At 40.2% G+C, this 121,896-nt stretch overlaps 1 protein-coding gene across 4 annotated transcripts; it reads left to right on the forward strand.

Annotated features, from left to right (window-relative positions):
- Positions 1-13,517: 13,517 nt before the first annotated feature.
- SMURF1 (SMAD specific E3 ubiquitin protein ligase 1) lies at positions 13,518-114,321 on the forward strand. Of its 4 annotated transcripts, none has more exons than XM_081136844.1 (19): positions 13,518-13,803; positions 87,064-87,102; positions 88,249-88,357; positions 89,730-89,863; positions 90,004-90,069; positions 91,317-91,392; positions 92,896-93,137; positions 93,887-93,971; positions 94,823-94,900; positions 95,788-95,934; positions 96,808-97,006; positions 99,277-99,380; positions 105,387-105,501; positions 106,712-106,890; positions 108,462-108,599; positions 109,602-109,722; positions 110,641-110,842; positions 112,295-112,379; positions 113,968-114,321. In XM_081136844.1, the coding sequence occupies exons 1-19, from the start codon at positions 13,749-13,751 to the stop codon at positions 114,065-114,067; spliced, it is 2,274 nt and encodes a 757-aa protein (XP_080992970.1). In that variant the 5' UTR covers positions 13,518-13,748; the 3' UTR covers positions 114,068-114,321. The 4 variants fall into 4 exon arrangements, with proteins under 4 accessions (XP_080992970.1, XP_080992967.1, XP_080992968.1 ...); XM_081136841.1 differs by having other exon boundaries at positions 13,663-13,803; positions 112,304-112,379; XM_081136842.1 differs by lacking the exon at positions 94,823-94,900 and having other exon boundaries at positions 13,663-13,803.
- The last annotated feature ends 7,575 nt before the right edge of the window (positions 114,322-121,896 follow it).

Raw genomic sequence — 121,896 nt, forward strand, 5'->3', positions numbered from 1 at the left:
AGGATAAGGGAAGTGGAAGAGATAGGTATACATATGGGTCAAAACTAACAATGTAAAAAAAACAACAAACAAACAAAAAAAAAACTAACAATGTGATGATGGCTGGAGATGTGCCCATGAAGCGTTATTACACTATTTTTTTTTTCTTCTGTGGATGTTTGAAGCTCTCCATAATTAAAAGGTAAAAAGAAGTCATTATATCAGTGTACTCCATGAAGCTGATCATCTACCCTTTCAGCCAGCAGTGAACTGGAAGTTCGTTTTTGCAGTTGGAGGGAAAAAAGGTCTCTGTACTGGAATACATTGGGCAAGGGTGAAAGCAGATTTATCATGCTGAATGCAGGGGGATTAAGTAAATTACATAAGGAATGGTGAGCTCCCCTCATCCCACACCCCACTGGGTAAATGGAAAGCTGCCAGACAGGTTTTTATCCCCAGGCAGGAGACTAGAAGACCTTTATCTGGGAAGTTTGACCATCCCAAGACCTAAAGACACTGGCATGGTGGGTTCCACAAGGAAACAACGCAGCCAGATTACCCCAGGTTCACAGACCTTCTGATCAGCCCTTTGGAACTTCACTCTTAAATGTACAAACCCACAACTGCCTAGTATTTGAGGGAGGCCTCTGACATAATAGAGATAAAAGCAAATCTCTATTTGCTTGGCTGGTGGAGGATTTGGAAGAAAAGCCATGCAAGGAAAAGAGAATTAAAGAACAACCTAGCATACTTAAGAGAAGATTTTGCTTCCATGAAGCAAAAATAGAATACTTTTTTTTTTAAGTTCAAGAACAAAAAGGACTTGAAACTTTTATTTATTTTTAACATTTTTATTGATTTCAGAGAGAGGAAGGGAAAGGGAGACAGAAACATCAATGATGAGAGAGTCATTGATTGGCTACAGCCTGCAACCCAGGCATGTGCCCTGACCAGGAATCGAACCCTGATCTCCTGGATCCTAGGTTGACACTCAACCACTGAGTCACGACCAGCTGGGCGAAAATTTTAAATATAGTAGTGGAAACGAACAACTCCACAGTAGGGTTGGACAATGAAGTTGGGGAGATCTCCCATAAAGTAGAGCAAAATAACAGATTTTTTTAAAAAGATGAAATTATTCAGGGTGGGACAAAAGTAGGTTTACACTTGTGAGTACATGAAACAGAGTTTATTCTTGTACTGATTAATTATTGTATTATTTTCCATACACACACTGTAAACCTATTTTTGCTCCCCTATATAAATCTTGGAGTCCAAGAGATCCAAACTCTTAATAGAGGCATTCCAGAAGTAGAGAATGAAAAAAAAGTGAGGAACGAAAACAAATAATTTGGGAGCATTTCCCAAAGCAGTAGAAAACATTTCCAAATTTAAAAGATGCAATGAGTGGCCCAGAAAAATGGATCAAAATTAACCTATGCCAAAGCACATAATTGCCAGATTTCAAAATTCTGGTGAAAAGAGCGTACAAATTTCCAGAGAGTAAAAACAAGTCACAAGAGATCAAGAATCAGAATGACTTTCTTTATACTTAGCTGCCAGTCAAGAAATGTTTTATCACATACATAGGGCACCCAGTTAGCTAATCTATTCATGGGAGAATCCTAATGGGAATACATAGATGTGTATATGCAGGAAACCTGAACCAATTGTCCAGAAAAACTAACCCAGGCTCCCATTCTTAAAAATGCATGATCAGGCATAAGAAGAAAACCAGCCCAATAAAAGAGAAAGGCCAAGATAAAACAACTATCCCCAGAAGAAGCAAACATAATTCAGAGAAGCTAGGGGAATTAGCCCTCTATATTCTCAACAGACTTGAGAACCTAGATACTGCAGCCATAATACAAGAAGATGCTAAGAAACGGGAATGATCTCAGACACTAAATGACTGTCAGGAAAAAATAAGAAAGAAAAGAGTTTGAAGGTAAAGGTAAGGACATCTTTCAGAATGCAGACCAGCAAGTTACAACGAGATAAAGTTGGGAGAAAAATAAGAGGATAAATTCAGAAGGTCCACCATGTGAGTACCTAGAGTTCCCAAAAAGACAAAAGAGAAAACACGGGGAAAGACATTAACAAATAATAAATGAAAATTTATCAGAATCAAAGGAATCTCTAGGCTGAAGGGCTCACTAAATGCCAGTGACTAAATGAGTAAAAGATTAATACCTACATCCAGTGCTGTGAAATTCATAACGCCAAGAATAAACATGTGATCCTAAAAATTTCCAGAAAAAATAAGTTACCTACAAAAGAATGAGATCAGATTGACATTAGATTTTCTTTGAGGATACTGAATGCTAGAGGATAATGGAACAATGTCTCTAAAGTTCTGAGGGAAAATTACTTAGAACTGATAATAGCTATACAAGGTATAATATGGTTTCAGATACAAATTCAGAATGATTCCTTTTCAAGTACTTTCTAAGTAAGCTACTTGAGAATGTTCTCCATAAAAAATGGATGAAAACAATCTACCCCCCACCAAAAAGAGAGAAAAAGAGACATGAGATACAAGAAATGGTGGGACCAACCCTTAAGTTCAATGAAAAGCAGTCCCAAGATAAGAGTTGTGCAGTGAAGCTGGAAAGCTGTTTATTCCATATTAGAACAGAAAGGCAGGGAGCCCAAGGTAGAATATCCTCAACAAGAGAAATGAAATAGATCTAAATAACAGAATAACGGAATCCGGATCATGTTAATGGCACGGTGAAGAAAACCTGTCTGTTTCTCCCATCAATAAGAAGAAAGTAAGGCAACTAGAAGCAACAGGGGGGGGGAAATTATGTAAGAAACTCATGGCCAAATATGAAGCAAACCAAAGTGTGGTATGATTTTTTTTTTTTTTCAATTACAGTTTACATTCAATATTATTTTGCATTAGTTCCAGGTATACAGCATAGTGGGTAGATAATCATATACTTTACAAAGTGTTCCCCTGATATTTCCAGTACCCAAATAACACCATACCTAGTTATTACAATATCATTGACTATATTTCCTTTGCTGTCCCTGGTATGATGTTGGTCTTGATTCTAAAACAATCAACTCATGGAACCAACAGACAAAATGGGGAAGTGACCCTGCATGCAGAAGAGAATGTGAATGTCTTCATCCTTGACATTGTCAAAGTTCAGCTGAGAAAGATGAAGGTGGGAGTGTAGAGAAGTGGAGCTGAAGGTAGGGGACCAATGTCTTCATCTAATATGGAGGGGTCACAAGTTACAGTCTGACAGAAGAGCAAACACAGGTTCAAAAAAATTATTTAAAAGTACAAACAGAAGGCCCTGGCTTATGTGGTTCAGTAGTTACCGCATCAGCTCATGCACCAAAGGTTCACAGGTTCGATTCCTGGTCAAGAGCACGCCGTACCTGGGTTGCAGTTTCCATCCCCTGCCCCAGTCAGGGCTCCTGAGGGGGGAAACCAATCGATCTCTCTCTCCATTCCCTCTCCCCCCTCCTTCCCACTGCCTCTCTAAAAACAAACAAAAAAACAAACAAAAAACCAGAAGAACTAAAAATAACTACAAAAATGGAGGCACAAGAAGGGAAGTGTTAGCTACCCAACTCATCTTTCACAAGGGGAGCCAACAGATAATGTCTTAAATTGGTGAATCAAGAAATACCAGTGTATATATACTATTATATGTAAGAATATTATATATCTGGTAGTATATGTATAGAAAAATCTCTGGGAGCCTCTTCACTTAACTACTGGCCTCTGGCTGGGAGGTTCAATAGAGGGGAGTAAAATTTTGTCATCAACAGTTTTTTAGTAGTACTTAAAACTATAAATTGTGTCATCTCGTGACATATTGCATGAATGTGGATTTGAGTCCTAAATTCCTGAAGCATAACTACATACCATGAAAGTCTGACAAATGACTTGGGAGTCACCAGCAATAAAAGGGAGTTTCAGTGTGTGAGTCTCCCCCACAAAGGCAACACCTTTTCACTCCATCTGGATGAATCATAAGCGGGAAAATACTCCGTATTCCTCATCTGCTTGCCGTTGAGAAATGTGATTGTTTAGAAAACCCTTAAAGTGGTGCTTGTTTTTTAGGGCGGGGCATAATCATAGCATTTAACAGTTGTTAAAAATTACGGGAACTTTTATTATATATAAAGTTCTGGTCACCATCTATGCATTCAGTTGAGTAAATACGTGAAGGAAACCAAAGTCCCTCTCTGGAAGCTTGCAGGTTTAGATACAAATTCCTCTAGATTAAGAACAATAATTTATATGACACTTTTACAAAGTATTTTCAAGTAGACATTGTCTTCCATATCAGGGATACCTGTAATAACAGTTTGATGTTGATATTAAATCTATTTTATAGATGAAGAAAGTGAAGCTCAGAGATTCAAGGGTATCACACATGATCACATAGCCAGCAAATAGGGGAGTATTTCAGCTCATTCTGCTGGTGCCACATCTGCTCCAGGTTGTATCCCTAATGCAGTGACTGCCAGGGAATTCATTGCTCTGGGTTTATACTGGTTCTTATATGCCTTGGACTTTTGGTTCCCTATGCATTTTCAGGGAAGGAAACAAATGACTGTTGAACAGTTGATAACATGTCTCTAGTTTTGAGGAAAGGTGGGGAAAGTAACATTTGGGTGATCAGGAAATCAGAATCCAGCCCAGCTGGCGCGGCTCAGTAGTTGAGTGTTGACCTATGAACCAAGAGGTCATCGTTCAATTCCTGGTCACAGCGCATGCCTGGGTTGCAGCTCCACCCCCAGTAGGGGACGTGCAGGAGGCAGCCGATCAATGACTTTCATCATTGTTTCTATCTCTCTCCCTCTCCCTTCCTCTCTCTGAAATCAATAAAAATTAAAAAACAAAAAACAAAACACAGAATCCAAAGGAAGCTTGAGAGCAGTTTTTATGGGACTTCTCTAGAAGGATTTCTAAGAAGTACTCCCACCCTAATAACCCTGGTATACGGAGACCCAGGCTTTCTCTCTGCCCACGGCCATAAATCCAGCTTCCTACATATAGTTTCTCTTCCCCAGGAATTTTCTAATCTGAGTGACCTAAGGTCAAGGCGGCAACTCTCTTTTGAACTTCTAGGCCAACTCTCCCTGATAAGAAGAGAAATAGCTCTTTGGCAAAACAACCTAGTGCCACCCAAATACCATATTCCAGGCAACTGGTAGGCTCATAACTTTCCTGAGTGATTCATTGTTGGCACCAATCTCTTGACACCCCCTTCGCCTCCCACTTATATAGGAATCATTTTGCAGAGGATTGCATCCAGGGAGTGGAAACTCCTTCAGGGGAAGGATGAGTTGCTCCATGGGTTCCATGAAACATCTCTAATGAATGTTCCCTTTTTCCAAGGGAAGCATTCTCCTAAAACCAGACCATTGTTATCAAAATGTTTCATTCAGATGCAATGTGGTTTATTAGGATAACAACTAACATTCAAGTCTCTTAATTTTTATCAATGAGTTGAGAATCCAACATACTTCATAAATTCAACTGTAGTAAGTACAGTCTTTCTTTGCAGCTAGTACTTTCTTTCGTGAAAATAAAACATTTCCCATTTGATCAAGGACTCTCACTTATTAGAGACATGGTAGCCCTGTCCTGTGCTCAGTTAAGACATCATCCACTTTGCTCTTGAGAAAATTGCAACATCTAAATTTATTATTCCTCTAAGTGACAACCTAAGATGAAAACTCACAGCAGAAATAGATGTAGCTTATCAGGAAAATTGCTCAACCCTTTTAAAAAGCAAAGGTTGGGGGGCTGCTTTATGAAATATAAAGTTACTAACTCTATATCCCAAGTATATTTAAACAGGTGATGCCCCAGAATTACTCACTGCTCATTTTTTAACCTCTTTAGGAATTTGCTGCTTAAGATATGGGGCAAAAATGCTCAGCAAGCAGTCACCTTCCACACGCTTCCAGGCGAAGCAGTTGAACCTTTCCCTTTGTTCACTGACACCAATAGCATATTGGTGTCCACGAGGAAGGGATGCTTTCAGTCTGGCTTTCCTGCATCATTTATGCATCGTTTTAATGATTTGCTTATGTGCTGATCCCCGCTACTAGATGTGAGCCACAGAATGCAGGGACCATATCTAAGTGACTTTTAAAATTCTTTGCCAGACAACCCGATTCAAAAATGGGCAAAGGACTTGAATAGACTTTTCTCCAAAGAAGCTACACAAATGGCCAACAAGCACATGAAAAGATGCTAAATGTCATTAGTCATTAAGGAAATGCAAATAAAAACTACAATGAGTTAGCACTTCAAGCCCACTAAAGTGGATACTGGAAAAAAAAACACACACACAAAACCCCTGAGAAAACAAGTGATGGCACGAATGTGAAGAAATGCAAACCCCTGTGCAAGCACTGTGGGTGGGGAGCTAAGATGGTGCAGCTGCTACGGAAAAGAGTATGGATGGGCCTCAGAAATTAAAAATAAAATTACCATATGACCCAGCAATTCCACTTCTGGGTATATACCCAAAAGAAATGAAAGCAGGGTCTCGAAGAGATATTTGTACACCTATGTTCATAACAGCATTATTCATAGTAGCTAAAAGGTAGAAGTACCCCAAGTGTCTATTGACAGATGAGTAAGCAAAGTGTGTCCTATCTGTGCAATTCAGCCTTTAAAAGGAAGGAAATTCTGACACATTTTATAGTGTAGATGAACCTTGAGGACACTATGTTAGGTGAAATAGGCCAGTCGTGAAAAGAAAGCTATTGTATGATTCCACTTATGTAAGACAGCTCACATAGGCAGATTCACAGAGACAGAATGGTGGTTGCCAGGGCCTGGGGGGGAAGGGAGGAATGGGGGGTTATTGTTTAATGGGCACAGGGTTTCAGTTTTACAAGATCAAAAGAGTTTGGAGACAGACGACAGTCAGGTTATGTAGCACAATATTATGGATGTATTTAATACCACTGACTTTATACTTAAAAGTGGTTAAGATGGTCAGTTTTATATTTATGTGTATTTTGCCACAATAAAACAATTGGAAAAAAGAAAACTGACAGAGAGGTCGTATCCAAACTACATAAAGAATGTCTACATGCTCAGCCGGCGTGGCTCAGCGGCTGAGCATCGACCTAGGATCCGGGAGATCGCGGTTCGATTCCTGGTCAGGGCACAGGCCCGGGTTGCGGGCTCGATCCCCAGCAGGGGGCGTGCAGGAGGCAGCTGATCAATGACTCTCATCATTGATGTTTCTCTCTCTCTCTCTCTCCCTCTCTCTTCCTCTCTCTGAAATTAATAAAGATATATTTAAAAAGAAAAAAGCCTATAAATCAGTAAGAGAGGCAGAAAATCCCATAGAAAAATGGATAAAAAAACAAACCCCAAAACCTCTGATTTGCACTTCATGAAAGGGATTCCAAATAGCCAAAGAAATACTCTAGTGATAATCAGGAAATGCATTTTAACATAATGTTTATAATGAGCCCCAAATTGGAACAATCCAAATGTCCGTGAATGGATACATAAATGGACATGTTGTTACACAATAGAATACTATACAAACAGTAAAAATAAATGAACTATAGCCACAACCCCAAAATATGGATGAATCTCAGAAACATAATGTTGAATAATAATTTTAAAAGACACAAATGCAAAATAGTACATACTGTATGGTTCCATTTATAGAAAATTCAAAAACAGGCCAAAGAAAACTGTATGCTTAGGGATTCATACTTAATAGATGACACTATGAATAAAAGCAAAAACATAATTACAATAAGTCAGGAGAGTCCTGGGGAGGAGGCTGGCAGAGACTGGGATCAGGAGGGTCGGTGCAGGTGTCTTCTGGGGCCTGGCAATGTTTTATTTCCTTACCTCGAGGTGAATGCACAGGAGTTTCGCTTTTCTGTAAACGTGTCACATTTCACAATAAAAATATTTTAATAGCAAATAAAAATTCCTTGAACATTAGCACATTAATAAACATTTGCTTAATACTCTACAGTTCCATAAAGAGGAAAAGTGAACTTATAAATTGGTGCATCCAAATGACAAAACTGTGTTTTCTAAGATATGGTTCCTGGGAAGAAAAAATTAAAGTCTTAAAGCTGTTTTGAGGCCTAAGCCCCATTCATCTGGGAAGATCCTGGGCAGATAAGAGGTGGATACAGTCTGGAGAGACAGACAGACGGACCAAGTGTTAGCTTTCTGCACACCACACCGCTGTGGCAGGCACCAAGAAACGGATGAGCCTGTATCCTGGAAAATCTTTATCATGTTCACTAAGTAGGAGTAGAAACTAATAATTATATAGCAGCCCTTTCTCACACAAACCAGAACCCCAAATTAACTTAATTTGTTTATAGCCATGCCTTTAAGTAATGAGGTACAGCTCCCACCCCCTTCTGTACTAAGGGAATCTTTGTCACTTTCATCTGCACTTGTTTCTATTTTTGCGCAATCAGGGTAAGATAAGAGTCTTGCCGGGTCTCAGCAGAAAGATGAATTTAATTTAAACACTGGGCAGAATGCATAGAGCATGACTTGATTACTGGTCTAGCCCATCTGTAGGACTGGGGAATTGGGTCACCTCCTCGCCAGCAGAAAGTGTGGTTAATATTTGCCACAGATGGGCACTTGCTGCAGCTTTTTTGATAATTCATGCAAGAATGTGTGATTCATGAATTTTCCAGTTTGTTTTAAATCACAGACTTCCTTCAGCCTTTCCCCTCGTTAGCTGGCTCCATCTTCATATTCAAGTCCCTGGGGAACCAAAAACTGAACTGTAAATTATTGGTATCAGTTTAATCAAATTATAGGAGATGTTCATCAGCTTCCCTCCTTCCCTGTCACATCCCTGAGACAGACATTCATCCTTTTGGGGGGCTGTTCAGTTCTCTTCCTATTAGGGAGAAAGCCCTACTATGTGTGGTTTGGGCAGGAGACAGGACCCCAGTTTCCAATGACACAAATAAAAAGGGCTTCATCTTTCCTTCTTGCTGTCCCCAGGCAGTCAGGGCATGAGGCCTGGACTACACTCAGCCAATTGGGAACTCCTCTCAGAGCTTACAATCTTAGGAGAGTGACTCCAAAGTGACAGGACAGATGGCATTAATTCCTAGGAGAGCAGAGGTGGCCTCCTGGCCATATTGTTTCTGATTTTAAAAAAAAGTCTGCTCTTTGGCTGTTCAAATGCGTTGCTCACTGGCCCCTTCTCTGTCATAAAATCTAGCAAGGATTCTACGATCCACTGAAGTTCTTCTAATATATTCCATTTGTGCCTAAGTTACCTAGAGTTGTTTTTAACATCCTGGCCAAAATATCTTTGCTTTGTGTTTTGTACATCCCGACTCTTTTCCCTTAGTTAGGACAATGGAAAGGTAACTGTATGCCTTCTACAGTGGTTCTCAAACACAAGCATGGATCAGAATCACCTGATGGGCATGTTCAACACAGATTGTTGGGCCCATCTCCTGAATTTCTGATGCACTAAATCTGGGTGGTAATTGAAAATCTGCATTCCTAACCAGGTGACACTGCTGCTCTCGTGATCACCATTCCAAGAACCATTGGCCTGGGATATAGTAGAGCTTTCTCCAATGCTGTCCAAAAACTACCAAAAATATTTAGCCAGTAAACAATTCAAGGTCTCACTTGGAATTTTCTTTGGTTTGTTGATTTCCCTGGTTATTGTTGCTTATATATTATAGATGAGGTATAACAAATTTGGAGATATTTTTATTTTATTTTATTGAGAGAGAGGGAGGGAGGGGAGGAGGGAGGGAGGGGGAAAGGGAGATAGAAACATCCTGCACCCCCCCACCCCCACTGGGATGGAGCCCACAACCCAGGCATGTGCCCTGACTGGAAATCAGACCAGTGACCTCTTGGTGCATGGGATGCTGCTCAGCTAACTGAGCCACACTGGCCAGACTCTCCTTCGTTTATTTACAATAAAATGGTCATGTCAGAATTTTTTTGAGTTTATTATATTCTTAATTATTTTTATTAGGTTAATAAATTTAATTGTTTAAAACACTGCTCATCTAGGTGGGAAGTATTCTCTAAACAAAATTACATTTTTAATAAATAATAGCAGTTCAGTAATTTTCTCATTTTCAATGGTGACATTAGCTGTTTCTGAACATAGACTGTGGGGTTCAACTAGGTCTAGAATCTCTAAAGAAAGACTTTAAAAAAAAAAAGACTTTAAAAAAAGACTATTTTTCTAGAATTGTTCCTAATTACCTGGCAGCATATATTTGAAGAAATAATCTACACCTCACATAATTCCACAGCCATAAAACACAACTACACACCTACCAGGCTGGTGTAAAGGACTAATAGTGACACCACCAAATACTGGCTGGGATGCTCAGAAACATTGCTGGTAAGAGCGTAAAATACTATAGCCACTCTGGAAAAGAGTTTGGCAGTTTCTTATAAAACTAAACGTGTAATTTCCAATATGACTCAGCAATTGCACTTTTGGGCATTTATCCCAGAGAAATGGAAAACTTATGTTCACACAAAAACCTGTACACAAATATTCATAGTAGTTTATTTGTAATAGCCAAAAACTAGAGTTAGCCCAGGTGTCCTTCAAAGGGTAAATGGTTAAGCAAACTGATACATCCATAGTATGGAATACTAGTCAGTAATAAAAAGGAACGAACCATTGATCTACGTAACAACTTGGATGGTGAATTTGATACGTGTAACAACTTGCATGACTCTCTAAGGAATTATGCTGTTTCCCAAAAGATTATATTCTGTATGATTCCAAATAAATGCAACATTTTTGAATTTCCATTCAGAAATAGAGGACAGACTAGTGATTGCCAGGTCTTGGGGGTGGGGCAAAAGGTATAGTTCTAAACATGAGGGATTCGTGTGAAGTTGGGACTGTTCAGTATTTTGAGTGTGGTGGTGGATACTTGAACCGACACAGGTGTTAAAACTGTGTAGAACTTAATAAACACACACAAACACACACATCAGTACAAGTAAAACTGGGAAAATCTGAATTTTATTGGATTGTGTCAATCTCAGTATCTTGGTTGTGATATTATACTACAGTTTTGCAAATTGTTATCATTGCAAAACTGTAGTATAAAGTGGGCAAAGTGTACAAGGGATATCTCTATTATTTCTCACAATCGCATGTGAATCTACAATTATCTCAATAAAATTTCCAATTAAAATAAAACCCCAAGGAATAAACCCTACCAATGATAATACTACAGTAAGACTTGCATATTGGTAACACTAAATTTCGGTTGTAATTTAGAGGAAGATCCTAAAGGCTTCTGGGCATAAAGGAATAAATGTGCTAATTAATCATAATTTTGTACATCCAGTTGTTTAAAAAACTTGTTCAGGTGAAAAGCAAAAAAAGGCCTAGATTCTAGATCTAGAAAAGACCTTAAAGGCTAATCTGATCTAGCCACTGGCCGCTGGGGCCCCAGCTCAGGTACAGCAATGTGCTCTCAAGAGGTATTTGTTACAGCCATTCATTCCCACCAGGGACAGCCTGCACAACATCCCAAACAGAGCTCCCTAGAGTCACAGCACTAGTAAGTTTCAGAGCAAAGACTAGCACACACATTTTACACGTACCAATAACTACCATTTATCGAGTGCCTGATGTAATAGACTGCTAAGTCTATGTTTAGTTCAATTGAAATCCATGATTTCAGTTAAGTGAAGAATTTAAACAAATCCATGATTTATTTTTAACTTTGGATGAGAGGCATTATCTCCATTTTACAGATGAACAAAGTGAGACTTGGAGAATTTAATTAACTTGCTCTAGTAGCAGCTGGTAATGTGATAGGGCCAGGGTAGTGTGGGTCTGTGTGGGTCCGAGCTCCCTCTTTCTAGCACACCCACTGCCTTCAAAGGGGCCTACTACTGTGCTGTCTCCTAAACAAGTATATATGGCACATTCCCAATGTTATTTGCTTGGTCATTTCCTTTAATTAGGAATTCTTAATCTAGGAGCTATGAGACCTTACAAGAACCACAGGTTGATTTCAGGGGGTCATGTACCCACTGAAATCAGATACAAAATTTGGTGTGTATTTGCACATAAGAGTTTTTCTGAGGAAAGGGTCCACTGTTTGCATCAGATTCTCCAAAGAGGTTTGAGACTCAAAAAAGAGGTAAAGAACTCTCCAGTAAGATCCAAAGAGAGATCCTTTTTCACTGACTCAGGGAAGTAATACATCTGGGGGAAAAATATCTGCCAAATCCTACATGGAAAGCAGGGTCAAAATTGCTCTTTGTAAAGTCACTGCAAAGAGGATACTTGAAGAGATTCACTGACTTTCATTTCTGTCTCAGCAGAATTGTTTAACATTTCCCAACGATTTGTTCCAGATATCTTTATGACAGTATTTTTTTTTTTTTAGCCCTGGCCAGTGTGGCTCAGTGGCTAGGGCATCAGCTTGCAAACCAAGGGGTCGTAGGTTCGATTCCCAGTGAAGGGCACATACCGGGGTTGCAGATTCCATCCCCAGCCCTTCTCACACCGATGTTCAGGATATTGATACACCTTAAGTTCAATGTGTAAGGGCTGGCCCACAGCCTGAGCACAAAATTGTGCTTGTTGATTCTTAAGTGGGCAAGTATCTTTTATCATCTATCAATTTTTAATAGAATTGAGGTGTAAGGATGGAAGATGCAGCTCTACGTGACTGCACTTACACCTAAATACATTCATTTTCACGCCTTTGTATAAGCTGCTCCCTCTTGCTTACAGTGCCCTCCCCACCTCTTTCCCCAACAAACTTGAACTCTGCCTCTAAGTCCTACATCGGGTCTTGTATGGTTCTTCTAAGATCTCCCCGCATCTCTGCTCCCAGGCAGCGTCCTGCAGTCTGTGTGCTCGCCCTCCGTACGCATCTCCATCACTGCATCACTGTCAGCTCATGTCTGTTCCATCCAGTAAACTGAGCCCAGAGCCCTAAGTCAGCGACCTGGAGCATCAACGCGGTTCTCTGAACCTCAGCGTCCGCATCCGTAAGCAGGTCCCCTCCGAGAATGCGGCGAGATCCCGGGCAACCGTGCGCGAGACGCGCCATCCCGCCCGCCGCGGGGCGCCGCTGCTGCAGGTGGCCAGCGGCCCCATCTCCGTACACCCGCTGCCCGTTGCGCTGGCCTCGGGCGCGGGGTTCCCCGGTGCGCTCCCTCCCGAAACAGGATCTCCCCCTCCAGGGTCCCAGGGAGGCCGGCCGGGCCGCGGAGGAAGCACGAAGACCGGCCGCGGGATTGAGACCCCTGCGCCCCCGAGGCTGGGCGGGCAACGCAGCCGCGCGGCACGCCCCGCCCCGCCCCGCTCCGCCCCGACGTGCTCCGCGGGCGCGCGCACGCTCGCAGGCGCGGGGGCGCACAGCCGGGGCGCGCGCGGGGCCGGGCCGGCACGGCCGCGAGAGCGCGCGCGGCTCCGGGAGGCGGCGGCGGCGGCGGCGGAAGCGGCGAGGGCGGCAGGCGTCCGGCTCTGAGGTGGTGAAGGCGGCGGCGCCGGCGGCTCCGGGCTGGGCTGGGCTGGGCTGGGAGCGAGCGAGGGTCAGGGGCGCCGGGTCGAGCGCTGGTCTCCCGGCTCGAGCATCCGCCCGCCGCCCGGACGCCTGGGCCGCGGAGTTTGTGTCCCGGCTCGGACCCCGGCGCCCAGCCCGGAGCCGTAACCTTGAGGCGGCGGCGGCGGCGGGGCCGGGCCGGGCCGGGCCGGGGGGCGGCGGCGCTGGATCCTCGGCTACCCGATCGTTGGCGGGAGATGTCGAACCCCGGGACGCGCAGGAACGGCTCCAGCATCAAGATTCGTCTGACAGGTACGGCCGGCGAGAGGCCCACACCGCCCCCACGGCGCCCACTCGCACCCCGCACGGCCCCTCGACAGTCCCGGCATTTCCCGCAGAGCGCCCTGCCGAAGTGGCCCTCCCCCACACCGGCCGTTGTCCCAGGACCTCGTCACCCCCCTCAGCGAGCGCCCCTCGCTTCTCCCTCCGGCCCCGCCCCCTCGCTTCTCCCCGGCCCCGCCCCTTCGCTTCTCACCCCCCACCCCCCACCCCGTCCGCCTCCTCGCTTCACTTCTTCCCCCACCTGCCCCCTCGGTTCCCTCCAGCTGGCCCCGCCCCCTTGTTTCACCCCCTCCATCCTTCCCCTCCTTTTTCTTCCCGGTATCCCCTCGCTTCTCCCCTCCAGACCCCGCCTTCCGCTTCTCGTTCCCTTTCCTCCCCTCTTTTCCCTCTCCCCTCCCCTCTCCCCCTTCTCCCCTCACCTGCCCCCTCGCTTTTCCCTCCTGGCCCCGCCCCCCTCTTCTCCCCGCCTTCGCATCTTCTGGCTTCCCTATCTCCCCCCTGACCTGCGGGGTCGCTTCTCCCTCCTGTGGGCCCCCTCTGCTCACCCCTTCCCTTATCCCCTCCCCGGCTTTCCTCTCTCTACCCCACTTTGCCCCTTTGCTCCCCTCCTGGCCCCGCCCCTTTCTTCTCCCCTAGTTTCGCCCCCTCACTTTCTCTCCTACACTCCGCCCCTCGTTTTCTACTTAGCCCCGCCCCCGCTTATCTCCCTGCCCGGCCCCTGGCTCTCTCTCGCGGCCTCCACCCTTTCCATCAGCCTGGAATTCCTCTATCCTAATCTTGTAGCTTCTCCCGGGCCTGTTCTCCTCACTTCCCCTCCGGTCCAGGCCTCTTCAGTCTAGTCCACTTCCTTCCCCTCTCAGGCCAGGCCACTATCTACTCTTGACTATGCTTCTTCCATTCTTTCCTTTTCTGCCTTGCACTTTACCCCCCCCCCCCCCAGTCCTTGAGCCCCAATTAGGTGTTGATCCTCACCACCACCACACACACAAACACACACACACTGGAGGCTTTGGCAGCTGCACTACCGCAGGCTCCTTGCTTCACTCTCATTTAGTCTTCAATGAAATGCCTGTGTCTCCTAGGTGGCTCTGTAGTGCCACCTTCAAGGGTGAGCGGGAAGCTCCGCTGCGGGCCTGCGACTGGTGGTTTGGAGGTGTGTTGATGCCAGCGGTGTGTGCTGGAGGTGCCCCTTGCTAGCGCGCCCCAGAGGTCTGGACCAGTCCGCACCCTCATCTGCCCCTTCTCACTCTCCACTGTGGAGCTGCTGCTCGTCTCCCAGTTTAACTTCATAGCTGAGGCCAGATTGTAGTGTTGCAAATACCGTTCTGCTGGGGGACTTTCCAAACTCGAATATTTCCAGCTCTGAAAAGGAAGTAAAAAGTTTAGGCTAATCCCTGTAAGGGGGTTTTCCCCAGGATTTTTCTGTTCAGCGGCCACCCTGATGAGGACTCCAAAGTCAGAGTCCCCTTCAAAGAGACAGTGAGCATTTTGGACACTTTATGGCCGGTGCATAGCCCTAAATCATAAATCTGTGAAAATAGCAATGGGTGATTGTTTTCAAACTAAAATTTCCTTTGAAAATCCACAGTTGCATGATCCTTTTTTTTTTTGTTTCAAGAAGAGGGTTATAATTTTTTGTAGGTATAAAGATACCTGATCAGGTTATGATCAGACGGTATGACCACATCAGATGATGATTCGGACCCAAACCCAGACCCTGGTTTTGTAACGTTACAGGCATAGCCCAGGGATCCTTGCTTCTGGAGAAGCGTAATCCTTTATTTCAGGGCCGGTAGGAAACCCTTCTCACTCTACAGATGCAGCATATACATTGTTATTTTTATGGTTACATAAAAGCCACGTTTTTGACTTTGTAATGCTTGTAAAACTTTAATTACTGACAACTTTAATTTGGTTTTCATTTACAAAGTAAATCTATAATTGACATCAGATTGGTTTAAGTTTTCTTGTTAAAAGCAAAAGTAACTGATTTTGTGAGTTTTGTTAGAAATGTGATTAATGTTTTAGAATAGGTTTTAATTACAGTGTTTGTGTCAGGTGTATAATATGTATTAATCTTAATAGGCAGGTCTGGGTGTGGACTTTTTCCTTGTGAAAGGGAGGGCTTGGTTTGTCCTCCCAAATTGGTTTTTAATTCAGGAATTTAGATGTCATAGATGTAAAAATGCTTCAAAGAGTTTTCATATCATTTGATATGAAGGATCATGTGATGAGTGTTTTTTCGGAAACACTTTTTCCCATTCCCTAGTTGATATTAACGGTATGATAGAGTATGATTATCCCTGCAGCAGGATTGAGAGTTTAGGGATGATTGTGGACGCACATGATCCCAATTATCTTTTGAATGTTAATTTACACAGAAACGTTGGGGCTAGATATTTTGTTGGAAGATAGGCTGGGTTTTGGCCTCATCTTTAAGGTTGTCAGGGGAAGTTTGAAATATCTTTACTCTGGCAAGTAGGCTATCCCTCTTGCAAGAGTGTATACTTTTGTTACAGGTTTCAGAGTTTATTTCCACGTGTGATACTTAAAAAAACGACTTTTAGACATGAGAGCTATTCTAACTAGTGAATACCACACAGTGTCATTCAGTGCAAAATATGAAGACATGGGCGTTGTAAAAGAGCATTTAGAACTTTGGGGTCCACAATTACATTTGGTGGTGAGTAGAACTTCGGATTTAGAATTAAAAGACTTGATTTTGGTCAGATCCACCATAAACTGCACAATATGGAACAAGGTATGTAACCTTTCTGGGTCTCAGCTTCTTCATATATAAAATGAGATTTTAACTCCATTTATAACATTACTTGGTTCTCCTTCTTACAGGATCTATCAGTTTGGTTCATTCAGAATTACCGTTGGGTGCTTTTGTTTTCTGTTAGGTCTCAATCCTGATATTCAGAAGCTTGTGTTAAAACACAGGGCTCGTGTTTGATTTATGCCAAGATTTACTTTTGTGTGTTGATTACATTTATGATTTCTTTTCTTTCTTCCTGTGGAAGCCCTTTTGTTTTTGAAAACTATTGGTTAGTCTGTTGAACTGCTTTGGAAATCTGGCCTAAACGTATAAGAATGTTTGAGTCTTTATATTTAAAAGAATATAATTTTCACGAATATCTTTGTGGTATTTTAGCAGGATAGTAGTTTTTAAAGGTATCGGTAGTATTGTTTGGGGCACAATATTTTCAAAATAGAGTCATCTTTGTTAGAGAGCATTATCTTGCAGGCATTTTAGAGTTCACTTGCAAATCAAACACTTGGGAAGCATTTTTACTTTAAATTCAAGCAGGATTTTCAAAAGCTTTGTTCTTATGTGGTACACAAATGAATCCCAGATACGTTATTTAGGCCACTTTGGGTAGAAGAATGGAATTTTGAGCTCTAAGGGTTGCACAGTGCTCTTCAAACAAATTAAATTGTATTCTAATGTTAACCACTTAGTTGAAATACCAAATGCCTAAATTTTTTGTGCTTTTATACCTTGAAACAAAATTTTTCTGTCTTTTGGATCGTGACTGTGTATAGTGAAGAGAGAAAAATTCTAATTCCAAGTAGAGGCGGGGAGAGAAACCTTCCTTGATAGCATATGGGAATGAAGACTATTTTTAAAGTTGTAGCACATGTGATGTAAGGCTGGCTTGCATTTTGGCATCCAGATGATGCAACTTGGAGAGAAATAGTTGTAGTAATAGATGTTAATAACTTTAATTGATCAATAACAGGTGATCTAATTGATTCGAAATAGTTATGTTTCTCTTAAGAAAGATAAAGCTGTTCAGAGTGTTGCCTTTGTCCATTTGTACCAGCAAAGGACCTCCCTTGTACAAGGCAGGCAAAACTCTTAACAGTCACTTGAATAAGGTGGAATTGCTAGCCATCAGTTTTTAGCCCTGCATTACATGTGAGTTTACATATTTTCCTCAAGTTTATGAGGTACAGTCAAGGCACTTCTTTGAGCTGAGTTGTTTAAGGATGTGGGATGGGTTAAATCAAATACTATTGTAAAACAAACTGCAATTATACTTTAAAAGGAGTCACATTCTGTCATATACAGGACTACTATTGATTTTATTTGTGATTTGATCACATTTGTATTGTCTTAAGAAAAACCTTTTTTTAATCCATTTTTTCTTTTTAATTTTCCTGATGCAACTAACAGACTTGAGAAATGAAATATTTCATGTACTTTATTTCTATCTGTATTTTTTACAGTAGTTGTGATTTGTCAGAGTAGAATTTTTGACTGCAAGTCTATTTGTCAAAGTTCAAAACTTCTATTTTGCAATTATGACAGTGGTGTCTGGACTTGGAGTTTTCCTTCTACAAGTTTTCTCTGTTTGGTTATGTTGTCAGGTTCTGGTGTGGATCATTGAGTGAAGCGGGGAGGTTCTGGGGGCTGAGTCACTGGTCAGGAAGTATTTCCTCATGAATGCAAAAAAGAAAGACTGACCCATAATATTTCAACATCAGCTTAATGATCCAGTTAACTAGACTGGTTGTTGTGTAACACGTTTGTGGGCACTGGTTGAAAGTTAAAATAGCTGAATTATGCATTTTAGTGTGTGCTGGACGAGAGGGAAGTTCCTGAAATGGATAAAATAATTTGGTATTTTCTAGTTGAGAAACTCTAACTTTTAGGATTCTTATTTGGATCAAATTTTTGTAATTTCAAAACCATTTTAGAGGTTGAATATTTTTTAACAAATAGAGAATTAAAAATATGTGGGGTTTTTGATCACTGAACAAGTTAGATTACTGGTTGGCTTGTTGTAGGTCAGTTTTATTGACAGAAAGCCCCAAACTTCGATTGCCTTGTTGTCCACAGTACTCTGACTCTAGCTGACCAGTCCAGTCCCTAAGGCCATTCTAGTCAAAGAAGAGCTGCAGAGCTCTGTTGGAAAAACAAAAGCTCCTAGCTGTGTGGATCAGGCATATCTTTTTTAAATGTTGGAATTACTGTTGTGTCTACAGACGCAATTTATTCCATTTAGATATTTAACTAAGTGGAATGTTTCCATATTTCTGGACTAAAGGGGGAAAACCCTTTTATTGCTTTAGAACAGGCTTAAATAATGTACAATCAGTGCGGCTGGTGATACACCCCACTCTGTAATTCCAGCTGTGTTCACCTCCATTGCAGCTGAAAGGAATTCTAATTGGCTGAGGAATGTCGGCAACATCATGTATCACTGAGCATGAACCTATTATGCTGGCTGCTGGGTGATGCATTTCAGATGTTTGAAGCTCCTGAGTCAAACTTGAAGGTTGCTTTCAGGAGCCTGGAAGAGAACATTGTGAAGCTGAAGGTTGTAGATGGCAGCCTACTTTCTTCTTCGTGTGTTAGGCATCTGCTAAAATCTCTAAAGGCTACAGGGCTTTCTTGTGGCTTAAACACTGGATTGGGAATCCGGAGGTCTGAATTCTAGTCACAAAAGTACCACAAAGAAAGGGACGGTGGGTGGCATTATAATCTTTTCATGACTCAGTTTTTCTATCTGTAACGCAATATACCTGCCTTTTTATATTGCACAAGGACTTGATATTAATTAAATAGTTTGATGAGTAGTTATGAATTATTTGTAAAGTGACACAGTGTAAATACAGAGTCCTAGATTCCTGTTATTTTTATTCCTAAAGTATCATATAAATGCTGAAGTTAATGATGTACATTAACACTGAAGAAAAGCTATAGAACCTATTGATAAACATGGAAAAATAATGCTCAAGAACAAATTGTTAAATTCTCTATGCATTCAGAAAGTTCATTAGAGAAATCGTGTTGCAAGCCAAAGCCAGCATCATCTTCACTTCTGAAATCTTGGAAACATTTCTGTTAAAATCAGGAACAATACAGGGATGTACTCTGTCACAGTTGTTATTAACTAGAGGAAGACATCAGAAAGCAGAAAGCAAGATTGCTATTATTTGCAGGTGATATGATTTTATATTTTAAATCCAAAAGAATCAGCTGAAAAACAATTATAAGCAATAAAAAAACACTTTAGTATAGTAGTTGGATAGAAAATTTCTCCATGGAAAAATAAAATGGATAAAAATCAATATGCAAAAACAAACTGGGAAAAACAATTTGCAGTCTGTCTGAAAATGAAAGTCTAGCTTCCTTAATATATAAAGAGCTTTCAGAATCAGTGAGGAAAAGGCCAATAATCTATTTGACAAAGAATATGGACAATTCACAGAAAAGAATGAAAATGGATTTCAAATATGTGAAAAGACGCAGCCCTATTCATGCTAAACAAAACACCAAATTAAAACTAAAGGTGAAACAGTTTTTCATCTAGCCGATTGGCAGAGACCAAAGAGTTTAAATGTGTCGTGATGACCAAGGTGTAGAAAGCAGAAACCCGTTTACACTGTGGTTGAAAAGTAAATGCTACAACAGAGTAAGGAGGGCAGTTGGTATTATCAGAAAGTAAATTTCTGTGCCTTTTGAGCTAACAGTTCTGCACTTAGGAGTTTTTCTTACACATATATTCACACATTTATGTGCAGTTTTATGTGCAAAACTATTGCAGCATTGTTTGAAATTATAAAAGACTAAACACAACCTAAATATACAGTAGAGAACTAGTTAAATAAACTATGGTATATCCCCAGGGAAGAGGAGTTGTTTTAAAGAATAGGATAGTGCTTTATATTCTGATATGAGCATTCTCCAAGATAGGTTATTGAGTAGGGGAAACACCGTTCAGAAGAGTGGATATTGTACATGCCATTTGAATAATAAAGCAAAACAAAAATAAAAGTGAATTTATAGGTGTATTTGTATCATTGTAAGGATACTCTTGCAGATAACTGATTGTGATTCCCTCTGGGGCCTGAGGGTCCAGGTGAGAGACTTCTTTTCACTGCATTCCTTTTTGTATTGTTTATCTCCCTTTTCCCCTCCTCTTCTTGGGCATAGGTTTCTTTTCCACAATTAAAAATGTTAACAAAAAAGAATGGACAGCTCTTAAGAGTTTCTTAGAGCCAACTAGTGCATTAACTGCCAATAGTAATTGTTTTCAAAAGTAGGTGTTCTGCTCTAGCCAGTTTGGCTCAGTGGTTAGAGGGTTGGCCTGCAGACTGAAGGGTCACAGGTTCCATTCTGCCCAAGGGCCCATATCTCGGTTGCAGGCTTGATTCCCCACCTGGTCAGGGCACGTGCAGGAGGCAACTAATCGATGTGTGTCTCTCATATTGGTGTTTCTCTCTCTCTCTCTCCTCCTCACTCCTCCCTCTCCCCCTCCCTCCCACTTTCTCTAAAAAACTCAATGGAAAAAAGATCCTCAGGTGAGGGTTAACAGCAACAACAAAAAATAGGTGTTCTGAAAATTCAAAATAATTGTGCCAAATATATTTCAAATATCTAAAGTACTATCTAAGAGCATATATCCATGTTTATGTATATTTCCTCACCAGGAAGATTCCTGGGTTCTAGAGAGTAAAATACTTTGCATACTCTGTAGGTGTGAACAAACTTATTTTCCCAGAGAATGTGTTTATTCTGATTCTGAGATTCCTCCCTCACAGCTCAAAAAAAACAAAGAAATTAAAATTGTTTCAGCATGATATTAAAGTAAGCCTAAATGATTCTTTCCAGATTCAGAAATCTGGTCCTCCTTAGCCCTAGTTTATATGGTGAGCCCTTTGAAAGACTGGGATCTTGATTCTGAATAATAGTGCTGGTTTATATCATTTATTTGGAATGTCGTTTGGGGTTATCTCCTGTTTTTTTTTTCTATAAAAGTAGAAAAAGTAACTGCAGGTAATTTATTGCCTTTTTTTCTATTAGTTCATTGGGATAAAAATCTTAACTTTTACTGGATTGTATCTACGTATATTACATATAAATTATCGATTTGAGAATTGCTTGCTGCCTGTTTACACATGTCAGTAATATTAATGCTTCATATCTTACATTGTTTCATAGTTTCCAAAGAGTTGTCCTATACATTTTCTCAGTTGAACCAAAATTTCAAGCCAGTCTCAAAAAGGTTTTGGGGTTTTCTTTGCATGTGGTTTTATTCCTAGGTTAAAACAAAACAAAACATGTTAGCATGCAGTTTTCTTATTTAAAAACACCTTTTACAGGAAAGAAAAAAATAGTTTCCCTTGTTCTAAATGGATAACTATTTCATGTGCAGATAAAATGCTCAGAAGCACACTTAATCTAGCTATAATAAATTTACGTGCTTTACAAAAAAAATCAATAGTCACATGCAGGAGAAGGCTCACGTTTACTCTTGGGACATTGATTTAACTCTTCTTAGGCTTTAGTGAGGATAATTCACATTCATAAAATTAGACAAGCTTTCTGGAGGTAAGGTAACCTTTTTCCCCCTCCATAATTATGCAAGGCTGTTTTCCTCCAAATATGCCTAGTAGACACTTTAAACGTAACGTGTCCAAGATGGCCTTCTTGATTCCCCCCTCCCCAGAAACCTTCTTCTTCCCAGTCTTCCCTACTTCATTAGATCTACCCAGTTGCTCCAACCAAAATCAAGACTCATTGTCATTCATATCTAATTTATCTTCAAGTCCTGTCGTTTCTATTACCACATTTTATCGGGGCTGTGTGTTCTCTTCTTGTCCATTGCCCCCATCCTAGTTCAAGCTGTAATCATCTCTTGCTGGACAGATGCTTGCCCCTTTTTATTTAAATGTTACTTGTAACCCAGGCCGTTCTGCTACAATATTATTTCTCTATTTCAAAGATGTTAAAAGATTAATTATAAAAGTCCTCATTTTGGCGGATTCTAAAGTGGAGCTGCAAAAGGTTTGCTAACATTGCCCTTTCTCCTGGCTTCTGCAGCTCCTCTACTCTGCTTCTGTGCTCACTGCCTCTAGCTTCAGCTCCAGGAGCAGTGGTGAGAATGGCCAGTTGTCTCTTTCAGGGTAGCACGGAGCTGCTTATGGTCTGATGATTTAGGGATGGCCAGTGACAAGTTTAATTGTGTACACTGGTGGAGAGAGATCGGGAAACTAAATTGAAGAGTCAAGAATGGGAAATATATAGCAGTCTTTACAGTCCAGAGTACATGTTACATTCTCTTGTACAGGAGCAGCACATTGATTGTCTCTGGATAACTCATAATTGTATAACCCCCATAACAATCCCCTAAGATGCTCCGACCCTAGTTGCCTCATCTTGGTAAGTGACATCATCAACCAGTCAGTTGCTCAGACAAAAAAATTGGGGTCCTCCTTGGTTCTCCTCTCTCTCGTTCTCTAGCAGGTGTCAACTCCTACCTCATATGCCATATTCTGAATCTTTTTACTTCTCTCCATCTCCATTATTACCAACCTAGTCCTAGGCAATGTCACCTCTCATTTGGATGCCTGTAATAGTTGTCTCCTAAATGGTTTTCCTGCTTCTGTATATTGAAATATCTATACATACAGAAAAGAGCAGTGTGTGGTTTGTTGATATTTTATAAATGGAATGTACCTGTGTATATCGTAGATCAACGGTTCTCAACTGGGAGCAATTTTGCCTCCCACGCGTCATTTGGCAATATCTGGAGACATTTTTGATCATTACGACTTTGTGTGTGCCCCTGGCACCTAGTGGGTAGAAGCCAGGGATGCTGCTGAACATCCCGTAATACACAGAACGGACCTCCACAACAAAGACTTACCCAGTCCAGAATGTCAGTAGTGCTGGAGAAACTCTGATCTAGATCAAGAAATAAAATGTTACTAGTACCTGAAATATCCCACAAGCTCCCTTCCCAGTTTCTGCTCCCCACTCCCTGAAGATAATCACCATCCTGACTTACGCTTTCAAATTTCATGTTAGTGGAATCCTACAGTGCGCATTGTTCTGTGACTAGCTGCTTTTGCTCACCATTCTACTCATGAGATTCACCTACGTTGTTGTGTTTGGTTGTGTATCATTCGTCCTTTTTGCAGAATAGTATTCTGTTTGAATATATCATAATCTATCCCTGTACTGGATGATAGACAATTGGGTAGTTTCTAGTTTTGGGCTGTTATGAATAGTGCGCTATGAGCATTCACGTGTGTCTTTTGGTGAGGATATGTATGCATTTCCATTGGATATATACTTAGGAGTGGAAGTGCTGAGTCACAGAGTAGGCAGATTTTCAACTTTAACAAAACTTTAACAACGCTTTACCGAAGCGGTTGTACCAGTGTACATTCCCACCAGCGAGCGGTGTGAGAGTCCCCGTGGCTCCATACCTTTGCCAGCCTTGCTGTTTTCTTTTTCATTTTAACCCTTTTAGTGGGTGTGGTATGGTATCACTTTGTGGTTTTGCTTCTACTTTCACTTTTCTCCGATCCATACCTTAAATGGCAGCCGTAGACTTTTTTTTTTTTTTAATATATCTTTATTGATTTCAGGGTGAGGGAGAGAGAGAGATTGAAACATCAATGATGAGAGAGTCATCAGTGGTCGGCTGCCTGCTGCACGCCCCCTGCTGGGGATTGAGCCGGCAACCTGGGCATGTGCCCCCACCGGGAATCGAACTTCCATCTCCTGGATCCTAGGTCGATGCTCAACTGCTGAGCCATGCCTGGCCGGGCAACACTTTTTATTCTTAACTCTTTTTTTAGGTAGGATATAGCTTTGGTGTAAGCATTGTAACACCTAAGATTTTTTTCCTCTCCCAAGACACAATTTTCACCACCTTTCTAGGCAATATTGCCCTGTTGAGAATGAATGATCTACCCTGGTGTGTGTCAGAGTCACCCAGGAGGCTTGTTGAAACTCAGCTTGCTGGTACCCCCCTACACTCACCCCCCAGGCACTAGCAAATATGTTTTATATATAAAAAAAAGCCTAGGTCTATATTTGGGTGTAATGTGAAAAAAATTTAAAAAGAATTTTAGTCAAAACTTTAATAACTAGTTTCTGATTTATTACTTATATAATATTTTGTCTACATACCAGGTTTTTTCCTTGAGATCTCCTGTGTAGATTCAGACTTGTTTTCTTTTCAAATAACTAGTACTATATTAAAATAATATGAACAAAGTGTTATATAGACTACTCTATCATAAACCTAAGTTCAATATGTTCGGTCCAAAGAGAAATAGTTGCATACTTTTATATACCATGTGAGTTTTACTTAGTTTTTTTATTATTGTAAAAACATTTGTTATTAGTTGTGCTTTTAGTTTTTTAATTTATTTTTAAATTGAGGTATAATTGACATATAACATTATATTAATTTCAGGTATACAGCATAATGACTTGATATTTGTATGCATTGTGAAATGGTCACCACAATATGTTTAGTTAACATCTGTCATCTTACATAGTTAAAAAATTTCTTGTGATGAGAACTTTTTTTTAATCCTCACCCAAACACATGCTTAGAGAGAGGAAGGGGTAGAGAGAGAGAAAGAGAGAGAGAAACATAGATGTAGGAGAGAAACATGGATAGGTTGACTTCCATATGTGCCCTGACTGGGAGTTGAACCCACAGCCCAGGTATGTGCCTTGACCAGGAATCTAACCAGTAACCTTTCGGTGCAAAGGACAAGGCTCAACCAACTGAGCTCTCCATCCAGGCTTGTGATGGGAACTTTTAAGATGTACTTTGGCAACTTTCAAATATGCAGTCTATTTTTAACTTTTAAATTTAAAGTAATTATAGATTCACAGGAAGTTGCAAAGAAATGTGCAGGGAGGTCCTTGTGCCCTTCACATAGCCTCCCCCCGTTGTTAACATCGTGCATAACTATGGTATAATATCAAAATCAGGGACTTGACAATTGGCATTGGTACAATTCACAGGGTTTATTCAGATTTCACGAGTTACATCTGTACTTGTGTGTGTGTGTGTGTGTGTAGAGTGCCCTGAAGTTTTATTTTATCACATGTGTAGGTTTGTATAACCACTGCAATCAACAACTGTACTGCTACCACAAAGTTCCCTTGTGCCACCCCCACCCCCATTTCCCCCATCCTTGGGACCCCTGGCAGTCACTAATCTGTTTGCCACCTCAACATCTTTTCAAAGCATAAACCAGATCATGTCATTCCCTTCCTTAAAGTCCTCCAATGGCTTCATTCCCTTCCTTAAAGTCCTCCAATGGCTTCCTGTTTAGTGTAAAATCAAATTCCCTCTGTGATCCCCCCCCCCCCAGTCCTGCCTCTCTGTCTTCCTCTGTGGCACTCTCTCCCTTGTCCTGTTGGAGGACACCCCTCCTGGAGGCAGCATTGTTTTAGTAGAACACTCCTTTTGGCCACATTGTGAGTTAGGGGACCTGGGGACTGGGCAATCACAGGCTGTTGTCACCAGGCTCATGGTTTCTTTGACTGTAAGACACCCAAAAAGCCTAGTCTGCATTCTCCTTGGCTTCTGGGCAAGTCCAGGGGCTGAACTAAAGCCTGAAATGTTCCTAAGTCTAGAATTTGGCCCATTTTCAGAACCTTTAGTTTCCAGATGCCTGGGGTCAGGATTGTTTTGCCCACCCTACCCCACAGTCTTCTCTCCTGCCCAGTCCACCACCTCCCTCCCTCTCTTCAGCGTGTTGTCTCTCTCCAGTCTCTTGGATTCAGTTTGTGGCAGGAAGTGCCCCTTTCAGCACAGGCATATTTACTTCCCTTTTCTCTTTTCTCCTTACAAGTCCTTACTAAATGCTGTGAGAAGTAGGCAGAATCTTTCCTTATCTTGAATCTTTTCTACCAAGTCGTTTAATGCTCCCTGTCATCTTGGTGAGCACATCAGGCCACACAGATCGTTTCTTTCTTAGGTAATAAAGATAGTTAAATGCTCAGGCTGGGTCAGTAGGGAGGTCATTGATTTTTACCCTGCCTCCATTTTTCAGCCAATTTCACATTTTTACTTCTGTATTGTATTTATAATACCACATTTCCTGATACTGATTTACTAGTTTTTTTAAAAAATAGGATGCTTTTGGATGTAATTAACAGAAAACCTAGCCAAATTGGTTCAATAAAAAGAATTTTATTCAATAAATTAACTGAAAATCCAAAAATAGTTCCAGTGGCATAGCAAGAACCTGGTCTCCCTACATTTCCCAGTGCTGTGACCTCAGAGCCATTCTTGGCTCTTTCCCTTGTGTTCAAAAGGTCACTACCAGCAGCTCCTGTGGCTATTTGCTTCTAGCTTTAACCAGCAGAAAGGTTTTAAATCACTTCCCAAACAGCTCATTCCTGGAGTAGAAGTCCTGCAATTGAATCCTTTTGTCTGATTGACCTAATTTGGGTCATGTGTGCATCTCTGAACCAACCACTGTGGCTAGGGTGGTGGAATGTGCTGGTTAGACACATTCTAGTATGGAATCTAGTATGGTGTTAGTCCTACTCAACTGCGGCGTTTGAGGGAATAGGAAAAATGGATGCTAGGAAGGCAACTAACAAATAAGTAGTCAATACCGGTTGTTGCTGTTTTTAAAGTATAGTGCTAGTTTTGTGTATGCTGAGTGTAAGGATGGTAAAGCTACTGTTTAATGAACTTCTGAAAAAGAAGTATGCCTTCTTTGTAGTCCTGTGAAATGAAAGACGCATTTTTGTGAAAGTGCCAAACGTTTTTGCCAAGAGTCAGGAGTGGTGGCTTTTTATGTAAACTTACCCCAACAAATTTCATTGTCAGTTTGTATTATAGAATGTTTCTGGACTGTTGTATAGTGTTGTTTTATTTGGGATTATTTCAATACTAAGACTTAAGCAAAAATTCAAATTGTAGGAATGCATTCTTAACATCATTTCTCTAGAGATAATAGGGTATTTTTAGAAAGAAAAAGTCATGTTAATTGTTTGTAAATTGAATTCAGGTTGTATAGAAAGAAAAATTTGGTTTTATGCAAGAGTATAATTTTTTATTAGGTGATTGCCAACTCTTCCCTAGAATAAAGCTTTGAATTAATATATCTCTTCTTGATATTTGGAGCTCTGTATTTTCACTCCTATATTCATTTTTAAAATGTGCTTTTCAGATGCTTGGCTGAGCTTCGAACCCATGCTTCAAGAAATAATTGGCTCTCTCAGACCCCAAAGCTCTTCCCTCCATAAAGTCAGTGAGTGGGGTGGTAAGAGCTGGGATAGAGCCAGTCTGTGCCTTTAGACAAGTGACCTCATCTCTTAGTTTCCTTGGTTATAAAAATGGGTAAAATAAGTGGAGTCACGTCAGAGTGCTGTGGATATTAAATGAAATAATCCACATGCAGAATCTGGTACATAATCAGTGTTCAATACATGTTAGCTTTTATTAACATTGTCACATTACAGGTCATCTAAGTTGACTTTGATTGAAAGTCACACCATTGTTTTATATACCACTAAAAAGGAAACATCAGTAATTACAGTATGACATATGATTCATTCAAAGATTTCGGAGATGTTAAAATATCAAAAAATGTGTCTTAGAATCAGTGCTATTGCCCTAGCTGGTTTTGTTCAGTGGTTAGAGCCACAGCCCACAGACTGAAGGTCCCAGGTTCTATTCCAACCAAGGGCACATACCTCAGGTGCAGGCTCAATCCTGGGCCCCAGTCAGGGCACATGCCGGAGGCAACCAATCAGTGTGTGTCTCTCTCATTGATGTTTTTCTCTCTCTCTCTCTCCCTTCCACTCTCTGAAAAGCAATGGGAAAAGGTATCCTTGGGTGAGGGTTAAAAAAAAAAAAAAAATCAATGGTATTTGGTATTATGGCTGTCTCTTACTTAAAAGTCCTGGAAATTGTTTGCATACCCACAAAATAATGCCATCTGTCTTCAGTTTACACATAACACAGTGTGATCTAAAATTTCTTTTCATTTTTGTTTTTGTCCTGAATTCACGTTGGATTTGGCCTCATGTGTTGCAGTATTGGCAGTGTAATAAGTACTGATTCATCATATAGGTTTAATAATGGGTTGGTTATACAGGACCAAAGATAGGCTTGGCAACTTTGGTTATTTGCTTTACCTCAGTGATTTCGGAAAAAAATTGAGAGATGGTTTTGAAAATCATTAATATTGGTTGAGTAAACCTATTTGGAAGCTAAAGGCAGGTTAAATGATAGTGCCTGTAACCTTTCAGAAGAGCCCAAGTTGTTGGCAGGGAGCCTGATAAGGAAATGTTTTTCAGACACCCAAACACATTCAGTTTAGAAAGCATAATACTTTTTGAAAGCAGTGCATGGTAGTTGATTTTCCACTAAAATGTAAATGTGGACAGTATATTGTAGTGCTTGAGACATAGTCATAGGCTATTTATGTACCAACTTGGTCTAGTAAAATGTTGCTATGTAATATGCTTAGCATAAATTTAGAAATAAAACCTGTAAGGCTATCACATAACCTTGATAGAGTGCTATTTCTCTTGGAGCCTGTATTTAGAATATTGTGAATGCAGTAGTATGAGCCTGGGTTTTCTTTTTTTAGTCATGTTTTTATATTAAAACCGAAATGAATTATGGAAGTCCTTTTAGAGACTTGACCTGTTACTGCATAATTTATGGCTTACTCTATAAGCTGAATGTCAGCAGGATTCTACTTTTGTTTAAGACAACCACATGAATGGAACAGATATGCGACTGGGTTATCTTGTCATGAGCTTCAGAGGCTGTCTCCTGGGACATCTGGCGCATGAAGTATTTAAATATTATTTGACGGTGTTGATTATGATTTTGGAAAAGACTGTATCTCAGTACATTCCCTCTTCTAATGCATTCTGAAAGAGTAGTGTTGTTTTTTCTTTTGGGAAACCCAGGAGTGTTTGTTTGCTATCTTTTGTATAGGGTTCAGCTTAACAGTACAAAAATATACTTTAGAAAAGGAGTCTTACTTTAGAAAATGGTTGCAAAATTGAAATAACAGGAAAGTAACTTCCAAAAGGAGTCAGTTTATCAACTTAAGTACTTTTTTCATTACCTGCTTAGTAGTGACAGACAGAAGCCAGTCCAAGATCTCTCAGCAAGGCCTTACAAAAGGATATGGTTTTGGCACTGTTACTACAGGTGTTTAATTTCAGGCAGGATGGGTCAAGGATTTGGCATTTCTTATATCAGAATAGATTGGACTTGATTCAGGAAAAAACAGTTCATTAATTTGAAGTGTGTGCATCACAGCCTACAAGTTATTTTAGAGTTTTAAAATAGATAATGCATGCATATGATATGAAAGGATACCCATTAAAAATGTCTCCCTTCCTCCCTGTCCCTTGTCAACCAGCTTGCCTCCAGAGAGGTAACTATTACTGCCACAGTATTATTAGTTTCTCCTGTATTCTTCCAGAGATTTGCTGTTCCGTTTCCTCTCTCTTTCATACAGGTGATAGCATACTGTGTGCAATGTTGTGCACTTCGCTTTTTCACATAATCAGGGATTGCTCCAATTTTTTTATCTCCAGAGCTGCCTTTGTTGCAGAAACATCACTGCTCAATGACTGTGTCCCATTTCCCAGCTGCCTTGCAGTTAGGTGGGATCACGTGGTTGGCTCTGCCTAGTGAACTGTGAGAAGTGATTGTCCCACTCTGGGGCTGAAGTAGTAAGAGTGTGCAGTTCTTCCTTGGGGCACCCTGAACTGGGTATCAGAGGGTGGCGCCTCTGTCAGCCAGAGTCCTTGAATGATTAAGTGGACCAGAGGGTCCCCTTTTGCCCCGGCCTGCCCCACCAGAACCAGCCTATGTTGGATATGTCTTGATAGCAGAGAATAAACCTCTGAAACATTCATTTGTTTCTACATCATATCAGCCTCTCCTGATTGATATAACATATTTCTCCTTAACAGTTGTGAAATGCATGACACTATAAATAAGCCCAGTTCAGAGGATTTGATAGTTTGTTAAAGAACAAAAAGATATCTAATTAGAGAATAATCATTTAAAATAAATACCAGAGAATACATTTTACCCCAGTTGTGTTACTATACAAATGTAGCATATCTACCTCTATAGTTTCTTCTTAAGAAAGATGTAACTATTGAAAAATATAAAGGAAAAAAGACATTTTGTGATTTTAATGGGGCCTGATTCTTTATAGTTTATCCTTTTTTATTCAAATTTGATAATAATTTTCTAGTCAGATTATTTCTAAAGCAGGATAAGTGCCAAAGCCATATACACTAGCTTCACCCAGTAAAGCAGGGCACTTAAAGATGAGAGGAGTATTGCAAGATATAGTTGTCTCTACCAGGAACTTACCAGTACAAGGGAAGCGAGACATTCATTAAGGAAAGTGCCAGACTGAAAAGGCAGCTCCTTGTGGGCCAGAGAAGTCTGCAGGGGAGGACAGATTTGAAGTGGCTCTGGGAAGATCCAGGTGGGGAGAGGGTGGTAATAATGTAAAGACAGAGTGGAGCAAGAGCATGGCCTTTTTGAAGGTCAGACTGAATAAAGTAAGAGATGCCAGACAGGTAGAGGGACTAGAGGGCACAGGCTTTAGTGGGAGGCTGAGGGTTCTGTCTGGGTAGTGGTGAGACGTCAGGCTCCACGAGGAAGTGAGATGATAAATTGTCATTTTTGAGGCCTACGGTGTAGAAAGATTCTTTTGTACTCAGAGGGCAGCAGCACAGGAGTGAGTGAATAGACTAGCACAGTGGCTGAGAGCCTGGGGGCTGGAGGCCTGGGTTCCAATCCTGATTTTGCACTTTCTAGCCATGGAAAATGCTGGGAAGGGTGTGCAGGGTAAGTGCTTAGAGAAGTTAGTTATGATGTCTACTGCTGCTACTACTTGGAAAAGAACTTGGTAACAGTGAAAACTCTCTAATGAGAGAATAAATTAGGCCCCTTCACAAAGTAGTAAGTGTTTTGTTACTGTGTTTATGCAAATGATGAATGGTAGTCTTTCTACGGTGCTTTACAAGGAATCCTTTATTGGGGCCAAGTTTAGACTAAATAGTCTACAAGGTTTCATTTAACAAACATTTACTGAATAACTACCGAGTGGTAGGTTGTCTGGCAAGTTGCATACGTCATGAAGTGGGTAGGCCCAGAGGAACTAAATATGTACTGTTTACCCTGTCTACTCATTGTCCCAAATTTAACATCAGATTCCTTATTTGACCCTTGAAAAACCATTCCAACCAGAGGAGGTGAGTGTCAGTAAAGCAAGTTAAGTGTTGTTCTAAGTACTAAATGATGTTGGACATCCTGAGAAAACACAGTGGGCATTCGAGGGAAGATGAGTTACCCTGCCTTCAAGTGTACTGACTTTAGTATGTTGCTGGTTGATTGCAACATGCTTACCTACAACCTTCTCAGAAGTTCTAATTGGAGCCCAGCTGCAGCTCCTCCAGTCTTGATGGCCGGTGTTTGTGTAGTTTATTATTATTATTATTATTTTTTTTTTTTGACACCAGGCCTATTTCCATTTACAATCAGGTACTGTTTAAAATCTTTTTTGGGCAAAGTAGGTCAAATGTAAAGCGCACAAGAGGGAATTGCTCGGGATGGGGAGGCAGGTCCCATGGAAGGTCCTGTACTGTTTCTCTTCCCTTAACTCTGCCCCGGATCACTTATAAAGGCTGTGCAACCTTCACACCCAAAGTTTGGAGTCTTTCCAAAAATATTTTAGAATGAGACTCTGCCAGTTGCTAGCTTTAAAGCTTCAGTGTTGGGACATAATTCTTTGGATTGCCCCTTCTGTCCTTTGGCCTTTTTAAATGGAAAGTAGGTCAAGTATGCAAACTCCACACTGTAGGTAAACACTATGGTTAGAGCACAACTAACCTGGGTCTCAATTCCAGCTTTGCTGCTCAGGAGCTGGGTGACTTTAGGCAATAAAATAAAGATATTTGTCAATTATTGAAGCTTTTACTCCTTGCCAAGGCAGGCACTATACTAAGTACATTTTATGTATTATCCTATTTCCTCCTGTCAATCAACTTACAAGGTAGGGACTGTTCTTGTCCCATTTTAGGGACAGTGGAGTCAGCTGACCCAGTTCCACCACATACCGGTAGCCTTGGGCAAATCATGCATTTCATCTTTAAGCCTCAGAAAATACCTATGGCATAAGGTTGCTGCAAGGAATAAATGAAGTAACTTGGCACCCAGCTGCTGGCCGGCATTTGGTGGGGGCTAGCTTGCCTAAGGCCTCACTGCGTACCTTGTAAGTGAACTAAAGCTTAGCTGCTTTGTGAAGTTGCTCTGCTGCTGCTTTTATAAGTTGGTGTAAACATTGTTACTGAATCTTGTTCTTTTCTTTTTTTGCCTCCAAATTAAAGTCTTCATTAAACATCATTCAGTTGGAAGTTCTCATGTTCAGTCATCCACCCCAGGAAGCACTCCCTTCAAGGATTGTTATATGAGCGAGGGGAAATGGCACTGGCACGTGATGTGGATGAGTAAAAATATAAAAAGGAAAGAAAATATATGTTCTCCCCAAATTTCCACCACTTCTTACCAACCTAGTCTTTATGTTTTATTGCTGCTCCTACTGGACCTTCTTGACCTATTACTTTCTAAACAATCAGAATAAACTGTGCCCTTTTTTTTTTTTTAATATATCTTTATTGATTTCAGAGAGAGGAAAGGAAAGGGAGAGAGAGAGATAGAAACATCAATGATGAGAGAGTCATTGATCAAGCCCGCAACCGGGGCATGTGCCCTGACCGGGAATTGAACCCCGATTGCCTGGGTCCCAGGTCGATGCTCAACCGCTGAGCCAACCCAGCCACGCAAACTGTGCCTTATTATTTTTAATTACATGTATATTACTGAAATGGTCGTCAATAATTATGGTTCCACTAAAACAGTAAAATAAAATTTTAGTGACTTCCAAAAGTTTGAAAAACCCTGTGCTGTTTTTGTATTTGGTTTGGTCTTCAGGCCTCATCACCACCCCTTCTCTGTATAAGAACTTTACATTTAATTTTTGCGGGTAGTTTTTATCGTGCGCTCTACTACCAGTCAACGTAAAACGTATAAATACGTTTCCCGCATACAATGTGTTAATTTAGTGCCATGAAGTTGGTTGTCACTTTGAGATAGAGCACTTTGTGGTGTTGATTAATCAGCCTTTGAACTCATGAATCAAGTTTAGGAGAGAATTTGCTAGTATAGATAACTGTTTGCTTGGAGACATTTTAAACAGTACCCAAATATAACACTAGCAGCTATTCAAAATACACAGAGAAGTGATGTGAAATTATAATTATGTAAAAAAACACACGTATGGTTGATGTCAGTGTGATTGAGTCAATCTTAGTAGTACAGGGACAAGGTCATTAACATTTCAAAAATATTAAAAACAGATCATTCTACAGTAGTTGTTTTCATTGTGTCCTAACAGCATCAAGCAGCACCAAGGTGGCAGGCACTGTGAAGGAAACAGGCACCGGGCTGGGCGTGGAGACTGCTCCCCTCCCCACTCTCTGATTCCCACCGGAGCAAGTGCTGTTGGAAGCTCATTTGAACAATAGTTTTCCCCTGAAGTTTGAGGAGCTTGGCCTTGGGTGTGGTGCTTCCCTCCACCATTTGTATAGTTTCCAGTCTGCTATGATTTTATCTCTCAGCAATGTTCTAGGAGGTTTTAGGGAAAATGTAAAACTGCCAAACCGCCTATCAAACTGAGTTTGAAAAAAGACCTCTTGGGAAAGGACAAACTAAGTATTCTAAGTGGTCTACGATCCAAAGCATTTCCTGGGCTGAGTGTTTATCAAGGCTGGGCTTGACTTCCAAACTGAGCTTGAGAAGAATCTGGGACTGTTTCCCAGCTGATTGGGGGTGGGGAGAAGAGGAGGAAGCTAGTCTGAAAGAAAGGAGAAAATCTCACTCTCTTTTTATCTTTTACAGAGTTAACTGATGAAATCTGTCTACAGATATGGCTTGCAAAATAGAACCATTATGGAGCATGGAGTGGGATAGGCTGTTAAACATTCTTAAAAATTATATGTAACATTTTAATTATATTTTGGGAATGGAACATTGGTTCAGATTAACTTTTCAATGGATCAGTCTTATTCTTCAATAAATGCAGAGAAAAGATCATTGTCTCCCTGTTGATTGTCATTAATCTCACATCACACCAGTGTTTTTGCTGTGATTGCCACCTCAGAGTTCAAGGTCTAAACTCACACTTTGGGGAAGAGCTAGGTGATGAGGAAGTAGTAGTGGTAACTAGGTGACTTTTCCTTCCTGTCTGACTCAGTATTAGAGAACTCTTTTTAGACAGTATGTTGATTTCAATTCCTCGATGCCAGATTGTATCATTACAGACATCCTGGTATAGAGACTAGTTCCTTGCTCTCTTAGCAGAAATCTTATAAAGAAAACTCTGAATCCCTTATTTCACTGTTTCTTTCCCTAAAAGTTTTTGTAGTCGCTACTCCTTTGAGAATTAAGATGGTGGTAGTATCAGAAGAAAATTTCCTTGGCCTAAATAGTCCCAGCTTCACTTCCCTCAGTGATGACACATTTATGTGTATTTTAAAGTTGTCCCCCTAAACCTCCCTCCCTGCCTCCCTCCCTCCCTCTCTCTCTCTCTCTCTCTCTCTCTCTCTCTCTCTCTCACACACACACACACACACACACACACACACACGCACACACACACACACACTGTGCTGCTCTGCGTGTGGGTTACCTAGCAAAAGAGGCTACCATTGGTGGTGAAATACTTCAATCTAAATTAAGATTCTCTTCCAAGGTTTCATAGAATACTTCCTTAAATTAAGTCTCAAACTGCAAACACTGCAACACTTCCAGGTTTGTTACTTTTTTTCTGCTTATGGAAATAAAGTCGACAGGACAGAATGGACTGGCTGTCACTCCAAGCTGCTTCATAAGGTTCTGCCCTTGTAGCCAGAATCACTAGCAGCTTTTGAAATGAATTTAAAGATTATGGGAGGAAATCTGGTGGTGATCTGACAGAAATGGCAAACCATCACTAACCTGAGGGACTGTGGGTAAAACAAGCACTTGGGTTGTATTTGTAAGTTGAAGGTAGTTGTGGATGAAGATAGAACTTCTTTGTTGTCTGAATGCACCTCTAAATGCACCTGGAAACTAGTGAGCATGAGTTAAACCAGTACATTTAATATTTGAGGATAGCAATACAGTTGGAAAATCTTTAGAGTCAAGAGAAAGAGTTGAAAATGGGCTGTTGGACTATAATCATGGATGTTTTATACACTCTCCCTCTCTCTCCTTGAATCACTTAAAAGATTATTTTAAGGCTTCTTTCAATATGGAGAACTCCCTTACCTGTCAGTGCCTAAAGGCCCAGATGCAGATGGGAGAAATGTGAAGTACAAGGAGGAAGGAGCCCAGGCTTTCCTGCCTCTTGGGAGTCGGGGTCCTGAGGACTGCTTACTAATGGTTAGCTGTAGTTGGACCAGCCTGTTGTCACATATTCAGCCTTTCAGTTTCTGTTATGTAAGCGTCACTTGCTTATATAATCTTATATTTGGGAAATGTGTAATTATATTCTTAAAAAGTATTCCAATATCTTTCATTGTTAGATAAACACATGTAGAATCTCATTCCCAATGTCTCCCCATCAGCATGAACCAACTCCCATGAGTATGTTCTCATTATATAACTACTTTATTTAAATATTTATTCTTTTTAAAAGGTTAATTTGTTTTTTTGTTTTTTGGGGTGATGGTGGGGAGAAGGCAATATACATGGTGCAACATGTAAACTATACAAGATGGCTTATTTTGAAAAAGAATTCTGTACACATCTGCCCCTTGGTACTGGTACCAATGCACTGGTAACAATTTCTTGTGTACTTTTGCAAAGATATGTTAGATAAAAATGTTTATGTATTCTTCCTTTACTCCCCTTTTAAAATGGGGAGCATATTGTACACAGTTCTGTATCTTGCTTTTTTCACTCAAAAATATGTCTTGGAGAACTTCCCATGTCAGCATATATGGAGCTGCCTCATTCTTTGTTTTAAATCAAGATAAAATTCACCATGTATAATTCAGTGGCTTTTAGTACATTCCCAGTGATGTACAGTCACCCCCACTAACTCCAGAACATTTTCATCATCCCAAAAAGAAACCCAATATCCAGCAAGCAGTCATTCTCTATTCTCCCAGCCCTATCCCTGGCAAAACCAATCTGCCTTCTGTGTCTATTAATAAAAACGGCAGTCAATACAATATGTGGCCTTTAGCATCTGGCTTCTTTTACTTGGCATAAATGTGTTCAGGGCTCATTCATGTTGTAGTATGTGTCAATAATTTACTCCTTTTTATGGCTAAATAATATTTCATTGTGTGGATATACCACATTTTGTTTACCCATTCATCAGTTGATGAACATTTGGGTGGTTTTCACTTTTTGGCTATTATGAATAATGCTGCTATGACATCCATGTGCAAGTTTTTGTGTGAACATATGTTTTCAGTGCTTTTTGGTGGTATATACCTAGGAGTAGAAATGCTAGGTCACAGGGAATTCTATGTTTAAATTTTAAGGAATAGCTGAACTGTTTTACACATTTCTGTATCATTTTACCTTCAGACCAGCAGTGTATAAGGGTTCCAATTTCTTCATATCCCAGCCAACACTTGGTAATTCCTTGTGTGGTTTTTTTAAAGTTACTATTATGGCCCTCCTAATGGGTATGAGGTGGCATCTTACTGTTGTTTTGATTTGCATTTCCTTAGTGACTAATGATATTAAGGATCTTTTCATGTGCTTATTGGCCATTTGTATATATTGTTTAGAGTGAACATTTAGAGAAATGTTAATTAATTGGATTATCTTTTTGTTACTCAGTTGAGTCCTTTATATATTCTGGATACTAGATCCTTATCAGATATATGATTACCAAATATTTTCTCCCATTCCTCAGGTTCTCTTTTCACTTTCTTGATAGTGTCCTTTCATGTATGAAAGTTTTTCATTTTGATGAAGTCTTTTATCTGTTTTTAAATTTTGTTGTTTGTACTTCATGTTTAAGAAACCATTGCCTAATCCAAAATAATGAGGAATTTATCCCTGTTTCCTCCTAAGAGTTTTACTGGTTTAGCTCTTATATGTAGGTCTTTGATCCATTTTAAATTAACTTGTATATGTTGTGAGGTAGGGGGTCCAAAGGTATCCTTTGCAAGTGGATACCCAGTTCTCCCAGCACCATTTGTTGAAAAGACTACTTGTTGAAAAATACTTTTCCCCATTGAATAGACTTGGCTCCTTGTTGAAAATCAGTCGACCATAAATGTATTGCTTTATTTCTGGACTGTTATATTCTGTTGATCTATAATGTCTCTGCTTATGCCAGTACCATACTAGTTTGATAACTATTGCTTTGTAGTAATAGGAAGTGTGAGTCTACTAACTTTGTTCTTTTTCAAGATTGTTTTGACTGTTCAGGTCCCTTAGGATGACCTTGTCCATTTCTGTAAAAAAGGCAGTTTGGTTTTAATAGGAATTGCTTTGAATCTGTAGATTGATTTGGGAATTATTGTTGTATTAATATTATTAAATATTACAATCCATGAACATGGGATATCTCTTATTTAGGTCTTTTAAATTTTCTTATAACAATGTATTGTAATTTTCAGTATACTACTTGTTCTTCTTTGGTTAAATTTATTGCCAAGTATTTTATTCTTTTTGATGCTAATGTAAATGGAATAATTTTTAAATTTTATTTTTTAATTGTTCATTGTTAGTGTATAGAAATATGACCAATTTTAGTGTATTGATCTTATATTCTATAATTTTACGGAGCTAATTGATTAGCTCTAATATTTTTTATGTGGCTTCTTTAGGGTTTTCTGTGTATAAGACTATGCCACTTGTGAATAGAGTTTTCCTTCTTCCTCTCCAATCAGGTTGCCTTTTATCTGGCAAGAGCAGATATTCTAGTCCTGTTTTAGTGTCTAGGGGAAACCATTCAGTCTTTCATCACTAAATATGATGTTATAGCTGTGAGTTTTTCATAGATACCCGTTATCCAGTTGAAGGAGTTCCCTCCTTTTCTACTGTGTTTGAATGTGTGTGTTTTGTTTTGTTTTAATCATGAAAAGGTATTGGAATTTGTCAAATGGGTTTTTTCTGCATCAGTTCAAATGCTATTGAGGTTTTTTCTATTATTCTATTAATATGATATATTACATTGATTGATATTTGATTGTTAAACCACCCTAGCATTTCTGAGATAAAACCCACTTGGTCATGGTGTATAATCCTTTTACTACACTGCTATATTCAGTTTGCAGTATTTCATTGAGGATTGTTTACATCTGTAGTCAGAAGGTATATTGGTTTCTGATGTCTTGACTTTATTATCAGGGTAATACTAGCCTCACAGAATGAGTTAGGAAATATTCCCTTCTCGTGTATTTTTGGAAGCATATATGAAAATTGGTGTTAATTTTTCTTTAAATGTTTGTGAAACTCAACAGTGAAGCCATCTGGTCCTGGGGGTTTTGTTTTGGAAATTTTTAATTACTGAATCAATCTCTCTAGTTGTTATAGGTCTATTCAGATTTTCTGTTTTTTCAGTCAGTTTTAGTGGTTTATGTGTTATTAATAATTTGTCCATTTTACCCAGGTTACCTAATTTGTTAGCATACAGTTGTTTATAGTATTGTCTTATAATTCTTTTTATTTCTGTAAGATTGATAGGAACAACCTTACTTTCAATCCTTATTTTAGTGCTTTTGTCGTCTCTTTTTCTTGGCTAAAGATTTATCAGTTTTGTTGATCTTTTCAAAGAACCAACTTTTGGTTTTGTTGAATCTCTTGTTTTAGTCTCTATTTCACATATCTTTGCTCTAATCTTTATTATTTCCTTCTGCCTGACTTGGATTTAATTTGCTCTTGTTTTTCTAGTTCCTTTAGATCAGGGTGGGAAATGTTTTTTATGCCAAGGTCCATTCGGATATTTATAACATCATTCACAGGTCATACAAAATTAACAACTTAAAAATTAGCTGTGAAAAAATGCTCCTAGATTTATTGAATTTCGAGTCCCGCCTGTGGTTGCCTTGGCAGGGCCAGACCAAATGATTTTGCAGGCCTGTGGGCCAGACATTCCCCACCCCTGCTTTAGATGGCAGGTTAGGTTGTTAATTTGATATCTTTTTTTTTCTTCAGTGTAGGCATTTACAGCTATAAATTTCCCTCTTTGCGTTGCTTTTGCTGCATCTCATACATTTTGATAGGTTGTGTTTTTATTTTCATTATCTCTAAATATTTTCTAATTTATCTTGTAATTTTTTCTTGACCCACTGGGGTGGTCTTTTTTAAGTGTGTTGTTTAACTTAAACGTATTTATGAAATCCAGATTTCCATCTGCTATTGATTTCTAATTTCATTCCACTGTGGTCAGAGAAGATACTTTGAATGATTTTAATCTTTTAAAATTTAATTGAGGCTTGTTTTATGGCCTAATATGTGGTCTTTGAATATTCCACATGTACTTGAGAAAAATGTGTTTTTCCGCTATTGTTGGATGGAACGTTCTGTATATATCTGTTAGATTAAGTTGGTATAGTGTTAATTTTTCTGTTTCCTTGTTGATCTTCTGTCTAGCTGTTGTATCCATTATTGAAAATGGGGTTTTGATGCCTCCACTTATTATTGTAGAACTATCTATTTCTCCCTTTAATTCTGTCAGTTTTTCCTCCAGATTGTTGGGTGCATATATATTTAAATTGTTACATCTTCTTGATGAATTGACTCTTTTATTATTCTATAAGGTCTTTCTTTGTCCATTGTAATGATTTTTGTCTTGAAGTTTGTTTTGCCTGATATCAATATAGCCAATCCATCTGTCTTTGGTTACTGTTAGTGTGGAATACCTGTTTCTGTCCCTTCACTTTCAGCTTATTTGTGTATTTGGATCTAAAATTAGTGTCTTCTAAGGGAGCATATAGTTGGATCATGTTTTGTTAGCCATTCTGTCCATCTCTGCCTTTAACTGAAGAGTTTAACATATTCACCTTTATGTACTTGCTGATAAAGAAAGACTTCTACCATTTTGATTGATGTCCGTTTTCTGTATGTCTTATGTCCTTTTTTTGTTATTTTATTCCTCCATTACTGCCTTGTTTGTATTAAATCAACCAGCCCTCTTTGATGAACATGTAGGGTGTCGCCAGTCTTTCATTTTTACACACGATGCTGCAGTGAATACTTTGACTATGTGTTATTTTTCACACCTACAAGCTTATCTGTGGGTAAATTTCTACAACTGGAAATCCAGCTGCTGCTGGAGTGATACTGACAGAAATAGGAAAACAGGAAGGAAGCCCTTTCCTCTCCTCTCCTCTTTCAGCCTCTCTAGGACTTCCCATTGGCAGAAGTGAACAGGGATCCAGTCAGCATGGGGTCTGGGAAATGTGTGTAGAGCTCAAGCCTCAGTATCACAGAGTAGAGCAGAGTGGTCTCAGAGAAGAGAGAATGTGGGTAAATAAATGCACATGAGAAATCATCATATTCCCTTAACCTCTTACTTTCAAATGCACAGGCTGATTTTCAGCTTCTTAAAATTTACTTAAGTTAACTTCCTAATATCATAGTAGGAGAAATCAGTCTCTTCTAAATTACAGATCACATCACAAATTTGTTAATCGTGTAGATTCCGAAACACATTCAAGTTCTTACTGACCTTCTCCCTGAATTTAAGGTGACCATATTACTTTCAGCTTGCAGTTGTATCTTTAGTGACTGAGTTGAAAAAATGGCTCTGGAGAGTGCTGTGCAGCTAATAGACAATGCTTCTGTGTCCTTTCAAATCTTGGATGAGTAAGAATGACATCAGTTCCTGCATTCCTTTATTGGACAAACAGCATATTTCAAGTATTTCAAGTCTTAGCTATATCTTACCTTCCTTTTCCCCCTAGTTCCTATTATTCTGCCATTACCAAATAGCATACCTAAGAGGAGGTAACTTATTGCATATTTTGGCATTTATAGAACAGTGGAAATAACCTCTTGGAACTGAAAAAAAAGTTTTATTTGTAGGCATATTCTAGAGTGGTCATATTTTCTGCTTCTGCATGTAACAATTCTGTTTTAAACCTGTTGTCCTGGCATAATTAATAATAGTACCTTTTCTTTTTCTAAAAAGTGCCCTGGTTTGGTTAATTTGGTCACTTGATATAAAACTTACCTATCTGACTATTCAAGCCGTCTTCTCTGGTATAGTTCTATTCTTAGAAGTTCTAAAACTTAATCTCCCAGATGTTTAGCAGTGTCGTAGGTCACCATGTGAGGAAGTCATACAGAGAGACACTAAAGTCTGGAGTTGGGATTGGCAAAGGGGCCTGCAACTGAAGGCATATGTAGATACATAGACATAACATATACAGGATCTTCAACATCCGTGCTTTCGCAGGATGTGTTACTTGTGCATCCAAATACATGCACATCGCTGAAGAGATTGTTTTCTATCTTGTGTTGTTTTTCTCTATTAAATGAATGATTCTTTTCAAGATGAGAGATCCTATCAGTCTTTTTAAAAATTTATCTTTATTGAAAGTATTACAGATATCCCCCTTTTTTTCCCCATTGACCCCCACCCCAAACCGCCCTCCCATCAGTCTTTTTAAAATCAAAAGTCTTGAGTGCAAGGGCGTAACAGGGAATGCCTGGTATGGACCAGTTAAGACTCCTCACAACAACAATGGCCAAGTGTTCTTTTGGTTGTGAGCAGGATGTGAGCTTCATTATGGTTTCATTAGGTCTGGACTCTGTTAGTGCCTTTCACATACTTTCAAGAGGTTTTCTTAAACTTCTTAGTGAGTTTGGAGATGTCTGTTATGAATTATTTTTTTTTAAAAGAATGATTTTGAAAGTGTCCTCACATAGGCAGATTAGTTTAACATCCGCACTTTTCATCCTTTCCACACTTTTGGGTTACCTGTCACCTATTTTCTGGGTCAGGTGTGGGTCAATGCAAATATGCCTGCTGTTGAAGTGAACAGTAAAATATCTCACAACGCTGGTGGTGTTACTCAGAAGAACAGGTGAGATTTTGTTAAGGGTAACGACCTCTTTTCTCTGGGAATCCCCTTTGATGCCACTTTGGAACTGGCTTTGGGAAAGTTGGGTCCAGCTTACTATTTCTTGCTTCCTATAACTAAATGAATGCTATTTGGCACAGGGCAGCCCTGCAAGTAGGACCTAAAGTCATTTCCAGTGGGGATTGTTGGAGGTTGTTCTCCAGCTTTCTCTGTGTCTGAAAATAGTTGTTTTTCTGTTGTTAGTTGTGTTAGCTGCAAGGGATTCCCAGGAACACCTAATGAGCCAGGATCATAGGAATCAACCAAGCCCAGTCAGAAGGATCTCTATGTAGGTGTTACATTCTTAAAGTGAGACTTTAGTTTTCTGAAAAGAATATATTCTTAGAGATCTTCTCGTTCTTGAAGGTCCTTATGGTGACAGAGGAGTTAATGTGTCAGAAGGATCTCTATGTAGGTGTTACATTCTTAAAGTGAGACTTTAGTTTTCTGAAAAGAATATATTCTTAGAGATCTTCTCGTTCTTGAAGGTCCTTATGGTGACAGAGGAGTTAATGTGTCATGCGGTACAGGTGGATTTCATTTCCACCTGTCTTCCTACAGATGACATGGGAGAGCGCCTTCTGTGTTTGAGCTGCAGGTGGTGTGGGCAGTGAGTTGTTTGTCTTTGTTAAAACTTGTTTCTTCTTTTTTCCCCCTTTCGTCAATCCTCACCCGAGGATATGTTGAGAGAGAGGAGGAGAGAGAGAGAAACATTGATGTGAGAGAGAAGCATCAATTGGTTGTCTCACATATGCACCCCACTTGGGGATCGAACCCACAGCCAAGGTGTGTGCCCTGACCAGGAATCAAACTCACAGCCTTTTGGTGTACAGTACAACACTCCAACCAACTGAACCAGCTGGCGAGTGCAAGTCTTGTTTCTTTTGGTGACACCAGAATGTACCTTTACCAAAATGTTGTCACAGAATCTACAGTATATTATTTCCATTTGGTTAATAATTATAACTACATTTGGATTTCTTCCTACTGTTTCCACATTTACTTATCCAATATGGGAAAAATACAAGGGACTGTTTCATCTTCATTGCAGTGATGGGCAGGTAACTCAAAGTGCAAAGAGCTTCTTAGCTTTAATTTAATTAATAAATTCACTTGAGGAAAACCAACTGAAGGAAGAAAATATCACAGAAGGCAACAGGATTCTTAAAGTGAGAGCTGGCCACCTGTCCAAGTTGCCAGCAGTTATTACTCTCACTGCTGGCTCTAGTGGCAGCCAGAGTTTAGGCTTTTTCCTTGTGGTTCATTTGACCTTGTGTTCCCAGTATTTACCAAATGTTTTAAATAGTTTTCCAAAAAGCTTCCTTCATTTCCCACAGTGTACACAGATTCAGACCATAAAAGGAACTATTGAGATAAATGTTAAAATTCCACAAATGATAGTGTCTCTTAATGATAGGTTTTTTTAGATTACAGGGGCTTAGAGTAGTTTAATGATAGGCTAATTTTTAAAAAATCTTTGATATTTTCCAGTTTGCTTCCTTGGGATTGTCCATCTTGATAGTGAAGTCTTCAACTCCTCGATATTCTTAGCCTCAGTAGACTACTGAGCAACTACTAATTCTAGCTCAGTAGACTAATTGAGCAACTTCTTGCAATTATTTTTTTCTGTACACAGAGAATTCTGAATAAAAGAAGGGAATTTATCAGATGTAGTCACTGTTTTCTAGAATCTTACCCTGGGAAGGGGGCAATGGGGAAAAATATTAGCAGCTTGCAAGACATGCTCTACTGGAGGTTAACAGAATCACAAGAATGTAGAAGGCAGGCAGATTCGGTGTGTCTGGGTGGGATTGAGGAAGGCTTGTAGAAAGGGTGCCTTTTGAACTTGGCATTGCATTATTGAATGGAAATAGACATATGGGTAATGGGTTAGGAGAATATTTTAAATAATGGAAATAGCTTGAATGAAGGCTTAAAAGTAGAACAGCACTTGGCACTTACTGGGGAAGGTGACTGATAAGCTGTTCTGTGTCCTGGGATCATAGTCGTAAGTGGGAGAAGCTATAGTAGAAGACGACGTATTTGTTGGATTCCATCTGTGTAGTAAATATCCTCTCGCCATTTAGGCACCAACTATGACACATAATAATAAAAATTTAATATATGATCAGAAATCAAAAAGCTGTCATTATAAGATGAAAAGCAAGAAGCAGTGTGTATGGTGGTTAAGAACACATATTGGGCCCTGGTCGGTGTGGCTTGGTTGGCTGGGATGTTCTCTCGGACACCAAGGGGAGGCAGATTCAATTCCCAGTCAGGGCACGTACCCAGGTTGTGGGTTCTATACCTGGTCGGGGTGTGTATAAGCAGACAACTGATCGATGTTTCTCGTATTGATCTCTCCCTTCCTCTCTCTCTAAAAATCAGTCAGTAAATTTTTTTAAAATATTTTTTTAAAAGAACAGGTTTGAAACTGGATTGCATAGGTTCAACTCCTGATTTGCTATGTAACCTTTAGTAAATTACTCAATCTCACTGATGTCTCAGTTGCCTCAAATACAACATGGAGGTAATACTACCTACCTAGAGGCTTATTGCAAGGATTAAATGACTAATATGTAAGGTACTTTACAACAGTGTCTGGCATGTAAGAGAGTGGTATATAAGTTATCAGTAATTAGTAGTAGTAGTAGTAGCAGCAGTAGTAGTAGTATTTGGGTGTTATGTGCAATTTGGTTTTCTCTGAGAAAGATTAGATTTGTCTTCCTGTAGATTATATAGCCTGTATAATGTTGCATTAGTGAAGTTGTAGCATTCCAAGCCTGTAAGTGCATGAAAATTGTCAAAGCAGAATTTTCATTGAAATAAAAATTTCTTTTTGAGAGCCTTTGTACTTTGCATTGCAGCTGTCTAGTTTTACTGACTGCTCCCTGAGATATAGAAGATTGCAGAGCTTATCATTCATGTGTGTATGTGTGTGCACACAGAAGTGTGAGTGCCTATGCATATATCACAGGTTTTCAATGACTCAGTTTTTAAATTAATGTGATGTTATGGAAGAGAATGAGATCCTGTATATCAGTAAAGTGTTTTGGTTATAAATAACAAACTGTTTTTCTCTAATTTAAGCATAAGAGAATTTATTGAATTGGAAGGCTGTTGGGAACTCCTAGAGTGGCTAGAAGTCTGGGCACCAAGCTTGAGAAAAGGCAACAACTAAGGTAGCTGATGGCTATGAAGTACGACAGCTGACTCCTAGGCCGATAGCCTGGTCTGTGTGTAGCTCTTATCACTGTCACTGCAATTTAGGATGTCTACCTTCCAATCATCTCTAGTCTCCACTTAAATGCCCCACTGTAATAGCAAAAAATTAGAAACAGTTTAAGTGGCTGGTGATAGGAATCAGACTACATTATGGAACAGCAATATAATGGAATACATTGTGGCTCTTAAACATTTTACATAAGAATACTTAATGGCATGGAAACTGTCCACACATTCTGTAAAGTGAAAATGGCAGGTAGCAAACTATATGGGTAGGATAATTATATCTAAAACTTCAATGAAGTATCTACTATTATTCCTATTTGACAGACGACGCGTAGAGCTATTGACTATTTGCTCAAGGTCACTTGGCTAGTAAGTGGTGGAATAAAAGGTAGTGCTTTTATTACTTATTCTGATCTCTATAATGAGCCTGTGTTACTTCTATAGTGAACAAACTGATTCTTAAGTTACTGTAAAAATTTAGAGTTTTAGAATACTTTTTTTACAATTGAAAAGCTATGTTCAGAGATTTCCACTGCAAATTTCTTTTCATATGTAACAAGAAGCCCCAACAATTAACTTCATTAATGTATGAGTTACCTGTTTGAACTTGTATGTGTCATACAGTGTGTTTTTATCATTGATGGGCCAAATCATTACCATCATCAAAAACTGAAAATGTTATTGGGATTTTAAACTCAGTGTTGTTGCATTTTCAGGATTACATCAAAGCATTGATAAAATAGTTTGTTTTAAGTGGGCAATTTAAATCTGTGAAGCTTCTTAAGATTTATGTTTGTCACATCTTGGCACAAGTTTCTCATTTGTAAAGTCTGGTTACAAAAGGAGTCTGGTTTCCATTTGTATAGTTAAAATACTGAGTCATGGCCTCAAATGAGTAATAGACATTGTACCTATGCTTGATTTCTGCTCTGTCATGCCTTAACACGAAGGCAGTGCATTTATTTTAGGATTTGCAATAACAAACACATTGAACTGGCGAACTGGCAAACTAGCTTTTCAGTTCTCTTCTCCTGTGTTTTTCATTACTTTCCAGAACTTACTTTACTGGACTGAAGATTTGGTTCAGTTTGGCGGCCAGGTGGGGAGGGCCCACGTGTGTAGGCGCCCAGCGTGTGTGCGGGGCTCTGCTAGTGGCTTGCGCGTCGGTGTTTGGGCAGGAGCGGCTCCGCATCGCTGCTTCAGCCTTTTCCTAAGTCTCAGCGCAACTCCAGAACCGCGGCGGCTGCTGAGATGCGCCCCGCAAGAGGGAAAATGCTACGCATTAAGTGATTACAGTGCTTCCTTATTACCTATAATTTTTATTTATGCTATTGAAGGGCAGCTTATTTGAGTTTCAATTTTCATCTTATATCTTGTGCAGGTATAATTAAAAACTATAAGCAAAATAGATTAAAGAATTCATAAAGTATCTTCACATTCAGTGCCCATCTCTTCTGAATCAACTGTTTAATACAGAACCAACAATATTTGGTATTTCCATACACAATGCAACTTTTAAAAAGATCACTCTATTCTTATCTCAAAGTTTTTAAAAACCACTTTATTGAGATAGAATTCACATACCATACGTTTCACACACTTAAAGTGTAAAATTTAGTGGGTTTGGGTATATTACGTTATTTATCTTTAAAATTGTGATAAAGTATATATATAGCAAAATTTATCATTTTAACCATTTTTAAATATACAATTCAGTGGTGTTACATTCATAATGTTGTGCAACTGTCACCACTGTCTGCTATTTACAAAGCTTTTTTAAAATGACCTTAAACAGAAGCTCTGTAACTATTAAGCAGTAACTCTCCATTTTGGCTTCTCCCAACCCCCTGGTAACCTCTTGTCTACTTCTGTCTCTATGAATTTGCCTAGTTTAGATGTTTCTTTAAGTGGACTGATAGAATATTCATCTTTTTGTGTCTGGCTTCTTTCACTTAGCATGTTTTCAAGGTTCATTCATGTTATAGAATTTCCTTCCATTTTTTGACTGAATAATATTTCATTGTATGGATTTACTATAATCTGTTTAACCATTAATCTTGCTGATGGACGCTTGGGCTTTCTTCACCTTTGGGCTGTTGTGAATAATGCTGCAGTGAACATGAGTATATAAGTATCTTACTTGAGTCCCTGCTTTTAATTCCTTTGGGTAAATATCTAGGAGTAGAATTGCTGGGTCATATGGTTATTCCGTGTTGAGCTTTTTGTTCTCAAAGTTTTAATGCTGATACTTTTGATCTCCACACATGCATGGGCAATGACAACTATATCACAACTGTCACCAGCTGATCTTAAGATGCATTTTGGTTTCAGAGATGTTCAAGTGCAGGTCTTAGAATTGGTGAGGGGAAAAAAGAACTGATGAGATACTGTATTTTGATATCTTATAAAGCTGAATACTTATAAGGATATGGTGGGTCAACATGCCTATATTGGAAGATTTTCATCTAAATGTATTCTTAAAAAATCATTTTCAAAAAATCCAAGTTTCCCATTATAAAGGAATACTTCCTCATTGTACAATAATTGGAACAAAATAGAAAAGTATGAAGGATAACCTGCCCATTTTCTCTCTCAGAAATACTGCTGTTAATCTTTTACTCTAATTTTTTCCCCAGTTACTTTGTTAGGCATATAAATTTAGTTTATAGTCTTTATCTTTAGGATTCTTGACAAAAGTAACATATACTCAATTTTTTAAAAAATCCTCACCTGAGGATATGTTTTCATTGATTTTTAGAGAGAACGAAAGAAGGAGAGAAACATCGATGTGAGAGAAACATTGATGGGTTGCCTCCTGTATGTGCCCCGACTGGGGATCCAACCCACAACCTAGGTATGTGCCCTGACCAGAAATTGAACCACAGCCTTTTGGTGTACAGGGTGATGCTCCAGCCAACTGAGCTACCCGGCCAGGGCCATATACTCAATTTTTTAATTATTTGCTATAGACAGTGAAAGCTGCCTGCCTGTTCTTCCCCTCTCCCCGCAATACCCTGGAAGGTGACTGTTGATAAGAGTTTGGAATATGAGCCCACAGGTTCTGTTTTATGCCTTTATCAATGCTTATTGCTAACATTTTATTATCATTATATTCTATTGTTATGGAATCATACTAACATTGTTTTCTAATTTATTTTTAAATTAGAAGCAGATCTATATGTCAGGAAACCTAGCAACTTCATTTTATTTTATTCTTAATTGAAATTTGAATTTTTGAAAATTTAAAACCTGCATATAGCAATAAATAAAATAGCAAAGTAGTACAAGAAGAGATTAGGCTGAAAATTGACAATACCTGTCCCCTTCTCCACTTCCCTGAATTTCTGTTCTTAGTTCGTTTGGTAACTCCAGATAATACAAATATACTTCTCAGTGTTTACTTAATTTTGCAGAACAGTGTAATTATGCTGTGAAAACTTCCAGGTTTACATAGATTGTTAGAAGTTAACTGGCAACTGTAGTTTTGACTTCGCATGACTGTTCCCCACTGACTTTTATTTATAAATATCACATCTGCACATTAGACCAGGTTATAGTCCCTGCCCCGCTGAATTTCTACCAGACCTTTTTCTCTCTTTTCTTTGGTCTCTTTAACCAGTGAATCTAAGAATATACACCCCACCCCATCATAGCATACCTTTATTATAATAATGATATAACTATTGAGGATATAAATTCTCTTTCAGAATTCCTTAGAAACAGATGTATAGGATGTTAGTAATATGTACAAAGAACAGAAGAAATATTGAGGTGACTCCATTAAAATATTAGAGATTTTAGAATAAGATGTAAAAAATTTTAAGTTACTGTTTATAGAAGATCATATTTTGCCTACATTTTGTGCAGAGCATAGGTTTAAATGGGATCAAAATCCAGAATCCTGACTCCTGGTATGTGCCTGTAAAAGGATAGCTAATTTACAATGCCTTGCCTTTTTTTTTTTTTTAATTTCAAATGCACACCATAATATCATATATTTTATCCCTTTCTTCAGTTATATCTGTTAAAATAGTCTTTGAGCTTGCCTGGACATGGATATGCAAAATAAGAAAAACTAAATTATTGTATATTTTTGTACATATCATTCTCCCCCCTTCAGTGTAAGATTAAAATGCCTGGACCTTCAGATGTGGAATTCCCACCTCCATTTACAAAAATTGATTGCACATCCTGCCATAAATTAAATGTATGCATTGTGTTTTAGTTTGAAATTTAATTATGCATGTCTCCTGTAGTGTATTATTTGCATGTCTAAACCTCTCTGCCAACTATGAGCCAGGAACACTGTTTTTAAATGAGAGGAAACTGCATGTTATATTCTTACCTCTACTCCTTCCCCTTCCCCCAGAATTCTTCAGGACACAATAATAGCATTGCTCCTTATCAAGAATAACATTCATTGGTAACTTTTCAGAAAATTGAACTGAGCTCTAAATGAAAACAAATACCTGAAACATGTATTGTGTGGTTAAAAATTAGTTTACCTCTTCCTCGAATTATTAAAGTAAAAAACTGGAGTAATTACTGAGTAAAGAGTTCTTTTCCTTCCAGGTTTATTTCTGCCCATTGTTTCTTAGATTTGGATTTAAATTTTGATGAGGATTATTTTGTATCTTTTTGACTCTGAATATTCTTGTTGTTTCACAGAGTATGTCTAAATTTCATCTTCACATCATGAAAGCTTCCTATTTCAGTCTCAGTTTGATCATTAATAGAATGTTTTTAGTATTAACTTAAAAATTATGACTATGAGTTAATGATCATTGTTCAAACAAAGATATAAAATTTATTCAAATAAACGTGATTCTTTACACAAGTCACCTGAGAGGGCTGGATATATATTTCTATTATGTATGGCTCAGAACTTGTAACTGCATTCTTAAATTGAGGTGCTGGTGGTTCTCTTTATTTTTTACTAGATAAAGTGCAACATCTTTCCAGCACGAAACTCATAGATTTCCTGCCATCTGGCCTATTATTAACCTCAGTATATTTACAGGAACATTTGAGTATTTATTAATAATGATCCTGGACCAATTGTTTTAAGATAAAAAGCAGAGTCCCTTTTAGTTTCAAGCATAATTTGCTTCAAACCCTCTGAACACAGGAAATAAATGTTTGTACTTCTACTCTGTCCCAACTGATTAAGTTGTTACAGCCCATGTCTTTACTATGTACTCTTTTCCCTTTGGTGTTATTTAGCCCACATGCCTGAGTAGCTCTGGACTTTGTAGAAACAGGGACAGTTGGTCAAACTGAAGAGAATAACTTGACAGTTTTTGAACAGATCTTACTCTATATATTTAGAAAGAGTATTACATGTTGGCATTATTTTAAGGTTAAAAATCTTTCCTAGAGTCATATCTCTATGCTGTTCATCTCATCTTGTGATGATTTTCTGCTTCAGTATTTGTCCAAATAATTTTTAAGCTGATTGTTTATAGAAGGAAAAATAACATATCAGTGCAGATGCCAACCTAATTGATAAACAATAGGTGGGTACCATCTTCAAATATACGTATATATATCAGCTTTATTGATATATAATTCACACGCCATAAAATTCACCTTTTAAAATTTTACATTTTCAGTGAGTTTTAGGATATTCACATCTTTGTACAGCCATCACCACTATCTTATTGTAGAACATTTTATCGCTCTCAAATCAGTTGTCCAAAACCAGTTGACATAAATATAAAGTCATATTTGTTGACTCCAAATTCTATTCCATTTTATAAATGTCTAATCTTATACCAGTACTACACTGTCTTGATTACCATAGCTTAGTCGTAAGTTTTGAAATTGGTAAGTGTGAGTCTCCAACTTTGTTCTCTTTTTTAAAGATCACTTTGGCTTCTTGGGTCTATTGAATTTTCATGTGAATTTTAGGATCAGATTGTCAATTTATGCAACAACAAAAAAGCCAGCTGGAATTTTGATAGGGATTGCCTTGAGTAGGTGCCATCTTATTTTAAATAATCTACCGCCTGGCCAGGTGTGGCTCAGCGGTTGAGCGTCTACCTAGGATCCAGGCAATCGGGGTTCGATTCTAGGTCAGGGCACATGCCCAGGTTGCGGGCTCGATCCGGGGGCGCGCAGGAGGCAGCCGATCAATGATCTTTCATCATTGATGTTTCTCTCTCTCTCTCTCCCTCTCCTTTCCTCTCTCTGAAATCAATAAAGATATATTTAAAAAATAATAAATAAGTAAATAAATAAAAAACAAATAAATAACAAATAAATAAAATAATCTACCAAATTTCTGCTATTGGCTGTAGTCAACCTCTGGAACAGGTCTTGGTTTTGGGGAGTATGCATAGAAGATTTGTATCTTGGTGGCGATATCAATACAAATCCAAAACTATATTATTTGAAGAAACTAAACTGTCACCATCTATATATTGAACCCTTTCACTGGTTTCATTATTCATATATATGTGGCATCCTCTGGTCAGGGTATTTGCTTTGCAGATTTTTGTTTGTTCGTGTGGTTTTTTTTAACTTTTCCATCAATGTTTTGAGATCAGTGGAAATGTGATAAAATGAAGACAAGGAAAAATTGTGAGAACCAGGGTTCTTCAGGATCTTAGCTGGATGTGAGGATGACGTGAGAGGCATTGGTGGTTTTTCAGAGTGCACGTGGCATGGCTTCCTTAGCCCTCCCCTCCCCACTTGAGAAAGGAATTGCCTTAGAAAGCAGGAAAGCACTTTATAAGGGAGTTAGGTATTTTTCCCTTAGAGTCAGTTTAGTACATTTTCATTCTCTTACTACGTGTAAGGCACCACGCTAGCTGCTGCAAGGGGAAGGGGAGGAAAAAGTAGCATCAGTCCTCCTTGGACTATTGAAACAGCCTCCAAACAGGTCCGGATCCCTGCCCCCTGCCCCCTGCCCCCTGCCCCCTGCCCCCTGCCCCCTGCCTCTCCCACACGGCATTTTCTCCCCTTCCCCTTAACCCTGTAGCCCCGTCTGCCAAGCCCCAGACTGCAGCTCTGAGGGGAGTGCACTCCCGTGCCCCCCTCCCGCCTCCCAGGGTGGTGCCTGCCCTTGGGCGGCTGTGAGCTGCATGCCTTCCCCTAATTCCTCAGCCTCTCTGCCAGAGACCTTCACTGGAGGCTCCAAGGTGGTCTCGCTGAAGGTCCCTGCTCTAAGCTGTGCCCCCTTCCCCTGCAGAACAGCCCAGCAGGATGGGGCCAGTGGGATTTGGGAATGCAAATCAAGGCAGCCCTGTGTTGGGGTGGCGCAGGCCTGCGGGAGGGGAGCAAGCTGCACACCTCCTCTTAGCTCATAGCCATGCCACCAGAGACCCTGACAGTGGAGTCCACCGTTGAGGATGGTGCCTGCCTAACCTGCGGGAGGGAGAAAATATTGGCCCCCATTCCAAAGCCACACAGATCAGTGATCATCTGAGAGTCTGCCTATAGTTTCTCCAGAAAAAGAGCACACCTCAGGTCCCTGTTGGGACTCAAGCTTGGCAGGGTGGTGTCATGAGTATTTGAAGGACTGGGTTAGTGCATTCCCCTGGCTGGTGCTGTAAGAATAGGAGTGCCCAAGCCTGGAAGATGGTGCCTGTGGGTGGTATGGGATGTTGACCCAGAATCAGGACCTCATTAGCCGACCCTCCAGATCTCTCTCTGGAGCCATGACACCCAGATCTTCTCTTTATGGCTTCCATATGCCCTGAGCCACCTTCCCTCTACCAGAGCGTGAGTGCCCAAGTGCAAGCTCCTGTATGTTAACCGTTTAGTAGAGTACTTGGGATTCTAGCAGACTCCCTCCTCTTTCCAGCAGACAGAGTCTCCACTGATTTTCACTGCCAGATGCTATACAGGCTCCTCTTCCTGGCCCTGGTGCTCTGGTTTGGGGGCCCTGGCATGGGGTTGAGCTCCCAGGCTCCTCAGGAGGGACATTTGCAGCCGAGATATCCCTCCGTTTTCTTAGCTGCTACACCTGGGTACAGAGGCCAGCCCTCTTCGTGTCTCTTCCCTTCTTACCAATCTCTGTGTAGCTTCTTCTATAAATTCTTTTATATGATACTCCTGTTCGGCTGCCCCTCAGTAGGTCATTTAGGTTGATTGCTCTATAAATTAGCTATAAATCCAATTTGGCACCAGAAGGAAGTGTGTGTAGCTTCCACCTACTTTACAGCCATCTTGGATCCCCCCACTTGATAGGTATTTATAGCTCTTTCTGCTATGATGGAATATTTATGTTCCTGAAAAAGCTTGCATCCTGCAAATCATGCACTAAAAATAGCATCTTATGAGAAAAATAAGATTGTGACAGATCTCTCAAAACCTATGCAACCTGGTAACTACTAGCAAAAGCAATAATTGTATCTCAGGTTACCTGGATCACCTGGGTAGACATCTCAGTGTGGATGGATGTTGCTAAAATAATACTAAAAACGTACAAAACCAGCAAAGTGGAAATTCTAGCAATGCTTGAATTGGTTCATGGATAGTGGGTATTGAGACAATACAAATAGAAGTGAAATTCTGATATTTTGGTGGCCATTGACAGGAGTCAGTGCAACAGTCAAGCTGAGTGAGACCTCTCACTTGGCCTGGACATGAGTGCACTCAGCTGGGGAGTGAGACCCAGGTGCAGGCTCTCTTCTACAGCTTTCTTAAAATACAGTTCTGGCTAAGGCCAAATTAGGTGAGGACTTTTTCCCTTCTTGCCTAAAATTTCAAATAACTCCATTTGCTCCACTTACTTGCTTTGGAAACTCACAAATGAATCAATGAGACTTCCATGCCATAATGGTGTCATTTCCACTTAACAGTCTAACATGAACTCATCTGTGTTAGAGAACTCACAGCAGGGTAGATGGTATTTGATTTGAATTGAATTTCCTTTTCTACTCTTCAAATTCACCTGCTAGTCTCCTGCGCATCTGCTTATGTTAAATTTAAGTGACTTAAAAGACATTGATTTAGTCAGAGCTGTATTTTAAAAATTACTTGTGGAGTTATTTAAAATTTAAGTTACTAAATATTGTCCTAAACTACTTCAGTTTTAATATTTTTAATTAATAGGAGATATTCTTTTTGTGATATATAAAGCTATTCATTGTTTTTCTTGATTTCCTTTCTTATGAAAGGGATTATTTATGAATTTTTAGTTTGATCCTCTTTGTACTGCTAGTATTTTTAGTTTGCCGACCTGAAATATTTCAGGATACTTTTAGGTAACAATTATTGGATTTTAATTTTGAGATGTTACATATATGGGTTCAGATAACTTCTATCCTTCAGGTATTTTTAATCTTGTGCATAAATTTCAACTTAGACTGCAAAGCTTTTATTTTAGCAAATTATTTATAATGAATTCGTAATTGAAAAATTGGTTTATCTCAGTTCAGCCTGGGGAGATATATACTTGGCTTTTTAGAAAATTAAAATATACATACAGAAGAGTGCACATGTAGGACAATATACTTTGGAGTAGATTAATTTTTCTAAATAAAAAAAATGTCTTAAAGAGTAACCCTTTATATGAGGGGAGAAGAAATCATAAACTGTTTTTAGCTTGGCATAAAATGAATTTTGCATAAGAATTTTAGGAATGAAACTGCAAATACTCCTCAGGCTTTGGGTGCCATTTCTGTAGGACTCTGGCAATTTGGTAATTACTTAATGTCATTTTAGGGTGATTGTTTTGATGCATTTTACTGAATTTTTTGCAGTAAATTCCAGGTGAATTTTTGTTTTCCAGGACATAACACCATAAACCTTTGTGGTGCTAATAAGACTATTCCATATTCTAACCCAATTCCTATAGCTAGAGCTGAGAACCGAGTTGGAGAGTGGCATTTGACAATTATCAAGAATGCCAGACTGAAGGCAGCTTTAAATTTGATTCATTAATTTGTAATTCATTTTCGTAAATGTTTTCTGAATCTGGAGATTACCAAAGTCCCTTAAAATCGCAGGAGTAGGAAGGAGCGGAGTTTTTGGTGCAGAGTTTGCATCTCTTCCCCCTTTTCGAGCTGTAGGAGATGATGGGCACACCATATTTGCTGCATCTTTTCTTCATTCTGCTCTTGTTACTTTCGCAGTGTCTGATGAATGGTGTGCTGTGGGCTATGGGAGTATAAAGTTCTGATGTGAGTCTGTGTGTGGTACCCGAGGTGTGGATAATACCAGAGCCACCAAGTCAGTAGGAAGGATTGTGCAGTGGATTCTTGTTACTCATGATAGCTGTGCTCAGTAATGTTGCCACGAACCCTGAATTAGTGAATACTGAACCGTTGCTCCTAAGGAATACAGGATTTGGTTCCTGTGAGCCTCTGGTCACATTTTCAGCAGCTGATCAATACATAAGCTTGTTTTATGTCTGCTTCTATTTAAAGACATCTTACTTAATTCATTAACATTTTACTCACGGCCAACAGCACTGTAAGTCATGCCTGACTGACGCATATCTAACACATTATTTTTTTCTGTAAGGCACACCACAGCCTTCTTGAGTTTAGGAATAGTGGATTGCACTTCAACACTATACTTGGGGGCTATTTCAAATAGCAACAGCACCAACAAAAAGCATCAAAATTGTAAAAGGTGGCAACAAATAGACCTCAGAAAGGACACTTGTTTATAATATGAGATTTGAAACAATAAGGCAGAATGTCACCTTGTTCAAGCACAGCTGGGAATGGATACAGTGGGCAATTCCAGTTCCTTGTCACTCTGCACATGTCTGTGAATGGCCAGGAAAGTGCCACGAGTATTGGTCTTGGGGTTACAAGAAAATTTTAACAAGTGGGCAAATTCACAAATACGGAGTCCACGACTAATGGGGACCAACTGTACTTGAAAGACTGGGATTGGGGTTCTGAACCCACCACTTGATACACCTGTTATAACCTCTCTATGTCTGTTTCCATATTTGTAAAATGAGGATAACTATTGCATACATCAGAAGCTTGTGAATGTTAAATGAGTAAAGTTGTCACATTACCGGACATTCTTGATAAGTGGTAGTGGTATTAGTAGTAGTTATTAAGATAACTTAATAATAGCAACTGTCTTTATTGAGTACCTATTTTGATTCTCCTAATAACCCTGAAAAGTACAAAGTATTATCTCTATGGTACAGATGAAAAAATTAAGGCCCAGAGAGACTGAGTAGTTTGCTCCATGTTACCTAACTTCTATTTTAGCTGAGCTGGAATTTGAACCCAGGACTGGATAATTTAAAAATCTTTTGGCCCAGTATAGTGAAGAAAGATTATATATGGCTTTTGGTCCCCAGAAATCCAATTGGGATCTACACATGCAGGTGAGGACAGAAAGTAAGTAGGCAAAGAAAAATCCGTTGGGAAGGACGGAGGTTATACTTGCTGCCAGAGTGGGAGAAATTAGTTCAGAGGTAGAGCCCAGAGTGATGCAAGTGACAAATCATGGGATGCAATGTCATAGAAATATTATAATTTAGATTGGAGTAGAAGCCAATGGTGGCTAGAAAGAATAGAGGCCGTAGTTAGGATTCAGGTGGAACAGGACCTTCGCAAGGAACAGTTGTATTTGAGAGAGGGATGAATTTGGGACTTTTTGGTATCAGACCAACTTCTGTTGGTCATCCTCCCAGCTCTCCAAAACTCAACTTGTAAAGAATAGCACTTATAATTGCTTTCCTATATGTATTTCTGACCTTCCTAAGTCCTTACATCTATAGGAAAGTCGTCATTTTGTGAAAGTGCTTTGTTTCTTAAGTACTCCAAATAAGTGACTTATTAGTGTTATTTGCTTCAAAGTCTTATTCCAGAGATGGGTCTTGTCTTTGGGTGGTTTTGGAGAAGGGCTTCTCATACTCACACAGTTAGAGTTTGTAGGTACAGTGAATTGGGAACCATCCTTCTCCTAGAGCATTTGGTAATAAAGGCCTCCCAAAGGCCCTTTCCACTCTCTCCTCCCAACATGGTGTAGAGATTATTCTGAGTTAAGGCTGAGCAGTATTGTGAATGCGCAAACCCTCAGGGAGACACATGGAAGTTTTCTATCATTTTCTGCTTGTAGTCTGCAAATATTTTTCAGTAGACTACAACATAGCAATTTGAGAGGAATGCTTCATGGTGTTTGTTCTTGTGGGATAATTATTTCTTACATCTGGTTCAAGCTTGGTGAGTATGCATTGCACGGATGTCACCAAATTGTTTATTAACATCCATATAAATAAATGAGTAAGTAGTCAAAGGCTAGGATAGTATTGGGGGGATATATTTTCCTTATACTTCATGAATCCCCAAGAAATTTGTCCCCTGAGGTTATTATGTACATACAGTCTCAGAGCAGGGAGGAATTCGTATTTCTTTTTGTAAGTGGTGCTGAACTCATAGGCGTATGTGTAAAACAGTTACAGAATGAAGAGCACTTTATTCATTGGTCAACAAGTAATTATTTCATAATTAAAATGAGTTAGAAAAGAGATGCCAGACCCCATTGTAGTAACTCAGACATGACACAGGAGTTGCCTGGAATTGTGCAATAGCAGTGGGCCTGGAAAGAATAGATTTAAACTGCTACAAAAGATGAATTGATACGACTTGCTGAGTGATTGAATATGGAAAGCAAAAATGATCTGCTTGGCACTGTTGTTTGGTTTCCTTGGTAGTGCATTTTGTTTGTCGAACTAAACCATAAACTCTTTGGGATAGACACTACATTTTCTGTTCCTTTTGTAGTAGATGCCCATTATTTTTTTATTCCTGTTTAAAGAATTTATTTAACACATCTTATTCCACACAAATGGCATTTTAAACAGTGACCTGTAACTCCCTAATAAGATAAAGCTAAGACTGAAGGGTTTGACTTATGAAAAACGAACACCACTCATATTAGCCTTCAAATCACTGTTACACTTTATTTTTTACTTGAGATGTAATTTTTATACCATAAACTTTACCCATTAAAATGTACAATTCAGTGTTGTAGTGTATTCACAGAATTGTATAACCATCACCACCCAATTTCAGGATATTTTCATCACCCTCAAAATAAACCCCACGTACAGCAGCAGTCACTTCCTATTCCCTTTATTCCCCACCTAAGCTACTATCCCCAATCTACTTTCTGTCTCTGTAGGTATCTTATTAGTTAGTTTGGGCTGCTGTAACAAAACGCCACAGACTGAGTGCATTACAAACAACAAACATTTATTTCTTCCAGTTCTGAAGGCTTGGAAGTCAAAGATCGAGGTGCTGGTGCATTTAGTGTCTGGTGAGGGCTCGCTTCCTGGTTCATAGACGGCTATCGTCTCACTGTGTCCTCACATGGCTGAAGGGGCTAGAGAGCTCTCTGGGGTCCCTTTTAAGATCACTGATTCATGAGGGCCCCACCCATGACCTAATCGCCTCCCAAAGGCCTCACCTCCAAATACCATCACATTTGGTGTTAGGATTTAACGTATGAATTTTGAGGGGACACAAACATTCAGTCTATAGCAACGGACTTGCCTGTTCTGGAGATTTCATATAAATAGAATCATATGTGTCTGGCTTCTCTCATTTAGCATATTATGTTCAAGGTACATTTGTGTGCAAGATTTTATTTGCAGTTCTCTTGAGTATGAGTATACCTGGGAGTGGAATTGCTGGTTCATATGGCAACTCTATACTTAACATTTGAGAAACTGCTAAACTGTTTTCCAAAGTGACTGCACCATTTTACATTCTCCACATCCTTTCCCACACTTACATTTATCCATCTTTTCTATTTTAGCCATCCCACTGGGTGAGAAGTGCTATCTCCTTATAGTTTTTATTTGCATCTTCCTGATAGCTGATGATGTTGAGCATCTTTTATGGACTTATTGGCCATTTCTAAATCTCCTTTGGAGAAATATCTGTTGAGATCCTTTGCCCATATTTTAATTGAGTTGTTTGTCTTTTTCTTGCTGGTTCGTAAGATTTCTTTATAAGTTCTGGATACAGATCCCTTACCAGATTTTGCAGATATTTGATTTACAAATATCTTCTTCCATTCTGCAGTTTGTCTTTTCTCTTTGTTGATAGTATCTTTTGAAACAGAAAAGTTTCTAATTTTGGTGAAGTCCAATTTTTTTTTTCTTTTCTTGCCCGTGCTCTTGACACTACATCTAAGAAACTATTGCCTAGGTTCAGGTCTTGAAGATTTATGCGTTCTTCTAATTTTTATATATGATATGAGGTAGGGGCCCAACTTCACTTTTTTGCATTTGCATATCCAGTTGTCCCAGCACCATTTGTTGAAAAGACTATTCTCTTCCTATTGAACTGGCTTGGCACCATTATAAAACACTAATTTTCATAAGTTTAACAACACATTTATGAAATAAGGTGTAGACATCTACTGTGTTAAGAGATCAACTTTAAGTGTTAATTTTTTTTATTGGGTTTGAGTTTTATAGAGGTTGCTTAAATTAGTGGTGATTATGGATTTGGAGAGTATTAGGACTTACAAACAACACATTAGAACTACTGAAACTGTGGTTCTTTCCAAAGCCCAGTATTTGCAGCCAGGGGATGCCATGTTGCCTATCTCCCTATGTTTATGGATTGGCTTGGTGATGCCCCTAATTTCTTCTGATAACTTTATGGTTTATATCAATGAGGATAACTTCGAAGAATTTGTATATGGGATTTTCACCAACCTGATAAGAGTTCAGGACTCTCAGGACCCTAGTGGTGTCTAGTTTAGGCTACATATAAACTGTAGGTGGTTGGCACTCATGATGGTTAGGTTTACCATGGGTTGCACCCTTAGTAACTGGGTACTTTTATCCACTACAGCAGACACAGATCTAATAAGTTACATGACCTGGACCAGGCTTGTACCCAGAGTGCATATTTTATTGGTTTAGGTTGGGGTTAGAGAAGCTTGGAAGCTCAGGGAGCTGGTATGTATCACATGAGCCTATGTTCTTCTCCATAGCTCCCAGGATACTCTGAGTCACATCTGGCCTAACTAATGACTGCCACCAAGTAGAAAGGGCACCAATTTTTTCTATGTAGATTATAAAAATTTTCATTAAGGTTACTTTAAATATCAGGTGGTATTACTTCCAAGGAGAACAATGTGGCTACTCAAAATAGCTTTGAGATATTTAAGCCCAGTTTTGTACTACATCAAAATGTGGGGGGAAAATAATAATGCAAGGACCACAAAAAACTCTTAAACAAAAAACTCTTAAAACTCAACAATAAAACAAACAACCCGGTTTTAAAAATAGGTAAAAGACCTGAATAGACATCTTACCAAAGAAGATATATAGATGGCAAATAAACATATAAAAAGATATTCCACATCATGTGTCATCAGGGAAATGCAAATTAAAACAACAATGAGATACCGCTACACACCTGTTAACATGACAACACCAAATGCTGACAAGGATGTGGAACAATAGGCTCTCTCATACATTGCTGGTGGGAAGGCAAAATGGTACAGCCACTTTGGAAGACAGTTGGCTGTTTCTTACAATGCTAAACACTCTCATCATACGATCCTGTAGTCACTCTCCTTGCTATTTAGCCAAAGAAGTTGAAAACTTATGTCCACACAAAAAATCTGCACAGATGTTTATAGCATCTTTATTCATAAATGTCAAAACTTGGAAGCAACTGTGGTACATCCAGACAGTAAAATATTATTTTACTAAAAAGAAATGAGCTATCAAGTCCTGAAAAGACATAGAGGAACACTAAACGCATGTTACTAAAGAAGTTGATCTGAAAAGGCTACATACTGTACAATTCCAACTACATGATCTTCTGAAAAAAGACAAAACTATGGAGATAATAAAAAAAAGATCAGTGGTTGCCAGGGGTTAGAGGGGAGGACAGGATGACTAGGCAAAGCACAGGTGATTTTTAGGGCACTGAAACTAGTCTGTACAATACCGTAATGGCGGCTACTTATTATACATTTGTCAAAACCCACAGAATGCACAACACTAAGAATGAACCCTGTTGTAAACTACAGACTTGGGGTGATAATGATGGTCAGTGTAGGTTCATGGATGTAAACAAATACAACACTCTGGTGGGGCATGCTGATAGTAGGGGGGGCTGTGCTTGTGTGGGGGCACAGAATATGTGGGAGATCTCTGTACCTAACGTTCAATTTTGCTGTGAACGTAAAATTGCTCTAAAAAAGAAAGTGTACTTTAAAAATATAATTCAAGGTAGTATAGATTTATGTGTCAAAGGCAGGAAGTACCTTAGAAATTCAGAGAAAGGAGAACTCCCTGTTGGTTTAACAGGAAAGACATCAGATTTGAGCTATAATCCAAAGAATGAATAGAATTTCAATCACTGGACAGGGGTTCAAAGTGTGTAGCCTTGGGCAAGTAACCTCCCAAACTCTTAGTTTCTTCATAGGGTTTGTGGAAGGATTACAGGAGATAACATAAGTGAAGTGCTTGGGACAGAGTCTAGCATAAAATAAGTAGAGCTCTTCAACAAATATTGATTGAGCACCTACTATGTGCAATGCAACTGTGGCTGAGCCCACATTCTAGCTCATGAAATAGTGGTTAGATGTCATAGAAAGAGGGCAACAGGCAACCTGAAGAAAGGTGCAGAAGTAAAAATTGCTACCTTGTGGTGTGGGAACAGTTAAATCATATTTTGGTGATAAAGTTGGTAAAGTAGATCAAGAGAAATTATATTTTGTGTTTTAAACTCTAAAGAAAGTGGTTTATAGGCGGCGTAGACCCTTGAGACATTGTCAAAAAATATTTTGATAATGTTTTAAGAATAATTTGGATTGCATCATCATAGGAAGTGGAGATTTCAGTTGAGAGACTGTCCTAAAAATTTTGAAATCATTGTAGCTGTCTTTAGTTGGTTTGTTAATGGACAGGTTATTTACTTGTCCATCTAAAATGTTCTTTATTTAAAAATATATATATGTTTGTATTAATTTTGGAGGGAGGAAAGGAGAGGGGGAGAGAGAGAAACATTGATGAGAGAGAACAATCTATCAGCTACCTCCTGCACACCCCCTACTGGGAATTGAATCCACAACCGAGACATGTGCCCTGATGAGGAATTAAACCAGTGACCTCTCGGTGCATGGGACCATGCTTAACCAACTGAACCACACCAGTCAACCTAAAATGTTCTTAATCAATATTATGAAAGTAAAACATATTTTTCTTCCCCTAGTTTAATATTATGGCAGTCATATCAAACTTTGTTTCATACTAACTTAACAGGTATTAATGTGTCCAAGTAAGTCACCAGTGTCTTTTCAACACTGGCCTGGGAAAGTAGACCATCTTTCACTTGAGATAAATGAAGAGTTTAATTCATCTGCTCAGTAGGGTTCATTCTCTTCCTCATTCCCATCCTTCCTCCCTTTCTCTCTTCTTCCACCCCCCTTTCTCTCTCTTTGGTAACATCTTTGTTGAGATATAATTTACATACCATGAAATCCACACATCAATTGTAGAACATTTTTGTCACCCCAGAAAGAAATCCTGTACTCCTTAGCTGTCACTCCCAAATCCCCTCATCCCTCCCTTCCCTATGCACTGCTAATGTGCTAGAAAAAAAATTTTTTTAACTCCTTTTAAAATAACATCCAAAAGCTAGGAATAGCCCTGGCCTGTGTGTCTCAGATGGTTGGGTATCATCCTGCACACCTAAGGGTTTGCCAGTTTGATTCCCAGTCAGGGCACATCCCGGGTTGTGAGCTCAGTCCCCAGTTAGGGGTGTGCAGGAGGCAGCCAATTGATGTTTCCCTCTCAAATCAATGTTTCTCTCTCTCTCTAAAAATCAATAAAATCTTTAAAAAATATTTAGGAATAAATTCAACAATAGAAGTACAAGACTTGTACACTGAAAACTACAAAACATTATTGAAAGAAATTGACAAAGATCTAAGTAAATGGAAAAACATCCCATGTTCATGAATTGGAAGACTTAACATTGTTATCAGTACTCCCAAGACTTATCTACAGATGCAACACAGTACCTACCTATCCAAATCCCAGGGGGCTTTATTTGTATAATTTAACAAGATGATCTTAAAATTCATATAGAAATGCAAGGGTTCCAGAATAGCCAAAACAGTCTTGGAAAGCTAGAACTAAATTGGAGACCCACATTCCAATTTCATTTATTACTAAGCTGTGGTAATTGAGACAGGATGTTACTGACAGTAATAATAGACGCATATATAGATCAGTGAGATAGAAGTGAGAGTCCACAAATAAACCCTCACATTTACAGTCAGTTTTTGACAGTGATATCAAGACAGTTAAATGGAAGGAGGAATAGTCTTTTCAGATGGTGCTGGGACAGATAATAATAACTGATTGCAAGAAGGTAGAGAAATTGGAACCTTTATACATTGCTGGTGAGAATATAAAATTGTACAGCCACTTTGGAAAAAAATAATGGCAGTTCCTCAAAATGCTGAACATAGAGTTACCATATGAACCAGCAATTCTACCCCTAGTATATACCCAAAAGAATTGAAAACAGAATCTACATAAAACCTTGTTACATGGATGTTCATTAGCAGCATCATTCACAGTAGACAAAATGTGTTAACAACTGAAATGCCCATTATCTGATGAATGGTTAAACAGAATATGGTATATCCATATAATTGAATATTATTTGGTAACAAAAAGAAATGAAGTTCTGATACTTGCAACATGAATGAACCCCAAAAACATTATGCTAATTGAAAGAAACCAGTCATAAAAGGTCACATATATTATATGATTCCATTTATATAAATGTCCAGAATAGTTAAACGCATAGAGATGGAAAGTAGATTAGTGGTTGCCAAGGGGGAATGAGGAGTGGCCACTAATGGAGATGGGGCTTCTTTGGGGTATTATGAAAATGTTGTGAAATTAAATGGTGATGATGGTTGTACAACTCTGACTGTACTAAAAGCCATTGAATTGTATTCACACTTTAAAAGTATGAGTTTTGTGGTTTGTGCATTATATCTTAACAAGTTGCTGTATTTGAAAATGTATATTTTAGGATACCACAACTTTGTAATTTTTTTCATTCTCTAGTTAGAAGCAGAATCTGGCAGATTTCCCTGTTTATTTTTTTTAAGTCATATTTGTTTGCTTTTTAAAAAAATACATGTTTCTCTAGATTATTCTAGCTTCCTTATGTTGCATGTCAATTTCCTAACATAATTATACTTTTTCAAAACATACTGTATTGGAGCGTGTTACAGTGTAGAGCTTGGGCTATGAAGTCAGACAGACTCTTGAGGCTGTGTGGTCTTAGGCAAGTAATTTAATCTTACCTAACCTTGATTTCCTTATCTGTTGTGAATACTAGATAAGATATAATTTGAATTCAACCCAATATTGTTTTACATCAGTTCTGCTTGTGGATGCTTGTGAAGTTGTCTTAATCTATGGAAGGGAGGGAGCTGGATGAGCTGAAGAAATGCTTACCTGATGACATTCATGATTAGCCTGGAAGAAGGTTTTTGCTTACTCTGGGAGTGACATCAGAGGAATGGCACGTGAGAGATCCCCTTGGTCTCTCCCACTGAAGTTTCAATTACTTGAACAGCTATAACTCAGCAAAGGATTCCCTGCTCAACGCACAAGCAAGCCTGAGAAATCTACTCATTGAAACATCTAAATGTGGGCAAGTGGGAGCAAAAGGGGGAGGCGAGGAGGGAAAAGGGCTCAGATGAGCTACAGATGCAGCCCTGCAGCCAGGAGTTCATGGAGGGGCTCAGTCTGGAGAGGGGAGAAATCTGGTTGTGGCTGGCGCTCCCTTCAGCTGGGAGGAGCAAAGAAATTCATTGGGGCCTGGCCAGTGTGACTCAGTGGTTGAATGTCAACCCATGGATCAGGCAGTTACAGTTCCATTCCTGGTCAGGACATGGTACTGGCAGAAAAACAGACACACAGGCCAATGGAACAGAACTGAGAGCCTTGAAATAAAACCACATGTATATGAGCAAATAATTTTTTACAAAGAAGCCAAAAACACACGATGGAGAAAAGAAAGTCTCTTCAATAAATAGTGCTAGGAAAATTGGAAAGCCACATGCAAAAGAATAAAACTAGATTACAGTTTGTCCCATGTATAAAAATTAATTCAAAATGGATCAAAGATCTAAGTATGAGATCTGAAACAATAAATTACATAAAAGATAACATAAGTGCTAAACTTACAGACCAAGGTTGTGGAGAACAATTTATGAATCTGACCCCAAACGCAAGGAAGTAAAGGCAAAAATAAATGAATGGGACTATATCAAACTAAAAAGCTTACGCACAGCAAATGAAACTGACAACAAACCAGAAAGGCAACCAACCAAATGCAAGATGATACTTGCAAACAACAGCTTCAACAAGGGTTTAATATCCAAAATGTATGAAGAACTTATAAAACTCAACACCAAACAATATAATTATAAAATGGGCAGACTACCTTTCCCAAGAAGACATACAAACGAACAGCAGATATTGGAAAAGATGTTCAACTTCACTAGCTATTAGGGAAATGCAAATCAAAACTGCAATGAGCTGCCTCCTCATACCTTTTAGAATGGCTGTTATCAACCAGATAAGCAATAACAAGTGTTGGAGAGATTGTGGAGAAAAGGGAACCCTCACTCACTGCTGGAAGGAGTGTAACTGGTACAGCCACTATGGAAAACAGCCTGGCAGTTTCTCAAAAAATTAAGAATAGAGTTACCATATCACCCAACTATCCCTCTTTTGGGTATCTACCCAAATTTCAAGAAACTTGAAAACATTTTTTCACAAAGTTATATGCACCCCTGTGTTCACTGCAGCATTATTCACAGTGGTTAAGACATGGAGACAACCAAAGCGTCCTTCAGTAGAGGACTGGATACAGAAGTGGTACATGCGTGCTGTGGAGGACTCCTCAGCCTGAGAAAGGATGGAACACTGCCATTTGTGCCAATACGGATGGACCTTGAGAGTATGCTAAGCTAAATAAGTCAGCCAGAAAAAGCCAAGAACCATATGATTTCACTCGTACGTAGGATATACAACTGAAAGTCATAGACAACAATATGGTAGTTACCAGAGGAAAGGGGATTGGAGGGTAGTGAAGGGTAAAGGGGGCCAAATACATGGTGATGGAAGATGATTTGACTTTGGGTGGTGGTCACACAATGCAATGAACAGATCATGTATCACAGAAATGTATACTTGAAACCTATGTGATCCTATTAACTAGTGTCACCCCAATAGATTTAATTTTTAAAAAGATACAATTTGTAAAGTGCTATTAATAGTGTTTGGCTCAGAATAAGTTTGATAAATATTAGCAATTATTGTTAGTTTCACAGTTGATAATTATTAAATATACCTCTAGTTGAGGACATTGCTTCCTACAAAATCAAACCTAGAAATTTGTTTGAAAAATAAATCTAATGATGTTTATTTTCCCCCCTGGTTTAAAAAGAAGAAAAATACAGCTATGAGTAGTTTAGTCTCATGTCTGTTGAAAGGATGGTCTTAAGAGCTCTTCCAATCCAAGAATCTACAAATACTGTGAGACTCTTCTCCAGGTGTTAAATTTTAAATGACTTCTTCCCTTTTTCCCTCCTTAACTTTCTTCCCTTCTTCAAGTTTTCCTTCTTCCCTCTCCTCTGTCCATTCTTTTTCTTTTTTCATTTTTCCTTGGACCTGTGAGATTTATTTTTAATGAAGAAGCAATGTATAAACAGATACATTCTCCTTATGGAAGAATAAAACGTTAGGCTGAAGTTTCCCTTGTCCACAAGTTCCAAGCCTGGTGTTGCCCCTGCACCACTCCTCCCTTTCCCTTCCTCCTTCCCCCTCTCCCCAGGTAACTGTTACTTAGTTTTTGTACACGTGAGTCAATGGGATTGTTTCCCACATAGTCATTAAGAAATCGGGGCTCACAGGGATTCTGCTGTTGCACCATCTCAAGCGGTGTCTCTAGGCTTCATGGAGACGTGGGGATCACCTGTTATTCTGTGCTTTGTTCCTGAAGTGACACGCACCACTTCTGCTAGAAGTACAGGGCACTGCAGTCACATAGTCCCAGCTAACTCAAGGGAGCAGGGGAGTGTTGTCTTCCATTTGACTTGGAGAGGAGAGCTAGATATTGTGAGCATTAGGAACTTCTACCACAGCTTATAATTTTCTTTTCCTGTAATTTCTGGTTTTGATATCAGCCTCTTAAACTCAGTTAGTGAGGCTACCCCCCCTTTTTTTATGAAGTGGGAACAGTTTTTATAAGGTGGGAATTACCTGTATGTATTTTGAAATTGTGATAGAATTCTTCTGTAAAGCTATCTGAGCTTGAGGCCTTGTTTTTGTGGATAGATTTTCAATGACCATTTCAACTTCCGTGGTCACCGTTTTACTATTTTGGGGGCCAATTTTGGCAATTTATATGTTACTAGAAAATATTTTATCCATTGGTTTAAAGTTGTACCTGTGTGTGCTCTTAAGGTTTGTAAAACTTATTCTTGTGGTTTTATCTCCTTTTGCCTTCATGTGGGTAATTGGTGCCACCTTTCTTTTTCTTGAGCTTACTCATAAAATATTTGTTGGGTGGTGTGTGTGTGTGTGTGTTAATCCTCACCTGAGGATATGATTTCACTGACTGAGAGAGAGAGAGGGAAGGGGGGCGGAGAGAGAGAAGCATTGATGTGAGAAACATCCTTCGGTTGCCTCCCATACACACCCAGTCAGGGGACTGAATCCACAACCTAGGTATGTTGTGACCTGAAATTGAACCTGCAACCTTTTGGTGAACAGGACGACACTCCGACTAAGTGAGCCACCTGTCCAGGGCAAGATTTGTTTGTTTTTAACTTACTCATGGACTGACAACAGTATGGGGAAAGCCTGGGGGGGCGGCATATGTGGTGTGGAGAGGGGATCAATAAGGGGGAAAAGGGAGATCTGTAATACTTTCAACAATAAAGATAAATTTAAAAAAAAAAACTCATCTTTTAAAAGAACTGGCTTCTGATTTTACTGACAACTCTCCTGTTTTCATTAATGTGTGCTATTATCTTTATTAATTCCTTTCTGCTGTCTTTGGACTTATTTTAGTTATCTTTCTTGCGTTAAAGTTTAGTTCATATACTTAATATCTTTCTGGAATTTTAATGAAGTTAAGCCTACACACTTTAACATATAGTATTTTTTTTTTTTCATTTTATTCTTAGTTCCTCTTGCCCACATTGACTTTTCTAAATTCCATGCGTGTTTGAATAGCATGTGTATTCTCGGTTTTAGGAGGAAAACCATTCTATTGAGTTTATTTTTCTCTTTCATGTTGTGACTGTCTATAAACATCTGATGATTCTTTGTTATATATTCATTTTTATAGCTGGGATTTCCTGTTTCTCAGTCAAGGTACAAGAGGGATGGAGAGAGGAGTAGAGGTGTTACAGGAGGGGCTGTAATTCTGTCCTTCAGTCCCGTCCCCTGCCCACAACACCATTCTGTGTCCCAGAGCCACACTTCTACACTCAGTCTTACAGCTGGAGGCATGCCTGCGTGTGGCTGTGTCACATTGGATAGTGGGCATGCCTGACAAGGAGCCCGACCGTGCCTCCTACAGTAGCTCATCATAGCCCAACTCACTACTCTGGTGGCCTCTCCTGGCCCCATCTTCCTGACACCACACCTAGAGAGCCCTGAGTGTCGGTGCCGCCTTCCGCAGGCGCAATTGCCTGCATATGGCTGTGTCATCTGTCTACAGCTGTGATTTCCCTCTCCTTGTTTTCTCTCCATATTATAGCGGTGTTTTTTTTTAATTTGTGAGCAGAGCTATGTGAATATATGTCCTAAATATGTATTTCATTGTTCCTGTTGGTTTTGTGAAGAAAGGGCAGACAGCAGCATGTGTTCAGTCTGTCAGTCTGGAAACCTAATAACCTGTCAGTTTTACTCAAGTTGGAAGTGTGATCAATGTGGTGCTGCCATTTTTTCCTAAAAGAAAAAAATGAAAAGCCACATATTTCAGGTAGCAAAGCAGGGAGCGGAGTAATAGAATGAACACTTTCAAGGCTCTGTGAAAACTAGTTTGTTTGTGAATTAATTTTTGAAAATTTTATCCTCAGGACAGTCTTCAAAGATTTATATTTTTATGCTGTTACTGACTTTAGTGCTGTTCTTTTTTCATTTGCTTTTATGTCCCCTAACATCTTCATGTACCAACCTGGAAAATACCATTTCCAGCCCCTTGAGTTGCCTGATGGTGGAAATTATGGCATATTGATAATCTGAATGAAGAATAGAATGGAAGTAGCATTAGTGCCTGTGCTAAGAAGTAGATTAAGAATCCTTGCTGTTATTACAATCTTTTTCACAAAGTCACTGATTTTTTAACTTAAAAAGATTTTATTTTTTCTTCTAAATGTTATTTATGTAGTCACTTTGCAGAAAGTTTAAAGAGTACAGCCAAACAAAAAGAAAAAAATAAATTGTAACATATCAGTTTATATCACTGCAGACTTTTAAATACATTTTATCTACTCACACAGTTTTACCAAAAAAAAAAAAAAAAAGTCATACTGTGCATACTGCTTGTTCTATAACCTGTTTTTCATTTTTTTAATTCAAAGACTATTTTTAGAAGTTTTAGATTTATGGTATTATTGCAAAGACAGTACAGAGTCCATATTACCACACACACAAACACATACCTGCACAGTGTTTCCCCAATTATTAAAATCTAACATTAGTGTGGTAATTTGCTTCGGTTAATAAACCAATATTAATACATTGTAATTAACTGAGTACTTTATTAAGATTTCCTTAGTTTTTACCTAGTGACTTTCTGTTCTAGGATCCCATTCAGGATATGACATTACATTTAGTTGTCATGCCTCCTTGGGCTGCTCTTGGCTGTGACAGTTTCTTAGGATTTTCCTTGTTGTTGATGACTTTGACAGTTTGGAGGAGTACTGGTCAGGTATTGTAGAATGTGTATCAGTTGGAATTGTCTGATGTTTTTCTCGTGGTTAAACTGGGATTATGCATTTTGGGAAGGAAGATCACAGGTAAAGTGGCATTCCCATCACATATCAAAAGTACATACTATTGGACCTGACTGGATAGCCTATTTGGTTCTAGTGCCATCCTGACAGGCCAAGGATGTGGGTTCAATCTCCAGTCAGGGCACATGTAAGAATCAACCAATGGCCCTAGCCGATGTGGCCCAGTGGTTAGAGCATCAGCCCATGGACTGAAGGGTTGTGGGTTCAATTCCTGGTCAAGGGCACATACCTGTGTTGCAGGTTCGATCCCTGGCTCAGGTCGGGGCACATACCGGAGGCAACCAATTTATGTTTCTCTCTTTCTCCCTCTCTCTCCCTCTCTCTCTTCCCCCCTTCCTCTCTCTAAAAATCAATCATTAAAAAATTTTTTTAGAAAGTACCTACTATGAGCATGATTTATGACTGTTGATGTTGCCTTGATCACCTACCTGGCTAAGGTAGTATTTGTCAGGCTTCTCCACTGTAAAGTTCCTCTGTCCCCCTCTTTCCATACTCTACTCTTTATAAGTCACTGTGCACAGCCCACACTGAAGGAGTGGGGGTTAAGCTCCGCCTTCCTTAGCGTGGAATATCTACAACATTTATTTGGAGTTCTTCAGCACATTAGACTTGTCTTTTTTCCCCTTATTAATTTACACAGTCATTTATTAATATCAGTATGGACTCATGAATATTGTTTTTATACTTGGGGTTATAACCCAGTACCACTTTATTTATTTTGTTGTTCAAAATGTTCCAGCTTTGGCCATTTCAAGCTCTGTCAGTTGGCTCCTGTACTCCTTTGTCATTCCCCTACCAATGTGGTGGGGTTTTTTTGTTTTGAGCACTTTCTTTCTTTCTGTCATATAAATGCTCATCTTGTATATTACCTATCCCAGTTTTAGACTCATCTATTTCTCCATAGAGCCCTTTTTTCTTTTAATGGATGATAATATAGAAATAGAACCTTTTACAATTAAATATACCAATTTTCCATGTCATTATATATACTTATACAGTACTATGACTTTTTTTACTTTTGTTGTTAATACTCAAGGATATTTTTCCCATTGATTTTTAGAGAGAGTGGAAGGGAGGGAAGGAGGGGGGGGGGAGAAACGTTAATATGAGAGAGACACATTGATTGGTTGCCTCCTACACGCGCACCAATGGGGGCCAAGGATCGAACCTGCAAACTAGGTACGTGCCCTTGACTGGAAATCGAACCCACGACCCTTTGGTGTGCTTGTTGATGCTAACCACTGAACCACACCGGCCAGGGCATACTTTTTTTACTTTTAAAAGAAAATGTATTTAGGTATAATTTACCTATTATAAAATGCACTCATTTTAAGTGTATAGTTAATGAGTGGTAACAAATGTGTATGACACTCATGTGTAACCACCACCCAAGTCAAGATATAGAACATTTCCATCATTCCAGAAAGTGCCTGTCTTCCCACCTAGCTCCTGGACCCAGTAAAGCAGTGATTTGCTTTTTATATTGATTAATTTAGCCTATTCTTAAAGTTTCATGCACATGCAGTCATATAGTATGTACTCTTTTTAAAATATATCTTTATTGTTGAAAGTATTACAGATGTCCCCTTTTTTCCCCCCATTGACCCCTTTTACCCCACACCTACCCCCTAGTACGTACTCTTAAGTGTTTCTTAATGTTTCTGAGATTTACCCATGTTTTTGCAAGTATCAATTGTTCATTCTTTTTCATTACTATGTTGGATTCATTGTGGGAATACACCACCATTTTTTTGTCTATTGTTGTTGATTATTGGGTTATCATTTTTGGCTGTTATGAAGAAATCTTTCAATGTTCATGCACACATCTTTTTGTGGACACGTACTTTCTTTGGATAAAAACCTAGGAGTAGAATTACCAGGTCATAGGCTGGGTGTCTCTTAAACAGTTCTCCAGAGTGGCTATTCCATTTTATACTTCCACCAGCGATGTATGAGAGTTACAGTTCCTCTACATCCTCATCAACACTTAGTATTGTCAGTCTTTTTAATTTTAGCTATTCTAGTGGGTGTGTAGTGGTACCTTATTGTGGTTTTCGTTTACCATTCACTGATGATTAGTGATGTTGAGCATGTTTTCATTTGCTTAATGGCCATTTGATGTCTTCTTTGGTGATGTTAACGTCTTTTTGCCCATTTTTAATTTTTTAAATAATTTATATAATTTTATAAGTCTTTATATATTCTACATACAAGTCTTTTGTCAGACATATGTATTATGGAGATTTTGTCCTAACTAGGGGAATTTTAATTTTCTCTTGCCTTTTCCTTTCTTAATGGTACCTAGTGTTTATGTCTGTGCTCTGTTCCAAGTCAGTTTTTGTGTATGTTGTGAAGTAAGGGTTAAGGTTTGTTTATTTTTCCCCCCTAAGCATACCTCATTTATTCCAACTAGATACCCTATTTTCCAGTCTGGAAAAAACTATCTTTTTTTTCCTCGTTGAATTATTTTGACACCTTTGATGAAAATCAATTTATGTCATACCTTTGGGTTTATATTTGTACTTTCTGTTCCATTGACTTTTATGATTTTGAATTCTCAAAATCTGAACACTCTTGTAACAATGCCTAGATCAAGAAACAGAGCCCAGACAGTTCCCCAGACACTTCCTCATGATCTCTTCCAGTTGTTAATTTGTCGTGCTAAAGAATAGTTACTTCTGACTTCAACAGTATTATTAGTTCTGTTTTTGTGCTTCATATAAATGATGGTACAATATATAGTGTATCTTTCATTGAATACCAGGTTTGTGAGATTCATTCATAATTTTGTATGTAGTTGTTTATCTTTCTCACTGCTGTATAATATTCCATTTTATGAATACCACTACTGCTTTATTATTGTACTGTCGATGGACATCTCAGTGGTTGTCAGTGTTTGACTATTACTAACTGTGCTGCTATAACCATTCCACTACGTAGTGAACATACGTATATGTGCATTTCTGTTGATTACATACCTAAGGGTGGAATTGTTGAGTTATGTTTGATTTTTTTTATTTATTTAATTTAAACTATCTTATGAATCCAATGTTGGTCACATTGTTTTGAAGTTTTTAATGTTGTTACAGATTGTTTCATTCTTGGCAGTTGTCTTAATGAAGGAGCATAATTCAGAGAACTATGTGGTTTTCATTATGGATGGATCAAGTTCTTACCTCCATCACAAACTTTGCTGGGTCACCTTGAGCAAGTTGTTCTGTCTCCTGAGCTTCTATTTTTGTTGACTAAATTGAGCATAATGATTTTACTCTGACTTATACCATGATGTGAATAATGATTAGCTAAGTAATTATAAAAGATTTTGTGATAAAATCATGCAAAATAATATCTTTAAATGTTTTAGTACTATAGAACCTAACACTATGTGATAAATAGGAAAGAGATGTAGGGGACTTTGTTCCAGAAGATTGTGTCTTGTGGGCTTCTAAGGACTATGTGTGAGGATGTTTGCAGCATGTTACCTTGCTAAATTTTGTCCACACCTTTCGGTTTTCTGTTGATTTTTTTTTTTTTTTATGCATCAAATTAATAAAGCCTCATTTGTCAGCTCAGTAACTGAAGGAGAGAAAATGCTGACAGACTTTTCTCTTTCTGTTATTTATTATTACTTTTTCCCCTTGCCCATTCATTTTAGGTCTGGTCTCATTATTAAGTTGTAGACTGGTTTGCTTTCTTCCCAGTAAATCCCCCAATTTCCCCTTTACCCTCAGCAGTTATCACCTTGTTAAAATGGCTTCCTCAGAAGAACTCAGCTTCATTTTATATGAACATGTCTTCAGGAGTCAAGTGGGTGAGGATGCTTGGATTTATGTGGGCTTCTCCTCCCTGTTAACCCTGGATTATCTCCTGTTAATGGGGTTCATTCTGTTTCTTTCTAGGGTGACAATCAAATACAATTTACTTAATGACAGACTTTTTGTTTAAAATTCATCTCCTTCCTGACAAAGTTGAGTTTTATTTTATGCTATATAGCCTTAGAATAATAGTCCAAGCTTGAGAAGTCAATTTTAAGCAATTGTGTTTTTTTAAAAAAGATGATCTTAGTTTATTTTTCTTAAAAATCAAACCCTCAGGCCTTGGAAATACCTCAGGACAAGCAACTTTTTTTGTTCTTGTGGAATCCTCGGAGCTTAGAGCAGGGTTTGGCCTGTGGTGGGTTATCAGCAAATGTTTAAATGGAGGAAAGGATTCACTTCTTAGAAGCAGCAGCTTTTACTAACTGTGACTTTGGTTGGTCAAGTTACATGATCTTTTAAAGCCTCAGTTTTTTCATCAGTAAAATGAACATATTGTTACCGGAAAGGAGACAAGGTTGGCTGGTAGTATGTGTTCTTGACTTTGTGCAGAAATGGGAATGTTTATTAAAGCTGGACAGTGAAACAGGGCAGGGCTTAGCATAAAAGAAGCAACAGGAGAGCCTAGGCTGGGCTGCTTTACCTCACTGGGAAGTCAGAGAAAAGGGGACCTTGGGAACAGGTTCAGGGGATTAGCCTTGGACTAGCTGCTGCTGCCCATTGCTGCCCTGGTTGCAAGCCTCGTGGGGTCCCTTAGAGTTTAGGAGATGCCTGCCTGTGGGGGAAAAGTGGGGGAAGTAAAGGGCAAAGGGAATGGCGGAGGCTGCTCCCCAGGGAGAGCACACACTGGGTCCTTTGTCTTGAGGCTTTTATCTCTTTCTTGCAGGAAAGAATCTTAGGGGAGGTTTCAGGGGAGTATTTCAGCAGAATATTCATCAGTTTTCTAGGTGTGCGCTTTCAGGGCCATGGTTTCCACCGATTGGTCAGTGTCAGGGCAGGGGGTCACTAGTCATTGCAGCTGGTCCTTGTGTCCCACCTGGTTTTGCTGCTTTTCTGGGTCTGTAGCAGAAATACAGCTGAGGCCTAGATGTTATCTCTAGGAAGGTGACCTAGAGATATAGGTATATGCCAGTTTGTTCAGTTATCTGTCTCAGTTTCCCTGTTCCACTGTCCTGGCTTACTGGCCTGTCTCAATATAATAGTAACCAGCTCATGGAATTGTGGTGTTGAGTAAATGCAATCATGCATGTCAGATACTTAGCTTAGTGCCTAATTAATTACCTTGTAAAAATATTCAGTAATTTTTAGCTGCTGTTATCATTTATATTAAGGGGAATTAGACTGTATTTTTTTAAAGTTTCACAAAACAATGACAAATTTTCCAGTCCTTCCAAACTGTCCACTGTAATTCCATTGATAGGTTTCATCAAATGTTTTGGCAGAGACATTGGTCAGATGGTTGCCTGGGAGACAGTCTGCTTTCCAGGGTGCTTTTAGAAGCTCAGATTGCAAACTGCTCCTGGTTGTAAAATCACTGTGTGCTTTTCAGGAGGAGAGATACTAGACATCTGGGGCTGAAGTGTTGGAGTTAAACACTGTCTTTGCATATGGCGCTTGAATAGGATATTTGAATGGAAAAATAAACATGTGTAGGGAGGAAATATTGATAATTAACTGATCAAGGAACTGATTACTTTTTTGGAATATAATTTTTTTTCCTTTTTATTGAATTTATTGGGATGGCACTGGTTAACAAAATTATACAGGTTTCAGGTGCACAATTCTACAATACATCATCTGTGCACTATATTGTGTGTTCACCACCTCAAGTCAGGTTTCCTTCCATCTCCCTCCACTCACCCCCCACCCACCACAATCACTACACTATTGTCCATATCCATGAGTTTTTCTTTTTTTCCTTTTTTACTCAATCCCTCCACCACCACCCTCAGCCTCCCAACGCCCCCCCACACACACACGCACACACACACACATACTCAGCTGTCAGCCTACTCTCTGAGTCTGTCTCTGTTTTGCTTGTTAATTCATTTTGTTCATTAGATTCCACGTATGAGTGAAATCAAATGGTACTTATCTTCCTCTGACTGGCTTATGGCTTATTTATAACTTTAAATATATAGATAAAATGTTCTCTAATGAAAACCCAAGTTTTCTTTCCTGTGTTCTAAGGCAAAGAAATGTGCTTCCACCTACAGAATCACCCAGACTCTTGACACATTTGTTCTACTCTAACATGGTTGAAAAACATTCCATTTGGTTGATTTGCGACAGAAACATGATCTGAAGATAAAAATTATTCTAATAAACAGGCTTTAAATGAGATACTTTTCTTGTCTCCCAGGGCAAAGGTATCTAGCCTATAATACTTGGGAAGAAATCACACAACAGGAAATTGCATTCTGTGAACGCTGTCTTCTCTTTTCACCCAGGGAGGAGTCAATCCTATAGGTTCTGCAGGGCAAACCAGAGTGTCAAGAAAAGCAACATTTTAAGATTAAAATATAAAAATTAAATATGCCCCTTAGTTATACATTTTCTTGGGATGTAATGGCCTAATCAGTCATTGGAAATCATCCCTCAAGATGTAAAAATGACCGTTTATCACTGAGGGCTTTGTTCAAACAAAAAGTTCCAAATGCCCTTTATTTCTCCCTCATTGTATTATTCCGGTTTGAAACTGCAGGGGAACATTTTGTTTTCTTAGTCCCAACCAAATGTCACTAACGATACCATAAGGAATAGCGTAAACCCTTTCTGAAGAACAAGATCTGTCAGGCAGCAGTGCGTGCAAGGCTGCCAGGCCTGGACTCCTGGCAGACAGAATGCCCTCATTCATTCATTCAAGAATGGACTGCACATTTAGTTCCTGTGCGCCATGCTAGGAATGTCATGGTTCAGAAGAATAGTCTCTGCCTTCTTGGTGTTTATGCTCTAGTGAATAGTTAGTTACGAAGAAAAAAAGGTTATTACCTAATTCATTTATTCAGCAAACATTTTTAAAGTAACCTGTGTGAGCACCATACCAAGGTCTGGATACAGTGGGGAATACAAAAGACCAAGTCCTTGTTCCAGTGGACATTTTTGTAGGGGAGAGGTCGACATGAAGCAGCATATAAATAGACAGTTTCATTTCAAACGCTAATAACAGCTGTGATGCTGCTGTGATAGTGTAACGTGAGATGGGTAGAAGTGGGGGTTGGCTACTGAGTCTTTCTGGATCATAATACTTTCACCAATAAGGTGGAAAAAGTGACGCCTGCCCTGTATGTCCACTTGCATCATCCTGTTAGACTAGGTAGAGAAAAATGTATGTAAAAAACTTCTGAGACTCTAAAGTCACAAGAATGGTGTTAGTGTTTGCAGCTGGTGGGGACCCAGGGGGACAGGCAGAGGAGCAGGCACATCCCCTATCCTTGGAGCCAGGCTCTGCCTTATAGGGAAGGCAGAGTTTCTGCCACAGCAGCCCTGCCTCACCTTTCAAGGTATCGGAGCATGAGCTGAACTCTGTCATACTTCTGAATTCAAATAAATTCACACAGTTTTGTCACTTATTTTGTAATTTAATACATTTCTAAAAGATGAAGGTATAACACTCATTTTCAGCAAGGAGTTATTTGGAAAACCCATCTAAAGGTGGTCAGTTTACCAGAGTCCCCTCCGCCCCCAACCTCAAAGGCAATAATGATGGCTGGTGGTTGCTAAAATATCTTTTGTTAACTTAGATCATTTTCCCTGCAAAGGAGAAATCATTTTATCATCTAATAGTGTCAAAATAGTGAAATGTGTATGTGTGTTGTAAATAAACTTACTGAGAAGGACTGGGAAAAGTTGTTTATTTCATTAAGCAAATAATGAAAAAGAGTTTAGTTCTGCATGTGTTTAAAGATTTTGAGTCTGTTGATGTAACTGAAATATGATTTATTTTTCCCTCTTAAGGTAAATTTGAGGATTTCCTAAACTTGTATGAGAATTGACAGACGAGTGACTCTGGTACAGGGCCTAGAAGATGACATGCTAGTGAAATACACTGAACAGGAAATCTGACTCTGCTTTTAACAGGGATTCTGTTTTTACCCCTTTTTGTAGCTTAAAGAATTTTTCCCAAAGTAGATAAAAATTTGAGTTTTAGATGTAAAAGTTGGATGAGGCAGGCAGCTTATTATGTGTTGGCAGCTCTCCTTGGTGGTAAACTATATTTTCTAATAAATGAAAATTTTACTTTGATGTTTTAGATTATTGAGCTATATCTTAACTGTCTATATTTTTTATCACTGTTACTCTCTTTGCCTTACTTTTTGTTTCTTGTTCATCAGAGTCTGTTACATGCCTGTTTCATGGCCAGCACCACATGAAGCACATGTCTAAGGGGGTAGAAGATGGGGTTGCTCCCTCAGAGGAACTTAACTTAGCGGGGGGACAAAGCCACCTGTATGAAAAGGTATTGAGTGCTCAGCTATATGGCTCTTAAAGTAAAGAGGAATAAAAAGAGGGAATAGATTGCTGGTAGTTAAGAGTAGAGATTCGCAGATCAGTCAGAACATTTATGCACATGTCGTTATCAGCATAAAATTGTCAAATTGTTTTTTTTTGCCAAGTCAGTGTAGAAACTATCTCTTTCTCTTTTTTTTTTTTTTTTACCTCATTTCATTAAAGAAACATTTTAACATGAAAAAGACATAACACCAGAACAAAAAACATTTTTAATTCAGTTTTATGAAAACCCCACTATATTGTTCTTATTTTTTTAATTTTGGCACTAGTGCAAATGTTATCACAGAGTGACATTCAGGAAACACTGGCCTGAATGAAGCTTCACTGAGAAAGTGGGCCTGGCCTGGACCACAAAGATAGACACAAAAAGAAAGGGATTGTTAAGTGGATTGAGTAGCAAGAATAATTGCCTAGGGGTAGTAATGGTTGGGGCCCAGAGGAGGGGGGTAATGGACTGAACTATACTTTGAAGAAATGTGAGAGTCATAAGTGATACTAGAAAATGGGACACTTTAAAACCCAGGAGAAATTTAGATTTGCAGTAAAATACAAACAGAGCTATTGAAATTTTTAAGCCTTAGAACACAAAAATGTCATGTCAAAAGATTAATCTGGTGGCTGAATGTAGTATGAGTTGGGGAGGGCACTGTTGCTCTTAGAATAACTATGAACAGGTGAACCCAAGAACATGAGAATGGGTGCAGAAGTAAGAGAAAGGACAAGGTCAAAAGACTTTTTTTATTTTTTATTTTTAAATATGTCTTTATTGATTTCAGAGAGAGGAGAGGAGAGGGAGAGAGAGAGAAACATCAATAAGAGAGTCATTGATCAGCTGCCTCCTGCACACCCCCTGCTGGGGATCAAGCCCTCAACCCCGGCATGTGCCCTGACGGGGAATCAAACCACGATCTCCAGGATCCTAGGTCGACGTTCAACGCTGAGCCATGCCCGGCCGGGTGGTCAAGAGACTTTTAGATGAGCAAAAAGATAGGACATGGTGACACATAGAAATATAAGGAGAGGAATAAAAATTACAGCCACAAATAGTATTTGGGGGATCCTGTGCTTTTGTCAGGGACCTGGTAAAGAAGCATGCCTTACTAATTGAATATACAAGTTAGCAAAACACTGCCCTTCCATGTATTTTGAGATGCAAAGTGAACGTTACATAATTTGCTCTTACTTCATCCCCAACATTAGGAATCTCTGGTATGTGATTAAGAAATTATGGGATGTAAGAGACATGATTCCAAAGTAGAGGGGCACTTCAGAGTTGGAATTGAAGCAACCATGCAGTGATCTGCACTGAAAAAACTAAGCTTCATTTTCTGTAAATGTCTCTTTTGTTCATTGTTGTATCCCCAGAACCTAATTCATAAGTGGTATATTTGTTTAAAAATTAGTGTTAGATTTAGATAGTGTGGGATTTTATGCTGTGTAATAAATTGTCTTTTATTGTTACATCCCTTAGAATGGACAAAGAGAATTCTGTCTCGATACCACAAAACTATTCTAGTAGGAGAAATCATATGCCATTAACTAAACTAGAATCAGTTTGACCCTAAATGGTCTTTGCACAAAATTGAGGCAAAATTATCTTTGTGCTGACACTATTGAGACCTTCTCTTTCTTGCGATATAACCAAATTAACTGGAATGAGCCTTAAATGAAAACATTGCCAGTCTTGTAAATATGAACAAAGATTAATATTTTTGAGATATTATGAGAATTCTTCCAGTCAGGAGCAATCCAGCAGCAGCACCTCAGAAAAACTAGGGCCCAGAGCTGGCGAATAATATTTGAGGCTGGAGAGTTGAGGTAGGGCGGGGTCAGAGCATGACATATCTAGAATTTTGCAATGGGAAACCACTGTGGACTTTTTAAACAGGAGTGAGACATGAGATTTAAATTTTTAAAAGTACTTTGTGATAGCTAATATTGGGAGCTTGAACAAGGGTGGAGATGGCAAAAAGTCAACACATTTGAGAGATTGGGAAGTAAAAGCATGACAAACAGATTTCTGGCTTGTGCAGTTGATGGGTGTTGCTGATGATCTCTGAAATAATGAATCCTGGGAGAGGACCAGATTTTTAGGCAGAGGAAAGATTTCAATTCAGTTTTGGACAGTTTGAGTTGATATGAGAGCCTTTAAGACATTTAAAGCTGTGGGAAAGAAAATGGAAGCTGAAGGATACAACATCACAGGTCCATTTGAGCAGAGTTGAAAAGATGGCCGATTTAAAATTAATGTAAGAAAAAGCTTTCCTATATTCAAATAACCATTAGAAAATGCAGTGAAAGGAACACTTCCATTCATAATAGTAACAAAGACAAAACATTCAAGAATAAACCCAATTAGAAATGTAGAAAACTTTTATGAAATTCTTTAAAACCTCACTTAAGGACATTAAAGAAAAATTAATAAATGGATAAATATACTACATTCAAGAATAGAAATATACCATATTGTAAAGAGGTAAATTCACCTCAAATTTATTTATGGAGTAATTTTTTTAACTTGCTCAAAATGGTTCTTAAGTTCAGTGGGAAAAATAAGCATGTGAGACTAGCCAGGAAAATGCTAAACAAAGAGTAATGATGAGGTTTTAGGAACAGGTATTTTCTATTTACACATTTTCCAGTTTTCATTTTTTACAAGTATGTATTTTCTAATTAAAGAAACAAGAAATAAAACACCATAAGAAGCTGTAATAAACTATGACCTATCCACAAAAAATAGACTGAAAAATGTGTATATATGTATGTGTGTATATGTGTGAATATATAGGCATTTGTGTGTGTATACATGGTGTATTTACATTGGAAAGGAGGGGTATAGAGAATATAATAAATAGGAAGTATGACTATCAACTATATAGAAATAAAAAGGATTATCAGGGAATACTGTAAATAACTGTATGCCAACAAATTGATAACATGTGAAATCAACCAATTTCTAGAAAGACTCAAAGTATCAAAGCTGATTCAAGAAGAAATGGAAAAATCTTATAGACGTATAAAAAGTAAAGAGATTGGATAAGTAACTAGTCTACAGGAAAAAGGACCAGGCCTAGATGACTTATTGGTGAATTCTACAAAACATTAAAGAAGAATGAATTCCATTTCTTCACAAACTCTTCTGGAAAAAAAAGAACAAGAGGGAATACTTTCCAACTCATTTTATGAGTCTGTATCATCCTGATACAAACAAACATACCTACAGACCGATATCCCTTATGAATATAGACAAAAAAATTCCTCAACAAAATATTATCAAACTGAATACAGCAGCACATTAAGGGTTATGCACCATAACCATGGAATTTATCTCAGAATGCAGGATTGGTTTAACAACTGAAAATCAATGAATGTGCTACATCCTATCATTAAATAAAGGACAGACACCAGATTATCATCTCAAGAGATGCAGAAAAAGCATCTGACAAAAGCTAACGCCCCTTTATGATAAAAACATTCAACACACTAGAAACAGAAAAAAAACTTCCCCAATCTAATAAAGGGCACCTGTGAAAAACCCACAGCTAACATCATACTCAAATGCCTTGCTCCTAAGATCAGGAACAAGACAGGAATTCCCGCTCCTTCTATACAATCTTGTATTGGAGGTACTGGGCAGTTAGGCAAGAAAAAAAGAAAAGGCATCCAGATCGAAAAGGAAAAATATCTCTATTTACAGACGGTGTGATCTTACATACAGAAAATTCAAAAGAACACAAATTCGAGCCAATCAATGAGTTCAACAAAGTTGTAAGATACAAGTTGAATATACAAAAATCAGTTGTATTTCTGTACACTAGAAATGAGCAATCTGAAAATGCAATTTAGAAAACAATTTCATTTGCAATAACATCAAAAGGAATAAAATACTTAGGAATAAGTTTAATCAAAGAAGTATAAAATTTATACTCTGAAAATTATAAAACAAAGTTATAATTAAAGAAAATACAAATAAATGGAAGACATCTCATGTTTATGGATTTGAAAATTTAGTATTGTAAAGATAACAATACTCCCCAAATTTACCAATGGATTCAGTGAAATTCCTGTCAAAATCCAGGCTGCCTTTTTGGGAGAAATTGACAAGTTGATCCTAAAACTCGTATGACAGCCCGGCCAGGCATGGCTCAGCAGTCGAGCATCAACCTAGGATCCAGGAGATCAGGAGATCACAGTTGGATTTCCGGTCAGGACACATGCCCGTGTTGCAGGCTTGATCCCCAGTCGGGGGTGTGCAGGAGGCACAACTCTCTCATCATTGATGTTTCTCCCTCTCCCTCTCCTTCTCCCTCTCCCTTTCTCTGAAATCAATAAAGACATATTTTAAAAAATAAAATAATAAAACTCATATGACAGTTTAACAGATCCAGAATAGCCAAAAGTCTTGAAAAAGAACAAAGTTGGAGGACTCATACTTTCTAATTTAAAAACTTACTACAAACCTGTGGTAATTACTATGTTTTGAATGTTCATGTCCACCCCCTCACACCGCCACCACCAATTTGTATTTTGAAATCCTAACCACCAAAGGTGGCAGTAGTAGGTGGGGACTTCAGGAGGTTCTTTAAGTCATGAGGGTAGAACCGTAATGCCTTATGAAAGAGACTCCAGAGAGATCCCTAGCCCCTTCTGCCACGCGAGAGTATGAGAAGTCTGCAGGCTGAAAGAGAGCTCTCACTCAACCAAGCACCATTATCTTGGACTTTCAGCCTCCAGAACTGAGGGATAAATGTTTGTTATTTATAAGTTACCCAGTCTATAGTATTTTATTATAGCAGCCAGAACAGACTAAGACAAGTGTGGTTATGGCATGAGGAGAGACATGTAGATCAATGGAATAGAATTGAGTGTCAACAGATAAACTCTCACATTTACAGTGAACTGTTTTTCAGCAAGAGTGTCAAGACAAGTCAATAGGGAAAGAGTGGTCTTTTCAACAAATGGTGCTGATAAAATTGTATATCCACCTACAAAGGAATGAAGTTGAACCCCTTCTCACATCACACACAAAAATGAACTCAAAATAGATCATAGACCGCCCGGCCGGCGTGGCTCAGCAGCTGAGCTTCGACCTAGGATCCAGGAGATCACGGTTCGATTCCTGGTCAGGGCACAGGCCCGGGTTGCGGGCTCAATCCCCAATCGGGCATGCAGGAGGCAGCCAATCAATGACTCTCATCATTGATGTTTCTACCTCTCTCTCCCTCTCTCTTCCTCGCTCTGAAGTTAATAAAGATATATTTTTTAAAAAAATAGATCATAGACCTAAATGTCTGTTTAAAAGTAATGTAATAGTAATTTAAGAATAGTTAGAGTAGCTAAAAGTATAAAAAAGCTAAAAGTATAAAAGTCTTACAAGAAAATATAGGACTAAATCTTTAAGACCTTTGGTAAGGCAGAGCCTTCCTAGACATGATACCAAAGCACAAGCAACTAAAGAAAATAGATAAATTGGACTTTATCAAAATTAAAAACTTTGGTGCTTCAAAAAACAACATCAAGAAAGTGAAAAGACAGCCCACAGAATGGGAGAATATTTGCAGATCTGTTAAGTATATTTTATCTTTAGATAAAAAGCCAAATAATCAATTAAAAATAGTCAAAAACTAAAAATAGTCTAAATAGAAATTTCTCCAAAAAGATATGCCAATAGCTAATAAGCACATGAAAAGATGCTCAAAGTCATTAGAGAAATGCACATTAATACCACAGACATAAAACCAAAGAAGCAGATGATAAGTATTAGTCGAAGATGTGGAGAAATCAAAACACTCATAACTGCTGGTGGGAATATAAAGTGGTGCAGGTGCTGTGGGAAACACTCTGACACAGTCCCTCAAAGTGTTAAACCTCTAACTCAGCAACTCTACTCTGTGTCTACACAACAGCTTGTACAAGCATGATTCACAATAACCAGAAGGCAGAAACAACCCAAATGTCCATCCATTGATAAATCAATAAGGAAAATGTTTTATATTCATACAATGGAATATTACTCAGTTATGAAAAGAAATGGATTCATACTGTAACATGGATGAACTTTAAAAACATGCTAAGTGAAAGAAGGTAGTCACAAAAATCACATATTATATGATTCCATGTGTATGAAATGTCCAGAATAGGCAAATCCACAGAGACCCAAAGTAGATTAGTGATTGCCCTGGACTGATGGGAGTTGGGGTTAAGTGAACAGTGACTGCTAATGGGTATGGGATTTTTCTTGAGGGGATGATGAAAATGTTCTAAAATTGATGGTGGGGATGTTGAACAACCCTGTGAGTGTATTAAAAACCACCAAATTATACTGTATATACATGAAATGAATGAACTGTGTAGTATATGAATTATATCTTAATAAATCTGTTATATAAAAAACATACTAAGTGAAACGTTTGCAGAACAGTACATATTATATGAATATATTTTTGTAAATAATATATTTATTCATAACAAAACACTGTATTATTTTTAACTAGCAAAATTGCACTGGCTAGCATGGCTCAGTTGGTTGGAGCGTCGTCCCAAACACTGAAAGGTCGAGGGTTTGATTCCCGGTCTGGACACATACCTAGGTTGCAGGTTCAGTCCCAGTTGGGGCATATATGAGAGGCAGCCAATCGATGTTTCTCTCTCTAAAATCAATAAACATATCCTTGGGTGAAGATTTTTTAAAAATTAGCAAGATTAGTGAAGCAGTGTAAAAGGGGCATCGGTCGGTATATATTCCCTTGCAGTAGTAGCTTTAATCACGTAACAGATCTGGTGTCAAAATTTCTTAACAGTAATTCATACCACCTAATTAATAAGATAACAACAGTAGCATTTATTGCATTCTTTCTGTATGCCAACATTTTGCTAAATTTTTAACATACATTTTGTCACTTGCTTTTCACAACACCGAGTGATGGCCCCGTGTTTTCTGTTACTCTCCCCTTGTTTTCTATTCCCCAACATTCTGAAGTTTACACTCACAAAACTGTATTATTTATCAGAATATCAAAAATGCACAATTTCTTTTGTTGTTGTTAACAGTAGCTAAAAAGGTATTTATGTGATCTTAAGCAGTTCTAAGAGCATATTGGTAAGTCTGTATGTGTTTAAGTAAAGACTTTAAGAAGTTTGAACTAAAACATTTTGTATTTGTCATAGTTGATTCCTGATTGGAGGAGAAAATACTTTTTAGTTACTTGACGGTTTTTTGTTTAATGTAGTACTAAATTTGAAAGCCAATCATTGGCAAAGGTAGTTTTTAGAATCTTTTTTTCATTGTAAATATAGACTACTGTCTCAGTCAGTTTGGGCTGCTATAACAAAATACCGTGGACTAGATGGCTTACAGTAAACATTTATTTCTCACAGTTCTGGAGACTGAAAGAACCTAAGATCAAAATGCCAGCAGAATTGGTTCTTGGTGATGGGCCTCTCCCTGGCTTGTAGACATCACCTTCTTGCTGTACCCTCACATGGAGAGCAGAGTGAGGACAAGCTCTGTGGTATTTTCTTATAAAGATACTGATCCCATCATTAGAGCCCTAATCTCATGACCTCATTGCAACCTAAGCACCTCCCAAAGGCCCCACATCCAAATACCATCAGGGCTTCAACATATGAATTTGGGGTGTGGGAGACAGTTTAGTCCATAGCAACTAGCTATGGGGAAAATCTTGTCCGTAAATACTAACCCTAGCATTTTTTGTTTGTTTTTAGTGTTATGTGCCAAGAACCTTGCAAAGAAAGACTTCTTTAGTAAGTAAACACCCATTTCTCTCTTACAATATGAATGTTTTTCACATATTTCTGAAATTTTAAACTTGTTAAAAACACTGGTTGTATTCTCCTAAAAATCCTGCCCTTTTACTGGATAGAAATCCATGGTTTGACAAACTTCATTTCCTAGTTAACTACAACGTAGAGAGACTCCGCTCCAAGGCACAGAATGTATAACTCATACAAGGAAAACTGTCTCTCATTCCCTATTTCAGCCACACCCTGTTTTCTGTCTTTCCACCCATTAATATATTACTTTCTGCTGAATAAAGTGTTCTCAGCTCAAATACAGATGAGACATTTTTCTATAAAATAGTTGGGTTTAAGTAAAATTGTTGGTAACATTTTACAAATTAAATCGCATTTTAAAAGTTTTGTAATTAAAGAAATTGTAAAAAAAAAAAAAAATTTAGAGGATCCTTTTCTAATGAAAGGACTCACCCCTTAAACTCAAGATATTCAGCTACTATAAAGTGGATGCCTGCAGTTTGAAATTTTTCACCCTTTTCCTGATCCTCACAAGAACACTGCCCAGCTCTTAAGTGGTATTATTCATGCGTTAAAGATGAAGAAACCTAGAGTCACAGGCTTTATTCGTATAGCTAGGAAGCTCCAGCGAGGTGGCTCACATCCAGGTGTATCTCTAAAACCCTCACCTTGCCACCTCTCTGATCTTATAAACCTGCCTGATTCACTTAGGAACTTAACTAATTAAAACTGGGTGAATACTTGCTTCCAGAGATAAAACTGACAAAGCCAGTAAGCAAGATTTCTAAGTATTATTTTTTAGAGAGTGTAAATACAATTAATCACAGATACCTTTTTCTCCATTTAATTAGCCCCCCTTAGTGATCATCAAAAATGGGAATTTGAACTTAAGCCTATTTTTATAGTGTTTTTTTTCTAGCCTCTAAAAATCTGTATGTGATGTCATACTGGGTTACCTTTCTTAGAAAGCTAAATAGAGCCAAACTAACCTTGAATTAGAGAATAAAATCTACTAGGGTAATCTTCTTTACCAAATTAGAGGATCTTGAAGCTCTTGGTAGCCTGCAAGACTGTGTTCTAATGTAAAATTGATAGATCTGTAGTCTCATCCAGGTGTGGCTGTCCCCTCTTCTCCAGGACTCCCTGACCCCTTTGCAAAGATTGTTGTGGACGGATCTGGGCAGTGCCACTCAACGGACACTGTGAAAAACACATTGGACCCAAAGTGGAACCAGCACTATGATCTGTGAGTTGAATATTCTGTAAGCCATTTGGGAGTGACAGGAAAGTAGGTATCTAGTGTTTAAGAGAAGCATTTCATTTTAAAAATAAATAAAAGGATTTATAACTTGTTATTGATAACAAAAGTAGATAGCCAAATCAATACCACCTAATTTTAGAATTCATATACTTGGAAGTTCTCTCATTTGACACTGTTATAGATTTTTATGGTTTGCTTCTGTAACTGATTTTCTATGACTTTTCAATCTGCTGACCACTCAGGTCCTCTATATGCTACTATTTTTTTCCAGTGAAACCCTAAACCTGATTTTAGAGTTTTTACTTTAAAAATACATTATTATTATACATATTCATTATGCAAATACATATTATATATATTTCTGTTGATTTTTAAAATTTTGCTTTTTAATATAAATATATTTTCTGTAAAAGAAAATATAGTTTGATATGATTGAATGTATATAAACCTATGGACCATCAGACAATTTTTTACATTTGTTCATAAAATGGATTTCACTTTGAAAACCCCTATTTTATATATACTTATGTTTTCATGTTCCTGCTAAGAAATTTTTATCAAAATAATACTGAATGATTATTGGTTTTTTATTAACATAAATTGTACTGGGTTTGGGCGGGATTTTTAATAGCTGGATTCTAAGGCTCACTTTCAGTTATACTGAGGTATTATAGTAGCCTGGAAAGTGGTTGTCAATTTCCTGCCCTGAAAGCTCCCCTCTTTAGCTGACTTGCACTGAGAGTAAGTGGGGGGTTAATGTCTGAGTTAGTACCCATTAGCATTCTTTGGATGGATCTATGGTTTATAGGTAGTCCCCTGTTGCAAACTAGTGTTCAACAGTAAGCCTAACATTAGCAGGAATTTATAAATCATGTCATTGTCCTTTGGACCTAATAAAATATAGTAAATCTCATCCCAGCCAGGTGGCTCAGTTGGTTGGAGCGTTGTCCCAACCAGAAAGGTTGCAGATTCAGTTCCCAGTCAGGGCACATACCTAGGTTGCAGGTTCGATCCCCAGTTGGGATGAGTATAGGAGGCAACCAATCAATGTCTCTCTCTTTCTCTCCCCTCCCCCCCAAAATCAATAAACAATATCCTTAGGTAAGAATTTAAAATATATGTATTATTATTTTATGTAGTTATCTACATTTGCTTCTTACGTAACTGGTTATAGTTCTTTTCCCAGCCCGTTAAAATTAGTAGACATATATTTATTGAGTGCCTGCCACATGTGGAATATAGAACCAATGTTCCTTTAAAAGGATTCTTCTGTACTACCAAGTCAATCAGATAAAATCTCAGTGGGCTATTATAATTCAGAAATACAATTAAAAGTGAGTATGCATATTGTTTTTAGATATGTTGGGAAAACTGATTCTATAACCATCAGCGTGTGGAACCACAAGAAAATTCACAAGAAGCAGGGAGCTGGCTTCCTGGGCTGTGTGCGGCTGCTCTCCAATGCCATCAGCAGATTAAAAGATACTGGATGTAAGAACCAAATGCTTTTCTGCCTCTTCATGCAACTGAAGAAGGCTTATGAGGCATCTTTTTTTTTTTTAATACAGAATTCCTGCCTTCCTCCCTAGTTAACATTTCCCTGGGTTAAGTTTTGAATTGTTTGTTTGCAGACCAGCGTTTGGATCTATGCAAACTAAATCCCTCAGATACTGATGCAGTTCGTGGCCAGATAGTGGGTAAGAACTTTCTCATCTGTATAAAGAGATGCTTTTGCACAACTTAACATTCAACTCTTCATCACTGAGAAAACACATACAGGCACTGGCATGGTGACATACTTGGAAGGACAAACTACGTGCAGGGGCCATCTCTTCAGCACTGAAAGTTTCTTCCTGTGTACTTTTTATTATTTCATCTAATTCTCTTCAACCTATCACTCAAAGTTGAGTTAAAATGACTAAGGTACAAAGAGATTTAGGGTTATAATTTTAAATGTCATTTTAATCATCGCATAATGGATAATTAGTCATTTATTATCCAGAGGTAGTTGATAAGTGTGGCGGCCACATATGCGAGAGTTGAGATCGTTTTTCAGGAAAACCCATCATATCTGTAAAGAGCAAAGATGATTTCTGAGGACTTCCGTGTAGTATGATTTTACAGAGTTGGAGGATCGAATTATTTAGAATGAACAGATAAAATGTGCTGATGTTACAGTGTTGACTGGCCGTATTCTCTTGGAAGTGATTTATCTGTTAAGTAGCTCATCATACCATCCACCCAGTTTTATTAGCATTTTAGGGTAACTCTAAAATGCTGTATGCTGATTACATGCATTGCAAGGAATCAAAGAAAACGTGGTATTTCAGCAGCACACCAGAGTGACCCCAAATCTTTTAGGTATTGCCTATGTAGACTTGACCCAAGATAAATGAACAATGACTATAGATCCTAAAATTCATAATGAAAAAGTTCTCACTGAATGCTTTTCTGTTTCTGATTTATTTTATTTTTTTTTTATGGAGGGATGTGCTGGGGGAAACGTAACTGGGAGCAACTTTATAAATGTCTTTGTTGTTCATAGTAACCACCGAGAATAAATATTTGGATTCATCTAGATTTTACAAATACTGAAAGTGCTCTCTGTGTCCTTACTAAACATGTAAAACTCTCCTTAAAGGGTAAGGTAACTTAGAGGAAGTGAATATTGTGTTCTGTTATGTTTATGGAGAGCACAAAAAATACAGCACCTCTTTCTGCTCCACATTTACAAGGAATGTTCCAGGCGGTATGTGGTGGTATGCAGCTACTGGAATAAAATACTTCATGCTTGAAAGCATAGGAATATATATGTGTATGTATATGCACACCTTGCTTTAAAAAATAATATCGTGCATAAATTATGCATTTGCAATGGCTCACTGTATTACAACTGTATAAAATACCACTGGATTTTAATGCAAGACGTTCTTTTCTGTTTTAGTCAGTTTACAGACACGAGACAGAATAGGCACTGGAGGGTCTGTGGTAGACTGCAGAGGACTGTTAGAAAATGAAGGGTACGTATCACCGTGGCAATGCCTGCTGAGTTCTCTGCTGCCTTAGGCTCTCGCTCTATATGAAAGTATCCTTCACACCTTTTCACTTTGCTGAATGCTTGAGATACAGGAAAGGACTTTGGGATAAAATTGGCATCCAGTTTCCTTGTTTATAAAGAAAGCTGTAAAATTAGTGGGGTTGTGCCCAAGACTCAGGATCCAATTTAAAGAGGTTCCCACTGCCCAAAGATGGAACAGTTTGAGCATCAATAAGAATTATAACTAATGGATTGAAACACATCAAGTATGTTAAAAATGAACTTTATGTGTTCATAATGGCACAGGAAGATAAAAAAGAACCCTAAAATACTTCTTTTTTAAAAATACCTTGAAAACTCTCATTGGTCACTATCACAATTTTTCAGTCCCCAATGAATTAATGAAGCTGGTTGATAATTTTAATAGTTGTTAGCAACATCACAAAAGAGTGGTAATCTGACGTTGAATACCTCTTGGAAATCTAGGAGACAGGAGAATGTGTTGCACAATCCCTAGGGAATGCAACCAGCACCATCTAGAAGGGGGCACTCAGTGGAGTGTAGAAGACACAGCCCAGTTCTTCACAAATACATGCTAGAAAAATAAGTAAATCACAAGGAAGGAAGAGAACCTATAAACTAATAATAAGAGACTTAAGAGCCATTCCTACTAAATGCAATGTGTGGACCTCGCTTGGATCCTGATGGAGACAGTTGACTGGAGAAATTTAACACTGACTGGTATTTGATGATATTTTAAAAAATTAATGTACACTTTTTAGTCATGATAATGGAAAAAGTCTTTATCTTCTAGAGGTATATGCTGAAATATTTAAGGGTGAAATGGAAAATTGTTGGGGTTGGTTTCAGAATAATTCAGTAGAGAAGAGCAATGGGAAGAGTAGCCGTGAGATCATCATTGTAGCAGAGTGATGAGTCCCAGAGATTCATCTCCCAATGTGAATATTTAATTTTTTTTAATGTAAAAATTTTTTTTTAAGTATTTGCTTATAAGGGCAAATAGCCTATTAAGGTAAATTGTCTTCAAAATTGCTCAGGGGGTGAAGATTTATGTTAGAGTACTTAAAGTTATTGCGGTGTTTTAGGTAACCTGGAGTTTTATTATAGAGGAAAATAAAAAGAAAAACGGAGTATTTGGATTTGACTTTAAATGAAGAAAAATCAAATCTCATTTCATAAGCTCCTTATAGTCCAAGGTTGGTTTTTCCAATCATTCAGCTTTACCCAATGATGAAATCCTGCAGGTGGCTTTGATGGCACTTTACATATGGCTCCCTTTAGCTACTTGTTTCTATGAAAGTCTCTATTTAAATAGGACAGGATGAATTTTATGAAACTAAGCACTTGGAACACTGTATATTACTCAAGAAAAGCAAAATAAATGGATGCGATGGCACCGTGTTGAATTTTCAGGTCCTTTCCTTGGCCAGTGTGCCCATGCATGCTGTGTTCTACCCCCTTTCAGAACCGTGTATGAAGACTCAGGGCCTGGAAGGCCACTCAGCTGCTTCATGGAGGAACCCGCCCCTTATACAGATAGTACTGGTGCTGCTGCTGGTGGAGGAACCTGCAGGTTTGGGGAATCCCCAAGTCAAGATCAAAGACTTCAGGCACAGCGACTTCGAAATCCTGAGATCCGAGGGTCCCTCCAGACACCTCAGAACCGACCACATGGCCACCAGTCACCAGAACTGCCCGAAGGCTATGGTGAGAGAATTCACCCCGCTATCGTCAACGTTATCTACAGTGTTTCAGAGAACTTTAATTTTTTAGACCTTTTTTGGTAACTTGTACATGCCTTAGCTGCTGATGTTTGCAGAGCTGTGCTGTACAGTGGTCGTGTCAGTGTACAGACAGGTAACCAGAAAAAGATGGTGATAAATCCTGCTCGTCACGAATTTGCCAGCATTGTACCCGTCTCCCAGTTTAGCGATTGTGTGAAAATTTCAGGCAAATGAATATCCAGGAAAATCAGAACGGTCCGTGGGCTAGATGAGGGAATTTGTAGCGCTCTCTGGTTTGAATGTGGAAAGGACAGTATGGGTTAAGAGTGAAAAGAAGGGATCATTTGACAACTGGGGAGGAGAAACTAACAAGGAGGAATGTGATTTAGATGTGGCACATCACATCATACCAGTGAGAGCAAATGGAGGGAATGGAGGTCAAGGTCAGTCCTGAGGTGGTAGATGCACAGCAGTGGCTCATCTAGGGCTCTGCTAGGTGAGAGCACCACCTCTCCAGGTGGGGACGGGAGAGAGGAAAACAGGCCCAAACGTGCACACAGGGCTGGCGGTGTGAGGAAGTCTGGCAGAGGTTAACCACTGCCCTTTTATTTCCTTTCCTGGGGGATTTTAAACAATGTTGAAAAGAAGCTTAGACTCTGTGCTTAGAGAACTGGTTGAAAACTCTCCTTGGAATTGAATTTAACTAATTGTATCCCCCAATTTCTTGTACAGAACAAAGAACAACAGTGCAGGGACAAGTCTACTTTTTGCACACACAGACTGGAGTGAGCACGTGGCACGACCCCCGAATACCAAGGTAGGTTTCTAAAATGCGCACCAAAACCGGTGTTCCAGCAGCTGCCTGGCCCCCTACTGTGGGTGAGAGCCCCCCTTAGGTTGGAAGATGGGGACTTGGAAGAGTGGCAACTCAAAGAGGATGTCTGCCACAGGGTCTTAGGCTCAGGCTCATGGGATAAAGTGGCAGCTGCTGGAACCGAGGGTCCTTCAGAAAGCAATCCTGGATCTTGAAATCAGGTCACATAACCAGAAAAGGCCCTCCTAGATGAAATGAAATGTGCTGACTTGGAAAGCCAGTAAACCCTTCAAGATGTGTCCTCATTTTAAACTAAAAACATTAATGGGTGAAATGATATGATGTCTGGGACTTGCTTCAAATAATTGGGGGGTCAGTCAATATAGGGGTATACAGTGGTGCCTCAGTTTCCAAACATCTCCGCTGATGAACATTTCAAATTACGAACACCATAAACCTGTAAGTAATGCTTTGGTTTGCGAACATGCCTCAGAAGTTGAACATGCCCCAGAAGTTGAACATGCCCCAGAAGTTGAACATGCCCCAGAAGTTGAACATGCCCCGTGGCTTCCACTGAGGTCAAGATCCTGAGGCCTAGGTGTTGGCTGCTGATCCCTCAGTTTCCGAACGTTTCAGAGCTCGAATGGTCTCCAGAGCGGGTCACATTCGGAAACCGAGGCACCACTGTATCTGAAATAGGCTGACAATGACTTGATGATTATTGAAGTTGGCTATTCATTATGGTTTCTCTACTTTTTTATATGCTTAAAATTTTCCATAATAAAGGATTAAAAGGAAATATAAAGACTCTGTTACCCTTTCTCTCTTCTACTTTACTGTCCCTATTGCCTCAGCCCCTTGGGGACCATTCCTGGGGGAGATGAAGCTTTACTATACGAATTCCTTCTACAAGGCCATACATCTGAGCCCAGGTCAGAGAGATCCCCACCCCCACCCCATAACAGAGTTATGTTTCTTTGCTTTGCTTTGCTTTGCTTTTTTAATTTTTTGTTTTAGAGTAGCATTACTACCTAATAACATTTTTTTAGTAATGCTCATTTCCTTTTTATTCATAATTCGTTTCATCTGAGAACAAGATTCCTGTCTTTGATTTTCCAACTCTGTGTTAAACTTATGATTCAGTATCTATAATTAGAATGGAAATATTACCTGCAAATTGATGAGGTGTCTCTTCAGTACCCACTATAAGAAATGTCAGGCTTTTGTGCTAATTAGAAAAGCATCTTGGTCAGTAATGCTGTGGATTGTATTGAAATAATTAAGAGGTTGGATTAGAAACAGTTACTTAACAAAACCAACTAAAACATGAGAATACCTCTTCCCAGTGCAGCTGTTTAGAATTGTGAGATTTCAAATGCATGTTAATACATCCCATCAGCTTTAAAAAACTTGTGTTGTCTGGGGGCTTTTTGATGAAGCAGCCTTTCTGACCTTGAGCATTTCATTTAACCTGTGAGTTCAGATAGTTTTCCAGCAGCATTCAGATACCTCCTACTATTTGGCCCTCTTTGGTATAAGAAGTGATGTTCCCTGGGTAGACCACATTCCCTCTCATGGTTATAGGCTCTGAAAGTTTCATTTTTATCTGTTGGACTTTGCTGCCACTTGCAGCTCAAGCTCAGAAGCCTGGATTCAGTGGGAGTTTGGCGTAAGTAGCTCCATGACTGTCCCTCTTAGCAGAACTGGGACATGGCCGCACTGATAAGGAAGGGACTCCTGAGGCTGCTCTTGCTGAGGTTTTGGTTGGATGCCTCCACTCTCAGATCGACAAACCTCTCTGTATCTTCCATTTTGGTAGAGACCTTAACAGTGTGAATTGTGATGAACTCGGACCACTGCCACCAGGTTGGGAAGTCAGAAGTACAGTTTCTGGGAGAATATATTTTGTAGATCATAATAACCGAACAACCCAGTTTACAGACCCAAGGTTACACCACATCATGAAGTGAGTAAGACTGTTACACAATCTTTGTTGACTTCTTATGTCTATCCTTTAATGTTTTCTCATAGCTTTCTTAATTTATCTACGGCATTGTTCGTTAGTAATGTGGATAAGCGAAATATGATAAATACTTGGTGGGCAGTTGCATGTTTTAAACGCTCAAGGTAGCTGTGAGCAACACTGAAGTCTTGTTGCTCTTGCCACCCTATTCCGCCTGCAGCCGAAGTTAAATTCCCTGAGATGGCAGTATTAGGCAGGCTCGTTAATGAAGTCGCCACACGCAGACTGTGATGAAATGTGTGGCTTTTGTGTGAGAAGCAGTAGAATGAGGTTTCTCCTCAGTGCCCGCTCATCAGTCTCTGAGGACTGCCACAGTCAGTAACGCCCTTGCTCGAGCTTTCCCTGTGCCTGTCATTCCCGGGTAACTTGGAACTGGGCATGATCTTGGCTCCCACGTTGTGTTCCAGGTTTGTTGTATAGTGCCCACCACCACTGTAACCTGTTTTTCAAATGTTTCACGTCAACTCCATTTAATTCTAACCACCAAGGTACATCTAACAGTGTGTTGGTCAGTCTCAGATACATATTAGATGATAAATGATAACAATTGCTGTTTTTATTTATAGCAATGATAAGGTCTGAGCTAAGCTGTTGCTTAGAAGTGGGGTAGCTCCTTTATTGCATCCCAGAACTATACTTGGGCTAATGGTGACCACCCACAATTTTTACATGCCCATGTCATCAGAGAAAAAAAATGTCTACTTGAAGTTCTGTATAACAAACTCTCTTCTCGGTCCCTTTGGTGTAGGGGGCATTGCTTGCAGCTCCCTTGGCCGCTGCTTTTGGAGTGATTTTGATGCTTCTGTTCTTCTCAAGTCACCAGTGCCAACTAAAGGAGCCCAGCCAGCCGCTGCCGCTGCCCAGTGAGGGCTCAGTGGAAGAGGAGGAGCTTCCTGCCCAGAGATACGAAAGAGATTTAGTTCAGAAACTGAAGGTCCTCAGACATGAGCTTTCACTTCAGCAGCCCCAAGCTGGTCATTGCCGCATAGAAGTATCCAGAGAAGAAATATTTGAGGTATGGAATTTAATGCAACTAACAGTCAGGCATAGACTCTGCATTCATGTTAATGAACAAATAAGGTGATTCAGCCTGAGGAGTTGCCTCCTGAGTAACCTTTGTTTTTGAGGTGGTGCTCTAGGGACCTGCCCTGTAGCAATTTCTGCATTTCAGCAAGCTCTTCTTTCTGTTTGGTATTTCAGGTATTGGGTTTATTACTCTGTGAAATGCAGGGTTGTGTCAGGACCAGTGCCCATGTAGAGAGGGAACTGTATTTACTCATGTCGCAAAAGTTTAAAAACTTAGATGGTTTCTGAGGTGAAAATCTAGAGATGGCCCTGGCAGGTGTGGCTCAGTTGGTTGGAGTGTTGACCCATGCACCTAGAGGTTTGCCTGTTCAATTCCTGGTCAGGGCACATGCCCTGGTTGCAGCTCGATCCCCAGGAGGGGGCATGTAGGAGGCAGCTGATCAATGATTCTCTCTCATTGATGTTTCTCTCTCTCTCCCTTCCTCTCTCTCTCTAAAACTCAATAAAATTATATTAAAAAACAAAACCAAAAAAATCCTAGAGATGTATTCAGAAAGTGGAACTAAATATTGTAAATCCCCTTATCGACATTATTCATTCCTTCAATCCTCAGTTTCCTCAGACTTAGTCATTCCTTCTGCTGTGGCCTCACAGAAGTTTGATCTAATGGCACTGCCTCCTCAGAGCTTAATGGCCAAGCGGCCACCTTGTTGTCTCTTCTGGAAACAGGAAGGTCGGATGGTTCCTGGGAAAGCCTCTGGCCCTTATAAAGCCCCCTGTGGGATCAGGGTCCCTAAACAGGCAGGACCCTCTTGTAGACAGGGCTCTTTTCTCAAGGAGCATGACCATAATGTAAAATCTCAGCTGTGTTTTGTCCATAACCTGCCTGCCTTTGTGGAATCATTGGCCAACATGAACAGATGCAAGTGGGTAAGGACTGAACACAGATTGTCACTGGGCCGCAGCCCCTGAGGGAGCCCAGTGCCCCTCTATAGCAAAAGGCACAGGACGCGCCCAGAGCCGCGCTTGATCCTCACACACGCCAGTGTTGGACAAGTGGGTCTGCTGAAGTGCGCAGTTTTGCGCATTGAGCAGTCTGAAATGGTTGCCAGGGTTAGAAAAGAGCTGAATTATTGATCATTTCCACTCAACCTCCTCCCTCCCTCTTGGGATGGCAGTTTGAATTACATTAAATTTAAAGCATGAAAAGATTTTTTAAGTGCCTTATCAGTTGAAAATATCTACAAACACTTAGCTAGTACTACTCAAAATGCTGAATCTGAGAGAATATTGGGCTGACCATGTGTTTTCTGTTTTGGGTAAGCTTCAGATTTAAAAATAGGCTTAGAATTCTTTTAATATTCAGACTCTCTAGTGATGTCTTCATTTTGGTTAAAATATATAGCCAATCCAGGTAACTCAGTTGATTGAACATTGCCCTGTACAGCAAAAAGTTGCTGGCTGGATTCCTGGTCAGGGCACATACCTGGGTTTCGGGTTTGATCCCCAGTCAGGGTACATACAGGAGGCAACTGATTGATATTTCTCTCTCTCCCTCTGTCTAAGAGTGTCCTCAGGTGAGAATTAATATATGTGTGTATATATATATATATATGAAGTGTTTATAGGATACATTGAAACTAATTTGTGTAGAGAAAATCAACTCTAATGAGGACATTTGTTCTTAACCTTGCTGACGGGTCACTGGTATACACGTTTCCATGTCTGAAAGTTGCTGACCGATCACGAAATAACTCATGTCTGCACTTACATTAATTTAAGCAATTTTAAACACCTTGCTGACCGGTCACAATGGAAAAGTACCCGGCCACACAGGCGAGTTCTGGCTTGAAGTAGCCATACAGCAAGGTGTTAAGTCATTAGTGACTGTACTGAAAATACATGTGTTTCCTTTAGGTACAGTGTTACCTAGTACATGTTTGTTTTGTTGTGGTTTCTAAACTAGAAACAGGAGAAAAGTTGAGGAATACAGGGTGGGGCAAAAGTAGGCTTGCAGTTGTGAGTACGCAAAGCACAGTTTATTCTTGTATTATTATTTATTTATTGTATTATTTTCCATACAAACAACCGTAACCCTACTTTTGCCCACCCTATGTAAACATTCTGAATAGGAACCAGATAGAACTCGGATTTGAATGGATGCTTATTTTGAATCAGGCTCCCATTATCAGTAACCTTTCATCTTTTTATTACTTTAAGAAAAGGTCTTCTCTCTAAAACTCTAATTTTGACACATAGGAGTCTTATCGCCAGATAATGAAGATGCGACCAAAAGACTTGAAAAAACGGCTCATGGTGAAATTCCGTGGAGAAGAAGGTTTGGATTATGGCGGCGTGGCAAGGTGAGGTGCTAATTTATTCAGCCCTCCTGCTGCGTGGACTTAGGCATAACTGTAATAAAAGGTTGACAGAAAGAAGTTTTTTTGCCACTTTCTGGTGCTTGTCTTGGAATAGTCAGTACTGCAAACATTGCCTTCAGTGAGCTTTCTTAGAATAAGAATCCCTAAGAGCATGTGAACACTAGCATCTTGCCAGAACTTACCAGCATGTACATGATCCTCGCCATTAATTTACTTTTTATAAAGTGAGAATTAAACTTTTAAACTTACCCCCTTCTTCATCTGGAATGACTGAACTTGAACCATGAAGGACCTGAAATTAGTACTGAAGGTGGCCTTGCTTTTCTCATTAGAGGATCTCCAGGGTGGGAGAAAGGCATTTGTATCAAAGGAATTTTGTAAAATGAAATTTTGGTCAAAATAACTTATGGAAATAATTCTTTTAAATGGGCTATAATAATGAAAAGCTACTATTTCCTGTCCTACCTCTTTGTACCTTTAAGATAATGCTTTTTTTTCTCTTTTAACTATTTATTCCAGTAGATCTTTATATCACCAAATTGATCAAATTCAAATATCTATTGATTTAATGATTTATGGTCATAGACACAGATAAACTGGATGGATGGTGGTTGTAGTGAGTATCTAATTTAATACTCCCACTTTCCAGTTTAGTAATATCAACATTTTTAGAACTTCTGTCATTGATTTTGTAACTTTACATAATATGTTTTCACCATTATTTTTTGATTCGCCAACTGGAGACATTATCTCCTGATTTTTCTTTTTCCCTAAGAAAAGGGTAATAATATCCTGACTTCCTCTTCAGCACACCTTCTACCATCTCTCTCACATCCTGTCACCTGTAATATTACGTGTAAAATGTTAAGATTAAGATTTATATTCTGTTCTATATCTAAAACTAAATAAAGTCTCCTGTGCCTGTCTACCTTTTATGGTTAAGAATTAAAAATCAACACATTGTTTACTGTTTTGACAATGTAAGTATTCACTGAGGGGTTAAGTGGCATTCTATAATCTGTTTTATCCTTGTGAACAGATTTTAATTTCTCCAAGAATTTCTGCTTTTTCTTCTTTTTAAACCAGGCTTTGATTTTATTGTCCCGTTAAACTTAATGTTTTCCACCCCTTTTTCCCCTGTATCTCCCTCTTGGAGACTGTCCATTCTGAGTGATGATTCTCTAGGCCTTTTGCACAGTTGTCATCATGGGACTTCACTGCTTTCCTGGTTTAGAGCCATTGTTTTACGGATCCCATGGCATCCTCTTTCTTGGCCTACTCCCTTGTGTTACTGAAGTATATCCTCAAGTACCTTTCTAGAAAAGGTGTGTAGGAGGTGAATTTTCCAAGATCTTGTGTCTGAAAATGTCTTTTAATTTACAATTTGACTGATGGTTTGACATTTTATAGACTTCTAGGAAGAAAATAATGTTTATTCACAACTTTGAAGGCACTGCTGTGCCATCCTTCCATACCTAGTGTCCGCGAACACTCACTTCTCCACCAGAAGTTACTTGACCCCATCTAGGACCACTTACCACACATACATTCTACTACCGTTTTCTCTTTTTCACTTCCTCCTCACTCATAATCCACCATCATAATCACTCCCTTGCTCCTCTTTCCATTTGCTGTACTTGCCTGGAAAATCCCAGCTCGGGATGATCCCACCTCAGGCCGCTCTGAGCTGCACCTGAGTAGCTGCATGTGGCTAGGGGCAAAAACATTTCCACCCTGCTGGCTTTCTCTCAAGGAGGCTTCAGTTCTCAGCACTTCTGTTCTCTTTCTCAGATGTCTAGCCTCACTTCCACCCAGCCTCCCTCTTAGCTGCTGACTTTGCTTCTTATTTAACTGAGGAAACAAGAAGCAATCTGAACAATATTTCCTTAGCACCACCAAACATGCCGTTGGCCAAGATCTACCCCCGTAGGCTTGGCCTTCCCTGCTACGGCCCTGAACAGCCCCTACATGTTCCTGTATGAGAGCAACCCCTGCACAGTGCATCCCAGGCCCCTTGCTTTTACTGTACTGCACATCTATCTCACTTCTTCAAAATGCCCTTTTCTCTTGGCTCAATCTCGTCCACATACAAACGTGCTACAATTCCCTTAAAAGAAACAAACATGCCCCCAAAACCTTCCTTGGACACTCTGTCCTCTTCCTGTCACAGCTTTAAGGAGGCAAGAAAGACAAATAAAGCAAAGTAAAAAGAAAAACAATTAGAAATTCCGGGACAAACAGAAGTATGTTCAAGAATGCTTAACTGTCAGTCATAGCCCTGTTTCTCTGTTCTCTTTATAGCAAAACCCCTCAAAAGAGTTGTGTGCATCCCCATTCCTGGTCCCACATCCCTTGCTTTCTCTTGAATCTATTCCACACAGACCCTTCTGCCTTTTGAAGCCCCTTGTGTCAAGGTGACTACGAGCTACATCTCACCAAACCCACTGATGCCTCCTCAGTCTCTCTCGCCTAGTCCGTCAGCAGTGCTCTGGTCAGCACACACCTCGTCTTCCCTCTGGCTCGTTCCAGTCCCCTTCCTGTGGCTTCCTCCCCTTCCTCACCTCTGAACATTGGTGTGCCTCCCAGCTTGGTCCTGCAGCAAGTGCCCCCTCTGTGCACCCTCGCTGTCTACATGCTAATGACGCTCAGATGTATCCCTTCCGCCCACTTCTCTCCCCTCAACCCCGCACTTGTTTACCCAACTGCCCCTTGTCTCTCCTTGAATATTTTTAAAGCATCTTTGACTTAACAGTCCAAAATTTCTGACTCTCCCTCTCATACCAACCAGCTCCTCGCTAGTCTTTCCCACCTGACTTACCGGCCCCACTCAGTTCCTCTGGTTCAGATTGTGGAGTCATCCTTAACTCTCCGAGGACTTCTCTCACCTCCCAGCACCAATCCATTGTGGTCCCTCAGAAGAGAGTCCTGCCCATGCACCTCCCTCCCCCACCACCTCCCTCTTGGCTCCAACCACTGAGCCACACCAGCTATAAAATCACTATTGCATACTTACTCATTGAATTCCATTGTGATGGAATTAAATAGTGTATCTGTCTCGTGATTGAATCTTCTTAAAGGAGAATTCCCCTATAACTTGTGTACCCTGTAATAATTGTTTTTATTCATTAGCTGTTAAATATTGAGCCTCTATCATGTACTAGGTACTAGGTATATAGCTGTGAGCTCAGTTCTCTGCCCTTTTCACCCCTCTGCACTCCCTGTGCAAAGGACCTGTCAGTCTGATGAGGTACAGGTGTTAGTCAAAGAATTACACAAATAAATACAAACTGCACAGGAGGGCCCGTGTTCTGTGAGGACATGTAATAGTGGCCCTTGTGGAGTGAGGGGATAGGAGAGCCTCACGCCTTCACAATTTAGAAAACACAAGCCAATTCTCAGCCCTGCATCAGTCATCCCAAGCAAAACTATGTCCTGACAAACATTATAATGAGGTCTCATTTGGTTTCTGGGTAGCATTGGGATTTTTCCCCAGCGCCCAAATAAAAAGAATTAAAAAGGGGGAAAAATCACCTCCTGGTCCTGGAACAGAACCAGTCCTCCACCTCTCCATTCACTGTCTCTCACCTCCCACCCCTCAGTTGTTCCGAGTCAGTCTGGGGTAAAGGGTGCAGGAAAGCCTGCCTTTCTCACCTCAGCTCACACTGGTACTGCCTCCCCACAGGAAATACTTTTCCTGTCAGCATTGCCCCAACCTTCTTCCTTGACCCTCTTAGTCTTGATCTAGAAACCTCTCTCTCTTGGCAAGCGTAACTCTGCTTGCGCTTGATAGCACTAATTCCACTGCCTGGCGAGAGGCCTGGGCTTTCAGACCCCTGTCCAGGTGAGAACCTCCTCTTTCACGGCCACCCTAGCAATGCGACTCGGACTGCTCCCACTTTCTCATCAGTGCTGTTCCTTTATAGTCTCAAGATGTCTCAAGAGTTCAGTATCTCAGACTGTTTCAGTTTACCGTTACTTCTTTGCACGGCTGGTCTATAATCCGAGGCACCGGTGTGAACCACAGTTACCAAGTCTCCCACGGGGAGACAGCTTTGTGTGGCCCCCTTGAGTAGCGTGGTGCTGGGTGGGCGGCGGGGGGTGCGAACCCTTGCTCTGCCACCTCCAGTCTGATCTCACGTTGCAGTTTCACCCCTCGGAGTCTCCCTCAGGCTCGAGCGGGATCATGCCTATCTGGACAGGAGGGAGAGATTGAAGCCACATGGGTGCGCCTGTGTCATCATCTCTCTGAGAATCAGCCTGTACTCATCTCCCCAGTGGGTGTTCTGAACCATGGCTGTTCTCTCTCTTTTGCCTGCATAGCTCTTCCCCTCCCACTTCTAGAACATTCCTAATAGGCTTCTTCCCCTTGTCCATGGCTTACTCAGAATGTTTGCTTGTATTTTAATCACTTCCTGTCTAGACTGTTGCAGGTCCCTGGTTTTTATGAAAAAGATTCTTCTCAAATCCAAACTCCCAAACTTGGGGATGAATCAAAGTACTCTCGCTGGGAACTTCTGCCTTTCTAGTCAAGAGACTTTATAAGATTTGGAGTCTCATCTCCCTGGCAGTTCCTTTCTGTTCTTTGGAGTTCGATAGATACATTCTTTATTTTGGCCTGGTTGTCTTTGTGTGTCTCACAATTCTCATGGATTATTTGCATTTGTGCTTATCTTTTCTTATTTGTTCTCAATTCTCTGTCTTTTCTATTTGAAAGAGTAAAGAATTCCAGAATAAAATATGAGGCTGCTCTCTTAATGAGACTTATCTATTTGAAAGGAGTCTGGCTAGAAAGAATAAAAGGCTGTATGTAGAACTGCCACAGGTATTTGTATAAGGTTCCCCATACCTGGGCTTCTCATAGCCCAGCCGTAGCAATCAAACCATACAGCTTCTGTTTAGAGTGCTTTTTAAATTTGTTCTTGATTTAGGGTTTTTTAATAGTGAAATAATTCAAACATAAAGGAATTCAGAAAACAATTCATTCTTATACACCCCATCCAGATTTTAAAATTCTTAGAATTAATATTTTAAGCTTTAAACCAGTTTTTAAACCAGTTTTTAAAATTATAAACATGATAAGTGTTAATCCCCCCCCCCAACAAAAAAAGAATTCAATAGGACAGAAATTTATGAAGGGGGAAAAGACTGTCTTAAAGAATCCCTGCCTATCTAGACTGAAATATTTTCTTACTTAAATATTATTACATGTTGCAATCAATCAGAAATTTAAAACTTAGAAAGCAAAAGAAGTGAAAACACCCCAGAATGCTAATTCTCACATTACTACTCTCACTATGTTAGAGTGAGTCCTTCCTATTTTTCTGTGCATGTGTATCTTTTATGTGCGTGTATGTACACACACTTTTTAAATAAAAGTAGGGTCATACTGCTTTTCTTGCACTCTTGTCCATTATTACCGCATCATTAACATCATCATCTGAGGTTCTGATCTTTGCAAAGTAGCAGAGAAATCCTTAGCTGAGGGCCAGGGGCGCTGACCAGCAACAGCTGAGAATACTGTTGTGTGTTTTTCTTAAATATGTCTTTATTGATTTCAGAGAGACAAAGGGAGAGAGAGAGAAACATCAATGATGGAGAGAGTCATCATTGATCGGCTGCCTCGAGCCCGCAACCCGGGCATGTGCCCTGACCCGGAATCAAACCTCCATCTCCTGGATCCTAGGTTGGTGCTCAACTGCTGAGCCACACCCGGCCAGGCAATACTGTACTTTTAAGGTGATCCTCATTCTCTCAACCACAGCTCTTTCTGAGCCTCAGAGTTGTTGCCATTTTGGCCAGAAAGGCCATTTCTGATACTACCAGAACAAGTTTTTACTTCTTTTAAGCTTATTTTCCCAATCTGTACAAATCACATTCTCACAGCCTGCTATTTGTACCAGTTGGGCCTCTAGTGGTTCAGTCCTTTAGTTATGATCTAAAACTAGAAATTTTAGCACATATAACATGTTTTCATTTTTGTTGCTGTAGGGAGTGGCTTTATTTATTGTGCCATGAAATGCTGAATCCGTATTATGGACTCTTCCAATACTCTACGGACAATATTTACATGCTGCAAATCAACCCAGATTCTTCCATCAACCCTGTAAGTATTAATAGTGAATGGGTAGGGAATTTAAGATGGGGAATTTTTTAAATGGACTTTCAGTTTCCATCTCAATTTTGGGTTTATTCACTGTAGCTTACTCAAGGTCTGTGATAAATAAAACATTGAAAGGTAGAGTGAGAACTGGATTAAGACGGACCGTTTCAGTCCTGTATTTCTGGTGGCTGGCATCACTAGTACGCTGTTTTCAAGGAGAGCGAGTGAGCTGCTCACATATTCAGGACCTTCTTGCCTTTGAGGGAGTCTGGTTTGATGACTGCATTTGTTGACAGCACCATTCTGAGAAGTGTGTTACAGGTCTGTCCTCCTCCTAGTCACAACTGGGATATGCCCATACCTAGCTTTTTTGGCCAGCAGGACTGCTTGTTTTAGAGAAGAGCGAGTGACTGACCCAAGGTGGGACTCTCCCTGTGGGGCTGCATCCTGCAGTCGGCGCCACCATGCACACGGCCGACGCAAATCACAAACCACCTCCACTCTGCAGGCAGTCGGGCATGACTGAGCCTTTTACCAACATTGAAACCGAGTTTTGATTAATTATCTGATTATAATTCCAACCTGAAGTTGAAATGTGAGGTTCCCTTTTTAGTTAAAAAACAGACATATCTGGTTTTAAATGGTTCTTTTACTTGGGTTGTTCATACTTATTTTCCTCTGTGTTCCTTGTTTTTCCTCTTTGGATTTCTTTCCTTCTTTCTTGTGGGACTGGGGGAAGGGTGGCAGAGGGAGACGGGGAGTTGCCCTTATCTCTTTATTTCTTTTTAGTTCAATGGAAAGGTGAAATGTGAAGTGTGGCCCTTGACCTGTACAGAGCACAGGGCCCTGCTCACAGAAGGGCCTGTGCTTGGTTTGAATCTCTGCTGTTGCCATGTTGGAATTCTTAATCATTTTTGAATAAAGGGTTCTGCATTTTCTTTTTGCAGTGGGTCCCACAAATTATGTAACAATTCTGAGGAAAATGTGTTTGAACTAATAGCAAATAAAATGTTGTTCAGATGATCTATACAAAAGATGTGCTCTCAGTTTTGACTAAGCAGCATTGTTTCATTTGGTCATGAGCAGAACCTGTGAGTAACTAACTCCATGTTGGTTGCCTATGGGGCAGTTCTCCCAAGAAGCTGGAGAAATTACAAAATAATCACCTTGACTGTTTTTAAAATGAATTTGTGTTCTCTGGTGCCCCCTACAGGACCATTTGTCTTATTTCCATTTTGTTGGTCGGATCATGGGTCTGGCTGTGTTCCATGGACACTACATAAATGGGGGTTTCACAGTTCCCTTCTATAAGCAGCTATTGGGGAAACCCATCCAGCTCTCTGATTTGGAATCAGTCGACCCAGAACTACATAAGAGCTTAGTGTGGATTCTGTAAGTATCAACTCACTGTTCACTTAATTGAATAGTCATATATAGCCACCTGTCTTAGTATACGACAAATACATTTAGTGTGTGTGTGTGTGTGTGTGTGTGTGTGTGTGTGTGTGTGTGTTGGGAATGGGTGTGAAATTGAAGAGAAATAAAACTGTTGTTTAATGAACAGAAATATAAAAGTAGCCTGGCCAGAGTGGCTCAGTTGGTTGAGTGTTGTCCTCTGCACCAAGAGGTTGCTGGTTCGATTCCCAGTCAGGGCACATGCCTCAGTTGCGGGCTCGATCCCCAGAGGAGGAGCATATGGAAAGCAACTGATAGATGTATTTCTCTCTCTCCCCATTCTTCTCTCTAAGCATGTCCTCGGGTGAGGATTTAAAATATATATATATATATATATATATATGTAGATTTAACAAAAGATACTTGATTGACTTATTTTCCTCATGATGTTTGGCCAGTTTCTCTTCATGGACTAGTTTCTTTTGTTATTTCCTTGAATTATTAACATGATCATAAATGTTAATCCCTAGACCTGGTGGTTGGTTGGTTTTAGGTGTGGTTTTTTTAAATTTATCGATTGATTTTAGGGGGGAGAGAGAGAGAGAGAATGAGAGAGAGAAACATCGATTTGTTTTTCCACTTATGCATTCATTGGTTAATTCTTGTATGTGCCCTGACCGGGGATTGAACCCGCAACCTTGGCATATGGGGAGGATGCTCTAACCCAGCTGAGCTACCCAGGTTGGTTGGTTTTTGACACTCTAAGGTGTCACCAGTTAATCTCTAGAGGGAAAGTACCAAAAACAAAATTAGTATCAAAGTATCTTATATCAAGTACTGTCATACAAGCAAGTGTCAAAACAAAATTAGTATTTAGTCACCTTGTTTTAGAATTATCCTAAACACTTAAAAGCAACAAGCACAGTTACTTGGTAAAACATAGGTGTCCTTTGAGGCAGTTTCACAGGAATGACAGACAGATCCAGGCTCTGGCGAAAGGAGAAGCTGATGAATTGAAGGGAGTCAGGCCTCTCGATTGTATCCTGTGTCTAGTTGGCCTCATTTACGTGCCCCAACTTGAAATGAATAGTCTGCGGGAGTTAGGGCCTTCATCCTGTAGGAAATCTTTCATTCCTTTTCAAGAAATATAGCAGATTAAGGACCCAGTTTTAACTTTCAAGTGTTGCTTTGAACTGATGTACTTGAAAAGGTTGCCTTGAAGGGGGGGAACAGTGTTTCCTTGGTGTGGCTTCCTGCAGGTGGATTTCCCTTTGACCCAGTTACCTCTTTATGACTCCCCTCTTCCTACTCATAGACTCAGTTTACAAAGCAGCCAGGTGTCTCATAAAATCATACGCTGGTAGAGGTGAATGAGAAAGTCGAGAGAGAGAACACATCTGGAACTGGAGCTGTGGCTCCTGGCTCCGTCCAGGGCCCACGCCTCCTCTTGGTCTGGCAGTCAGTAAATGTGCTCCCCCTCTACCAGGTTGTCCCATTTAATGTTCCATTCACTGCTGCAGGGCAGCAAAGGCCTAACTAACATCTGTCTTCTGTCCTGACTTTGACAGCGAGAACGACATCACCCCTGTGCTGGACCACACCTTCTGCGTGGAACACAATGCTTTTGGGAGGATTCTTCAGCACGAACTGAAACCAAATGGCAGGAATGTTCCCGTCACAGAGGAGAACAAGAAAGAATATGTCCGGTACGCTCTGGCAGCCCTGATGGTCACCCGGGCACCCAGTATTGTCGTGGCACGGCTGGGTTTGTCTGGCTTGTGGAGGCCTCTTTGCTGTGTGAGGTTTCCCTGTTCCCGTCAGATCGCGCTATAGAAGGGACTTCCCGAAATGCTGGGGTCAGCAGGAGGAGCTGGGGGGGGGGCGGGGCCTGATGTGACCACGGCTGACCTGGCAAAGAGGGCATGACCCCGGAGCCTGGGGGGGGGGGGGGAGGCCTTTCAGGCGATCACCAGGTCTGTGTGTGGAGGTGCCAGAGTGCAGGAGAGAGGAGGAAGCCTAGCTGTCCCTGAGATCAGTCTTCTCCATTGTAGTCTGTTCTCCTACCTCTTAAGGCAGGTCAGTGACAAGTCACCTACAGTGGCAGTTTAGAAATAAGCATCTCACTGTAGCTGGTGTCCCTCAGTGGTTAGAGCATCGGCCCACATACCGGAGGGTTGCAAGTTCGATTCCCAGTCAAGAGCACACACCTGGGTTGCAGGTTTGATCCCCAGCCCCACTTGGGGTGGGTGTGAAAGGCAATCAAGTCGATGTCTGTCTCCCGTCGATGTTTCTCTCTCCCGCCCCCCCCGCCTCCCTCCCTCCCACTCTCTAAAAATCAATGGAAAAAATGTCTTGAAGTGAGAATTAAAAAAAATAAAAATAGAAACATGGACATCTCTTTGCTCAGGCTGTCAGACTGGTGTGTAGTTCTCACAGCATCCTTTATTTTCAAACATATTTTAAGTTGTGGCAATAGGTCAGGAATAAAAAATAAATTGCTGGAATAGGTCAGGTTAAATCCTACTGTTATTTCTAGCAATAGGTCATAATTATATGTGCGCTTTATTTTAAGCTGTAGCTTAGGTTAGGTGCTTCCATCTGGTGGGTTTCGGGGAGGCAGGTGGGCAAGGCATTGAACTCAACAGATGTCAGAACCAACTCATGGAGAACCATTGGTATTGCTTACAACTTCTGAATCTTTCTTCCAGGTTATATGTAAATTGGAGATTTATGAGAGGAATCGAAGCCCAGTTCTTAGCACTTCAGAAAGGGTTTAATGAGCTCATTCCTCAGCACTTACTGAAGCCTTTTGACCAGAAGGAACTAGAGGTATGTTTCTGCTTGCTGGGTCAGTGGTTTTGATTTACACCCCAGCTGCAGGGTGAGGCTTTGCACTGATTCCTAGCGGGCCGGGAGCTTGTCAGGGCTCCCAGGGGAGCACAGGGCTAGCGCGAGAGGGGGTGGAGGATGTTTGAGCCAGCTGTGACAAGGCCAGGTGTCTCCTTGGTGGCAGTGAATCTGGACAGTTCTGGAGGCCTTGTTCACGGTGTTTTGTGACTCATCCTATTTTCAGGACCTGTAGCTGCGGAGAGTCCTAACCCCCTCCTGAGCAGACACCTCAGATCGAGGAGATTGTCTCGGTTGCTGCCAACTTCTACCACAACATCAACTTTCTGTTTTTATTCTGCTATTATTAGACTCAGAACACAGTTACTGTCTTCTCTAATCATACTTCATGTACTCGAACACAGCAAGGCATTCATCTCTTAACCATCTCTGTTTGGGGGCAAATAGCTCAAACCTTTAAAATTATTCTCAGTCTCTGCCACCAGCGAGATTCAGTAGCTCTCCGGAGGGGGCTTTGCAAGCAAGTTGCAGAAACCACACACAACCCTTGTTTCCACAACCACTGTCCTGCGGACCACGGTGACACGGCCCCACTTTCCACTCAGCCCTGTGCCATCTTGCAGGAGGCTCTTGCTCACTCACCGGTGCAGGGCGGAACCACACAGCTGGCTGTCAGAAAACGCCCACCTGTAGCCGCGCACCATGGTCCCAGGGGTTGGAAACCAGTTGAGCATCCTGTTGGTTCATCTTTATTCTCATCTAAGTGTGTGTCTAGTTTATGTGGACATAGCTGCTGCTTTGCTCTGGGAACCATGTTTTTAAATACTGTACTGGGAACGTGGGAGGCGGCATGACACTGGTCACACATTTTAGAAATAACCACCTCTAACCCCTTCACAGCTGATAATAGGCGGCCTGGACAAAATAGACCTGAACGACTGGAAGTCTAACACTCGGCTGAAGCACTGTGTGGCCGACAGCAACATCGTCAGGTGGTTCTGGCAGGCGGTGGAGACCTTTGATGAGGAGAGGCGGGCTAGGCTCCTACAGTTTGTGACGGGGTCCACGCGTGTCCCGCTCCAAGGCTTCAAGGCATTACAAGGTGACTGACGTGGAGGAGGGGCTATTGGCACTGTGTGCTGCCTGGGTGTGTAGGAAGACCAGGTGTGGCGGGGTTGGCTTCCTGAACAGTGGACTAGAAAACGACGTGACAACATGTTTTCAAAGCACATGTCGGCACTGGTGGTGGCACTCCTCTGGCGGGTGGAGGGGCACTCCAGTGGCCATGGAGACCATGAGCGGTGATGGTCTCTTGGTTGCCATTACCCTGCCAGCACCCAGTCCTCAAGGCTCTGCTGTCTGTTCCCAAACTGACAGAAAATATCTGTGAAGACTAGGAGAGGCTATCAGCAAAACAGAGCCCAACTTCCCCTCAAACCCACTTTCCTGGTATCTGCAAGCCAGTGGGACGTCGCCTAGGTGGGTGCAGTAGCAGTGCCCACCAGGGCTGAGTTGGGAATGACCTGAGCAAGGAAGGACCCAGAGGCACCTGATGCTTCCCCTTCCCCTACAGAATTGATTGACAAAGGGAAGGTACAAAGATCAACGGGTTTGGGGGAAAGAAGTCAGAGTTTTACAGTGTACTACGGATTCGAGATACAGGGGAGAGGGGCCTGGCCTAGTTACCAGCAGCCGAGTGTATTGCTACCATGTGGGTCCTGAGCTCCAGGGTCCCTCCTGGTCCTGTTTCCTGACCTATACAGGTGGGTCTGCTGCCCAGACAGGCTCCACTGTCCAGTTAGGTGCTCGTGTTCTCTTGAGTCCCTGGTTCAGTTTGGAGTGGCCGTGGGCAAGGGGAGTTGGAAGGCTTTGGACACTGGGGAGTTTGTGCCTCATGAGGAGTCTGGAGGGGCTCATGGTCAGCCACAACCAACTGGGGAAGTCCTCACAGGCTTCTCCCTGGCCCTGTGATTTGTAAAACTTTAGATTTTTGTCGCTTGATAACCCTGATAGCCAGAAAAAGGTAAAGAATATATTAAAATTTAGTAAATTGAACTTTGCATATTAATAGTGACAGCAGATATAGTTCATGTATAAAATTCTCTGTAGACTTTTCCTTATTTTAGGGATTTCTGAGTGAGAGAAGTTACTTCCATTCCCCTGGGCTTTGGTTCCTAGGCGGTCTTTTCTGTCTCCGTCATACCTCTGCCTGGAGAGGTATCACAATTGCATATCCTGCTTTCCTTGCACCACTGCTATCCTCTGCCAGCAGTGGGCCTGCTTGCTAAACATTTCTGTTAAAAAAACCAACCTGGTGATAGAAGATCTTACCTTCAAATACCACCACTGGGCACAAGGGGGTGCTCACCAATCTTTGCTCCATGCCTGTGGTTTTCTAAATGTCTGATCTTAGTCACTTGATGGCCAGGCAGCTGCCATGGGAATTCCATGACCCTCTGGCAGGACAACTGCCTGGGCATGGGGCTGACATGCGGTCAGCAGTGGGGTCCAGGCTCAGCTCTGAAGTGCAGTAACTAGAATGTTGTCTTGTAAGGTTCTACAGGCGCCGCAGGCCCCCGGCTGTTCACCATCCACCTGATCGATGCAAACACAGACAACCTTCCGAAGGCCCACACCTGGTAAGGACAGTGCTGTGCCGTCACCGTTCCCACGGTGTTCCGCACGACTTTCTAACCTGTTTCTTATTGGTAGCACTCAGCACTTTGTGCCGAGTCCCAGGTACAGCAGGCAGTGCCACCTGTGTCTAATGGGACAAGCATGTGGCAGCGTGTCACATATGAGAGTCATCAGAAGTCTCTTCTGTGAAACCAGTTTTGTCATGAGATGTGATTCATGTGGGCTACTGCTCCGACAGGCTCCCATCTGCATTCCCCTGGGTCTTGCTGCATATGTGTGTTTATGCATGTGAGTGTCCGTAGGGAAAGCTGTAGTCTCTAAGTTGGAGTTACAGGTCTCCCTTGTTCTGACATTCCTGGGGCCTCGTTTACCCCCTCAGAGCTTTGCCCGTGACAGATGCACCTTGCCTATTGAAAAATAGAACCTCAACCTAAATATTTGTGGTGGGTTATTTCCTTTGTGGTTTAAGCATCAAAAGAACAGTCACCTCTAGGTCAAGAGAACCAGCCCCACATATTGTCAATGCCTCGTTATGTACCAGAAGGTTCCTGACTGGGACCCGAGGGTATGGGTTCCAATGCTGGCTGACATCCCCTGTGTGACTGAGCAGGTTACTTGACATGCTGAGTGGGGCTTCCACATGTGTGAAAAGGCTGTAAAGCTGTCCCAGGACCGTGAGGATGCAGAGCCCTGCCCCGGGCGGCCACGGCTACTCTCCTCCTCTGCTCTCCTCCTCGGGAGGCTTTGGCCTTTAACACTTTAGTGCGTGGAGTAAAGCGAGTATGAAAAATCTCTGATGCTAAAGCTCCTGAAAAAAGGCTGCAACACCATTTCGCCGACTCTTGACAAAAACCATCCTTAGTTGCTTATCCCTTTAGTAATTCAACAGGCCACTCTGTGTCCTCTGGGTCACAGGTTTATCTTGTTGTTGAGATACTAGCTGCTTTTTTTTTTTTTTCCACAAACACTGGAAATTAACTTCCCCGTGGAAATATTGAGTCAGAAATTTAAGATTCATTTTATCTGTCAGAGATTTCACATATTATTAGTTTTGCAGGGAATTTTCTAGACTGCCCCATTTGGGTCTCAGATCAAGTCACAGAGGAACAGACAGACAGGCAGCAGATGGTTAGCGGTGATTGATTTGACTGCCGGCCAGTCTGGGTTATGCTGTCTGCAAGGATGGTGTTACTGGTACTGTGTCATTTCTCCCAAAGACAAATAGCAAACCAAACAAGTCGAGAGCTTTGTCCTGATATCCCCAGTAAATAGTAATTTGGTTTAACTTTGGTTTTAAAGTTCTTAAGATTTATTTTGCTCTGTGTTGATTTTAAAATCTTTGCATTAGAAGCAGAAAAATACAAAGGTGAAGTGTCCACTCACCTCTCCCTCCTCCACCCCCCAGAACTAGGGAACAGAGACTTCCTCCTTGTCACCCTGTACCCTGCCGGCGTGCACGCACATGCACATGTATGTGCACTCACAGCTAGCGTGTGGCCAAGAATGCTCTGCTCTTGCCTGTCCTTGTCCTGAAGCAGGTCCGAGGGCCAGACTGCCCCAGCAGTGACTCTCACTCTTGTCCCATTCCAGCTTTAACCGGATCGACATTCCACCTTATGAGTCTTATGAAAAGCTCTACGAGAAGCTGCTGATAGCAGTGGAGGAGACCTGTGGGTTTGCTGTGGAGTGAAGAGCAACCAAAGGCAACAGATTCTAGCTCACGACCACCAGACCAAAAGCCTGTCGCTTTCCGCGTGCCTCCTGCGAAGCGGGCTGAGCGCGGGGATTCTAGATGACCTGAGGGAGAGGGTGTCTCCCTCTTTTGTGTCGGGGAGCAAGGGGGCGGGGGGACTTTGGTTGGTGGCTCCCACCCATCTTTTCCTCCTTTACGACAGTACCCCCACCCCCTTCCATCACCCATCCAATAAAGTGCAGCCAGGTTTAGATTTGGCTTCGGTCACACAGGATATTCTGCTACGGTTGTAACACACTTGGCATCAGGCGCACTGCCCTGTGGTCTTACGGGAGGATCGGCCTGCAGCCCTGGAACTGAGCTTAGCTTCCTGTGGGTCTGTAACTGGTAGCTGCACTAGCTATTCTGTCTCAAGACAGTCTTCAGGCCCCTTTTCCAGTTCAGCAGCTCAAATTCCAAATTTCACATCCTAGTGGCCTGCTCTGGGTGCAGATTAATTTCTACCTGAAAAGTTACTGTATAATACATGCTTACTGGGACCCTGCCACAGCAGAAAGCTTGAGTCCAAAACATGCTTCCCTTTTGAAAGGTAAAGGAATGGGGCAGCTTTAGCTGGAGGCCCAGGCTATTTCTTTTCAGGGTATCCTGGTTGTAAATTTTGTTTTGCATAGAGGAAAATGATCTTCCCTTTTAAGATTCCCTTTGGCCACACTATCTACCCCAGTTTGAAATATTTTTCAGTGAGACCACCACATAATGGAGCTCCCAAGCTGTGGCTCCTGTACCACCTGTTTGCAAAGGAGTGTCAGCTGGGTCACTTGGATACTAACAATTATGTGGAAATTGCTAACAGCTAAACTAATAAAAATTCTGTTATTACAGCAAACTAGCTTAAAAGGGAAATTGGGAATGGATAACCTTGATGACTGGAGTCGACCCCAAGTTGCTATTTTACGAAAAGCAGGGTGTGGGTGTAAACCTGACAGCAGAGAGGGACAACCCACCCTGACCATTATTCAGCCCATTTCCCATGTCAGATGGTGACGGTGACAATTGCTACTTGATTTACTTGCCCTGATGTCTTCATATGATGAGCAAGGCCAAAGCACGCTGAGACCCTAAGTTTCTAACACTGTTTTCCAATTTGCACAGAAGTTCGAACAGTATTTTATTTAACATGTGGCTTGATTCCAGAGAGTGAACTTCAGTGAGAATCAGCGGCAGCAACAGGTTTTCCCATCTGGTTTTTCTGTTGTTGTTTTTATTTAGGGGCAAGTGCAGGGAGGGTCATTCATTAGCGAGACACTTCACTATTGAAATTTCGCTGTTGAAGCTTCTGAGTTAGCCGCTGGGATCCAGCTGTGGGTCTGAGGTGGGTTTGGAAGGAGCGTTTGGTCAGCTGTTTCGCTGTTGTTGTTACTGATGGCTGTAAACTGGGGTGTGGAGGATACTGACTGCTGCGTCTTGCTCTGGTTCCTTGGCTTGCCCCAGAGGCAGCCTGTAGTTTGACATGGGGGTGCTCAGACCTCTTAGGAGAAGGACCTTCCCCTGCACAGAGGCTTGTGCAGGTCGTAGGTATGACTGCCAGCTGTGGATTCCAAGAGCAGTGAGAGCCAAGCCTCTGGGCTGCTCACTGGGGCTCAGACAGAAGGGATGTCAAGTGTGATTTGCGGCCGAAGGAAAACTGAGTCCAGTCACAAAGTCCCAACCAAACTGTGGGCTTTGTCTTGAGGAGTCCGATTTGTCCTGGTGGGGCTTCTCCTGTGTCTCATTCACCACGAGGCCTTCTGAGGGCATACTAGAAGCCCCCCAATGGCTTATCCAGTCCTCGCGGTCTTCTTCTGGAAGAAAGAGGAAATGAAAGCTACAGATCTCCCACTAGATAGGTCTCCTCTTCCACATGAGCCTACACCACAGGAGGAGAGGACATCCGTCAGAAGTGCAAGGCCCTCGAGACTGAGGTAGGAAGCCCCCCACCCCAACCCCGCCCCAAATCGATTCTGTGGCAGTGGCCAGATCTGCAGTACTTAGAAAGGAAACGAGGGTCTAGTGGTTGAAAAGACTTGCAAGCAGGACTGTGGCATCGGACTCCTTTAGAACTACCTACCTTCCTGCCGTTAGAAGGAACCAGGGAACGATCCTCCGAATCTGCACCTGCCGGCCCCTCGCTATTCTCGCGTGTCAGGTGTCGCCTCAGCAAGATCCAGAGGGTCGTGTCCTGGCTCCTCTGGGAGCTGCTTGGGACACCCACGTTACCTGTCTATAAGGCCTGGGGCTCTGCTTTTTCACTTACACTTGCCCATGAGCACCCTCATCAGCTGTGAGTGTTACCAGGGAGCCTGAAAGAGAAGAACTTTCCAGAGCTTCAGTTTACTCTTGCCAAACAGGCCTATCTGTCCGTGGCATTGCACTTCTAGGACCTTAACTATTGACAATTGTTTGGGCCTTTTGAACCACCCCAAAGAGTAGTGTAGCAAGCAGTTGGTAAAAGCTCCCAGTGGCTACACTCTAGGTCTGTGGAACCCCATCCACACGGGCGTTCTCCTTCATACCCTTCTCGGGCTCCCAGACGGCACCCAACCCCGGCCTCTGGCCCGATGCTTCGGGCCCACTTCCAGGCCTGCCCTCACCAGCGGTCAGCAGCCGACCCTCAGGGATGTAGCAGACCACCGCTCTGCAGGCGGGGAAAGCTAAGGGGCTGCGTGTGGGGACAGTGACCCGAACTCTCTCGACTTCTGAAGGGAGAATCCGCCTGCCCGATGGAGTTGGGGCCCCTGGGTCCAAATTCAGGTTAGGTGGTCCTCAGATCTGAGCTGTCAGGGAGGGGCCTTGTGCACAGAAAGTGCCCGCCCCACCCCATGGCAGCCAGGTGCATGCCGCACGGCAGCCATCCCCAAACATAGTATGAATTTTTAAAATTTGTTTATTTTTGTTTCTCAACCACTTTATAATGTATTTTTAATTTATTTTGTAATGTCTTGTTCTTAAGTATTGCTGCTATCCTTGTTGTTCTTCCCACTGTTTTTATTGCTGATTTATTTTGTGAAAGTTGTAACTAATGTTCTGTTTTATGTCAAAATCAAAAGTATTTAAAGAAATACTAGTTCTATTTAATGTGGTTATGGAACCAGCTGGAAACACACAACAAACAGCAACTGTACAGCAGGCTGGACCCGGGAGGTCAGGTTCATTTTGTTACATATGCAATAAACTCGCGACTTTACATGTTCAGCATCTGTTGTTTTGCTGTGGAAATGAGATTCCAATTTTTTGACAGTCCCACGAGGAAGGAAGTCAGTGGTTGGAAGTGCTGGGAAGGGCCCTCTGAGGAAAGAGGAGAACCTGGAAGCTCGGCCGTCAGCGAAGCACTGGGGTCGAGAGCGCTCCTGACCTGCTGGCTTCTTTCACACACTGGTCACGTTTGTTGGTTTGGGTTATTTTTAATACATTTTATCACGATAAAATATACATTGCATAATGTTTATCAATTTAACCATAAGTTAATATATAATCCAGTGGCATTAAGTACATTTCACAGTGTTGTGTAACCATCACCATGATCTATTCCCAAAACCTTTTTTTTCCTTTTTATTGAACGTATTAGGGTAACACTGGTAAACAAAATTATACAGGTTTCAGGTGCACAATTCCACAGCACGTCATCTGTGTTGGGGTGGTTTCCTTCTGCTCTTAGTTTGTTGAGTGTTTTCATCAGGAAAAGGTGTTGGATTCTGTCGAATGATTTTGCGGCACCAATCGAGATCATTTGATTTTCCCTCTGTTCGTTTATTGGAATATTGTATCGATTGATTTCTTGTAGAGTGACCCTTGCATTCCAGGAATAATTTCTCCTTTGTCATAATGTATACTGCTTCTGCTGTGCTGTTGGATTCAATTTGCTAATATGTTGTTGGAAATTTTGCATCAATATTCCTGAGGGATATTAACCTGTAGTGTTCTGGTGGTGTCTTTAGCCTCATAAAATAAATTAGGAAGCATTTCTTCCTCTTCAAGTTTTTGGAAGAGTTTGAGAAGAGCTGGTGTTAGTTCTTCTTTAAAGGATTAGTAGAATTTACTAGTTAAGGTCCTGGGCTTTACTTTGTTGGAAGGTTTTTTATCACTGATTCAATCTCCTTACTCATTATAGGTCTGTTCAGATTTTCTATGCCTTCATGGTTCAGTCTTGGTAAGTTGTATGTTTCTAGAAATTTGTCCATTTGCTGACATACAATTATTGATAGTACAGTTGACCCTGGAACAAAATGGGTTTGAACTGCATGGGTCCATTTATTGAATAAAAACCATGTATTTTATTGGAAACATTTTTGAGAGTTCCTTAACTACTGTGAAGCAATTGTATTGATTACACTAGACCACGATGAAGCAGTCGTATTGCTGCTGCTTTGTTACCTGTAAGTAAATATGAATTTCTTTTTCACATTATCTTTTCCTTTTTGATTTCTAATGTTAGTAATATGTTACTGTAAACAGACAGTGTACACTTACAGTATCGACACCGTGCAGTACTGTAAATGAGTTTCCCTTATGATTTCTTTAAGATTTTTAATTGATTCTGAGACAGAGAGGAAACATTGATGTGAGAGGGGAACATCCATCAGCTGCCTCCTGTACACCGCCTACCCGGGATGGAGCCCGCAGCCAGGGCATGTGTCCCGACCAGGAATCAACCCGCAACCTTTCGGTGCACAGGACAGTGCCCAACCAGCTGAGCCACACCAGCCAGGGCCCTTATGATTTTCTTAATAACATTTCCTTTTATCTAGCTTACTTTTTTATTGGACTACAGTATATAATACATATACAAAATATGTGTTAATTGTGTTATCGGTAAAGTTCAGGTCAAAAGTAGGCTTTTAGTAGTTAAGACTTTGGGGAGTCAAAAGTTATATGCAGATTTTCAACTACACAGGGGTTAGCACCCCCAACCCCTTCATTGTTCAAGGGTCAACTATGCTCTCCTAATCCTTTTTATTTCTGTAAAATTTACAATTACTGTCCCCTCTTTTCTGATTTTAATTCTTTTATTTTTCTTATTAGCTAAAGGTCTGTCATTAAGTTGTTTTTTGAAGAACCAACTCCTGGCTTCAATGATTTCTCTGTTGTTTTTCTCTGTTTTACTTATTTCTGCTATACTACTTGTTATTTCTTTCCACTGCTAGCTTAGGGATTTAGTTTTTTCTCCTTTATCTAGTTCTTTAAGGTACAAAGTAGATTGATTTGAGACCTTTCTTCTTTTTTAATGTAAGCAAGCATTTACAGCCATAATTTCCTTCTTACTCCTGTTTTTAGTTTTGATAAGCTGTAACTGATTGTCCTTTACCTCAAGATAGTTTCCAATGTCCCTTGTGATGTGTTGCTTCATTTCCACATACTTATGAATTTTCCTTTCACTATTGATTTCTAGTTTCATTCCATTATGATAAGAAAAATACTCTGGTTTCAGTCTTTTTAAAACTTACCGAGACTGGTCTGATGGCCTACCACGTCCCACCTGGAGAATGTTTGTGTGCACTTGAGGGCGTGCGCGTTACGCTGCCATTGGGCGGAGTGTTCTGTGTGTGTCTGTTGGATCTGCTCGGTCCGTTATCAAGTCCTCTTTTCCTCACTGACCCACTGAGGGCAGGGTGTTGAAGTCTCCTACTGTTATTGTAGAGCTGTCTATTTTTACCCTTCCGTTTTTCCTGTGGGTCTCTCTGAATGTTTCTTAAATATTTATGTCCATTTTTTTCTCTAGCATTTCTTGCAAGGTGGTTCTATTGGTAATGAACTCCCTCAATTTTTATGTCTTATTTCTCCCTTATTTTCAAAGAACAGTTTTGCTAAATATAGAATTAACGGGTTTTTTCTCTCATCAATTTGAGTAAATCATCCACTGCTTTCTGGCCTCCGAGGTTTCTGATGAAAACTTTGCTGATAATTTTATTGAGGATTCCTTGTGTGTGCCAAGTCTTCAGTGCTGCTTTTCAAGGATCTCTTTTAGTCTTTTGACAGCTGGATGATGATGTGTCTTGGTATGTCCGTGAGGCTGTTCCACCTGAAGTTTATTGAACTTCCTGGATTTGTAGATTCGTGTCTTTACAACATTTGTTTTCAGCCATTTCTTCAGATCCTGTTTTTGCCCATCTCTCCCTCCCCTCCTCCTGGGATTCCCACAGTGCATGTGTTTGCCTGACGTGTCCCGGGTCCTTCGGTTCTGTTCATCACTTGTCTTTATTCTTTTTTCTCGGCAGTTCCAGTGGTCTCCTCCTCAAGTTCACTGTTTCCTCTGCCTGCTCCGATCTGCTTTTGACCCTCCAAGGGATCTTCACTCAGTTATCGGACTATGTGTGTTGTTTCCTGACTCTGTCCAGGTCTTCCTGAGTCCTCTGAGCAGCTCTCAGATGGTGGTTTTAGCCGCTCTCTGTGCTTCCTCCGGGACGATTTCTTGTGACTTTTTGCTGGAAAGTGAACATTTGACTCTCATAATGTAACTCTGGAAATCAGATTCTCCCCAGAGTTTCTGTTTCTTTGTTTTTCACCTGTTAGAAGTATCTCTGAACAGCCCGAGGTAAAAGTTTGAGGTGTCCCCTGAGCCCGCGTCTCTCCCTGGGCACAGAGGTTGCTTTCACTCACTCTCAGTTTTCATAGATCAGGGCTCTCAGCACAACCCAGCCTAGTCCTGTGCTCTCAGTCTCACGAGGCTGCGATCCAGGTGCCAGCCAGACTGCATCCTTCTGTTGGGCTGAGCCCACCTTCAGTTCACAGGTTATCCATGCAGTTGCTTTTGAATATTCTAATCCTTACATGTTTGGCTCCCCAAAGGGGAAGAACAACAAAACAACTGAGGCTGTTCTTTTAAACCCTTTGGAAGTTTCTTTATCTGGTAGGGGATGCACCATGGCTGCCCGTCTCTGTGTGTGCACCTCCCTGGTCAAAAGCAGCAATCAGGGATCAGAGCACAGGACCTAAGACCTGGAGGACAAGGCTCTTATTTTTCGCCCAGGCTCCAGCAAGCTGCATCGGGAACACAGGTGCAGGCACCTGCCACGGGGCGGGGGGGCCACTACCGCACTAAAAGCTGAAATCCACCAAATCGGTCACAATTTCCCAGCCAAGCTCTCCCCTGGAAGTTACAAGCGTTCAGACAGACTCCGGAGTTCCAAATAACTACATCAGGTTCTGTGACTCCAACTTCAGTCTAAGCGGATGTGGCTTCCTGCTGCTCCTGTTCCACCAGCTTCCTTGTTCCCACTCTGGGCACAGTCTGTCTCCCACCTGTCACGCTGTGTCTGGGGGCTCAGCTCACACACGGAGCACGCCTGTGCAGGGACACTCCAGGGAGCTCTTTAAAAGCCTGCTCTTTGGGAACTTTCTGGTCTGTTCCTTCACCCTCTTCCACACCATCAACACCGGCCTCCCTCCGGCAGCCCTGTTCCCGGCTCACTTGTCTTCTGTGTTCCACCCAGTGGTGAGATGCAGATTTTACATATATCTCTCTGCACATACACATGGGGATTGATTTTTCCTTACCAATGCCCTCCAGAAGCAGGGCGGCATCGCTGACAGCAGAGGTAGGACCCGAGATGGAACCCTGGCTTTGTAACGTGACCTTGCACGGTACCTAACCTGTGCTTCAACTTATTTGTAAAAAGGGGATAACAGCACCTTTCCCCCAGGGGCACTGCACCACTTACGTGTGTGCTTGTGTGAAGCGCGCAGAGTAGTGTGGACGCGGAGTGCAGTCGTCGTGCCACAGCGCTCCTTTCCGTATAAGGTCTTACCTTCTGCACGTGGCTCCCTCAATGCTCCTGCGGCAGTGTCAGGCC

This window comes from Miniopterus schreibersii (genome assembly GCF_964146895.1).
Source record: "Miniopterus schreibersii genome assembly, chromosome: 4".
In the NCBI taxonomy this organism is placed as follows: domain Eukaryota; kingdom Metazoa; phylum Chordata; class Mammalia; order Chiroptera; family Miniopteridae; genus Miniopterus; species Miniopterus schreibersii.

Bases quoted from the DNA above. Each gene is read 5' to 3' on its own strand.
- SMURF1 (XM_081136844.1), top strand. From the start codon at position 13,749: ATGTCGAACCCCGGGACGCGCAGGAACGGCTCCAGCATCAAGATTCGT. The intron at 87,103-88,248 runs GTAAGTAAACAC...CCTCTTCTCCAG, and splicing joins TGCAAAGAAAGACTTCTTTA to GACTCCCTGACCCCTTTGCA. The intron at 90,070-91,316 runs GTAAGAACTTTC...TTTCTGTTTTAG, and splicing joins AGTTCGTGGCCAGATAGTGG to TCAGTTTACAGACACGAGAC.